Source organism: Elaeis guineensis, chromosome 1, assembly GCF_000442705.2.
Source record: "Elaeis guineensis isolate ETL-2024a chromosome 1, EG11, whole genome shotgun sequence".
NCBI classification, from domain to species: Eukaryota; Viridiplantae; Streptophyta; class Magnoliopsida; order Arecales; family Arecaceae; genus Elaeis; species Elaeis guineensis.
In genome coordinates this window covers 154782190-154926368 of record NC_025993.2, presented here as the reverse complement: position 1 = coordinate 154926368, position 144179 = coordinate 154782190, and the positions used below count along the sequence as shown (strand labels likewise).

At 36.1% G+C, this 144179-nt stretch overlaps 9 protein-coding genes and 1 non-coding gene across 25 annotated transcripts in view; 4 read left to right on the top strand and 6 right to left on the bottom strand.

Annotated features, from left to right (window-relative positions):
• LOC105039157 (uncharacterized) overlaps positions 1 to 7736 on the top strand; it is a 69417-nt gene extending 61681 nt beyond the window's left edge. For all 4 annotated transcript variants that reach the window (XM_073244711.1, XM_073244707.1, XM_010915189.4 and 1 more), the window contains 2 exons: positions 2690 to 2795; positions 7291 to 7736. In XM_073244711.1, coding sequence (XP_073100812.1) covers positions 2690 to 2795; positions 7291 to 7455 — 271 coding nt within the window. In that variant the 3' untranslated portion in view covers positions 7456 to 7736. The remainder of the gene's footprint in view (positions 1 to 2689; positions 2796 to 7290) is intronic.
• A 788-nt stretch (positions 7737 to 8524) lies between these two features.
• On the bottom strand, positions 8525 to 27334 carry LOC105039155 (alpha-mannosidase I MNS5). Of its 3 annotated transcripts, none has more exons than XM_010915187.4 (15): positions 27044 to 27334; positions 25375 to 25417; positions 25218 to 25283; positions 25053 to 25114; positions 24500 to 24599; positions 24155 to 24337; positions 22366 to 22414; positions 22106 to 22285; positions 21537 to 21657; positions 20347 to 20428; positions 20099 to 20184; positions 16885 to 16985; positions 13352 to 13493; positions 13089 to 13236; positions 8525 to 8786 (listed from the first exon to the last, which is right to left on the bottom strand). In XM_010915187.4, the coding sequence occupies exons 1-15, from the start codon at positions 27178 to 27180 to the stop codon at positions 8754 to 8756; spliced, it is 1533 nt and encodes a 510-aa protein (XP_010913489.1). In that variant the 5' UTR covers positions 27181 to 27334; the 3' UTR covers positions 8525 to 8753. The 3 variants fall into 3 exon arrangements, with proteins under 3 accessions (XP_010913489.1, XP_010913486.1, XP_010913490.1); XM_010915184.4 differs by lacking the exon at positions 8525 to 8786 and adding an exon at positions 9134 to 9440 and having other exon boundaries at positions 27044 to 27330; XM_010915188.4 differs by lacking the exon at positions 8525 to 8786 and adding an exon at positions 9134 to 9440 and having other exon boundaries at positions 24500 to 24585; positions 27044 to 27121.
• A 14403-nt stretch (positions 27335 to 41737) lies between these two features.
• On the top strand, positions 41738 to 43200 carry LOC105039154 (peroxidase 63). The gene has a single exon (XM_010915183.4). The coding sequence runs from the start codon at positions 42003 to 42005 to the stop codon at positions 43011 to 43013; it is 1011 nt and encodes a 336-aa protein (XP_010913485.1). The 5' UTR covers positions 41738 to 42002; the 3' UTR covers positions 43014 to 43200.
• Positions 43201 to 44895: 1695 nt separating this feature from the next.
• On the bottom strand, positions 44896 to 54363 carry LOC105039153 (chaperone protein dnaJ 16). Of its 2 annotated transcripts, XM_010915181.4 has the most exons (12): positions 53955 to 54355; positions 50269 to 50392; positions 49995 to 50077; positions 49769 to 49880; positions 49587 to 49691; positions 46840 to 46890; positions 46206 to 46292; positions 45995 to 46103; positions 45765 to 45913; positions 45608 to 45661; positions 45295 to 45518; positions 44896 to 45213 (listed from the first exon to the last, which is right to left on the bottom strand). In XM_010915181.4, the coding sequence occupies exons 1-11, from the start codon at positions 54107 to 54109 to the stop codon at positions 45300 to 45302; spliced, it is 1248 nt and encodes a 415-aa protein (XP_010913483.1). In that variant the 5' UTR covers positions 54110 to 54355; the 3' UTR covers positions 44896 to 45213; positions 45295 to 45299. The 2 variants fall into 2 exon arrangements, with proteins under 2 accessions (XP_010913483.1, XP_010913482.1); XM_010915180.4 differs by having other exon boundaries at positions 44896 to 45518; positions 53955 to 54363.
• A 6386-nt stretch (positions 54364 to 60749) lies between these two features.
• Positions 60750 to 69498, bottom strand: LOC105039152 (uncharacterized). 2 transcript variants are annotated; one of them, XM_010915177.4, is made up of 5 exons: positions 69114 to 69498; positions 68733 to 68933; positions 63427 to 63483; positions 63217 to 63346; positions 60750 to 61860 (listed from the first exon to the last, which is right to left on the bottom strand). In XM_010915177.4, exons 1-5 carry the CDS (start codon positions 69486 to 69488, stop codon positions 61154 to 61156), a joined length of 1470 nt encoding a protein of 489 aa, XP_010913479.3. In that variant the 5' UTR covers positions 69489 to 69498; the 3' UTR covers positions 60750 to 61153. The 2 variants fall into 2 exon arrangements, with proteins under 2 accessions (XP_010913479.3, XP_010913478.3); XM_010915176.4 differs by having other exon boundaries at positions 60758 to 61860; positions 69024 to 69498.
• Positions 69499 to 92407: 22909 nt separating this feature from the next.
• LOC140854932 (small nucleolar RNA R71) lies at positions 92408 to 92514 on the bottom strand. Its single transcript, XR_012138026.1, has one exon. It is a non-coding gene; the product is annotated as a small nucleolar RNA R71 (small nucleolar RNA).
• A 15618-nt stretch (positions 92515 to 108132) lies between these two features.
• Positions 108133 to 110188, top strand: LOC105039149 (U-box domain-containing protein 39). Its single transcript, XM_010915174.4, has one exon. The coding sequence runs from the start codon at positions 108276 to 108278 to the stop codon at positions 109950 to 109952; it is 1677 nt and encodes a 558-aa protein (XP_010913476.1). The 5' UTR covers positions 108133 to 108275; the 3' UTR covers positions 109953 to 110188.
• Positions 110189 to 112229: 2041 nt separating this feature from the next.
• LOC105039147 (zinc finger AN1 domain-containing stress-associated protein 12) lies at positions 112230 to 114553 on the top strand. Its single transcript, XM_010915169.4, has 2 exons — positions 112230 to 112544; positions 114005 to 114553. Exons 1-2 carry the CDS (start codon positions 112437 to 112439, stop codon positions 114428 to 114430), a joined length of 534 nt encoding a protein of 177 aa, XP_010913471.1. The 5' UTR covers positions 112230 to 112436; the 3' UTR covers positions 114431 to 114553.
• Positions 114521 to 131365, bottom strand: LOC105039148 (uncharacterized). Of its 3 annotated transcripts, none has more exons than XM_010915173.4 (8): positions 130106 to 131365; positions 129895 to 129997; positions 125904 to 126019; positions 123040 to 123110; positions 122484 to 122956; positions 121473 to 121553; positions 115379 to 115441; positions 114521 to 114749 (listed from the first exon to the last, which is right to left on the bottom strand). In XM_010915173.4, the coding sequence occupies exons 2-8, from the start codon at positions 129940 to 129942 to the stop codon at positions 114693 to 114695; spliced, it is 909 nt and encodes a 302-aa protein (XP_010913475.1). In that variant the 5' UTR covers positions 129943 to 129997; positions 130106 to 131365; the 3' UTR covers positions 114521 to 114692. The 3 variants fall into 3 exon arrangements, with proteins under 3 accessions (XP_010913475.1, XP_010913474.1, XP_029118566.1); XM_010915172.4 differs by having other exon boundaries at positions 129895 to 130010; positions 130106 to 131362; XM_029262733.2 differs by lacking the exon at positions 114521 to 114749 and adding an exon at positions 114777 to 115263 and having other exon boundaries at positions 129895 to 130010; positions 130106 to 131363.
• A 1116-nt stretch (positions 131366 to 132481) lies between these two features.
• LOC105039146 (ferredoxin-thioredoxin reductase catalytic chain, chloroplastic) lies at positions 132482 to 143876 on the bottom strand. Of its 7 annotated transcripts, none has more exons than XR_012134926.1 (8): positions 143615 to 143876; positions 140949 to 141061; positions 139664 to 139713; positions 139480 to 139551; positions 136682 to 136855; positions 135207 to 135267; positions 132820 to 132867; positions 132482 to 132698 (listed from the first exon to the last, which is right to left on the bottom strand). XR_012134926.1 is itself a non-coding variant. In XM_010915167.4 (7 exons), the coding sequence occupies exons 1-6, from the start codon at positions 143718 to 143720 to the stop codon at positions 132823 to 132825; spliced, it is 447 nt and encodes a 148-aa protein (XP_010913469.1). In that variant the 5' UTR covers positions 143721 to 143876; the 3' UTR covers positions 132482 to 132698; positions 132813 to 132822. The 7 variants fall into 7 exon arrangements, 2 of the variants coding, with proteins under 2 accessions (XP_010913469.1, XP_010913468.1); XR_012134927.1 differs by having other exon boundaries at positions 132813 to 132867; positions 136704 to 136855; XR_012134928.1 differs by having other exon boundaries at positions 136704 to 136855.
• Between the last annotated feature and the right edge of the window lie 303 nt (positions 143877 to 144179).

Below are 144179 nucleotides of genomic sequence, written 5' to 3'. Positions count from 1 at the left end.
TTACCATTTGAATTAGTTTCTTTGAGTTGGAGTTCATGTGAGTTCGAATAGCAGTCAGAGCATTTCATCTTGTTTGAGTTGGTTAAGTAGTTTGATGGAAGTGGGTTCCGATAGTACCATGTAGGAAAGTGTAGCTAATTTATATATTTACATAGCAAGAGTAAGAGAGAAGTTTTATAGTTGGCAAAGAAATGGGATAGGAGTCTGTAGAAGGGGTTTGAAGGGTTGTACAAGGTATCACTTTCCATTCAGAAAAAATTCTTTTTTTTTGGTTGTCACCTTAGTGCAATGATAAGGTTGCTTCATCGTGACTTGGTTTCATAGGTTTGAAATATGGAAATAGCCATATCTGACACAGGAGTAAGGCTACATACATTTGACCCTTCCAAATCCTACAGTAGTGAGAACCTCGTGCATTGGGACACCTTTTTAAAGGGTGAGTCTCGGTATAATAGTAAGGTTGCTCCATTGTGACGGGGGTGTTATGAGTTCGAAACATAGAAATAGCCTCTCCGCATGCGAGATAAGACTACATACATCTGATCCTACCCACTTTGTGCGGTTGTAGGAGCCATATGCACTGGGTTGCTCTTCTAGAGGGTGCGTAAGGTTGTTCTACTATGACTTGGGTGTCATGTGTTTGAAATACAGAAATTGCTTTTTTACATGAGAGTTAAGGCTGTGTACATTTGACCTTCCTAAATCCTGCAATGGCCGTGCCTTATGAATTGGGATGCGCTTTTAGAGGTCTAGCCTTGGCGTAATGGTTGCTCCATTGTGAATCGAGTGTTATGAGTTAGAAATATGAAAACAACCTCTTCAAATGTAAGGGTAAGGCTGCATACATTTGACTAACCCTGGATATCATAGTGGCAAAAGCCTCGTGCATTACAATGCCCTTTTGTTTTATGCCTTGTGAGCTCAAGAGGCTTTGGCTACATCATTAAGTTGAAGAGGATGGTGATCCTCTTGTGGACTCTAATATATAATTTGAAGTATTTCATTTTATAAAATATTTTTTTTGGATGGTTTCAGTGCAAAATCATCACAATGATACGAACAAAGGCCTCACAAAATATGACTTTTTTACTTCATTTATTTTTGTTTGTTTATTGTTTTTTGATTTTCTGTAATTTCATTGATAGTTTCTAGTTTTTTCCATAATTTTAATTTGGAATTGTTGAAGCCAAATTGTTGGAAATACTCTTTTGATCTCACCAAAATCCAGTTTTAAAACCTTGACTCCAGTGTAATATCAAGTGTTGGAAGTACTCTAATATCATATATTAAAGAGACTTCGCTATTTAAAGTGGAACATCTGTTCAGAGATAACATGTACCCTATCTGTTTCAGAATTAACTTGGTGATAGACAAGGTTTTAAATCCCCTAAGAAAGGGTTGGCCCTATTTCTTCGTCAAATGGGATGCATTGTTGTCCTGCCCCATCCTAGCAGCTGTCTGTCATGCATCCTGATAGATATCTGCCATCTCTCTTTCCTTTTTCTTTCTTTCATTTTTCTTATTTCTCCCCTTTTTTTCTTTTATTTTTCTTATTTCTTTCCTTCTTTTATTTCTTTTTCTTCTACTTTTCCTGTCTTTCTTTTTCTTTTGCTTTCTCGTATCTAACCATTTCTTTTTTCCTTTTTCTTCTTCTTCTTTCCCTTCTTCCTTTCTTTCCTTTCTTTTTTCTTCTCCCATCCTTTCTTTCTTTTCTTTTTCTTCTCCTTCTTTCCCTTTTCCTTTTCTTTTCCTTCCTTTCTTTCTTTCCTCTTTCTTCTTCTCTCCTTGTGCAGATAGATTTCAGCCTCCTAACCTTGTTATGGTCCTGTTCTCACATGAATGGGATGGGATGGCTAGGATGCCCCCGGTCCTGCAGGGAATTAAAACCTTGATGATAGGGTAACTTCACATGATTTTTTTTTTTTTTTTTTGATGCTCTGTTTAATGTTTATAATGAATTTTACTTATCTAGATATTCAGAAATAAAACCATGTTTTGTTTGTAATGTTTCTTTTGAAGCAATCTTCATATGAAGTTTCATTACCTGAGCAAAAAAGGCTACCAATGGTGCCCTGCTCTACATGGTCTATTAGCTTTATTTCACAGAAAGGCACTATTGCTTGGCAAGAATCTAGACATTATTATCTTTTGCTTTTTTTGAAGGTGTCCACCTCTTATGATTCTGGCATGCAATTATACATTCAAAATATTGGGTGGAACCTATTTTATCTGAGAGCTTGCTCCTCTCTTTTGTTTTATTTGGTATAAGCTATAGGAAAATCCACGCACAATCTAATACAGTATCAGCTTCTTAGTACATTATAAATGAACAGAGGCCAGATATGTAGTTGGTATGGTCGCTGCTTTTAGTACCTGATGTACTTACATTTCCTTTTTTTTCCTTGCATGTTTGCTTTAAGTTTTCAAGTTATTATCATGAGGGAGCCTTAACATTACTTATGTGTGCTGTGGTTGCGTTATCTCTCTTCTGATGGTTATATTTGTCATAATCTCAGAGCTGGCAAATTATTTCTTTTCCCATCAAGCGATAGCCAACATCATGTCTGAAACCTATTTCTTCATAACTGTCTTTTTATGCTTTCTTATTAGTATTCTTTGAATAGCTACTTTATGTTATGAAGTTTTAGCTCTTTTCCTTTTTCCCTAACATCATTTAAACTAAATGCAGATGCGTCTTTAGTGCAATAACCAAGCTTATTCGAGTTTCACGACTAGGGTGCTATTTTCTTGTTATATTATTTTCAGATGTTATGACCATTCATTTCTTTTTCCTGGTAAGCATACTTTTCTTGTTTCACCTTTGTGCTTTCTCTTATGGCACTAGTACAGTGGTTGCTTTATGCCAGTTCTCTCTTATGACTTTTGTTTCAATACTGTAAAGATATTTTTACAGAAATGATCTGGATTGTGTAGTTGGAGTGGCAAAAGGAGCTTTATGAAACACATTGACATTATTATTGAAGATTCTTTAATAAGGGTGTTGTATATGGAATAGTTCAAAATCTTACTTAAAGTGGAGGATATGCTTACATCTGAGAAATCGTAACAATGGTATTGGAGAAAGGTTACAAAATTGATGCTATACTTGACCACATTTGATAGCAGAAGCATGCAAAGTTCTGGCACCATCATATGGTTCAATTTTCTGTCACTTTCATTTACATAAAGATTTGACACACTTTTATGGCGAGAAAGATGATGTGGAATACATACTTAAAACACATTATAAAGCAAAAGGAAATGATAATATTCAAGAAGTTAGATATGAAACAGAAGTTGGCAAGCTCTATAAATGGTTGTAAACTTGTAATATTGAAGAGATGGTCTATAGTATGGCATTCAATTTCTAAAGACAAATTTTTATCTGGTTGTTGCTTGATGTAAAATGGAAGGCACTTTGAATTTTTTTTTTGGAAGTAGTGAGGAAAAAGAAGAAGGATGACTAATATAAGAATTACTAATGAAAGAAAAAATGAATTGAAATTTGATAGTCACAATAGTATGATCTAGGTCAACTTTACATTCTTCATCCTTTGAAATTGTTAAAGATGAACTATTTATTGATGCAAAGAATTAAAGATCCTAGTGTATGTTAGTTTTTGCTAATGTCTGATGCAATGTCTGCTAAATTGTGCCGAACCAGTCGGGAGCATACTGAATCGGACCTATCAATTACCGGCACGGTTCATTCCTTTGGTTCGAAAGGAAGCCCTACTGTGCAAGAGGGAGGGAGGAGAGAGAAAGAGAGGGAGGGGGAATAGGGATCCTTGATTATCTTTGCTGATTTCAAATTGGAATTGGCAAATCATTTGCTGACTTCACTAATCCCTAATTATTTTTGCCGATTTTGAATTGAAATCAGCAAATTGTTTGCCAACTTCAATTCGGATTCAGTAAAAAAATAATTAGAAATCCATGGTTTTGAAATAAAATAGGGAATTCCTATTTTAATGAGGGCATTCAAGCCCCCCCTCTCTCTCTCAGCTTCTCTTTCTTTTCATCTCTCTCCTTCTTCCATCCCCCTCTTTCTTGGGCTCTCCCTGTGTTGGTGTGCCCTAGAGCGACACAGTGTGGACCCATACCTTGTTGAACCAATCACCGACCGGTACCCCCTTTGGTACTAGTTCAGCGAACCTTGGTTTGATGAATCAGAGCAAGAACACTATTGTTACTTATCAATAAGAAATGTTAAAGAAGACCTTAAGTTAGAAATATAATATATTGTAACATAATGGATATGGATTTTCCTGCTGTACCCTTTTTTTATTGACATTAGGGAGTGTGCATGCTCTAGCTTCCCTGCTGAATGGAGGACATTGAAAATTTATGATAGATGATTAAAGTATGGATGCATATTTTTATCCTATTTACTGGTGATCTCTTGCCTTGATGCTTGGTCATATCTTAGGCCTTAATTTTGCTCTATGTTGCCATTTAATAACCAGATTTCACTTAAAGCACTAGCTAACCTGTCACCAAAAAAAAAGCACTAGCTAAACATCTTGATTAGAAGTTTTTTTCTTTATTTAATGATTTTTATCTAGTTTTTTACTGAAAAGTATTTTATCCGGCATGATGAGGCAAAAAATATATTAAATCTTGGTGTAAACCTAAACACCATTAAGACTTGAGGAGATAAGTGGTTTCTTTCTTGTTTTTTTTTTTTTTTTTGGTTCCTCTGGGCAGATCTTGGGTAGCTGTATCAATATTTCATTGGGTGTATAACATAATCTATATACTCTTGGTTGGATTCCTTGTTCTATATGCATGAATCCAACAAAAAAAAAATTTACAACATTTTGCCAAAAATGAACTTTTTTCAGATTTCTCATGAGAAAAACTTGTGGATATTCATCTATCTGGTTTCTTTAAAGAACCTCTTTATTCACTGATGTACTAAAAGTTTATTAGTAAAACTACATGTAATTACAAATATATAAAAATAATAAAAATAGGTAGTTTTTAAAGGGCATTTGGTTATAAATATTTTAATAACTTATCTGATTATTTTTAATATTTTGTTGACCTATTAGTTAGTTGATATATGTTGATTGTTTCTTATATATATATATATAATTTGTCAGAGGAGATTTGATCTTGTAATCTAGATCTCTTTTGGCTCTTACATCCTAGATATTTTTTGTCTTGGACAGATCTAGGTTGAAAAGAATCTTAAAGACCCAATTTGAGACTGCAATGTCAGGTTATGGGCCTAAAGTTGTCATTCGGCTTTAAGAAATCATTAAAGTGATACAAGAAAGAACTAATAAGAGGTGAGAAAGGGGAAGAAACTAGAAAGGGAAAGAGAAAATGGAGAGTTGGAAAAAGGGAAGTCTACAAAGCGAATGCCAGGTCTTTGTACCTAATTAGTGCATGCTCCTAACATCTTAAATTCTTAATTATTAGGGCTGTAGTACTATAGCACACAAGTTCCGATTAGGTCTAACTGGTAAAGGTCCGATTACATGCAGGCAAGCCTAATAGATTGAGAAACACAATTTGTTAAAACTTTCTTGGATTATACTTAATAGTTGATACTCCTGAAATTGGAATTTAGATGTCACAGCATCCAAGCTTTCCATGACATTTAGTTACTTATCTTCAATTAAAAGCTTCTATAAACAATGCAGCTAAGTATATGCTATTCCAACATAAATAGCAATAATTCCTTTTAGCTCCACTTCAAGATGTGATGGCAATCAGAATTAGAAATAAGAGGGAGTGTACAATTGACTTAGAAGTAGATGGTTGAGTCGAGAGTGGAGAGGTTGCTTTTGAAGACTTTATAGTAGGGGAAGGTGTGTTTGCTCTTATTTGAATCATGTGACTGTCCTCTTTACCCTCATTCATCTCTTCAGCAAAGAAACTTAAATAAATAAGAGGACTCGATTATTTTGTTTGCATTAATCTTTGTGACATTGACAGGAATATATGCCCTACAACCTGAGGTTTGTTATATGTACTCGATGGAAGTTAAATAAGCTATAGTAAACTGCTTCTTCAGCCAAGGAACATAAATTTTGAAGTTTATCCAATAGGAGTATCAAAGAAAGAAGCACTTTATTGACTTGGCATCCATCTTATCACCTTTGAGATTGGGCCCGATGAATAAAGCAATGACATCCATATACTTTTCAAAAAAGAAAAACGAGGATGATATTGGAAATATAACTTTGCATGTTGTCCATTTGGTATAGAAGATGGCATTCTATTAATGCAAAAAAAGTACTTGAGAAAATTTCTCATAACCTCTTTGATATGATGATGTTTATGCTCTGTGATACCATTCTGTTGTGGAGTATAAAAACATGAAATCTGGTGTATCATTTCTAAAGAGCAAACCAAATTTTGGAATTTAGCAAATATGTATTAAGTCAAGATCTATTTTTCATCAAACAAATAATATAGTGAAAATGAAGTGCATGTAAAACAATAACTCTTCGATGAAATAGTTCACGAGGAGCATTACCACGAGTCTGATATTTTTCTTAAACTGTCTATACCAAAAATGGAGCATCAGACAATTTGGATTTGGAATATTTGTTAACTGAGACAGAAGGCTGTCCTAATACCAACATGCAGTTTTCATGAGTAATCACAGTATGACATGTTGGTGCGTCACCTCCATGGTTTAAACATCATAACATATTGTACCAAAAAAAACATCATAACATATGCAAATGCATGCACTTTGTGCACATACATAATATGTACAGATGCACTTGCACATGCAAAGACAGGCAATACATAATATGTGTACGGACATGTATGTATGCATATGTAAAGATATAGCTGCAAATGTATAGATATAGAGATGCGCATGCACATACATGCAAAAGACACATCCACATAGGCACATACATTTAGAAAGCAAGAATTTTTCTAGTCTAAGTTGTTTTTTCTTAACTCAATTATGGATTTATAAGGATGAAGGAATGCCATGGGAAACCATTGCCTTTCAGTTAACCGCTATCTCCATGGTCATGTAATGCTTTTCCTATGTAGTGTACCATTTGAGGAATGGGTTGGAGGATATTCATGACATTTTTATTTGGTGGTAATAATTAAGTTAGTTCTTTTGGATTCCATGCTGATAAATACAAGTTTAGAAGCTGTTGCATATCACATATCTTGTCTATCTAAAAGATTCATAAGAAGATTGTTAACCCAATGTTCCTATACGTACCATGATATAAATAAAAGAACTAGACAATTAGCAGCAGCAGATAATGTCTTTGAAAGTCATGATGATTTTCTGTTTATGAACAGGTTCGCAATACTGGAAGTTGGATGGAAATTGGTAATAGCATCAGCCATTTTGGGATTATGAGTGCCCAAGTAGTTTTTATATTGATTCTTTTTGCCCTCACGAATATATACACAAAAGATATTGAAATTCCATCTCTACGGTTGTCCTCACGAAAAGCAATGTAATATGATGTATTTCTTATTTCTTATATTGGAGATAGTGGCAAAAGGGTTATGATTTCTTTTTGTTCAGGGTATTTAAACAGATCAGTGGTGAAAGTTTTACGATTTTGATAATTCTTACAATTTTGATTTAAGATGTTTATAATTGAGCTGATATTTCTCACAGACCAAGTTGTTGTCTTGATGGTGTGCAAATGTTAGTAATTGTATCACTTGATGAAAGTATGATGAGTCATTCAAGCAATTGAGCAAGTCTACATTGAACTTGTTCAGTTGTTTTGCCACTGTTATATATAAATATGACGATGACCATGAACTCTGAATAGGCTGAAACACATGAACCACCATGTTCTATTCGTCAAGCTATAGTTTATACATTTGACGCAAACTCATACATTTGAGCTGAACTCCCAAGGAATGAGTTTAAGCAGATTGGTAGGTCTCAACAATACATGCACCGCTCTTTATTGTACGCTTGTACTCAATGTTCGCAATCCCTGTATTGGACTGTATAATGGTACCATATTTATAGAGTGTCAGTACACCTAATATGCCTTGGATCGAGCATTGGTTCCATACTGGTATTGCACATAGACATTATGCCTACGCATGAGTAAAATATTAAAGTAGTTTTCCCTTTTTTATTTAGAAGTTGGAGGATGCTTCTACTCCGCAACAAATGGTTCGCTCCCTTCGATTCCACCGCAATGTGATGCGTATGATCTGGAGAATGATTAGCCGGACAGCGTGCTACAAGCTTGCTTTATGGCTTTTTTCCTTGACCTCTTATGGCCAAATAAAGTACCTGTGAAGTTTGGAGTCTTGGCCAAATGTGGATTTCTTATATGTCACACCTCTTAGTGGTTGAAGGACCGTGCTGTAGATTAGTTTATTTGGCAGGCAATCTGTCTGATATTTTTGCTATATTGTATTATCGGTGTTTCTTTCTAGCTGTTCTCAAGCTCCCTTCCACAGTAACTCTGCTACGGCGATTTTGCTAGGATATAGTTCCATATGGTGGCACCCGCTCTGCTAAGAACTAGGTACAGGGCGAGATATAGGGTTCCACCAGAGATCAACCTCTCGATCAAGGTTTTTATTCTTTGACTTCGAAAAGGAAATAAAGAAGAGTTCCAGAGTCTCTAGAGTAGAAAAATGACAGTAATTTGAATGGGGCGGTTAATTCTCACACGGGGAAAAGTTCAAATAAAAAACGTGAAGTATGGTAGACGCCACTGTACATCAGTTTGCTTCCACAGATGCATCAAGCAGATGGATCGACTTCGCCAAAACAACTGACGCTAGGAGTGCAATACGTCTATTGTACCAATACCCTGCCAGCAAGTCAATTTTCACGGTAATCGCGTATCCAGATATCCCGAAAGGGAAAAAAAGGGATAAAAAAAAAAAGCTTACAAAAGTCAATTTAGCTTCAAGACAATCATGTTAAGAATCTGATCCACATAAAATAGTAAAAACTTTGTAGAGGAACGAATCAACCTTATGATGCCTTATTAACTATGACCAACTTGCACACAAGAACGATCTTACATCGAGTTGATATGCAACAGATCCATCTAAAAGTTAATCAGAAACATGAGTATGAAAATACCCTATCATAAACCTCTATCAGCATTTCGGGTGAAACTATCAACAACTCAGAATATTACTCCTGCACAAGTTGTATAATATTTTTTTACTTTATTATTTTTGTTAATAAATGAATGCTCACTATTACATCTAGGATTGCTGCTGAGGAATCATAATATGAACAACCATAATCCACAATATCCAGCCATACTGCAAGTTCTTCGCCTACAGGTGGTTGAATCAATACCACAATCATCATCAGTAATACACCTGTGATCCACACGTGAATCAGGGACATGGCAGGCACTCTCAACCCAAGGAGTGATATTTCCACCAATGAACATTGCCGGACAAACTTGTAAAGACATTGCACTTGCATGTGTTCCTTGATTTCCATTCTACAATAACATAAAACATCATTGGTTAACAACCTAGTCTCAGCAAACTAGACTGGATATTCAACAGCATTAACAGCAAGCTTTTTCCAGCTATTTGATGGATTTATAGATCCTACGTTTCTGAGGCTAAGTTCGAATTAGAAAATGCCTTCAGGTTTCTTCTATCTCACTCAGAGTCAAAAGCAATACTTGCCAAAAGATCAATATGTAAATACAACACAGAAAAACCGGGAAAAATCTCAGCTTTCAAATACTTGGATCCTGACTGAAAAAGAAAAATTATGAGACACTACGGACACCATAACAAGCTTCAAGAATTGCTGATTCTTCACAGGATTACGAAGAACTTTAAATTTAAGAACCATATGTTTCAAGTAATAATACACATTGGCATGCACAGATTTGTCAAAATCAGAGTAGCCTTTTTGAAATTAAAGATAAATTCTCATATGCATGCTGCATAATTCTATAGTACTCCTAAAAGCAAATAGTTTTGGTTTTGGTCGTATCTGAATTTCTTCAAACAGAGAAATATTTAACGCCTTCTAATGGGTTATATTTCTTTCATTATATCTTTTATTATACAAATGAATTATCTTATTAACTCATTTGTTTCATATCGATTAGTATGAATAGTGAGTTATTTTGTACCATTATCTTATATTATATTGAAACTGATCATAATTTTCCTTAATTCCTATTCATCAAATCAATTGCATATTCCTTTAATACCTCGCTATAATTTAAATCTTTTATTTCATTAGCACACTAATTTAATGTTAATATATTTATAAATACAATAGTTACTCCATTAATCTCTTATTACATTCATCTATTTAAAAGATTATAGACATCCATTTAAATGAAAATAAAGAGGTTTTTTCACAGTTACAAAGATAGCTACCTTTTCTCTCCTTAATTTATATCAATTCCTTCCTCTCTCTACCATTTCCTTTGACCAAGTCATAAAACATATCGGAGATTTCTCCTCTTTTAAGTAATAAGAGATGACTTGATAATTTAGCTAGGTTTAATGGATCAGGTAAGAGAAATGCAGGACGAGAGACAAGAGGAACAGTTACTACAAATTTATGATCATTATTTTGCATTAATTAATATAGAATATTCTTTTGAGTGAAATTTGAATTATTGCATGATCTTTGACATGCAACGCATATGTTAAACACTAGTAGCTCCTAAATAGTTAAGGACAATGAACATAAATTGTCTCGGTAACATATAATCCAACAAGTATAATTAACAGTTACAACGAACTAAGCAACTAAGGATTTTTATATTTGTAATAATAACAATATCAACCATCAATTTAGTGCCATCATAAATCAATATTCACCAGCTTGCTTGCAATGCTCCAAGGAGAAGATAACAAAGATTAGAGAAACATAAAATCTCCCAATGCTTCATAAACTACAACAACAAGCTCATCAATGTCATCATAGATGGTGGTAGAACAGAAAATGTGGCCTCAAAATAGTTGATCGACAAGCTCTGTCTGAAAACCAACAAGCCAAAGCACTATCAAATGGCTCAGATCAGTGACTAAAGTAAACCATTCCCATCGCCCATAAGTGCTTCATTTCCTATTGAGGGAAGGTCCAGGAAGATGAAGCATAGTGTGACATGTTGCTAATGGTAGTATGTCATCTGCTGTTTGGATATCCATTGCTGTTTGACCGTGATTTCACTCATCAAAGATGTGACAACACCTACATCTTTGTCCTCCAACAAAGATTTATGCCAAAGCCCCAAAATGAAGTTTTCATGAAGTCAACATTAAAATCTTCAATTGAGATCCAGTCAGCCCAACAAAAATAAGAAGAATAATATGTCACCTCCCCCTAGGAGCCATATCAGTCAAGCCAGGAGGTGCTGACATGGAATGAGATGGCTCACATCTTGAGATTCGTGTTATGAATCATTGCGGTCCTAACTGTCATGGTCGACCAATTCTTAGGATCAACTTGGTCTTTTATGTCATCACTAGACCCAATACATACCCACATACACAGCTCAAACCGCCTTTTCTTGCCATTTCAGTAACTACTAACCCTCTTATGATCCCAAAAGATGCATGTCACACATTTTTATTGCTTATTCATACCATTTAAGTATATAATAAGGGCTTTGATATGTCCCCCTTGTGATAGTGAAGCTGTACATTGGAAAATAATTGCCTTTAGATAAAATGAATCACTGACTGTGAAACTTCCCTCAGCACTTTTCAACAACTCCAAACTACAATTTGAACAAAATGTTTACCATGGTGGTATCACAGTTTTCCTCCTAAAAGTGTATACATTATTGAGCTCCCTGTCTCACACTTTTTCTAATTTTACTTTACATCCATAATTATTCCGAAAATTTCAAGTAATAATGCCAGTCGGCATGCAGGAACATGTGCCACATGATGAAACAATAATAATAATAATAAAAGATACTCTTGTTAAGTTAAAAATATTTGAAAATTAAATTAGCAGGTGCCATGCTGATCAGTGCCAGATGCCAATACACAGCGCATGCCAACTGGCAAGGGATAGAATGGGCACAGTTGGATTTTGGAACCTTGATTGCTATGTTTTTGCCATCAAACTAATCTATTTAAACAATCCAAAATGCTTGTAAGTTATTCTCATTTACTACAACAGGGGGAAGGAAAAAAAAATCTATTTGTAGAGAAGCTTGACCCAGCTTGAATGCATCAGATCTAGACCTTCACTCTATCATCATATCCCTTTTTATCCTCTCACATGTGCAGCCTCATATTCTCAGATATCCTTTCTAGCAAACTATATTCTTCCTCTAAATTGCTGGATCTGTTTTTATCAGCCAACCTATATGTGCACCATTTACCTCTTTGCCATTGCAATAAAGTAAGAATCTGAAATGCTTAAAAAATTTAGTTAATTATAACATGTAGAACTTGCTACATTTATAGGAAAAGCAGCATGTTTCAACCTCTACAATCTATACAGAATCAGTTCTAAGAATCAGGGTATGAAATAACAAAGTTTGAGAAAATTATATCATCAGCTTTTACTCTAGTGTCAACCCTCTAAGGCAAGGTTTGCCATAACATATCAAATTAGATGCTACGAGGCATACCATATCATACCGGTTCGGTACCAATATATGGTACAGGGTGTGTACCGGCACTTGGTATGCCAAACCGGTTCTGTACCGACACACTAACAAATTGACACCGGTACGGGGCTGATACCGAGATGATGAATCTTGCTTTGAGATAACACAGGCTTTCTAAACCGGACATGTTTTGACAAGTCGGAGTCAACAAGGAAACATCAAAAACCAACCAAAAGGTAGATAGACTAAGCTAATTTTTCTATTTAAGCTAATGGAACTGTGTAGCAAGGAGCAACCTTTTAAATTTCCCAGGAATTAAAACAGTATGGATAGAGAGAATACAACACTCATTATAAGAATCAGCACTCATCTTCAAAGCACGAACCTCAAACCAAAGAGACTGATAAAAAGATTATTACATAATGGGGAAAAATAATGAATAAATAGACGTGGATATTTCTATGACTAATTCACGTTGAAATGCAAACCTATGCCAAAGTAACTTAAATATTGTTGTGAATTAATGCCAAGGGATAGAGATAGCACCTTTATTGATGTCCAATTACTTATGTAGGACTCTGGCAGTTTCTCATGCCAAGAACTTCTTATAGGAAGAAGGTGACCCTCAGTGGTAAATACATAATTTTTATCGGCCAAAAATGAATCATCAAATAGAAGATAAAGATATTTACACCTGAGAGGAAAAGAGGAAAAGAGTTATTTCATGAAGTCTTAACATATCAACAATAAAAGTGCTCATTTTCATAAACGTTTGGCTTTTCCATATCAGCAAACATAGGATAACTCACGTTTCAGAAAGGAAGAAGCTATGCTGATGATCTTCTTGTTGCATGGTCATAACATCTCTGATACTTGCAAAACCACCATCCACTTTGGCATAAGAATTAAGAGAGTTGATGATTGATTCGCCCACTTCCATGTACCAAGGATCTGATATGTATGAGTAAATGTTAATCCCGGTGGAAGGAAAAATGATAAAAAATTCATCTAGTTCTGCATTGCGATCATTCCACTTTTTCATGTAATGGGTAGTCTAAGAGTAGCATAATTATAAAATTAAAAGAACTAAAGTAGCAAGATGTGTCTCCAGGAATCAAAGTTTTCTGCTTAAATTTTTGCTGCATAGAGATTTAAGGGGTTTAGGTGCACAACAAGCCCAGGCATTTTGCAAATGCTCATGAACAAAAATCTACTTTGGAATCTCACCCCTTAAAAAGAGTCAGAAACCGCATACATAAATACATACCACACATACATACATATAAATACACACATTTGAGGTGGGATGGTGGATAGTCTTCTTTTCTATTTTGGTAAGAGCCTTAGCAGCTGGACACACTAATACCCAATGGCCAACCTGGCAGTAGGCCCCAAAATCTGGGTATTAGGCCTGTCCCAAATCAACTCCACAAGCCCCAACATCATGTGCTTCTAAACACCAACAGCAGCATAGAATTATTTGATAAAGTTGGTCACCCTCGATGATGAGGATATCGACAACCTTCTGTCCAAGACTCCACTGTCTGGGATCAAGCACTTTAACCATTTACTACATATCTCATATCCTTTTTCTTCATGCCATTCGTAACAACTAGGGACTTAAATAATCAAATCTTCCTGATAGAAGTCAAAAGCCCAAAATTGGATATCAGCATTTAACAACTGATCAAACTAGTCAATTCTTTGTTCAAAGAAGAACAAAAATCTTCTAAAAAGAGTAGGTGACTAGCATCTGATCGTTCATTCGATGAATGAATTTCCTTGTACATTTGATTTGTACAAATGTCTACCCCTTATGTCACTAAGAAAGTGAACAACAATGAGAAAGATGATTGCAACAGCCGTAAGACTCTCTTTCTTGCAATAACTGAAGACAAGGGCATGCCTCTAGTCACTACAGCCACTGCAACAGGTAGGCACTCTACCTGGTGTTTTCTTTTTGTTTGGTGTCTTTTTTTAAGATTAGATTAGAAAGGGCTAACCCCACCTTCCTAACATATACCCAAGCCACCTGTTGAGGGCTGACTCCAACCAGATTCAAAAGCCCACCCTTTTGCCCAACTGGCACATGGCGCTACCATACAAGCAAGCACTTGGTGGTGATCTAGTGCTTTCAAAATCTCACCAAATAAGCTGTCAAACACATTAACCCCATTCCAAGAACTTCCAAACTTTTTGATCGGTACTTTTATCCAGCCAAATGTGTTTCCCTTGAGCATCTTTCTCAAAGCAATCTCTAATTAGATTTTCTTTTTTCGCTTGAATTGAAAGAAGCATATGGAAACTTCTTAACTATGCCTCATTTGAGGAATTCTTTTTGATAGTCTTCTTTCCACAATATCTAAAACTAACAAATTCATCTTCTTCATACTTCACATATTTCTCCATATTCTACTACCTCATGCTTAATACGTCAAACTTGGTTTACATCTCTGATTTTCTTAACCCTGTCCTGGCTAAATTTATAAATTCCCTTTTCTTTTCTTGTTCCAACCTAAAAATTACCAAAAGTTGCATATTTAGCCTTGTTTGCTTCATCTATCCTTATTTTTGAACCTTGCTCGAGATTTCACAAGCCAACATCAGTGGGATTGCTAGTCACCCACTAGCATGGAAATGTCATGCCATGCTAAAGCAGCATACGTGCAAAGCAACCGTGGAAAAAAAAACAAAGGATTTAAAAATAAATTTAATTAAAAGTTATAAGAAAAAGGTTAAATGGTGATGTACCAAGAAAAGATTAAATAAGTGTCATACCGGCGGGTGCTAAACACTGGCTTGGCATGGCATGTGCCTGTTGGTATGGACAGGCACAGCCGGCACCTACATGCTTGACTTTACATCTGCTAAAGTCCCTGGTGACTTTTGTTCTGTCTCTAATAAGAGCATGGTCCTTTTCTCTTATAGCTCATCTGCAACTTGCCATTTCATGACAAAGTTTCTTTATAAATATTTCTTTTACCTTTAGGCTCTCAAGAAACTTCTTTAGCAACTCTGCTTATATATCTCCATCATTTGGTTTGAAATCTTGAATTGGTTCACTAGTACCAAATTCCTAAATTTTATCCTAAAAGATGTTTTCTTGCTCTAAGTCCCACTATGTTATCCTGGGGAAATGTGGAGTTCTATTTCCATTCTTTGCTCCATGAGCAAGCATCTAGGACATGAGCTTATGAGCACCACCTTACAATGTTGATCTCTCTTCTACTTAGGAAATAATAATCTACGGTCACACATTTCACCTACTCTTAAATGTGACTAGATGTTCATCTCTTGCTATAATAACTTTTTGTTATTGCCGCATCATACACTGCTTAGCTGTATCAATCATCCACAATTAAGATTATAAAAATACTTGAAATATCTGTCATCAGCTGCCAAAATCATGCTCTCTCTTTTTCTAAAGGAAAAAAAAAGATCATAGGTGGAATCCACATAAGAATCATAAGAGGTCCTTATTACACAGACATCATGGAAATCAAGAATAGATTTGGTTTAAGACAATAACAGAACTATTAGATCATAAAAATTTAGACAATGATACACTCAAAACATCCTGACCACCAATGAAAGTAGGACTTTTAATTTCTCAGAGAAAATGCAATAGCAACATGCGGTAACTTTATGTGAAAAAGAACCAAACTGTGAAAGATGTTGCAAAGATGTGCTTTCATAAAATTGATTCCAGAAAATGTAAATCAAGTTTAAATTTGAGAAACTAAAATTTAATGGCAAGACCTTAAAGCAATTTCCTTTTTAAACTAAAGTATGTTTAGAATTTTACATGGTTTCTACTTCAGGTTCTAAATTTTCCTAAATGCACTAACTAGTTAAGAAAATACAAAACCAACTTACACGTACATATCAGATTCTGAAAAACAATTACAGTTCTATGACAAATTAAGCATATACATTTTTCCACCCAAAACATTAACAACCTCAACATATGCGAAGACTAAATCATAAGATGTTTAATCTTCAGCTATCTACTTGCTATCCATTTTTTCAAACCACAGGTACAAGCACATACCAACTTCTTAACTTTCAATGTGACATTTATTGCCTTGTTCAAATGCTTATTTCCCATTTGTCAACATACTAGCACATGCACCTGCATATGGACATGGACGCTGCATGTTTGCACCCATACACCAATGCATGCACATGCACAGACAATTATGTAAATTTTGAAAGAGTTCATGACCTCTAGGTGCATGATAAAGAACTAGGGACCTCCTCATTTTATCCCTACATTTCTCAATGTACTTTTTGCAGTTCAACTGATAAAATTTCAATTACATCTATAAAACAGTTCCAAGACCTTTAGTTGCTTGATAAAGGTAAAATGTAGATTCGGCAAGTTCAGGGCGCAATGGATAATATCTCTCCGTAGGATGCAACATGTCATGGTCCAAAAGATACCTGTAAAAACAAAGAGATATCCCATCTGACATAGGCATTGGCTACTACGTCGCCTCAGAGAGATGATATAGTATGTCAAAGAAAGGAAGTAAGGTATAAAAAGAAGTTTCTTAATTACCAATCTTTTATGTGCTATTGCCATTGCAAGTAACAAAAAATTACAATATACACTGAAACAAACCAACAGAAGCAAAAGTTTTACATTTGGAATATCAAGCTGTAATGGTTACTAAAGGAAGCTGTAATGATACTAAAGTTAGCTGTCCACAATGTAAAACGGTGCAAAAAAAGAAGTACCTATTTTACAGATTTATGCTGAGAAAGACAATCCAAAATAATAATAATAAAATGACTTACAGGACATAAGATTATTTAACAAGATAATCTTTTATTATTAATCAGCCAAAAATTTCTCATCTCAAACTGTTAAACATCAAAGAAAGAGAAAAGGGATGTTAACAAGTTCCACAACCATCAAGCAAGCTGTCCTTTAGGGTGGTCAACCTATAGAACCATCTCTGATGCGAGTCTATGTAATAGGCTGATTCGTGGAAAGGCATAATGATTCATTCCACTGCATTATTCCCAAGTTTCACTAGCCATGCCTCTTTAAATTCACAGAAGCTCATATTTTAGGCTTCAGAAAATCAAGCCTTTTTTTTTTTCTGGTCCCAGTCCACAAGCTACTATTATTCCACCTCACCTACACTCTCTTTTTTCGGGTAGAAATGAAGTATAGGCAATAGGCTACACAATGAGGGTCAGCCCTCCTGCAAATACCCCTATTCCCCCAAACCCCGGTGAAGATGGGATTTGATCCCAAGTAATTTGATACAACTGCCAAAAACTTTAACCTAGCACCCTCAGCATGAACTCCCTTCAATATTAGCAAATATACCACATGCTGCATGGTCAGCTTGTTTTTTCCCTCTCAACACACTTGTATTCTCTATGATAAAACAAAAGTTTAAGAGAGATGTTGAGAGACTAGAAATCAATTGTGTTGTGCACAAGGTTTTAAGCATCATTTGTCATATGCTCGGTACCAGTGCGAGCTGACTATACCATATATTAATACTGAACCGGCACGTGGTATGGGGGGACGTACTAAGTGTCGGTATGCCAAACTGACTCCTATACTGAGCGTACCAACATAATAACATGATGGTATTGGTATGGAATCCGGTACCAAAACAACAAATCTTGTTTAAGTTTTAGCCTTGACCAACCTATTTGGGCCTATTATGATTCACAGTAGGTTAGAAGTTTCAGCCAAAATGCATCTATTTCAGCCAATTTGGAACATTTTTGGATGGAGGTGATCCAAATCATCCCTCCATTTTAAGTTTTGGGTGATTCTGGCCAGGTTTAACCAAAAATGACTAAAACTTAAAATGTGTAACTTATTATTAATAAATCTATTTTTCAAATTTGAGTTAGTGATCAACACCTAAATCAAGGTTTGCCATTTTGATACCGAACCCCAAAGCAATACCATCCTATGATAGCATCAGTTCGCGGTTCGATATGGTATGAGACAGTATACCAATTGTTGGTATGGTATGAAACACCATACCGATATGGTACGGTATGTCTCATACTGGATGGTATGGGGTAGTACAGCAAGCCATGACCTAAATCCCTATAAGAACTTCTAGACTAAGACATGCAGGTCACCTTAACCCCACTACATGCCAAAGCCTTTGGCGAGCAATGTTGCATCGATACAAACATGAGAATTGGATCCAGACACATGTCCAAATATCTGACTTTGCAAGAAGCGAAAAAAAAATGATAGGGGAAAATGTAGAAAAATAATTTTAACTAAAATATATACATTTAAGTATTTTATAAAAGAATATTAAAGGATGTGTTTGTTAAGGTTTTCCAATATGCAGCTTTCTCATCCAAACTTTCAATTAGCTTAAGAATTTAAGGAAATGGGCAATCCATACAATTATTTGATATGCATATTCTTAACCAAACTTTAAAAAGAACAAAATCTCATTGTTAACATTATCATAATGGGTCAAACTAACTGTTTGAGAGCTCAATCCTTGAGCAATTTCTAAAAACTAAAATTAACAAATTTTGATAAGTATCCAAGGGTTTGACAGGTATCTGACTTGAGTTCTATGAGGTGGGCAAGAGTGTAAAGGTAACTCAGCCGCGAAGGTCCCTATGCTAATACTTTGTAGAAAGTAGTGTGAATGACTAAATAGAAGGAACCATCATGTGCAATAATAACAGCTTGTTTTTTATCTAAACAAGTATAACCATTGTATCTATAAGTGTCTAGAATAAACTGCTTAACCTCAAAACTATAAAATAAAATCCCCAAATTTAAGATATTTGGAGGCCCTACTGATAAAAGACAAAAAAAAAACGGCTTCAACGTGCAAGGGATAAAAAAGCTTCATGGTTGCAATATGGAGGGTAGTTTTGAACAATGGAAGTTCAATAAGAAACTAATACATATTTTCACAGTGCAATATATCAGCAATGCTTTCTGAATTTCATCTATAAACAAAATAACTTTAGCTTAGAACTATTGAAACTATATAAAAAAAAAAAAATCCTATATTTATAACAGAAGCACTCTCCATTGTGCAACAATTATTCTGGGGTCCTTTGTTTCCTTCCATTTTCCTTCTTTGAATATTTTCTATCTTTTTTAAACTGCAACCCTGCAAACCCAAGCAAAACCAAGTTTTACAACATTGGTTGTGCATGTGTTATACTTATGCATTATTTTTTTAATAGTGTGACATCCAGTTACGCATTATTGTTCTCTATATGAGTATACATTTTCTTTTTTGTCATAGAGTTTATTGGTCTTATAAATGCAGGACACTGCATGGCTCTCAGGTAGCCTAGTATTTTAACAAGATATTGCATTCACCCTGTCACTTGCTTCTCGAGTTTTGACAGTAACTACAAAATTCTCATGCAGCTGTTGCACAATAATAGTTTAAACAACAGTCATAATTTGACAGACAAGATCAGATGAATCTGTTTTTTGTTTTCAAAATTCTTGGTGGTTGAAACTAGAAGCCAGAAAAATGGTCTCTTTTGACGGATAGATTGTAGAATAGATTAGGCACCAGATATACCTTTCAGGTAGCACACCAAACCTCTGCCATACATGGAAAAATTCACGATGTGATGAGTTGGCGGCAGCAATATCTCCCACAAGAATCTGTTGGCAATTAATCATGGATGAACATTAGTGTATCTATATTTTGCAATCATATGGGATTTTTTTTTGTTTTCTTTAGCACATATGGGAATAAATCATATGTGAATGTTGCAATCATATGGCAAAAAATCGTATGAGAATTTTAGGGGCCTAAATGGTAACCTGAAGACCAGGCCAGAAAGCTTGAAGGCTTGTGAGCTGCCAGTAGGTTGCTCTTCCGGTTCTCATATCAGCTTCATGATACCTGATAGTACAACAAAACTGGAGTTCGTATGAAATCTAGAGGATGAATTATAAAATTGAATGTCAAGATTTTAGGAAGCAGAGAAACAAAAAATCAAGACTGCATGCAGAACATGATAGTATATTATAGGGTGGTATTTGCAGATTCAGAATATAAAATATAGATGAATCTTAGCATAATATTTTTGCAAAATGCAGTCATATCTTGTGTAAGTCAATAGGTTTATTAGAAAAGCATGATAAGGCCAAAAAAGTATCAGCAAAAGAAACATGTACAAAAAAATGAAAAGAACCATGCTTAGCGTCATTAAAGCAATGTTTTAGGTACCATGTTGTACCAGTTATACTGGCCATATCATACCATATCACTGACATGGACCAGTATCAGTACGCCAGTCTGTACTGTACTGCACTGGCACATGATAGTTGGTGTCACCTTTTCTGTGTCACCATCAACTACTGTACCACGTGTTGACATGGTATAATGCTATAGTACCTGTAGGCACTTGACCAAGTACCAGAACCACAACTCTGACCTCGCTTTAAGCCATGAAAATTTCATTAGTTGCACGTGCTAGGAAAGTACAGAAGAGCAGTTATAGTGCATTAACCAGTACTTTTCTTTTTTCCTTTTTTTCTGAATGGTCTAGCACTTTGACCCTGATATTTAGTAAGAGGCATCTAACGTCAAAGGCTTGGCACAAGAGGATTGATGTCAACATTCTGTAGATATCTTCTCAATCTTATCCCTGGAGTGTTTGGTCACTAACAAGAGTTAAAAAGACTACATACATCTCACATGCTAGGCAGCCCAAAATTTTAGGTGCCAACATTGACTTCTATGATTAATAAATGATCTATAATTCATTAACTGACCTTATAAGCTGAAGGCATTTAATTCCAACTTTTTTCTAGCACATGACAGTACTTTAGTAAGGGCTTTTAATCTACAGATACCGTTCATACCTTTCAAATCAAATCACCATTTAAAAGTTAAAGGAACTTTTTCCTAACAAGTAGTTTCTGAAACAGAATGGCAGGAAAAACATTGATCGATATCAGAATTGAGATTTCCACACAAACAGGAAGAGAAATGCTCAGTGCTGTACCATGGGCCATGCCGGAAGTATTTCTGCACAGCTAGATAAGCTGAATGAAAGATGTCCCAGTACTCATCACTTCCAAAAAGAATGTAGGCTTTGATTAAATATTCGTAGAATGAATCAACTCCTACAAGAGGTGAGAAAAATTAGAATAAAAAAATGTATCAGAAACATGTTAAGAAAACCCAACCATACATACAAATGAATGTTGAAATTTTAGGTCATATATTGCCAGTTGATAAGCAAAAAGGCATCATTACATAACATCCTAACAAACATATTCTTAGCTAATAAGATATTAATGAACCTGATATTCTAATCTGATGAACTATCCTAGAAAGAGGGGCCATTGCTTGGTGCAATGGTAAAGGCTTGGGCTAACAAGTGCAATGGCACAGGTTCAAGTCCTAGGACAACCATTTTGTCCAAAAAATGCCAAAGTTTAGGCCTGTCCTAAGTTCTCCCTTCCTAGGACCTTGGATCATTGGAACTTGGGAACATAACAAGGTAATAATGTATGAACCATGCTGGAAAGGAAATTTATGCAGATAATTATCTGAAGCAGGAGAAAGTACCAGCGCCAATGCCGGATGAACATTCTATCCACTCCCCAGTGACAACATCAAGAGTTGTACCTAAAAGATTCAGAGAACTTCTCATGCTCCATAATTTGCGGAGAGCACGAAGAGCCACAGCTTCATATTTAGAGTCACCAGTTAATCGTGACAATGCTCCCATTTCAAGAATAAGAGAACCTGAAGATAGAAGTAGTTATTTAGTCCCTGGAAACTGAAAGAGCATTGCACCCAGAAGAGTTAATGATTAGCCCTCTCACCACAACCCGATGTGCTAGTTTCAGTTGTCTCATTTTCCATTACTCCATTCTGTCAAAACATAAATTTTACAGTTTTGATCAACAAAATCTAGTATTTGTAAGAAGATTACCGTTATACCAGTTGTCTATATATTAATAATAAACCCAGCAGATAACAATCTCTTTTGACATGGAACTTTCAAGCAGTAATATGCTTCAGCAAGAAATGAGGGGAAGACATAATTCTAAAGCATTTCCTTCAATCCATAATATTCCAGTTTCAATAATCCCACATGAAACAAATGTAACGTTCCAAATATAGAGCATCAAGCAAAAGTGTCCTTCTACTGGAACACTAATGCAGATAAACCAGAACTGAAAAGGAGAAGTTTTAATTACCATGTTATAAACCTAAATCCTCTTGTGCAAGTTTGACTCTATGTAGTAACAACTCAATACTGGCGTTTCTTATTACATTGTCTAAGTAATATCATCCAAGTTATTCATGCAGTAATGACCGGCAGCTCACATCTGTCCAAAAATTTTATTACTTTTACAGTTTTAAGACAGAAGAAAAGAAATATCCAAGTCAAGCTGCATAGAATGATATGCAAGACTAAAGGCACCTAGTTACAGAATAAAATCATAAAAAATCACATACCTGCCAGAATAAATTTCTCAAAGAGTCTCCCAAGATAAGAAAGAAAATTTGAATGAATGAAATCATAAGCTACACCTCCTTGCATTATTTGATCCTTTTTTGCAGCCTATTGTAAAATAAGCATCAACCATCAACCCCTTTCTAAGCAGGCATGGGGCTGGGCATGAACAGTATTATGCTGTATTTTTGGTATAACAAGAACAGGATAAGAAAAGATCACTCTGATACAGGAGTTAGTTAACCAAGGCTTGAGAGGTGGAAAAGTGACTCAAGACAGGATAGACGTGTGCAACAAAAATCTGAGACCTTACTAAGAATGCAGCCTGAAGTCACAGTGGATGAAAAAAAGGGGGGATGACCTAATGGAATAAAAGTGAAGGTATAACTTCTACTTATCAATCAGATATGCTAGCAATGATGGTAGATGCAAAGTTGAGAGAAAAAATTGCAAAGGACTCATGAAGGCAAAGTCAAATAGTCAAAAAGCTTTTAGAATGAAACTGGAGCTTTCTAATAATTGCATCCTTGATTTTTGGATAGTCATCAGAAATATATCTTATCTATGCTCGATGGTTAATGCAACTTGAATAACAAGTCTCATCAAATACAAAGTGATAAGTACCATTTTATAATAACCTTAAACAAAATTTTCATATATTTTAAGCTAGTTTGGCTTAAGTTCTCTCACAGATTACATCTAAGACCATCTTCTTTGACAAGGCAAGGAATCCTTTCTCACAAATTCCATTTATGTCCTCCAATCTGTATGACCTACTTTAAGAACTCACAGCACAACTTAGTGCATGCGAAGCTCCAGATGATGTAATTTTGCAGTTCAACAATGTGAAACACAATTAAATCTAAAGCAATGAGTACACTTATTCTATGTATGTCAGTTAACTCCGTAAGATTATCACTAAGCAATCAGCAAAATAGTGCATTATAATGTAATCTATTTATTAGGGAATAATTGTGCATGCAACCCTCCTACCACCACCACCGCAACCTCCACAACAACCCTCCCCCTAAAAGATCTCTTTGTATCACCAGTCACTCTATGAGGAACTAGTAAAGAGCTCAAAGAAACTTGGAAAAGATGCTACACAAATGAAAACTTTAGAATAACAGAAGCAAATTTACATGCAGTACCTTCAGATTAATCCATGCATATGGCAAGCCAGTGGGACTATCAAATGCAGGTAGGAAGCGTTGTCCCAAGTCTTCAGCAAGATTGAGCAATTGATTCTTGTATAATCCATGATCTAACCTGCTTTTAGTATCAGTTGCAAGTATATGTGCAGAAATAAGCCCCCCAAGAACTCTTATGTTGCACTACAAAAGTAACAAGAAATAGGAAAAACAAAACTGTTAGAACACCATAATGACATAAGTATCAGTTCACTGAATCCAACTTCCAACCATACACACATATACATATACATATATTCTTCTTAGATTAGTAATAAGAAAAGATGGAAGAACTAAAGCATATACCTCAAACAGATTTACCCGAGCATCTACGTCAAACGTCAGGTTATCAGAAAGCCAAAGAACTCCTCTTTGAAATTCTGTGAAGTTACCTAAGACAACAAGACTGCAATAAGCCAAACAGAGAGGGCATCACCTATCAACCTCGTGAAAAGACTATCACCACCAAAAGATGTTTATATGCACTGTCAACATATTCCTGACGCTTAAGTGCATGCATGGTGTAAAAATAAAACACAAGGAACCAGGCGCATTACCTATCAACCTTGTTAAAACTAAACCAGGAAATCCTACTTATGCAAATTAGTTAACACATTGCAATAATTCACATGAAATCATGTTTTCAACACTCAAAGTTCTAATAATTAGAAGCATAACATGCCAAGGACTGATCCCAGAAGAATACAGAAGCACCAACGTTAGATCTACATTCAATATCTAAATCTCACTCATCTGAAACCCAAAAATTATTGAGATAATGATTGATAGTCATTAGTTGCAGCACCTATGAATAGTTCATATTTTGATAAGTCAAACTTAGTCAATATGTTAGGCATACCTTGACAGTGATTCAATAAGTGATAAGGCTGATCCATTATAATTTTGGGGTAAGTATTCAAGCTGAAAATAGGATAAACAAACAGTTACTTGACCCAAAAAAAAAAAATAATCGTTTTATCATAATAATCAAAAGAAACAACTCAGCTTATTAACAATTCCACACCTTCAAATTCCCAAGCTCACTGAGGGAGTCTGTGAAAGTTTTGGTCAGAGGCTTTAGTTCATCATGCTGCAAAAGAAAGCAAAATTAATAATGACTGCTAGTGCTAGACAAGATAAACAGATCACAGAAAGAAACTTCACAGGGCAGAAGAACTGACCGGAAAAGCATGAGCCATGTAGTTTTCATATGCATGATAAAACCTGAAAAAATTAAGTAAAATATAACATTTAATTACTGAGAATTTTTAGCCGAGGAGTAAGGCCTCATTTTGCTGAGTAGTTGAGAAGTTCCAAGAATATAAATGCTGGTACAAGGCAGTCATAATCTAAGGGACATTAGTTTTAGGATTATATGATCACTGGTATATAGCTCAAATAGATGGAAAATTGTTCTAAAATCATTGGTTGGTATCCATGTCCACAACAAACCATACTACCCTTTGGAGGCAGACTGCAACTTTACATCATTATTTAGCTAGTTGAATTAAGAACTTGACAAAACTTTCAATGTATATTTCTAATTTTTAACTGCCTTTGCTTAATGGTCTTGTAAATGCTCCATAGAGGCCAGAATTCCAGATCCTCTCCCAGCATCAGAGACACAATGCTACGTTCTAAATAGGCAGTTACTGATTATGGGTATGGGGAAAAAGAATGATATTTGTGTTTCTAAGTATGAAGATTGAAGTAATCAAAACCACAAAAAAAAAAAAAAAGAGTTTGCTATTAGCATGATCATAGCTAAAGCATATTTTAACTAGAAGCATGTTGTTATCTAAGTTCATTGATAAATTAGTCATAAAAACAAGTTGGAAGATAATGAATCCAAGAAAGGGACCAGAAACAACAGAGATTTTGACATAGCACAAGTAAGTTTACTTTCAGCTAGAGGCACATCAAGATCTTGAGGAATATCAAATTCCAAAAGTCTGCAGAGGTTTCAGACTGTGTTTTTATTTACCAATAATTTGAACAATTGTAAAGGGGGTGAAACCCCAAATACCAGATATTATCTTCAGAGGTTCCAAACAATACAATCTATTGTCGAATAAGACATCTTTGGTCGATTTTTCTTTGAACTGAATTGTTTTCCCCTTTTATGCCTTTTATTGTTATTTCATCCGAAACCATAAAACTTGATGAAACAATCTGTCCCGCTAAAAATACCCAGAAACTGAATCACAAATTGATCCAGTTCTGAGATCTGATCTAACCAAATTTTTGGTAAAATAACTGTATCATCCGACTAACTACAATTGTTATGTGGTGCAAAAATTAAACGCACCACACACGAGACATAATCCCTCAACCCTCAAGACATGCACGTACTGCAAGGGTCGCCATGAAACTGCAGTGCACCCCATCCCGCCACTCAGCAACCCACTTCAAGTATGACTCTCCCTGACGCAACCCTCCTTTCAAAACGGCGATTGAATCTTAACAGATTACCCCAAAAAAGAAAAAAGAAAAAGCTTTGGTCCCAAACTGGTGATAATCTAAAATTTTTCAAGAACATCGAACTAGGGGCGCGGCGCAAAAGACGTCGCAAAGAAAATCAAAACAGCTAATCCGAAGATCCAATTTTTTCCCATCAAATATTTTTTAGAAATTCTACGTCCCCTATTTACCAGAAATTCTCGTGTTGCACAAGTTCTTGGACTTTCTTTCTAGTTACAAGAATCATCTATGTGACTTGTAACATAATTTGAAGACAAAAAAAAAAATCCCGATCAAAAATGCTAGTCAAACAAAAGGAATTCTTGCAGCCATAACGAAGAATATCCGGAAATTTGAAAAAAGAAGATGGGCAAAGATAATTCGACTCACATTTTCCGGACCTTCTCTCGCATGTACGCCTTCTTCGCAGCTCCGAAGCCGGCGGCGGGGTGGGAGAACGCGGAGAGGATCAGCAGAGATAAGAGGCCCCATCTCGCGGGCCCGGAAGCAGATCTTGCGGCCGGCATGACCTCGCTAGTCGCCCAAAATCTAGCGCGACACCAGACGGGCCTTTCTCTTCCCTCGTGCCCCCTCCGTGGTCAGCTACCAAGATTCGCCGCTCCCACCCAGCGCCGGCGTCTATCTTTGGACCTATAACTGGGGCGGTCAGGCCTGCGAAAATTTTAATTTATTCCCGAGCCATATCTTCAAGACCCAGCGGGACTTGTGATTGGATTGGGTGAGGTCGGTGTGGCTGGAGAGCTGCGTTCGCTTTCCCCTGGTCACAAAATGTTCCGTTGCACCCGGAATTCGCCACCCAAATACACACAACTGCGATAATTATTTCATGATTAACATTTGTTTTTGATATAAATGGTTAACATGTACCACTCAAAGTAGAGCTGCAAATGGATAAAAAATTGATCGGGTATCAATATATCTATATTCATATTTATTTTATCAGATAAATATAAATATAAATATTATTTAAATATAAAAATTTATATTCATATTTATTTTAAATAGATATAGATATAATTTAGATATTAAAAATATGTATATAATTATGAATATAATTTAAATATTAAATTTTATAATTATAAAATTAAAAATATTACTGAATAAATGATAAATCAAGCCAATAATATGTTTAGATGAATGTATATTTTTTTATAAATTAATAAATATTATTTAAAATTATATACAGTTATATATATATTCGAATATTCGGATATGGATTGGATGGTATGAGAACCCACTTTGCATGGCCGTAACTTTTCAAAAAAAATAAAAAAAGTAGAAGAGATCAGAACAGGGAAAGCTTATCTCCTGCCCAATCTCATGCGGTGAATGAGGATAAGGCCACTATCGCAGCTGGATGGATACCGTACGTCGGAGGAGAAGTGGCCGAAAGCTATTTGGATGAGATATGCCAGTGAAATCCAACTTTAACTATGGATTGGACGAGCTTATCCATCTTCGCTCCCTCTTCTTCTTAAACCCCACCTCCCCTCCTCTCAATCCTCCACCAAAATCCTTTCCTTTCCCTTCTTCCTCATCTTCGGTAACCATCGATTTGTTACGATCAAGCCACTATCACTCACAAACCCTCTCCCTCTCAAATCTTCTCTATCTCTAGCTCCAGAAAGCATATCTATTGGAATCAACCAATCGGCCGCACCTTGTCATCGCCATTGCCATGCCACCACTCCCGATCGCCTTGGTCGCCGACCATCGCCAACCCCACCCCTCCTTCCCTCTATTTTTCTTTAAGAAGCTACTTGTTCGGTTTGAGAAGGAGAAAGGAAGACAGAGAGGGAGAAAGAAAAAGAAGAGAATTTAAAAAAAAAAAAGAGAAAAAAAAAGAAAAAAAGAAAAAAAAAGAAAGAAAAAGAAGAAGAATAAAAAGATGGCAGATTTAAGATGTTTAGATTTGCCCCACGATTCGATCCAAATCATGATCTATACCGAGTGTCTCTCTCCTTTGTAGGTTGGTTGAGTCAGATAAAAAAAAATCAGATCTTGACTACTCTTTTCTTTGATTAATAAAATAAATTTGATTCATGATTTTTGATCTAGATCAGAAGAAGCATAGATTTAAGGATTAGGCCATGTGCCAAAGATCATGACTTTTTGAATTCGATTGTCTGTAAGTTTCTTTTTATCTTTGAACTTATTTTGTACAAATATATGTATTTAAAAATAAATTTTATATATAAAATATTAAGAAATTATTAAAGTTTGAAAGTATATGTTTACCCATGAAAAATAATTTAAAAAGTTGGATCAAGCATGACGCCACCTTTGTATGGTATAAATTTTGAAAAGAGATGATTTTTTTGTGTTAATATTGCATAATTTTTGAAAAGAAAATTATACTTGTTTATTTATGCATGAAGTTTTGAATAAAAGTTATTTTGTTGCTCTTTTAAAAAATATGAAAATTTGAGTTAATACTAGTATAAAAAAATACGTATCATTATTTATGAGAATTTGGTTATAGTAAAATCATGAAAAAAATTTTCTAGTTAGATTATGATTTAGGTCTAGTCAACGGGATTGATCGCTGGCCACACGACAGAAATATATTTTTTCTGAGCCTAGCCAATCAGAGCTAATCACTGACAAAATTAGTCTTTCTGAGCCTAACCAATCGGTACTGATTACTGACACATGCTGATGCATTCGCATGTTTATTTCAGGACTAATCTCTTTACCTTTTCACAGGTTTAATCATGACCATGTGAATCATAGTTAGTTCCTTTCTGAACCTAGCCAGTGGGACTGATTACTGGTACATGTTGATGGATCGAATTCTATATTCAGGAGCTAGTCTCTTCTGGATCTTGTCACGAGACTGATCATGGTCGTAGTTAATGAAGACTGAAAGAGATTTTTAAATCTTGCTGTTACATATAGTATATTTTTTGAAAATCAAAATTATATTAGTTTATGTATCTATTATTATTATATTTAAAAATAATAATAATTATATTTGATCCCTCAGAGATATTGATAACTAACTGAGTCCGTAAAGCTCATCTTTTTTTTATATTTTTTTATATCCAAAAGATATTGTGGGGCTTGGGACTAATCAATGAGGAGCATAGGATTGTGTATTGATAAAAAGTCAGGCCTTGTATATTCTTTAGGACATTGTCTTAAGGAGTGTGCAGCCATCACATGTCCGATTCAGATGTTGAATTCGAGACATGACAGTTAGCTATCTATTCACATCTATATCCATTTTTCTTTGATGGATATGAATATGGATATTAGTTAGATCTTCAAAAATCTATCCATATCTGAATTGATTCAAATATGAAAATAGATCTAGATAGATAATATCTATATTACTTTCATCCCTAAACTCAAAATATCATACATATTATTTTGGGTTGTCCTCATAATGTCAACTAATCGACAAATCCAAGAACATTGGTGTTATATTTAGATCTAGTCCGTGAATTATCTCACATTGTCAACTAATTGACAAATCCAAGAACATTTGTGTTATATCTAGAGCCAAACCATTAGTTAACTACAATATTTATTATCTCAAATATTTTTGTTGGTCACATAATATATTCTCATCATTTCGGGCAAATGAAACTCTAATTTTATCTAGTACACCAATCTCTCAATCATTTTATATAATAGTTTTACACTAGCTAATTATTTTCATGTTGTTCTATTTTTAGATAATTAATTTTATTTTGAAGCTTGATTTTCACCTTTTTCACATTTAATCATACTATCTTCGTATAACATGTACTTTGCTTTATTTTTTATTTTTTTAGAGTATTATCTTTCGATGGATCTAGTTTAGTATTTAATCATGCTCTTCCTTCTTTAGTTAGTACAACACAAGAATGAATAGCATATGCAATTGGTCATTCTCCAACAAGTACATTCATGATTATGCATAAATGTTGAGCAATATTATAGAAAATATACTAGTCTTGTTAGTTTTAATTCTTGTTTATTTTACTTATCAAATGTCCACATTGATTACAGTATTCTTTACTCAGCCATACTTAGAGATACTCCATCATTTTATTGTTGGGAGGAGGGGGAGATAACATTACAGAGACAAAGTAAATAGGGCAAAAAAAAAAATAAGGAACACTAAGATTTTACGTGGAAAATTTCAAATCGGAAAAAAATCACGGAGCCAAGCCAAACCAATCACTACTTTTAAAGATCCAATACAAGGATAGTTATAAGTAGAATCCCTCAAAAATAAGTAAAGAGTAAAGATCTATCACACAAAATAGATCTCTCTTTTTCTTTAAAAAAAAAGACTCCTTACATCGTTCAAAAATCATTACAACAAAATTCTCATGACCCACCTTTAAATAGGCTTCGAAATCCGAAGAAGATTTGGCCCAAACCACATCACAACACTGAGTCGTCCTAGTTTGGGATTGAATCGGCTCATCTGGAACTAAGTCAGCTCATTTGGAACTGAATCGACTCATAAAAGCATCGAGTCGACTCAAAAGCATACCATATCAAAAATTTTAAAAAATTGCTTTTTGTCTGCTTCTTTTTTGAGACATAGTCAACCCACACTGAAACTGGGTCAACTCACTTTGAGCTTAGTCAATTCAGTAACAGTATGAGTCAACTAAGATGCAGAATCTGCTGTCCTGAGTCGTCCTAGTCTGGGATTAAGTCAGCTCATTTGGGACTGAGCCAGCTTATCTGGAACTGAGTCGACTCATAAAAGCATTAAGTCGACTCAAAAGCGTACCATATCAAAAGTTTCAAAAAACTACTTTTTGTCTGCTTCTTCTTTGAGACTTAGTCAACCCACACTAAAATTGGGTCAACTCATCTTGAGCTTAGTCGATCTAATAACAGTATGAGTCGACTAAGATGCAGAACCTGCTATCCTGAATTATTTTTGCAGATCTCTTCTTTTCTTGAGTTTCTCCACATGGGCTTGACTTCAAACTTATCATCCATGTGTGCCATCTGTTGGGTCATCCTTGTTAAGGAGGGATAAAATCCAACAAACTCTCCCTTCCGACTTATGAGGAGGAACCCACTAACATCAATCCAGCGACCTCTCTGTACAGCTCCAACTTCTCTCTTGGAAGTGCCTTTGTCATCATATCAGCTCCATCATGTCAGTATGAATCTTTTTGAGATACAACTTTTGCTCCAGTACATCTCAAATCCAATGATGCGCATATCAATATGCTTTGACTTGAAATGAAAAATCGAGTTCTTATTCAAGTGAATTGCACTCTGGCTATCACAATGAACAATATACTTATCCTGCTTCATCTCGAGCTCTTACAAAAATCTCTTCATCCAAAGCATTTCTTTGCATGCCTCCGTCATCGCAATATATTCAACTTCTGTGGTGGATAAGATAATGTGCTTCTAGAGCTTAGATTGTCATGACACAGCTCTTTCTATAAATGTGACTAAATAATCTAAGGTCGACTTTCTCGAATCAACATCACCCGCCATATCGATATCAGTATATCCTTCAAGCGATGGCCTGTCACCTCCCAAATATAAATAAAATTTGAAAGTACCACATAGATACCTCAAGATCCACTTCACTGCCATCTAATGTTGCTTGCCTAGATTTGAAAGAAATCTGCTCACAACGCCCATTGAATGACCAATATCAGATTTTGTACACACTATTGCATACATTAAACTATTAACCGCCGAAGCATAGGATGTATGTCTCATCTCCTCCTTCTCCACATCAGTAGAAGGACATTGTTGAGAACTCATCGTGAAGTGATTGGCCAATGAAAAACTCATAGGCTTGGCTTTGTCCATGCTGAATCTCTGAAGCATCTACTCAATGTAACCTTCTCATGACAGCCACAACTTTTTGGTTTCTCTGTCACGGAAAATCTGCATGCCAATTATTTATTTTGCTGCATCCAAATCTTTTGTAGCAAAGGATTTACTAAGTTCATTATTCAACATACAAATCTTCTTCATATCATGATCCACAACAAACATATCATCAACGTACAACAAAAGAATGATAAAATCACCATCATCAAACTTTTGCACATAAATATAATGATCTAACAATATCTTCTTGTAGCCATGATCAACTATGAAGAAGTCAAACTTTTTATACCATTGGTGTGGTGTTTGCTTCAGTCCATATAAACTCTTCCTCAACCTACACACCAATCTTTCCTTGCCTTTGACTTTGAAGCCCTTCGGTTGTTTCATATAAATCTCCTCCTCCAAATCATCATGAAGGAAAGTCATTTTCATATCAAGTTACTCAATTTCAAGATTTAGACTTGCAGCTATACTTAGGACAACATGAATAGAGCTCATGTTAACTACTGAAAAAAAAAAATTTCAAAGTCAATACCTTTTATCAGGCCGAACCCCTTCACAACCAATCTTGCCTTGTATCTTAGTTGAGAAGTCTTCTCCTGAGCTTTTTTTCTGAACACCCATTTTTTCTTCAAAGCTTTTTTGTTATTCAGGAGCTTCACCAAGTCATATGTTTGGTTCTCATGCAACGAGCTCATCTCCTCTTGCATAGACTCCAGCCACTTTTGACCATCACCACATGAAATGGCCTCTTGGTAGTTTTCTGGCTCTTCTCCATCAGTAAGTAACACATATTCATTGAATTAGTATCTCCTGGATGGAATATGCCCCCATGCAGATCTCCATAATTGTGCCTCTGCTTGCTGTTTAGCTTTTACATTCTCAATATCTGGCTGTGTATCAGTACCAATAAAACTTTCTAATTCATTTAAAGAGTCCAGCTGTATGTATTTAGTACCCATTTGTATATCGCTGTCATTAGCTTCAAATTGTTGCTGTCCAATCAACTCTTCGATCTCCAAATCAGTAGAAAGTGTTCTTGAGACCTCTGCCTTATCCTTGATGTCATCAAGAAACTGATCCTCTAAGAAGATCACATCTCGGCTACGAACAATCTTCTTTCTTACTGGATCCCATAGACGATACTCGAACTCTTCATTGGGATACCTATGAAAGATGCACTCCCTTGACTTTGTGTCAAACTTTGTTCTTTCATCTTTTTGTATATGTACCAGTGCTCGACACCCAAACACTCGCAAGTGATCATAAGAGACTTTCCTTCCAGTATATACATGCTCTGAAACATCACTATCCAGTTGCAAACTTGGAGTGATATTAATGATATGAATAGCGGTCCTCAAGGCCTTGTCCCAAAATTGCTTTGACAGCTTGGCATTTGACAATATGCAGCGAACTCGCTTCACAACAGTGCGATTCATTTACTCGGCCACACCATTGAGCTGCGGTACTTTAGGAGTTATCTTCTCATATCGAATACTCTTACTCATGCAATGAACATCAAAAGGACTCAAGTACTCATCACCATTATCGGCTCGAATGTATTTGAGGGTCACATCAGTCTCTCTTTCCACCATATCATGAAATTGCTTGAAAACTTTGAGTACTTGATCCTTGCTCTTCAAGGGATAAGCCCATACCTTTCTTGAATAATCATCTATGAAGGAGACAAAGTAAAGACAGCCACCAAATATCCTAATTGACATAGGACTGCATACATCCGAATATACTAAATCAAGTACATTCCTCTTTCTTGTATGAATCTTATTTGAAAAAGAAATACGATGTTGTTTACCAGCTAAGCAATGAACACAAGATTTGAGAGTCACACCTTTAAAATCAGGTAGATGCTTCTCCTTCGTGAGGTGTAGAAGACTCTTCTTGCCAACATGACTAAAATGCTTATGCCATAGCTCCAAAAGAGAATAATTTTTCCTTATGTTCATCTCTCCATCACATACTTTGGCCTCCATCTGATATAGAGAGCAACATCTCTTTTCCTTTGCCACAATAAGGGAATCATGAGTTAGCTTGCATTGTCTCCACCGAAGAGACTGTAGTAGCCTTCTTCATCGATGTTTCCAGTAGATAGCAGATTATATCAAAAATCTGATACAAGCCTCATATCTTTGAGCATCAACTTAGTGTTAGATGTATGTCCTAGAAGTCAATCGGATCGACACATTAAATTTTTTTAAGACATAATTTTATACTTGATCTAATTAATTAGGATAATTAATTCTATTCACGTAGTGTATGTGTCCATGAATCATGCAGAAAATTAATAAGATGATGACGTATATTCTCAAGAATTGAGAATTTGAGATATGTGTCTTTGATGATTAATTCTTAAATTGCTCCTGATCAAAGAATCATCACAAAGATGGTGATTGATTCGATAAGATTGATGCACGGATCACTTTTTTTAGGATAGAAGAGTCTCGAGTCTACAGTGTGGGGATATTGGAGTGAGAGTGCAGGTGGTTGTTAGAGAACAATAGTACTGAGCGTGACCAATACGAAAAGTCACTTAAATGCTACTCACTCGTCGGTGACATTCTCGATGCTGTAGTTGTATGAATAGTTTTTAGACCTGCAGTGTCTCGACCGTTCACAATGAGGTTGCTATAGTTTGACTACATCATAACTCAATATCCTAGCCATACAGAATTTTGAAATATAGATTAGCTACGTAGGTTCATTATAGGAAAAGGATGTGCACCTAGATGAGATCTATCGATCTTAGTAGGAAAGAAGTAGTCCTATGTGATTTATCAGATTGAGTTCGGAAGATCTTGGTCAGGACAGTGTGAATGATAAAAAAAAATTTTCATCAGATTTTACAAATGAACTCAAGTTGAATAAATCTTACATATGACAGACAATAGAATTTGACGAGTTTTTCATAATCTCCATCTTGTCAGGACTTACGATAGAAAAACTGAATCACACGATAACTATACTTAGAGGTTCATCATTCTGTTCTGCTAGATTGCCACTACATGCTACTAGATATCACTGGTAGATTGTAGGACCAACAAAAATTATTTTGATGATTAATAATTCTCGATTGATGAGTTAGAATTATTCCAATCCATTGAAAGATGTTTCAATGATATTTTAATGAAGATTAAAATATTTCTTACTATCAGACAGAATAGAACCTATGGGGTCATACATAAAAGAGGTCCTGACTGATTAGACTATCGAATTATGATTTTAAATCATAAATCATAAGTGATCTTAATTATCAATTTGATTGATGATTGAACTTAAATATAAAAGTTATATTGAGGACTTACTAAGAGTTAGTAAGTTATAGGAAGACTAAATTGTAAATATTGATAGATTTTTGATTTGATCAAATATTAGGATTGAATCTTAATTGAACAAAATCAAATTTAATTTAATTAATTTTGGTTTGAGCTTGAATCTAATTAGGTTTAACAAGTCTAATGAGATTAGACCTAATGAATGCTTGATCCAAACCTATCGTGATTAGGTTTGACCTAATCCTTAACACTATTTGATTTCGATTGGATCCTAATCAAATTAAATCAGAATTAATTTGATTAGATATGGTTTGACTCAAACTAGGTTTTATAAGTCTAATGGGATTAGATTTAATAAATACTTGATCCAAATCTATTTAGATTGGGTTTGACCTAATCTATCCAAGTCAAAAGAGGAGATTAAGCTGCAGAAGGACTCTTCATTAAAAATGTCTCACGCCCCATATTTCTCTACGTGAATGTTATTTGTGTTAAGAGGAAGAGGGCATGGAAAAGTGTGGGCGACACTAAAATTTCAAGAGCTCTTGGACTCTAAAACCCTAACTACCTCTATTCAAAGAGGGGATAAAGGGGCGCCTCTCCTCATGAGATAAGAAAAAAAAATTTGGACGCCCCATATGAGAGGATTGGCGTGAAGAAGAAGAGGATTTTTAGGATGCCTAAGGGTTGTTGGGCGTTGGGAGCATCTTCAACGTGAAAGGAGAAAATCTTGGGACAGTCCTTCTACATCTCTTATTTCTTACAATCAAAAGTTGGTTATTGAAGATAACCTCTTTCTCTCTCTCTTTTGTCCAAAGGTTGGACATGTTTCCTTCTTCTTCTCTCTCAAACTTGTCCAAGAGTTGGACATTAAAATCAGATTTAATCTGATTTTTCTCTCTTCCATAGATGTCCAAATATTGGATATAAAAATCAGATTTGATCTGATTTTCTTTTTTTCATTCTTGGTTCATGAGATAGATATAAAATTTTTCTCTCTTCCAAAGATGTCCAAGAGTTGGACATGATTAAAATTAGATTTGATCTGATTTTTTTTTATTCCATGAGATAGATGGTTCTCCTCTACTTTTTTTTAGATCTAGTCCAAAAGTTGGATAAAAAAGAAAAAAAAAGAGATTTGATCTCTTATCTTCTTTTATAGATCTTGAATTTTCTCTTGAGAAGAGAAAAGTAAAAAAAATCAGATGTGATCTGATTTCATCATCCTCCTATAGATCTGCTTGATTCTCTTAAGAAGAGAATCAAAAGATCAAATCGATTCGATATTCCAGAGAGTGATCTCTGCAAGGAAGCTAGCATTCCGGTGAGATCGAGTCCTCCTAATCAGATCAGCCTTGGTGGATATCCGTAGAGGTCGAATGCATATGTGGCTCTGCAGGAACCTCACAGATTATCACAGACCATCGGATCGTGGTAAAGATATATCCGCACAAAGGTAAAAGTCTAAATCTGATTTTTATTTTTCAACATCTTAATTTCAACATATGAACTTTCCTGGCATGTGTAGATTAAATCTATATTTATGCATATTAGATTTAATATAGTTTTAAATTTGGATCAGTTTCAATTTCTGCTGCATTCATGATTTTTAAAAATCTCTATATTCTGATCTTTGCATGCATATCCCAGAAGTCGGACTTCTTTTATCTAGAATCAAGATTGGTCTCAGTACAGATATCATCGATTCCCACTATTTTGGAAGAGCCAATATTGCCTATCTTAAGCATACCATTATGACTTTGATAGGATGAAAAAAAATCTTTCCGAGAAGTAACATGATACGAGGTGCCCGAGTTAATCACCCAACTCGAGCCATCACCAACAACACATAGACTAGGATTCAGTGATGAGTAAAAGATAGCCTCTCCTTCAGCCATAACAACTAAAGACTTCTTAGATTCTGGTCTCTCTTCGCCCTTCTTCTTTTCTTTTAGCTCATTCTTCAATGTATAACAATATTTCTTAATATGATTAGGCTTCCTGCAACGATGACAGTTGCCTCTAAATCTTGATTTTGATCTCCTCCTTGAACCATCATGCTTTGTTTACTTGTGATCCATGCTCCTCCCCCGCTTTTCAGCAACCAATGCATCAGAGAATATATCAACAAGTTGATTTACAATCTTCTGTATTTCATTAAGGTGCTCGACAATAGAACTTCCCTCAACATACTTTAGATTTACAAGCTTTCGAATAAAAAAAACCTTGTTGCCTGCAGTCTTCCTTTTATACATGCTTTCAAGCTTTTTCCACAAATTCTGCGGACGTCTCCATAGAAACAAGATGAAAGACATCGCCATCAAGCCATTGCCTGATGAAACCGATAACTTTTCGATCAATTCTCTCCCGTTCACTATCTTCCATGTCTCTAGGTTTCCCATTTTTTCCAAGCAACGGCATATCAAGATCTTGGCACACCAATAGATCCTCCATTCGTATTTTTCAGATTGCTCAGTTGTTCCCATTCAAGCTGATCATCCAATAGCTTTTGCCTCCATCTCAAACCTCGCTCTGATACCATTTATTGGGAGGAGGGAGAGATAATATTATAGAGACAAAGTAAATAAGGCAAAAGAAAAAACTAAAGAATACTAAGATTTTACGTGAAAAAATCTGAATCGAAAAAAAATCACGGAACCAAGCCAAACCAATCACTACTTTCAAAAGATCTAGTACAAAGATAGTTACAAGTAGAATCCCTCAAAAATAAATAGAGGGCAAAGATCTATCACACAAAATAGATCTCTCCTTTTCTTCTCAAGAAAGGCTCCTCATGCCGCTCAAAAACCATTACAACAAAATTCTCGTGACCCACCTTTAAATAGGCTTCAAAATCTTAAAAAAATTTGGCTCAAACCACGTCATGATATTGAGTCGACTCAGTCTCAAACTAAGTCGGCTCACCTGAGACTGAGTCGACTCATAGAAGTATTGAGTCGACTCAAAAATGTACCATGCCAGAAGTCCCAAAAAACTGCTTTCTGTCGGGTGTTTTTTCTGAGACATAGTCGACCTACATTGAGACTGTGTCGACTCACTTTGAACTTAGTCGACCTGGTAACAATATGAGTCGACTAAGATGCAGAATCTACTGTCCTGAAACATTTTTGCAAATCTCTTCCTTTCTTGAGTTTCTTCAAACTTATTATTCATGTGTATCATCTGTTGGGTCATCCTCGTTAAGGAGGGACAAAACCCAACATTTATGTCAAAAAATTGATCAAAAATATTTATATGCTATTTATCTTCTCTGCAATCCACCTAAAAATTGATAAAGTAATAGATAACCTTCTTGGTTAAAGGTGGGAATAATGATTCATGCCAATTATCCTAATTCAAATCCAACATAAAATTTTATGTTTATAACACTAATATTTGATTCAATTCAAATTTGGAAGCTTACCACTCTCTCATGTATAATAAATATAAGTAGATTCAAATTTGAATAATGAATAATTTGACATCATCTTGTTCTATCACCAAGCTTTCTTGTCCCTTCCGGGAGACCTTAGCCGAATTGCCTCCATGTGTTATTATTCTCCTCCAAATCTCATCCCAAACTCCCCCTTCCACGGAGGTCCATACCCTTATCATACACTTCATTTTTGTGTATACTCTGCGTTCCTCTACCTGTTGTTCTCCCATGATCCCTACAATCATGCTCCGTCCGTTTAGGCACTCGCCGCTCCAGGCCTGTTCTTTCCCCGGTCCACCATCTTATCCCTGTTTTCACTTCTGTTATTATTACATACCTTCTCACGGAGTTGCTTCTAATGGACCTTTAACCCCCTTTCCACCCAAAAAATAAAATAAAATAAAATAAAAGGAAGTTTAACCCCTTTTCTCTCTCTCTCTCTCTCTCTCTCTTTCCACCCCACCCCGAACGCAATTATATTTGGATTTAGATTCACGAGCAATTTGATTTAGATATAATTATGCAAGTTGTGGTCATTATCATCTGCATTGCTCTTACTCTCTCTAAAGTTAGGAATGTTAAAATTTCATGACAAAAATTTTATTTTGGACTGAACTATCACAATCAACTAACTTTGTATCTGTGACAGTCACATGGACAAGACTATAGTGACGCAACAAAGAGTGATGTTAGCCTGTAATGATTCTCAAAGTTCACTATGTGCTACACTTATTAGATCTAAAGTAGAAACTAAGCTTCACATAGCAAGGTAAATTCCATCATTTTTAATTTTTTCCATGCTTGCTTAGCTACCCACTTTTTTGGTAATGCGTCTATATTAAACGGTTCTAGTATAAACACATCCACTAGAGTCAACAAGCAATAGATCACCAACCTTCCCATGGGCTTCTCAAAGCAATGCTAGTTGCCCTCAATAACACCATCATTTTGGGGTAGCAGTTGGTTGTCCAACTAATCATGGTTATTGAGCCCCCCTCCCAAACAATGCCAGTTGCTCTTTTGTACGGCCATGTTACAAACAAAACCTTCCCACACCCCTCTAAACTTCGTTAACGGGACCATAGTATCATAAAGGTGGGATCCCGCTGCAGCCATAAAAGACGAGTTAGAGCTTTGAATTACAAAGCCAACTCCGCCATTAACTTCTCCATCCGTTACATAAATCTTGAGAAAGTAAGGGGATGGAGGCATGCAGGTAATATGGATAACATTAGGAAGCACGGAGACTATAAAGAAGAAATTAATTCAAGTTTTTCCTAGCTATCAGAAATCCTATAGAGGTATTTGAGTGGATAGACTCCGATGCTTGGCGAGAGGCTCTCAGAAAACTCACTCCACAGCTTCGATCTCTTCTTGGTGGGGTTGGCGTTTGCAAAATAGCGGACCGTGCTTTTGGGGGGCAAATGATGGTCCGCGTTTTCAAATATTAGACAGCTAATGAGAATCACATCGGTAGCTAAAGTTTAATATTTGATGCAGGAGACTTCGTTAAACTTGTCATGATTACAAACATTTTCTAGCACCTAGAGATATCATGCGCCATTATGGCCAAGCATATGCTTTTAATTTATTTATGAACTTGGAGACTTTTATTATCACCACAGCTTAACTTCATTTATTTTTTTCTTATTTTTAGTATAAAATAAAATTAATATAGTAAGGAAGCTATCCTTCTTTTTATAACCCTTTAGGTGGACCACCTCTCTTTCAACCACCCACACAATGTACCGCATCTGCTTGCGAATCCCAAGCAATGGGTCCCACCAAAACCAAATTCCGTGGGGTGTCCGGCGCAACCCGCCGCACCTTCCAAGCCCACAGACAGCTGTTTCCATCAATGCGAGTCTATGTTTTACATCTGTAACAATATCATTAGCGTGGCCATAGTGGCAGCGAAAACAACACGAGTGGGGAACCAGGAAATGGGTTCTGCCGTTTCCATGGACCCACACGGCATACAAAGGGCCCCACATAAATGTGACAGCTCTGTCCAATCGCCTTCCTTACCTTCCCCGTTACAAAACATCGGATGGATGGTAATCCATATCGTATTATGTATATGCTTCACCATCCATGCAACCATTCCCCATACTCCATACTCCACCCTCTCCCAATGTCTACCTGACACGAACCCATCTCTGTTTGGGACCCACAAAACCTCTACAGGTGTCCACCATGCACACACCTAGGATAGCTCTTGACTTCCGAAGGTACTCATGTAATTCACCCCAAGATGGATATTTTACTTAGATGATACCTTACGCTTAGATTAACACAATCCGAACGGTCCGCAAATCACACTCCCCCCATTTCGAGGCAATTAAACTTTTTTTTTTTTTTTTTTTGCTGTCTCCTCTCTCCACTCCATCCCATGTGCCGTGGCGCGCCTCTGTCATTCCGTGATGCACGCCCTCTCTGTCGCACTCTGTTACTTGCTCACCATCTCGAGAGGTCCCATCATAACATATCCGAAGCAAAACCACTCCCCAGCTCCCCCCCAGACTCCTAGATCCTTCCCCTTCTCCTCTCCCCGCTAAAACCCCTCCCCACCACCACCTCCCCTCTTCCCCCATTACCTTCCCTTCTCTTCCTCCCCCATTCGATCCTTCTTTCTCCCTTCTTCTCCCCGAAACGGAACCAATCTGCTTCCTCTCTCATCGGACCCCGGCCCTCGAGTCCTCAGGGGAGGCAGATCCGTTCAATAAAATAAGGAGGAATTCTGCGGGACCCCAACAGAAGAAGGGAGGAAAAGTACCGACATTTTGAGAGGATGGCGAGGCATCTCCAGCACTCCTCGGCGCTCCTCGCGGCGGTGCTCGCGGGGGTGGTGGCCCTGTCCTTCCCGGCGCCGTCGACCGCGAAGCTGGCGCTCGACTACTACCAGAAGACGTGCCCCCGCGTGGTGGATATTGTGACGCAGGTGGTGACCAACAAGCAGATCGCCAATCCCACCACTGGCGCCGGTACCCTCCGCCTCTTCTTCCACGACTGCTTCGTCGGGGGCTGCGACGCCTCCATCCTCATCTCGAGCGGCGCCTTCAGCCGCGCCGAGCGCGATGCCGACATCAACCTCTCCCTTCCCGGCGACGGCTTCGACGTGGTGGTCCGCGCCAAGACCCAGCTGGAGATCCAGTGCCCCGGCGTCGTCTCCTGCGCCGACATCCTCGCCCTGGCCACCCGCGACCTCGTCACGATGCTCGGTGGGCCCTTCTACCACGTCCGCCTCGGGCGCAAGGACGCCCTCGCCTCCAAGGCGGACACCGTCGAGGGCCACCTCCCCCGCCCCAACATGACCGTCTCCCAGATGATCTCGATCTTCGCCGCCAAGGGCTTCACCGTCCAGGAGATGGTGGCCCTCTCTGGCGCCCACACCGTCGGCTTCTCTCACTGCAAGGAGTTCGCCAACCGGATCTACAACTACAACAACGGCGGCCCGAACGCGTTCGATCCCTCGATAAGCCCCGAATTCGCCAAGGCGCTGCAGAAGGCGTGCGCCAACTACATCAATGACGCGACCATTTCCACCTTCAACGACATCATGACGCCGGGGAAGTTCGACAACATGTACTTCAAGAACCTTGCCGGGGGATTGGGGCTTCTGGCTTCAGACCAGATCCTGATGTCGGACTGGAGGACGAGGCCCTTCGTCGAGCTCTACGCCGCCAACAACACCGCCTTCTTCAATGACTTCGTGCACGCCATGGAGAAGCTGAGCGTGTATGGGGTCAAGACCGGGAGGAACGGAGAGGTCCGGCGGAGGTGCGACAACTTCAATAACTAGTAAGTCTGAGAGGAGATGAGATGTGGTTATGGTCGTCGTCATTTCTTGACGCTGGTAATTTGGATTGGAATAGATTATTGGTTGATGAGAGGCGAGTGCGGTGGAATTATGAGTGGGAAGTTGACATTAATCTGTTTGTTATTACCAAAGGATATGAGAATGGGAGATCAAAATTCTTTTTTGTTTCTGCAGTTTGTCACCACATACAAGTCGTATTTCATATTTATTTGGATATATAAAACCTCGTGATGATCATAGTGTCAGGCAGATGCCAACCTGTTCATCTGGTCTGGTCTGGTTAATAAAAGGTTTGAATCTTAATTTCCGCCTATTTTTCCTTCTTTGATTCTTGCAATGTGAGACGATTTGGAGATAGGCACGTAAGATTTTCTTTCCTGTTATGCGGAGAGAGGGGAATTATAATGTTTCAGTATGTCACGGAGGTCTTAGATTTTGGCTTGGGAAGCTGAGAGCGGAGGTTATGTTGTCATGCGATGGTGTCGGTTGGAATCTCAGGCAAATGCAAGACATCATGTTTTCTTGTTGTGTAGTCTGTATTTCATAATTTTTGTCCTTTCATTCATCAGTTAGATGTTGAAATCCGTTACTATCGAAACTCGTGTTTTTGTTTGGCATTCTGCAGTGTAACAGCTATAATACTTTTTGGAATGTGGTGAAGCAGCTATAAATTAGGCTCCGCCATGTTGCATGATCACAGGGAACGCATGAGACCTCTTCTGTCCGACTTCCAAGTGCTTGTGAGACGCCGATAAGATCAATGCAATGTCATTTATTCTATTGCAACTTGGAATTCTATATTTCCTCACAAACAAGAACCTCGAGCAGAGCCGATGGCAGGCAGGTGGTCACGGTGAATAGGATTCTATCGCCCATGATATCGAGTGAAAACTGAAAGTTTTTGAATGCTTGTCAAGGGAGCTTAGGATAGTGGATGGCATCAACGAAGATGGCAGATAACAGGGTTTAATATTGCTGGTTTGACATACAAGTGACGAAACGAAAGGAATCCTGTGATTGCATACTCTTCAGAGTTAGGGTATTTCTGTTGGAATTGTGCAGAATATAGGCCATTCGGAATACCATCCGAGGAGACTTTGCTCGGATTTTCGGCACAGGTCCGCCCTGGAAACAGCAGAGTTGCTCCACAATTCCAAGGCACCACAAACTAATCAATCAGCGTCGATCAGAAACATTGTCATTAGCATAACTGATTTCTTAATGGTAGAACATCCGATTTCCTTAAAATCTTAACTTCCCGAAATCAATGCGGACTATCCTCGCCACCTTTGACTGCTAACGACGGCCAGATGCACAAGTACGAAAATGCTTTAGCACTGGTGAGACTCCTATTTAGTCAGAAACTGGAACATATTTCGGTGGATTAAAAGATTTATCAACACAATTTGTTGCCTCTAATTGAGCCAAACTCACTCGTTCTCTCATGGATTTAAGTCCAGCTTTATTGGGGGTCTTGATGATTCGATCATCCTGGCAAGGCCTATAGGTTTGCATCCAGCCGTTGAGGCCTCTCTGTTGGCCCGAACTCAATTTGTTTTGGGAAAACGTAGACCATGTGAGGTCCAGAAGACTCGTTGTACCTCTGCACCAGAGGTGGATCTGTTTTCTGAAGAATGGTCAAAAGTCGCAGCAAGAAATGGTTCAAACTTCAAACAGGTGACTCTCAACAGTATCCACCTGCTTGCTTTGTAGATAAAGCATAATGCCTCCCTTGTTAAAGGAAGAAACCAGAAACATAATCTAATTGATTCATACTTCTATAAGACCCACCACAAGGTATCATGATGGGAAGGACAAGTCGCATTTCGGACGGCCTATAGATAAAAAGAAAGAGAAAAACATGGACAAGTAAATTAATTTGCTCACTAGTGAGAACTGAAAATAATACAAATTTGATCATGGACACGGACTACAACTTTAAGTTCTAGCATTTACATCATCCCTCCGCTTCAACCTAAAGGCAGAGCAGATTCCAAAGGAAAAAATGCAAGCAAAGGGTTGCTAAAATATTCTCTTTGCTAACGTCTATTTAGAACCCTTGAATAGAAGCAAATAATGACAAGGAATGTAGGGAAAAGAACGAAGATAGGATCAACAGATTTCCTGCATGTTACTACTGAGCATACGTGTGAATATTCAGACACCGGAGGAACCGGCAGACCTACAACGATGAACTAGATGAAAACGTAATGCGAATAGGCAAGAAAAATAAAGCGGGCTAAATAGCTGAACAATCTCCCACCTTGTTCAACAGGGCTTCCGCTTGTCCACCTTCAAGTGAATATTGAACCATTTCCTCCTTTTGGGACGGTCCCTTGATTTCTTTTCTCTTGCTTGGCAGTCATCTCCACTTTTAGACCTCCTGAATGAAGCTCTAATCTTGCTGCTACTTGAATTCCGTTTTAGAGGTGAAATGTTGGTGTAGGAGGCATGGATGAAGTTCCGTTCCTTTAGGAGCTCATCGATCTAAAGCAGCAATCAACAAGAAATATTATATGAAAAGATCAATGGGGGTAAGAAAACAAATGACCAACGGAACCACAGGCTGAACTCACAGCTTGCATTTCCTGAGCATATCTGCTTGTCATCTCAGTGAACTGCGCCAACACCTGTCAAACATGAAAGGCAGAAATGCCACCATGAAAAGGTAGATATTGGGGGAAAAAAATGCATACATGTAAAAAAGCACTATTTAGAGTAGGAGCAACACACCTCTCTGTACTCGGTCTCAAACTTAGATATTTCTGCCCTTTTAGTTAGAAGTTTTGCCTCTACATCCCGGAGTTTTTCCTTTTCAGCTGAAAATGGTTCAGCACACATGACCTCTATCGTGTAGTTTGCACTTTTAAAGAAGTTATCACCTGAAAAAGATTTTTGAAGATAAATATAAAGCATATCATCATAGCTTGGCACGTATGTGGCACATAACACAACCAACATACCATACACAGCAAATATGTGGGTGCCAGCTTTCAGCTCATTTATTTCGCATGGTTGAAATCCATCTAATCTCTTGAAGAAGGCAGCATCTGGATCCCTTGCAATTGCCATCTAGGAGAATGAAATATTCAAATTAAGAGAAAAAGTTCCATGAAGCAGCACTCTGAAAGACTAAAATTTGCTCGCAAGATGCTTAATGCACATTCTCCTTACCGAGTTACCATGATCAAAACGGTAAACAGGAAAACCAAGAAAGAACATTCCCGCAGAAGTAACCTTCCCTGTCTTTATACTGTCTTCCTGCACCAGACTGGATGTCAGATATGTACATCCTACCAACGAAATCTAATCCACTAATATATTAAGTCCTTTCAATCAAAATATGATATATACTGGATCACATCTACTAATCTACAATTTGTCTGCAACATAATGTAAAAGATGATTCTGCTTGATAAAAAGGTTGCAGTTGTCAGAATAACAACGATGATGATATAACATTTGCAGCTGCAAATGAATATTAAATGTCTGTACATGAAAGTATCAAGAAATAGTTAAGAAACATCTTCTAAAATCTGTGTACAGGCATTTCCTATTCCAGATCCTTACACCGTATTACATGTTACAACATGACATATCAATATGGATGAATTATCATTTTATCAGTACCACTACATGACATATCTTATACCAAAATGGAATTTTAAAGACAAATGAAGAGCACCATAAATGTCATAACGCAAAGTTTATATGCTAATCAGTAATAATGAGTTGGCAAGAAATAAAGTAGGTAATAACAAAGTGAGGCGCCTAGAAACCTTAACTGTTCACTTCCAGTATTACCTACCTGTAATGCAAGACTCAATCCACCATTGTCTTCCTGCTCAAAGTACAATAACTGCAAGCAAAATAGCACATTTGAATGATAATAGTGTTAATTGCAATTGAGACACTCTAATAGCCATAAACTAATCTTTGAAAATATATATGCTTTAGATGCGATATGAAAAACATGCACAAATGGTATAATTTGTGTGCAGGAATAAATTCACTTTCAAATACATCAATAGAGGCGAAGTACAATAGACGAGACAACATGCACTCATTTTTAAATTGCTTTACTTTGAAAATTGATTCCAAGTCATTAGGTTAAAATACACTTAAGTATATTTGGCATTACAGCATGTAGTTCCAGCAAATTTGCCTACAAGATATGCCAACTCAAGATTTCAGTGTTTACCCACAACATGATCACTACTATGAGGAAAAACATAAGACCATAGCACAAGACTTGACCTAACACCAACATACAACACTTAACCACACCCAAAAAATAAAAATAAAATAAACAGATGAAGAAAGGAAGGAGGAAATTAAGATGTTAAAAGACCAACCAAACAGTGCCTATGGCCCTTAAGAATTAAGATAAGCTAAATCTGTGCTAAAGAGATCAAAGAAAATGAATGAAGTGAAGAATGATGAGAATAGATGATAGAAACAGAGGAAAAGATTGTCGGGTAATAAGAAATAGAAAGGGGCACTTGGCGAACTTAGGTTGGAAGTTGTAACAAACCCTATTTCCTCTGCATCTAACAATGAGTGGACCAGATAATCTGTTCAGATCCATATATGTGTACGTCAAATAAAAACGGATATAGACATGGAGAGACAACTATTTGATCCATATATAAATATCTAGTTTTGTTTGCAATCCTACTTAGTCTTATATAGTTCTTATGAACTTCAAAAGAAAACAAATGACAATATTAATGCCTTTTACTTACGTCACCTTCCGTGTAGTAATATCTCTAATTTGGTTGTTCATAAATTCTAACAATGTGATTTTTATCTGCATTTATATCCATGTTGCCAATATCCAATTTGCATCTACATCCATTTTTAAACAAATACGGATATGGACTTTAACATCCAATTAATATATGTATTGTATCCATTACTGATAAACTAAAAACACAAATGGATATGAATAATACTGATAATCTGATCCATTTTCAGCCTTATTGGTTGGTTACCTATAGTATAAAATTTTGCTCTTCGATGAAGACATTCTTAATGATTTTAAATCCTTAATAGCTGGAACTGCTTCACAGAGGTGCCCCATCTGCTTTCAAATCTCCTCACTCCAGCATTTACTTCCTTACATCCTGTTCCCCCACCTTTCAATCATGCATTGAGATGGTTAAGGTTTCATAACTTATAATATGTGAATTAAATTTATAGCAATGCCACCTAGGCAACTCAAATTGCTAATTGGTGGCAGCACACTTCCACACGCAAAACTGTCATAAATTATATATTAGTTTGTTTAATTTACTTCATTAAGTGTTTTTGGACTTAAAAAAGCAATAAACATCATAAAAATGTTTACAGAATCTTAGTTAAAATTCTTCAAAATAGGAAGTCTGAACCTTGGTTAATTGGGAAGTCCTTATGATGAGAAAAGTAGAAGTTTTGGTTGATTGAAGTCCTATTTTCAGAAGATTTGTGTCAAAAAGTTCTTGGTGTTTTGCAATAGTTGTATTATGGTTTTGGATTTATCATAATTGTCTTTTCATGTCAAGTAGTGCCTCTTTATATAGGGCTCGGAGGTCATCCGAAAAGTTTTTTTTATCAATATTGCATTATGCATTTCCAAATTCACTTAAGAGATGAAAGTCAGAAAAATGTTTATAGAGTTTTAGTTACCTTAAGAATCCATAAAATTGGTCGAGCAAAGTCAATATTTTGGTTCAATTTGAAGTCATACTTTTAGTAAATTTGTGTTGCAGGATTTCTAGTTAGATGGTTGGTTGCATTTGGATGGTTTTGGGCTAACTGTCCTTGGTGTCATTTAGGTATCTCTTTGTGTTAGGAATGAGGTCATATCCAAATATCTTAAACAATAATTAATTTTTGAAAAAAGAAAATTTGTTTTGGTGTCCCTTCTATTATCCATCTATAGACTATTTCTACTCATTGGCACCAAAGTAATATTGCTCCATCATGACTTGGAGGTCATAGGTTTGAAAGATGGTAATAATCTCTCCGCATGTGGGGGTAAAGCTGCATACATTTGACCCTTTCAAACCTCATAATGGTGGAAACCTTGTACACCAGGCTGCTCTTATTTCTACTTATTTCAATATTCCCTTTTCTTGTTCTTCTCCTCCTTGCATTTGCACCCTTTTTTCTTTACTCGAACAAAAATCTTGTAGCCTTGTCCTTAAGGCTAAATCACCAACTTCTTCCTGATACAGGAAACTCAGCTTTAATTAGTTCCTAGATGTAAATATTAAATTTCCTGAATTTATCTTTTGTTGTAAAAAAAAAAAAATACAATAAAATGAGAGTAGAAGGAATAGAAGAGGCCTTTATGCAGTTAAAATATTTGACAAAACAAAAGAAACTAAATTTAGAGATATCTCATCCAAACGGATCATTATACACTGAAGTAGAGCGATAGCTAATCTCATTCATATTTATTGTTATATTGTTTAAAAAGATAATTATGTCTTCAAACTTTAAACCATCACATGTAAAACCTTAATGCAGTTAAAACACAAAAGATTGCATCTTTTCTACTAGCTATATGACCTTGAATTTGCTTTTATCAGCTGATTGCACTCGGCACACAAATCCCATCCTCGCCTCCTGTTCTGTTATTTCTACAGAATAAAAATGCGCAGACTGCTTTTCTACCTGTGCAATACTGAAACATTTAGAGATGACACAAAATTAGATGTAATAACTGCAAAAACAGGAGGAGGAGAGCTCACCTTTCTGAACAAAGACTGCCCCAACTGAAGTGGATGAATGGTTACCACAGCATTCAGTGCTTCCTCCAACACAGTTGCTGATACAGTTGTCTTAATTGGCACACCAAGTTTACTGACATGCAATAGACATGAAACATATATGATAATAAAGGATCACAGCATAATGCATAGAATATCAGAAGATAGATAACATTAAGCAACTAACTTCTACCGAAGCCAGTTTTACCTAAAAAGTGCAGCAAACATTGTGTTCACGGTACCTAGACTTGACAGATCAAGCTCCAATTCTTGGCCATCTGATTCAACAGCCTGGATAAAGGAACCTTGATCAGTGACTAAACATGGTAATCAGCGTATGAGTTAAAACTACACATAATCCTGATGAACAGAATAAAGATCCGCAGCAGATATCTAGAAAAACTTAACAAGCCATATTGAAATGACCTATCTTGTGACTAAACACAAGCTAAAGAATTTCTGCATAGACCTACATAAATTACCTCAAAACCAGATGTGTCGTACTGACGTCGTCTGTCTGGATCCGACAATATATTGTATGAATATGTGACTTCCTTGAACACATCAGCTGCTGCAGGATCATTAGCATTTTTGTCAGGATGGTACCTGAAAAGCAAACAAAAAACACATGATAAGGCAATATTGTACACCATAGAATCATCAATGATCAAAAAATAATATTTTATTCAATAAAATTAGTCATCATCATAATCATCAAGTCTCTTTGCAACATTAGGGTTTGGCTATCTGAATCATTGTTTCCCAATTATTGCTACTCATGGTGATTGAAAAGAAATTATCAGAATCATTTACGCATATATTATGAACTAGCAATAACATCAGGCCTTTCAGATAATAAAGAGCTGTGTGACAGGCCAGGCTATAGACACTTAATAAATCATATCTTAACTGGTTTCCTCTTACATATTTGTTAATTGTGCCACTTCTGAACTTCAGCATGAAGTTAACACACATAAATTGAGATTAATAATTTGTTTCTCTTATATTCTATGCAAAGGCTTGGGGTGTGTCTTCACCCTTACACATCTCCACCTAAGATGCACTCCATTTCCCTCTTTCACCAATGTCACCATGCTCAGCACGCGCGCACACACACACACACACACAAAAAAAAAGAAAAGAAAAGAAAGAAAGAAAAGAAAGATTTAAGAGGAGGGGCATTGTATGGATGATTGTCATTGGATCAATTCATCAAATGTTTCTCATTAAGCATAGCAATTGTGTAATGATTGACAAGTCTTTCCCAATAAGATAAATGACAATCCGATCCTCTTCTCCAATCAGATTCAAAGCAAATAAAAAGGGTTTTTTTTAATTTTCATTAGACAAATTCTACTCTTCTACATCAAACAAAAGGATTGTCAATTTGTATGCATGAGTTTATAAATACTTGATGAAGGTTGTTAGAAAGATCATGAAAATGTCCAGTACAAATTGAATGGAAGAGTTAAGGCTGTTATGGTAATGGTTATGGTATACAATTAGGTTAATTAAGCACTTGGACTTATTCTTGAGTTCAGTCATCAGAAACCATTTGCACAATGATTATAAACAAAAATAAAGGCTGTGGTTGCTGCCGACTAAACAGTTAGGATGTCCCAGAAATCAAGTAATGAGGAAAGATAAATAAGAGGAGAGGGACAGTTGAATTTTTGGAGGTTCAAAATGCATAAAAGTTTGCCGACCTCCAAAAGTAATTCTGGTCCTCACCATAAATGCTGCTTAAACCACCGTGATATAGGAGTGGTTTTTCGCCCTATCGCAACGGTAACGTTGCTCCATTGTGACCTAAGTGTCACAAGTTTGAAACATGGAAATAACCTCCCCACATGAGGGGGTAAGGCTGCTTAAATCTGACCCTCACTGGGCAATGGTGAACAAAGAGAGAGACAGAAACATGGAACTAAGCTTGTTGAAGATTAATTTCTCATAACTATAATAAAATATCATATCACCTAAGACTAATAACCAGAGACTACAAAAGGACATGCACTGAGACCTTTGAACCTTATCACATAAAATCAAAAAATACCACTACCTTGTCCTACAGACATTTCCTAGTCTTGGAAGGTGAAATATTGCAAATACATATCTTATATGCATAAATATGTTCATTTCGAGATGATCATCAACAACTATACATCATGAAACCTTTTGGTTTCAAAATTTCGACCAACCAAAATACCTTAATGTTTCTCCACATGATAAGAAGTTTAAATAACTAAACATGGAATTACGATAAGAATTAAAGAGTACATGGTCCTAGATTTGAGGCCGGAAGACAAACAAAACAGAGAGTTTAAGATTTCACAACAAGAACAACATACCTATTTGTGATTTTTGACAATATAATAATAAGCTTGTCCTTTCTAAAAAGCTTGTAAAGAATGCAAATTCTACAGCAAACCCTAGCCAAGATCCAAATCCTACTTTGAGTATTGAACATCTACAATGACACAAATAAGATCCCCTAAAGAATGATCAATATGTTCAAAACTCACAAAATATTCAAAGCATATGAACTATATGTAAGCCCTCATTTCGCATGCTAAAAATCCAAAACCACTGTTCAATGAAGTGATACTCTGAAATGTGGATTATATTGTTAAAAAAGGGTTCGCAGATGATTTTCCAGACTAGAGTTTGGATCATGGTTAGAGCTAAAAGCAACACTTCAAAACTATGAAGCAAATACCAAGCAGCACAAAATGTGGGAAAATAATTCTACAAAATGTTGTAGATGATAGATGCACAACTTGGCCTGCATAAGATTAAGTGCACCTTTTACATGACTCATTTGACATTTGCATGGACCCACTTTACTGCTTTGACACAGCTTGCGGGTAGGGTGGGTTAGTAGAATCAATGCACAGAATTCATCCTTGAGTTCAACAAAGACTTCCTTTGTTAGAATCCAATGTGGTAAGGCCTAATAATTTCGTTGGTGCTTGAGTTAACTCCCAAAACCTTGGGTCAGTATTGCTATGTGTTTGTTATGCAAGTATTATGTTTTCATTGGTGACAGAAAGAATAAATGTTGGTGTGAGCATTGTGCTCTGCACTCATGTCAACATGCTCAATTGCAAAGATATTGAGTGGCTATCATGAAAAAAAGCACAGAGGACATCACATTGTACTTTTTAACACTTGATAGGAATATAAGGAATTGGTGCTTAATAGTTAATCATACACCTGACCATGCCATGGACTGTAGAGGTTTATATAATGAATTCCCCACATCAATTTATTTCTGACAATGTAACAATGTTCTCTGGTGCTTGCCACAAAAATGATCATTTAGTGAAGCCCCTGTCTTGAAGGTATATGCTTGCCTCATTCTGTCGGCTTTCAGCATTCCTAGCAGTACAATCATAATATTAATATTTTCTCCTCTGATATTATTACAAATCCTCAAAAATGTGATACATCCGAAAAGTGATTTTGAATTTCAACTCCAAGATTAAGCTCACAGATAACCATCCACATATATGGGAAACATGGCCTAAAGGATATAAAACCCAATACTCTTTCTCAGCCTCATTCTAAGATCAAATATATTCATGTCATTTCGAGTTCAAAAAAGATTTCCTCTCTGAATTCTCTGCACAAAAAGTGAAATCCAAACATCCAGATATCAGATGCACGATCCAGTGGGCAACTCAACAATCAAATCTTGAACGGACATCTTAGCCGAGTCACAAAGATATGTCTTTTTCAATCCATTCAAATTCTGCAAAATCTATGATAAATCAGAATATCACAGTTAATTCTCATGACAATTAACTGATTCAACTACCATGCATTACATGCATCTGAGAAAACAGGAATTTGTACTAGTATCAAGAAAAGAAAGACTCATAACACTCATGCTTAGCTGCTGCAGGATCAATTACGAGTGATCATCCTAGTAAAAACAACCCTTCTCTTAAACAAACTTGTCATAAAATATATCAAAGAAATTTCTAATGCTACAAGAGACTGATTGAAATCACAATGCAAGAAAACAAACAAAAGTAAACGTTAAGATGGAGTTTTCAAAGGCATAAACCCTGCCTGTATGATGTTTTAACGTTTCCATTTACTGGATTCGAACGAACAAAAAACGAAATAAAATGTAAGTGGGAGAGGATAAATCAGGGGAACATACCTGAGAGCCAATTTGCGGTACGCGCTCTTGATTTCCTGATCCGTGGCATTGCGACCCACACCAAGAACCTCGTACGGGTCCCTCCTTTGCTCCGGCTTCGCGGCGGCATTCCCCTTCTTCTCTGACTTGGACGACGAGAATCCCGGCGACGGCATACTCTCTCTCCCCCAAGAAACCGAGCAAAGAAACCTAACCCTAAGCGACTCAGATCCCACAGCGAACCCTCGTCACCGAAGATTCCCGCCGGACAGCACGGATCTGCGAGCACAATTCGAGGCCTCCCGATCTTTCATCTCGAAATCGATCTGGAAGCGAAGAGACGGAACGCGGCGAGCCCGAGCCAACAAGAAAAAGGACGAGAGAGGCACGGCCTTCGAGCTCGAGCCAAGGAATAGAAGGACGCGAGGAAGGAGGAGGGGTGGGGGGCCGGGGGGAAACCAAGAAGAGAGCGAGAATTTGGAAGGGAGGAACAGGAGGAGAGGTTGCGCTTGTCCTGCTCCCCAGGAACAGTGGTGCCGTTAAACGGTCCCTCTTTTTAGCCCCCCCCCCCCCCCCCCCTCTCTCTCTCTCTAGTCCCACAGCTCCCTGAAAGAATCGTAACTCGATCTTTAACTTCAAGGTCGGATATAATGCACACGCGGGTTGATCAATCGCCGTCCGATGATTTACGCCGACGCATATTTGACGGTGGATATAGCAGTTAGCGTAGAAAATTGCGTATGTTGTGGTTTGCGGAGGAATGGTTTCACCCCCCACCTGCCACCTGGATTTTGTCTGGCCTGGCTGGATTTGATACCGGGGAAGTTAATGTTTGGTTCGCCCAACCGTTCACCAACTTTGAGACATCCGGACCATCCGAGATCGGAGGCTCCTTCAAATGAAGGACCGTTGATTGATTGGTTCCTGCTGTTGTCTTTTCCATTTCTCCAGAATTTGTAAATATGTGTCGAGTATAGGTTGGACCTTTACCAATTAGCCTATTGGACTCTTCTAGCTGATGGAAGTTGGAGTAAGATCCGGAAAGGTTGAGGACCAGCATACCAACGACGTATTTACGTGATCGGTTGAAAATTCTATAAAATTTATCAATTAAAAGGATAAAACTAGCGAAATAATAATATAACTGACTGAAATAGATACTCCTCTATTCTCTCTCTCTATATATTTTTTTTATGAGATTCAGATCAATTTATCAAAAAAATCAATCATATTTAAGTAGTTATAAATATAAATCTATTTCAACTTATTATTTTATAATTTTATTAATTATATTGATCCAATTTATAAATCTTATAAAATTTTAAATCCAACCATTTAAACAAATTCTAAGTTTTGCATCCAAAAACTCTATGTTTTTAAGAATAAATCCAAGAGATCACCCTCCAATGAAACAGTTGAGTGGTTTTTCACAAAAAAAAAAAGAAAAAAAGTACTGTAATGTATGTTTATAATTATCATGTCCCGCCTTCTAAGAAGAGCAACATGGGACTTTAGCAAGCCGTGCCTAGCAAGTTCCTTTCGCCTAGTATATACATGTGCTCATAAACTTCTAGAACCTTGTTCGATCTTATATTTAAAAAGAGAAAGACAGATGGGCTTGGCCGCTTTGGCCCTCTCATTCACGCGAGAGAGAGAGAGAGAGAGAGCCTCAACCCCTTCTTAATGTTATCATAAACTTCATGTGAAACTCCGTATTTCCCGACATAATGGGATCTTTATAGTGCCAATAATAATATAAATGTTTTTTAACATGAAGGTTTTAGATATTATCTCAATTATTGTGGGATTGCAAGAGCATTATGCATGTTCTTTTACATTTTGATACCTTTCATTTTTTTCCTATTTTCTATAATTACATTGTTTAACACTACTTACTTTGTATTTGAAAAGATAAAAAAGTAATGAGGCTCAAACATGTAGTATTTACATATATAAAATGGCTAGCATCTTAATAACCACACATGAGTCATATATTTTCATTTGATTTTTTTTTTATTTTTTGGTTGTGCACATGTGTGTGAAAAAAGTACAGTTAAAAAATGAACTCTTATTCTGCTAGATAACTCTATACCTTCCTCTTCTTTATTTTTGCAAAGAAAGTCAAAAAAGAAGTGTATCGAACAAGTATTTAAAAAATAAAAAAAAAGAATATATAGCTAATGAGAAATTAAAATGTATTTATATACCTTTTAAAGATATAAAATCTAAAAGAAAAAAATATTTTTGCTCCAATATTAATTTAGCATATGTGATGTAAATGCAATTACTAGCACATGCAAAATATAGAACAGGTGTATTCTTTTATTTTGTATATAGGACTTTCTATTTTTATTTAAAATATATATGTTATGACATAGAAGTAGCTAAGTATCTAAATAATTTTATAGGGTGGATTAGATGGATTAGCAGGTTGAGTTAAGAGCGAACTTATATCCAACTTGTTAGTAGTATCCATTTGACGAAATAAATGAGTGCATGCATGAAATGCTATACTCAAATTCAACATGACTCCAATATTTTTAACCTTTATATATTTTGGATAAGATAAAATTAGATTAGGCTTCATTCAATTTGGTGGGCTTTATGCTTCAAATAACAAGATGCATTAGCTTCAAGACCGTCATTTATACAAAGGACTTGAGCATGAATCCCGCCTCAACTACAGCTCATAATCACAATGAATTAAAATGTACATTGCTCATTTTTCTTTCTATCTTTCTCAAAAAAAAAAAAAAAAAAAAAAAAAGGCAAAAATGGAAAAAAAAAAAAAAGTCAGGAAGAAATATTTTTAGGTTGGAATTGTTAAACATATTTTAGTTTTAGATTGATGTCAGGTACCACCTATACTATAGATCGATACATGGATTTAATTGGGTGTGCAAGATTGTGACCTAAACCAAACTTGTCATAAGATTATGTTATAAATTTCAACAAAGACACGCTAATGAAAATGCACATTAGCTTTAAGGCAACTCAAGTTGCCCGTTGTGTATGATTTGCCACCCACATTTTCCTCCTTGGGGAGATGAACAGATATGAGTAAGGAACGGGGAGGTGTCTGATGAATGCCAAGAAAATGTCGAGCATGAACATAGTAATTGTTATACCCTTGTTCACTCCTTGAGCTCACGTCAGCACTAGTATTGATGCATGTTTATTCGACAAAACTCCATGCAAGTGTTTGCAAACGGAAATTTCATGACGAGAAATTCTTTGACAATGAACAAGTCTCACATGCAACCCTTACGAAATTCCACCAAGATTCGTGCAGGAGCCTTTGCTCCTAGGCATGACTATTTTAGTTTCTTAATCATGTTTCTCTTGTTCGCAACAATTTTCCTTGAGCACGACTGGTTGTAAGCTTGACAATAGAGAAGTAGGTCTATCTTGCCGAACGCTGGGACCAGTTCAAATTTAGTGGAAACTGCGTGGAGTACGTACTCATCCAAATACATCAATCTTAAAAATAAAAATGGTGAACTACGTATGTGGGGCCATATCCTGGAACTAGTTAACATTTACGAGCCTGTTTGGATGTTTTCATAAGATTGAGTTATAAGAATCTAGCTTATTGACCTATCTAGCGTATATTTTCCAAGAGTCTATCCGAATCCAGCATAAATTATAGTCTCTGAGCTATAGAAAAAAAATTCTTTTAGATGATTTGGGTTGGATGACATTTGGTTGACATAAGACCATATTTAAATGGGTAACTCGGTCCATAAATTCTATAGGATTTTAGCTTAATTCTATAAAAATATCCAAAAAGACCCAAAGAACTAGTTCCATCTGGTCGGTTGTTGGAACTAGTTGAAATGTTATGGAGATCATAAAAAGTAAAAGTTGAACTAGTTCCAAATAGCCAAATGCTGGGACTCGTTAAAAATTAGCACTTAGTACGTGCCTATGGGAAGTCATATAACTAGGTACGCACATGCTATGCAAGAGATTATTCGGCTCTCCAATCAAGTCCCGTTTACTGGCTGACGTAAAGCATGAAAGAGAAATTTATTAACAACTAATCAAAGAATAATTGGATTTTTCAAAACATTTTCTGGCATCCCAGGTTGATTTTAATGAAGGCTTCAGCATAGGCATAGAAATATATTTATGTTGATGCCTTCAAAGATACGGAAAAAACTATGGTTCTTTATTGTTGGATACTACAGTATCTGTAACAGAACTTGCTTTTGCTTTCTTCCTTTTGGCACGAGAGGTCCAGATGCAATGGACTCTAAGGCCGAGAGAGCCATCCTTACAGAATGTCTGGAACCGCGCAATTTGAATTCAAGCCTTTCAGTACAAATCACCTGGTAGTTTGCCAGGTTGGTCAACTTGAACGCAGAAAGTTCACTCCTTCCGTCGAAAAAAAAAAAAGAAAAAAAAAAGAAAAGGGGAGTTCGCTCCTCTTCCTTTTTTTTTTTTTCTCTTTTTCCTCCATCACCAGTAAAAGGATGACTTTCGTTGATACTCTCCGCAGCTAGTTCTTTAAAACTGTTTCAAATTTAGCATACAACTACAAGGACAAGAAAATTTAAGAAAGCTCAAGATCTTATTTTAAAGAAACAAGAATTTTGATGTACTAAGTTAGTTGTTCAACGTAACCATGATCTAGTACATGAGATATGACACTGTTTCCTTTATTCCTTCTTATTGGGATTAATTAATTGACTTAATACGAAATGCTCGAACTGCACCTTAAGCTACTGGAGGGATCTAAACTTAGAGATGTTTAAAGTCTTGGAGTGGAAGTTGCCCTGCAACTCAAGTTGTATTATAATTTAATTTTTTTTTTTGATAAAATATTATCACTTAAAGTTATAGTAGTTAATTTGACTTACAAGAAGCTCATCAATATTTGAAGGAGAGTCCAAAGAAAGAGGGATGAAACAGAAAAGATGAAGAAGGGAGCAGGTGTGGCCAAGGAGGTAAAGATGGAGGTATTTGGGTGGAGATGCGAGAGAGGTGGAGTGGGATGTCATCTTTAGTGCTAGCACAGGGCCGGATGGCATATGATAGTATGAGAAAGTAGAGCAGGTGTATCGTTTTCATAGCAGATTTATTGCAGATATAACAGTTGTATGACTTTTCTAGCTGCTTTCTATATAATTAAGTATAGGAGAAGAATGTTTTCTAGCTATAGAACAGTTATATGGCTTTCATAGCATTTAGTAGTTGTAGAAAAGTTTTCGATTTTGAGCCAAAGATGAAAGAATCAACGAGAAGAGTCTGTCTCTTAGTCTGTCTAAAATACCTATCAGGATAGTAGGAAGAGAGGAATAAAATTCAAATTTCTCAGCCTAACGTTGCCTGTTCGGAGGAATAAGAACCGCTGTTGTTGGGCCTAACACTATTCCCAACGGTCGTGGAGTTCCCAAAAAGACATACACCCTTGAGATTTAATCACCGTGGTAGTTTAGCACAAGTTCGCCAATATGGACGTGCTGACAATGCTCTCCACCACACCCTCTATCATGAACACCTTGATCCTATCACCAGCCACCTCCACACCATTTGCTCCATTATGGTTTGTTCGCCATCCCTCCTCTGTCGAGCCTTTGGCAGTGGCCAAAACAGTGAGGTACCGCCATTTGCCACTAATGTCCATTCCTCCATCATTGATGCCTGTGCTCATTCCATAGACGTCGTTCCTTGCAGTTACACCAATTCATTATACGAGTTAGGGATGCAATTGAGCCAAGCTGAATCAAGTAATTAAAAGTTCGAGCTCGACTCAATTTAAAATACTCGGATTCGAAACTCTATTTGAGATTGATCGAGCCTTAATATTTCTAGCTTGAACTCGGCTTGATGAAAAATAAGTAAAACTCGAGATGGACTCAAATATCAACCAAGTCATATTTGAGTTTGAAATCGAGTTTTAGCCTATTAATAACGTATATATTAATATATATACAGTATATAAATAAAAATAATATATATATTATATATATATATTTATTTATATATTTGAATAGGCTCATAAGCTTTCGAATCGAATATTCTGCTACTTGAGCTTGATTCAAAAATCTATTCTAGCTATTTGAGCTCAACTCGAGCTCGATAATAATCGATATGAATTGAATTTGGATTCGAATCAAATTCGAGTAGCTTGTGAGTAGTTCGACTCATTTGTACTCTTATTTGAACCATGCTCATGGTATAAATAAATTTACTTAGGCGTAGGTCCTGCCCAATCTTTGGGCCCATTTTTTAGGCCCAAGCTTGGTACTTAATCTCGGGCTTCCTTCATTTTTCTAAGTTAAAAAAAAAAAAAAAAAGTGGAAGGAAAGAGGAGAGAAAGGGGACAGAGGAAGAGGATGGAGGACGGATGACCGCTCTCAGGCTAAGCCAACCTGAGTCCAGCCTATTAATAAGCAAGCTCATATTTCAAGACCTGCCCGTTAGGCTAAAAATTCAAGCCTACACCCGTCCGAAATGCTTTAGGAATCAGCAGGCTAGTGGGTCATCTGGCTTGTGAATAGATCTACTTGCAATGCCACCCCAATGGATGGCTATGGGCTGGAGGTTGCCGACTAGAGTTGCAAGAACCTCAATTGATATGGTGAGACGATAGTGAGAGAGGTTGGGGAGAGGTCCAGTAGGGAATGGCTTGGGAGATCCAATAGGAGAGTGATGATGATATGGGATGGGGTGCAAGGCTTTAATCCCGATGAAATAGAGAAAATTATTTTTTGAATAAGATACCTACTCGAGTAGCCAGCTAGTTGCAACCACAACCATTTTGACTAGAGTTACTGCAAGCTAGCTTTGAGCCACCCAACAAATAACTCAACTTCTATACAATATGGTGCAACTTAAGCTACCCGGGACGACTCCCTCGGAGTTCCTAAGTAGGTGTTCAGCAATTTGTAGAGCATCCACCACTACCTCTACATGAACATGGCAGTGGTAAAAGGGATTTCCTTTGTGACATATGAGATTCACCCTCCAATCATTCCCACGCCTAATTTTTACTCTACTTCTGTGTACAAAAATGAGTTTTTTTTTTTCTTTTTCCTACTGACATACAAAATATACTATATACATACACGTACATGTGCTAGGAGTCACCCTCGCTTCCCAGTAATACCATCGTAGGACACACATGCCATGCATGCTCTCGTGCATGCCCAAAGAAACGGCAGGGCGACTGGTACATCCCTACATGGATAACAGCAACATCAATTACATCACGTCTAGACATCGGACGGCACATCCAGCCCTAACTTTAGATCCAAAAATTTACAGTTTTGCTTGGGAATCGGCGAGGGTAAAGTTTTGACGATGACAGGCCGATTCTCCTTGGAATTGCTTGGCTGCATGATGCCACCGAACGTGCACGTACTCTGCTGGACGGGCAACTGCGTCGTTAGAGAAGGTGGTTTGGCAGCAAAGAATCCACCAGACGACACGCTCTGATCAACAGGCTTGAAACTCCCATGGGATTCTTCAAAGAGCATAAACTCAGGCATGCAGTTAGAAGGATCATAGATCCATGGGTTCGAATAATTATACTCAGAGCTGTGGCTCTTGATCAGGGGTTGAAGGTAGCAATTGATGCGAGCCTTTCTGGCCTGAAGCTCCAATCTCCTTCTCTTCATCCTCTCCCTTTTGTGGGCGTTTTGGTGGCCCCCCAGGGCCTGAGAGTTGGCGAATTCCTTGAAGCAGAACTGGCACCCATACCTCCTCGCCTCCAGACCACCACCGGAACTTCCCTCCGTGTCTGGTTTCTCCCCTTGGTGCAAGACAGGCATAGAGGATTTCTCCTCGACGTCCCCTCGTTTACAAGGATCAAGCACGAAGCCAAACAGCCGGAACGGCTTCTCTTCCCTGTTGTTGGAGATGAGAGGGGCATCCTTAGGATCTATACCTGGTTCTGCTGCATCCTTCTCCATTCTGCTTGCTAGGGGAAACGTGAGGTCTCAGTTCAGGTGAGCAAATTAATAGGTGGATGCAAATCGAGAAGTCTGATCCAAATGGCATCGGTAGAGTTGATGAGTCCGTTCAGCAGCTAGTAGCTTTACATATTATTTTCATAAAGAAAAAAAGCTTTACATATTTAATATAATACGTGCTGAATCTTTTAGTGGCAAAGTAGACACCAAACACTTAAAATAATCGACGACTAAAATGCAATTGCTCCAACTTGACATTGAAATTAATTTTCTGTGACTAAAGTTTAGCATGATAGAAGATTGCAACAATCTTAAATTGGTCAGAAAGAGCAATGTATCTGTTCATTCTCCCGATTGCATAAATAATTACAGCTAGGAAAGTAAATTAAGCTATCCAGCACCAGAATCTTATAGGATTGGTACAAATGGAAAGCTGGGATGTCACTGTCATTACCTTTTTATAGTGAAACAAGATATAAATATTAAAGCAAACCCATCAATCATCGTCCCTGATACATGCAATTTAGTCCAAACATAGTCGCAATATTTCATGAGACAGACAGAAACTGTGAAAAACGGAAATTAACTCCTAGAGGTACACAGCCTAATTAAGCAAACAAAAGCATAATACAATTAAGTGATGATGCAAACAAGCATATAATAATCCTCACATCAGAGCATAACTTCTTTAATACCAAAAGCTCTATCATTATCCATAAACGAGAAAAGAAATTTGCGATGGATAATTTTTTATTGGACCCCTCTTTTAATAAGGAACTTTGAAGAATTTTACAGGATGTTCTTATTCCACTGCCTCTCCCCCTCTCTCCTAAAATATTGACCTTGTGTGCGATGTGTGCACCATCCACCATCGAACTTGGCGCCATCAACTCCCACTCAAATATTTTTTCCTACTTTAACGTATTCTGCTATCTTGCATGACTCCCACCCAACCATCCTCTTAAAGAGGTCTACAAAAATTGCAACATGCAAAATTAGATGAGGCCATCTAAAGCAAGAGGCATTGTGGTGGGCACTCAGGTGGTTGGTTGATCAAGTGACTTGATAAATAAATGACTTTAGATGAGGATTGATGATCGCAAACCATCAGTCATGCAACCACTCTAAATTTCGCTACAGAGATATGGGTGATGGCCATTATATTTCACTAAAAGTTTTTCAAAATTTCTAGATATTTTCTGAAAAAAAAAATATCAGGTGCTTCAATTTACAGAGGTAACATTCTGGATGTAACTAGCGTTTCGGCCTAGCACTACAATGGTAATTTTTGAGAGGGCAAGAAGCATGAGAAACAGCAGTTTGCTGGCCGACTCCCTTCTTGTTACATCTATGACAGAGCTTACCATGAGTTACAAGAAGACAATTCAGGTCAAACTTCAACTCATTAGGGATCTTCCTATTCAGATGGAGATATGCCTTTTCCCTGTCTGCTTTCTCCGGGACCCATCCAATTGCCTTTGTAATCCGATATACCTACAACACAAGCCCAGTAATGTTGGTTGATGCTTGGGTGAGGAAAATGGGGTGTAAAAAATCAGTCAGAATCTGCTCACATGAGTGTCCACTGGGAAATCATCATGCTGAAGATGGAACATCAAAACACATGCCACCTGTAATCATACAAAACTTATCATATGGCAACTTTAGACTTTTTCATTAATATTAGAAATTATTGTACCAAACTTGCATGGATAATCATATCCAACAGTTTTGAGGTCATGTCATATTTAGGTGATATGCATCTTTTAACCCTCTAGATATATAGGTGTGGGTGTGCGACAAGGCAACTTATGGAGCACCAGCGTTCAGATATATGGTTCATGGCTAGAAGTCAAGATTCTATATTTAATTTAATCAAACATAATCATTTTCAAACTCAACCAATGGCAAGGAGTACTATTGCATCGCATTAGTTAGAAACAACCTAGCCCAAATAGTGAATAATGGAAGATGGGGCCTCGAGGAATTATGGTACTCCACTTGCATGAGTTAGGAGATATTTCAACCTCACTAAGAACAAAGTCACAGGCCTAATCATATCATAATAACACCACCCTGCCTGAATAAAAAGGAAAAAAGGAACCAAAGGAAAAGCTTCAGGTATAAAAGGGAAGGAATAAATAGGTAGGTATTATCCTGTAAATTGTCAGGGCATATGACCAACGTTCGGTTTTATCTTTTTTCTTTAATTAAGAACAGAAAATGTAGCAGAACTCAGATTAGAGACTCCTGAAAGCGAACATCCAAATTGCTGCTTCTCTGTAAATCACTGATAGGTTGCCTGCATAATGTTGGACCAAACACAATACATAAGGCAGAAAATGCAATTCTTAAGGTACCATATCAGATTAAGTCCCATTTCAAATTCCAACATTTATTCTTTTCAATAAAAGATCCAGCACATATGTGAGAGAGAATATATGAAACAAGTTGTAACATCTAAACAGGCAGCATTAGTCTGGATATGTACATAAAATATAGGTCCTGTTACGTAAGAAGAACCTAAAATTGCTACACAGAACTGTCTTTTAGCTGAAACTTCAAATGTGTTATATTTAAGCAGAGCATATAAGAAAATTCACAAGCATCCACATACATAAAATGAAACATAAAAAGGATTTACTCAGCACTAGACTGCAAATGCCCTTTCACACGAAAAGAAGGATAATCTTCTGCAATAAGGAATAGGAAAATCAATTTTTTCTACTTTGAGACTTCCAGTCTTTTTGAATAGTTTCTATGACAGGCAACCTGCAGGAAGCTATGAAACAATACGATGAGAACCATTCAGAAGCAATTTGATATACTTAGCCAATTCAAGAATCCTTTTCTATACACTCACGACCAGAACTGATGGCTGATTTTCATCCAACTTCAGCAATTATGCTGCGAGTGAGAATAACGTCCAATGTAGTAAATAGCGGAGGTCAACAACTGATATTATGGTTATTGTTTAGGTACAAACATAATTATAACAAAATGCAAAGGAAGGAAAACCTATAAGCAACTTATTATATGTATCAGTGCAAAAATAAAATAAAATACTGTAGAAAAACACCTAGAAGAAGTGTGCTGACACTCAAGGTTCAAAAACTAGGTTTATTTTCAGTTTTGACAGCCAAATTGACTTTTCTCTTCAGCAGTGTTGGTATATATTTTGAAGTTAAGAAAAACTTTAGAATAATTAAAACAAGTAAAGATGCACCATGCCCTTTTAGATTATCTTGCATTGTTTGGAACCTCTGGGCATATTATGTCTAATTTCAGTTGAAAGTAAGTTTAAACCACTAAAAACTATCATAATAAAATACATAAAGTTCTAGAAATATCCAGCAATACAATAAGCTACATGCCATTTTGAATTTATAATGTACTATTTCATAGCAGATTCAACCCAAAAAGAAAGGTAAGATAACAATGAGCCTACACAAGTTGATCTCAGTTTAAACTTGTTATATTCAGATAAACAAGTGAAATTGGAATGAAATGGTTAGTTTTGACTTTTGACAAACCATGGATATTGCAGAAACGAAACAATCTTAATAAGTTTTGGCTGAAACTATTCTACTTCAGAACTGATGACAAATATGTATTATCTTTAGGCTCATACTCCAACGCATTGCTTATTGTATGGTGTAGAAGAGATCTAACTGATCAACTCTACAGGATGCTGAGATCTGAAATTTTTTTTGGATCAACAATATCAAGAAATCTAAAAAATAAAAAAAAAAAAACATATCTAACAAAGTAAATCTATGAGAAGGTGAACACGGAGTCTCAAAATGAAGAAAAGACATAATAGAAACCAAAAGGGACAGAAAGGAGGCAAAGGAGAAGCAAAAACCCAGATAACATTCTATTATTTCATACAAAAACTGCTTTACATCTGTTCAACTTCTCCATTTCACAATATGAACGTGTTCATAACTAAAGCTGTAGAAATTAGTAACAAGTGCTCATTCGAAGGCTGTGATGGGAGGGAAGGTGACCAGATCGGTGGAAAGGCAAGAGAGATGGTATGGCCAGACAGAACAGCTGACTCCATTTTTATTATTTTTTTTCTTTTTCTTTATCTTCTTTTCCTTCTTTTTCTCCTCTACTGTCTCTTCTCTTGCTTTATTTCTTTCTTCCCTTCTTTTCTCTCTTATCTGCTTTCCTCTCTTTCATTCCTTTTCTCAATCAATGAGAAAAGATAGCAGATGGATCCTCCCAAGCAAAATGACTTACAGTGGCATTTCTGTAAAAACGACTTACATTGGCAGCACATGTTAGGGTGGTTTTAGTTCAATAAGAGATGTGGGTTTGGAATAAAATTTTCAGTCCTTACATATTCATGCAAGATTCCCACGACTTAGGAGTCATAATTCTTTTAACATACATTAAGTTATATTTTTGGGACAGATTTCCATCAAAGACTTTCTTGTTCCTTCCACCCTTCTTTTTTCTGACAGATTTCCATTAAATACTTTCTTCTCTTCATCTTGTTCTACTTTCCTGTTGTCCTTAACTTCATCTTCTTCTAGTTGTAGCATTCTACTTTGTTTAGTTTTTCATTTTCTTATACATAACTTTTCCATACTTGTTTGAACCAGTTTATGATTTTTTGAGTAAAAGGTGATGGAAGTGAGACACTTCCTCATTTTTTATTATTTTTGACTGGAAGGAAGTGCTCCCAGTTTTTCTTGAGTTTAGGTACAAGCCTCAAAGACTCCACCCACTTACTTACCTAAGAACTGACATTTCCATCCATCAGAGGAGAGCAATAGGTCAATTAACTGCCAGCCAAAGAACCCCCCAAACCCAGACTCTTCTTTTCGTACTTCCTAACAAAATATACAGTGATGCATGCGTTGCATGGCCATCTATTACATGGTGCTAGAGCTCATCTCATCTACTGAGTTCTCGTTGATAAGCTCTGTTTCTTCAGACAAAGTGTTTTCTTCAGTAGAATTGGCCACTTTAGATACCATTTGACTATATTCTTTTTCAGAAAAAGAAAAATACATAGCCATAGACCAATAACATTTGATCCTAGGTTAGGCATGAATCATATGCCATCAAAATCCTAATTGAAAAATCTTAAACTGAATCAAAGTCGTCATCTTTTTTTGTCACTCCCTTGTCATTCATGACAAAAGCAGGAAAATATTCCTGAAAAACTGCTTTAGTCCTTTACATCTATCTTTTATCCATAAAAGTATGATGCATCAACCCTATCAGTAACTGCTAATCATCCAGATTTAGGAACCCTACCTAGTCTATCTTATCCCAATTTTTTAATTTATGCTTCGAACAAAAATGACATCCTTTTATGTTTTCAATCAAACAAGTATATTTTCAAATACCCGCCTATTTCACATTACTCGGACTGGGATGTTGCTGACATATATTGGTAAAAGATGGCCAACCAATTCTCTTGACTACATGACTAGAAGAGCCAATGGGGCTTGGGTTTGTCAGTTGGCACTCCTTTCCTTGGAGCATGCATTGGGGAAAGGCCCCAACTTCAAACCAGAAAGTTGCATTTCATACAATCTTTTTTTTTTTTTTTTTTTGAAAAAAAGGAAAGATGCATAAGCTGAGGAGTTTTTATTCACTCCAAATTGCTAATCTTACATGCTCACAAGCAAGGTATGCAATCTCGGTATAGGGTACTGTACTAGTACATTATTGGTACAACATGATTGGTCATGTATGCAACGCATCCCATATCAAGATAGCTCCTCACCCCTTTTTTCTTTTCTTTTTTTTTTTTTTTTAATCATGGTATCACTCGAAACTGGACAGTACATGCCAGCACGGTATGGTATACACCTGGTTTTGGATGGTACCAAGCAGTACAAGATTGTTTCGTTCATTTCGGACTGGTACAAACCGAACCAATATACTGAACCGAACCTCAGTAGATTACTAGTATTGGATGGTATGACTAGTACAGCAGACCTTGCTCACAAGTCATGATCGGGTTCATTGGTGACTACTCCTGCTTAATGTCCATTAAGAACACTAGAAAAATGAACTTTGATATCTTCTTGCAGTGTCAAGATAAATATGGATAGAATTTGGCATCTCATGGTTCCTGATTTCTCAACAGTTGAATGGGATTATTGTTTCATGTCGACTGGCCTTTTCAATAACTTCTACATCTTTCTCCTGTGCTTTTACTTTTTAATGCTTATAATAATGTCATCTGCCTAATCTGCTCTTGCCTATTATGCATTTGCCATGGTTATTCTCCATCTTATGTTTCATTATACTTGCTTCAATATCTGCAGCAAATTTTAACCTTTCCACACTAGGGGAAAAGAAAAAAAGAACAGAACTATCAAGGCTGATTAATTTTTCACAGGAAGGCAAGCCATGAATGATGTTTCTTACTGACTTATAGTAAATATAGGATAACATAATTATCAAGATAATTCCCTTCAACAAGGATGATATTGTATTTACTGCTTCAGGAGATTAACTGAAGCCTTAATTTTTCACAGGAAGGCAAGCCATGAATGATGTTTCTTACTGACTTATAGTAAATATAGGATAACATAATTATCAAGATAATTCCCTTCAACAAGGATGATATTGTATTTACTGCTTCAGGAGATTAACTGAAGCCTTATCTTAGTATAAATAATTTGTAAACGAGGTGCATGAAAAAGAAAAATCAGTCATTCCCACTTTCCAGGCTCCGCTAGTTTACGTGGCATAATACTTGTCCAATTTGTATAATAAATTTTTGCAATCACATTCTGTTAGTTTGTTTTTTTATCATTATAATCTCTTTTTCTTCCTTGCATCATTAAATTATTTTCTCGAGCATAGCATTCAGACATTTAATCCAAGAAGAAGAAGAAAAAGTTACCGTTTTTGGTCCAATCCCCTTGAACTGAGATAGCTCAGCCTTGACCTCATTTACCGACATGCCCCTCAAGTACTCGAGGCAAATCTCACCCCTCTTCTCCAGCACTGCCTTCAGAATGCTCTTTATCCGAGCCGCCTTCGTTGCAGCCAAACCCCCACACCTTATGGCATTCTCTATGAGCTTCGATTCCGCAGCAAGAACCTTCAAATCAAGAGAAGAAAAAGATTTTTTTTTTTTTTGTCAGACAAAAACAGAGAGAAGAATTAGGGTTGGAGCTAGGCCACGACCTACTTGATCCCAGGTGGGGAAAGCGGATTTGAGGGACCCGAATGCCCTCCGGGAGTTGGAATCCGTGGTGTTCTGGGACAAGAGAGTGCTCACCAGCCCGTCAAGAATGGTCTCCCCAAAAACTCCCCGTCCGGTCTCAGAGCCATCAGAGGGCGTCTCGGGTCCTCCCGCCAGCCGGCCGTCGGAGGACCTCCGGTAGCGGGCGAACTCCTCCGGGAAGCCGTGGTGGTCGAGGAGCGCGTCTCGGACGGCCAGGCATTGCTCGGGTGTGGGGATTGCGAGGTCCGGGTAGGGATCGGGCGAGAGTTTCAGTGATTTGGGCGAAGAAGGGATCGGGGCGAGCGAGGGCTTTCGTTGGCGGTTTCGTGGCATCTTTCTCGGAGCGGAGAGAGAGAGAAGGGGAAGGCCGGAAACAAGTTCTGGCGTTGAGAACCGGCGGAGGGTCTTGTTGGACTGGAAGAACGACATGGGCCGGGTTTCGGGCCCATCCGGTTAGAGTCCAATCACACTATCACAGGCATGAGAAAGTGTCTTTGCACCGCATGCATACAATAAAATTGACATAGAGCGCACTATCTAATTATTTTAGAGCATATAACATAATAATAAAATAGATATTTAATATCATCTAATTTTTTTTCTTCAATTTTTAGTAACGAAAATGTCCTTTCCTTCGTAAAACAAAGAAATGATATTATTACTTCTTGAACTCTTGTATGATTTTTCATGAACATATATGACGTTCTGAACCATATATATAATTTTTTAAGTATTTATAATACCTTGAATAATATATATGATTTTCTGATATCTTGTATGACTTCCTATAAATATATATGACATCCTGAACTATATATGACTTTTCATGAATATACATGATATCTTAAACAATATATATGGCTTCCTATTATCTTATATGATTTTCTGTGAATATCTATGACATCCAAAATAATATATTTGATTTTTTGTGAATATATATGACATTCTGAATAATATATATAATTTTTTAATATCTTATATGACTTCCTGTCAATATATATGACATCCTAAATAATATCTATGACTTTCTATAAATATATATGACATTATGAATAATATATATGACTTTCTGACGTATTATATGACTTTCTGTTGGTCATATATGATATCAAAAAGTTATATATATTATTCAGAATATTATATATATTCACAGATAGTCATATAAAGTATTAGGAAGTCATATATATTATTCAGGATGTCATATATATTCATCTAAAGTAGTATAAGATATTAAAAAATCATATATATTATTCAGGATGTCATATATTTCAGTCATATATATCGTTCAAAATATCATATATATTCATAAAAAATCATATAAGGTGTTAAAAAGTTATATATATTATTCAGGATGTCATATATATTTACAGAAGTCATATATATTGCTCAGGATGTCATATATATTTACAAGAAATCATATAAGACGTTAGAAAGCTATATATATATATATATATATATATATATATATATATATTCTTCAGATTGCCATAAATATATAAGAAGTCATATATATTATTTAGGACGTCATATATATTCATAAGAAGCCATACAAGGTATCAGAAAGTAATAATATTATTTTTTTTATTCTATAAAGAAAAAAATATTTTTATTATTGAAAATTAAAAAAAAAAGCTGAACGGTATTAAATATCTGTTCCATCTAAACACGCTACGTACCTGAATATTATTAGACGGTTTACTCCTATTACACCACATGTGGTGCAAAATAAAATTATTTTTATCACCGTTGAGTTTTTGAGTTCAGAAATAAGTTAAAATAATTATATATATATATATATATATATATATATATATATATTTTTTTTTTGGTGTTGTTATTGTTATAATCCTAAAAGGCTAAAACAATTATAGATGTCTCCAACACTAATAACAACTTTCAGTGCTCGGAATAGTCAAGTCCATGCTTCGACTATTCATATTTAAAAGATTTTTCTGCTTAGTCTAATGGTTGATATGGATTTTATGATTATTTATAATTTCAAGCTAAAAAAGACTCGATATCCCATGTATGTTCTATGGTACACATTAATAATGGTTTTGGACTATTAAAAAATTCTTCAACTATTTCAATTTTTATCGCACAAAAAGTTTGAGAGTAACTTATTGTACAACTAATTTACAAGATATTTAAAAAAAAAAAAATCATGCAAGCAATATTTTAATGAATCCTCCACGTTATCATTCCCATCTGACTTTGTGCTCTGTTTTGTACTACCATAGTACTATTGTGTTTTAGTTCTTTTTTCTTAGATTGTGATTTGGGCGTAATATTATTTGAACTCCAGACCACAATATCCAACCCTACATCTAATTGGGTTGGATCAAATCAGACCGTGATATGGGGTCCAAAGTGGTTCGGCCTAGTATTCCAACCCAATTGTGGGATCAGATAAGGTCCATGGAAAAGATTTTAGGCGTATTACTTGGATCAACCAGGGCAAAGGCCTGTTGCATTATGAGCTATAACCAATTCAATGTGTGATAAATTTTTTGTGCACCGTGCGTGATGCATGAACGTGGATGCATAGTGATTGACTCATGCATAGGCAGTGCGCAAAATTTTTTTTTTTTTTTCGTCTGCCCCACATTGTGAGCCAATCATCCCGTGCAGTGCGTAAGAAATCTCTCCAATGTGTTTAGGCTTGAAATGGGATTTGGATGAGATTAGATTGAGACCCTAGGCCCATCAAAACCAGAGGAGTTTGATTCTGGGGCGGAGAAAGTGTCTTAGATAAAGGGGATAGAAGAGGAGAAGATGGATGCAAGAGAGGGTAAATCAGGCGGATGATTCTTTTGAATGTTAATAAAAAGAACAATGACTCTGCTGGTCCTATGAACTATTATATGTGAGGTTAGGATTGGGCCATGACATACCAAATCTTAGTTGAAAGTTCTTATCTGACATATTAGAGAATCATGTAATGCTGCAATTATGATTAGTTTAGGCTCGCAAAGTAAACAATACTACTTTCTACGAAGCATCAACCCATGAATGAGAAGTACCACATCTCTTTCATGTGATAATGCATATGATCGCCTAGTTGTTTGATTTTTTCCATATGACAATTTGTATGACTTGCAAGATGCTTGGTCATCCAAATTTGGAGCAACTGTTTTATCAAAACCACAAGGAAAAAAAAATTACTCAAGGAATTCCAAAATGCTCAGAGAAAAGAAAGGTTCAATGACTCATCTAACTTTATGGAAGTATATAAGGATAGGCATGACAGAATATGTCACCCACATGTATAACATGTCCTGCACAATACAAGGAAAAAAGAAAAATGAAAAAAACTTTGTTTTAGCAGCACTTTAAAAGTGGTGCTCCACAAGTAAAATATTATGCAAGTCGATCATAAGTTTGGAGAAATGCTTTAATAGGCTTATGTTCATGTGATGCATAATTCCCAATCTAGGAAAAATATTTTTCACAACATTGGCCTTCTTTCACCAAAACGGGATCAGACCAGCCATGGTTGCTTCATCGGTCGGAACTCTGCACTCTATTTCTGATTCCATGTCATCTCCATCCTCACATCAAGAATCAAGCCACCATCTTAATCAACAAGCATAAGAAACAGACACCTAAATGAGCTAGGCTTAGCTCAGCTCGTATTGCCTTTGAGCCAATTTTAAGTCTAATTTCGAGCTTAGTTGGGGCTGTTCATGAATGGCCTGAGATTTCTTAATGTTTTGACATGTAAAATTTAAATTAGTTTTGCAATTTATGTTAAGCATAGTGTTCAAATACTATTTAAAATTATGTTAAGTCTGCATATATGACTAAATTTTTACTTATAAATAAAAATTAAAACAAATCATGTCCAATAGACTTGGTCCATAGAATAAATAAAAAAGGAAAGCCCAAAAGCCTATTTGACATTTCTCGCCCATTCACATGGATGTTGGAAAGCAAAAGAGAGAAGAAATCCATGAGATCACAATTTAACCTTTGTTGGACATCACCACCTAGAATACTACCAAGGGGTCCATATTATTTCTCCAAGCAATTTAATAATCCCTCTCCTAGTAACAGCCACCAGCAAATCCTTCACTGTCCATGACAATTCTTTCTTTTTTTTTTTTGGTAAAGTTGTCCATGACAATTCAACCAATCCCTTTCTGCTGATCTTATCACAAGCACAAAAAGCATGTACCTCATATATTCTCCTCTTGATTTTAGCCATCCCACTGTATCTTTAAGAGAAAAGATATAACTATCCTACTATAATAAAGCCAGAGGGTTACACTTGAAGGATTTATAAGCAGGGAACTTTATCATAATAAAAGAAAAGAAAACGATGCAAGGAAAGCAAGCAATATAAAGTCCAATGCTAAAGTGTAAAGGCACTCGATCAGAGACAAAAGCAGAGGGGATTATTCTAGATAGGAATATGTGCTAACTTTTCCCCCACAAAACATGCATCTTTTCTCAGTGGCTGGGCTGGCTTCCCAACCCTTTTGGGACCCAACGGCAAAGGAGGAAGCACTTGGACTTGACTGCCCAAGACGGAGGCTTGACCCTTTCACACAGCTCAAGAAACAACACTCACTCGCCCGGGCCTTCAGAGATCATCAATTGGAAAGTCATTAACAAAGGGACCACAACATTCTGACATCTGAACATGAACCAATGCAACTCCAATAATTAGTATTTGGTAGCTAAAGGGAGAGCTTATATTATGCACTTAATAATAGAGGTGGTGAGGTCCAGAGATATAATAATGCTGTGCTTTAACTAATTATGGTCAATTAGTCTGGACGCACTCTCTCTAAAAAGATATTGCTTTTTAGCTACTTTTGTTTGGGGTGAGCTGAAGCAAAAAAAAATGAAAAGATCTTGTGTTTCGTAATCCAGCTTAGACTAACTTGAGGGTTTATTGAATAGCAGTCTCCATTCACCTGACAGGATGTTGTAATTTGCAAGAGATGGTTTTAAGTATTTTAACATATTCTGTTCTCAGACTCACAGTCATCAACCTTTAGATCCAGTGTGGGAAAAAGTAGCACACTCTACGTCTTTAGACATGTCTACAATGGAGAAAAATCTACAGGATCTTTTGGAGGAAAGGAATCTATTAACAACCATATAGCCCACAATCCAACCAAAGAAGACTGTGCCACCCACCCCATGTAATAATGAGGCAGGGCAAAACCAAGCTTAACCAGGCGTTCGTCTGCTTTAAAAGCAGCGCGTGTTTTGAACGTCGTGGTATGTGATTCCCGGCATTGCACGGTGGTGCATGATGCTGGCCACCGGTTCCAGTACGTTGTCAGGCTAACAGCGGCAAAGCCTTTAAAAAAAATCTCGTAAGACTGAGTCCTGACTTTATTAAATGGAGGAACGGAGGAAAGAGATTCGGATATCTGCTCTAATTGAATCAAATAATGGAGTAGGAGCAGGAGGAAGTGGCAAGTGGAATGTCCTTGATTTCCTTTTGTCAATTGGAAGCCTCTTCCCCTCTATTGTCCCACGGAACCGGACTTCTTCCTGTGTCTCCATTAACAACCCTTTCATGTGATTAGTCCCCGCTGACAACATCTCTTTCTCTTTCTCTCTCAGTGGAGAATGTGGTTGGGAGTTTTCAGGCTTTGATTAGAAGGGAAGGAAATAAACAAGTTCGCAAGTGGAAAAAGAGGGACCAGAGTGGAAGCATTGCAAAGAAAAGAGTACAAGGACTGGCTAGCTACAATGTTGCTTTAAGCAAGTGTACAGCCTATGTTTTCACACTGATTATTATTGCATCACATCTTTGATGTTGATCACATAAGATTATATCAATCGGTTATACCATATTTACATGTAGGCCAGCATGTTGGATGGATTGAATCCATCTTGTTCCATGTGTTGCATTAGGCCAAAAGTCAATAAATTAATGCTCTAACTTGCTTGTTAATGGCTCCATCAACCAAGGGGACTGAGGGTTTTCAACTCATGGGTATGCCAGCGTAGAATCTTTTTATATGATATGGAGTTACTTGTTTGAAAAAGTCTTTGCTCATCGCCATCCAACCACATTGAAGCACGCCATCCAACTACATTGAAGCACATAGCCACTACTTTCCAACTGGCATTCAATAACGTATTTAATACCTGTAGTTCTATTTTTTATTTAAAATTTTAAATGATAAAAATATTTATTTTTTCTAAAAAATTATAATATCTTGTGGTTAAATTATAATTTTTTATACACAGAATGTCATAATTTTTCTTACAGAAATCATAAAGAGAGAATGTCATTTTCGTCATTAAAAATTTATAAATTTTTTAAATAATAAAAAAATATATTTTTTTTTATGATATTCTATGTGTGAAAGTTATAATTTGACTGTAGGATACCATAATATAATCATAGAATATCATAATTTTTTTTAAAAAAATATTTTTTATTTATAATTTTAAATAAAAAATAGATTTATATTAAATATATATTAAAAAATGATGATTATATTGTCTAATTAAATTAGGTGATTTTTTTTTTATTTATAAGTCAGGTGCGATGAATCAAGTATTATTTTTTATTTTTTATTTTTTTTACTTGTTTACTTCTTGAACTCACTGCATGGGCTCTGGTGGGGAGATGCTAATAAAGTACCGCAATATTAAGGATTTTTCTGTGAGTCGCAGGACCTTTTAACTGCACTGGGAGGTTCTCAAATTTGTTCAGTATCTAGAGAAATTATTTCCTGGACCACGCCTAGGTAGATCAGCTCAAATCTCGGAGATCGAGCACGGTGGACAACGCGCAATCAGGAATTCTTGATATACAAAGGCTAGTGTCGCATGCCATGCACCGTGGCCCCGTGGGATTTGAGTCGTCTCCCTGGGCGTGGTCCGGGCAATAATTTCTCCAGTACTTAAGCAATGACGTGACTCTGAAGGAAAGCGTCAAAGCCGTTTCCCAGGTTCAGAGGACGCCAGGCGGGCAAGAAGGCTATTGCAACGCTGACATAATATCTGTGGATCTGGTCTGCAACGCTTAGTTATGGGAAGAGAGGAACGGCTGCTTTTGAATAATAAAGAACGTGACGCAGAAAGTTAGTAGGTAAAAAGAAAAGGTATTTTTTATTTTATTTTATTTTATTTTATTTTATTTTTTATGGAATGGATGGCTCATACCCAATATCCATTTAGTATGAAAATATCCATAAAACCAGAAAATAAAATATGAAATTGAACAGAGTCACTGGCATAATCCAACCATAACACCATGCAGAGTGAATGATAGTTTCTTTATGAGTTATTCATCTATGCCTGTATATAGGACCATAAGAGCACAGGATGTGAATTATGAAACTTTTTAAATTAAGTGATAAATAAGTTGGTATCATGTGGTGTGGGCGTTTTCGTACAAAATGCTTGCGACAACGCCGGTAGTGAGATTATTTTCATAGTTAGAGTTAGAATGCCATTATCAAAAAAAAAAAAAACACACACACGCTTGGAGAATTGATAACGTAAGGAGATGTGAAGAGCATATGCAGGCTTTTTCCGGATCAAAGAATTCGTTTATGAGAAGGAGAACAAAATGGTCGGCCATCATGTTTCTGTTGCTCAATTAATTCTTGGTGGAGCCATGGTAGGCAGACACCATGTTTGAACACATGAACTAATGGAATATCTAACTTACAATTGGAGATGAAATTTTTTGGACATACCTAGTTATTAAATTTTTTTAAAAAAGAAATCATACCATGAGTTCCTAATGGCGATTGATTGGGTTCCTTCATTAAATATGCATTTTGGCCAAGACACAAGCCTAGGTACAAAGGAAAATGGTGGGTTAATTTATATATATATATATATAATATGGTGGGGTGGTTAAGACAACAGCGAAAGGATCTCTCTATTCCAGCATAGTATAATGATGCATTAGAATTTATTTTTTGTCTTGGAACATTAAGAACTTAGAATTAATCTATAACACACACACACACACACACACACACACACACACACACACACACATATATATATATATATATATATATATATATATATATATATATATATATATATATATATATATATGGTGGGGTAGTCAAGACAACAACGAAAAGATCTCTCTATTCCAGAAAAGTATAATGATGCATCAATTTTGTTTCATATGTCGGAACATTAAGAACTTAGAATTAATCTAATATATATATATATATATATATATATATATGTGTGTGTCTCTCTCTCTCTCTCTCTCTCTCTCTCTATATATATATATATATATATATATATATAGTATTATGACAGGGCCTCCCTCCACCATGCATACATATTTTTCTTCTTTTCTGATGTATATATATATTAAAATAAAAATTTTTATATTGGCAGAGTCTCCACATGCTATGTGTATATATTATTATTATTTTTTGATATATAATATATATACACATATATATCAAAATGAAGATTTCTGTGTTGGTAGAGCCTCGGTCCGCTGTATGTATATATTTTTTTTCTTTTTTGGTAAATTCAAAACTCTCTCAGTTGTATAATTAATAAAAAATTATAGTATTTAAGAAATGGATCCTACATAGAATGCTTCTCATGTAGAATGCTATCTCATCACACATTAATTGGAAGGTATTTTAAAGTATACCATAATAGGCATATAAGCCCAAAAATAAATTTATGGTATTTTATAGTAGAGAATTTTTGTTTTTTAGGAGCAAAGAAAGGGCATTTTATTTAGATAAAATAAGATAGAATTTTTAAATATTTAAAACTCTAAAAAAAATGATAGATACCAAGTTTGATCAGCACTTTTAAAATATAATTTTTTTTGGGGTATAAATTTGCTTATTTATCATGTTGTATTAATAATGGAATTGTAAGATATGTATGGAAAAAAAAAATTCAAGTTTTTATAGAATTGTTAAAGATTTAAAAAAGTAAACGACAATACCACTCAAAATCATAGGAATGTAGAGAGCCCCTTATTTATTAGGGAACATAAAACTTTCTAGGAAGAAAATCAGGCTCATCTTAAATATTATAAAATAATTATAAATAATACTAATTTAAATACTATTATATTAATATCAAAGTCATAAATAACACAAATATTTGTGCGAAACTAAATGTTGCCATAGCAGAGGAAATTGGGGCCATCTTAAACACTATAAATAATTCTATTATCGATTCCTAAACGGGATCTCATAAGTCCGTCAACCATCACTTTCTCTTATGTTTACCCCAATTATCAATCGGGATTTAATATATTATTAATTGATTTCTAATTTAGATTTAATATATTTTTTAAAAAATGAGCATTGCACCTTTGTGTTGGTAGAGCTTCCACTCACTATGTGTATATATGGTCTATTTGTAATATATATATATATATAATTAATAAATAATATTTAAATATATATTTTGAAAAAATAAATAATATTTAATAAATATTAAATAGTATTTAGAAATATATTTATGTCATACTTATATATGATATATCTTTGAAATGTCCGCCCCACACACACATATGATATATTTGTCACATGTATATGAAAATGGTAAATAGTATTTAAGTATATATTTTGGAAAGAAAAATAGTATTTAGAAATATATTTATGTCATATTTATATCCGGTATATCTTTGGAGTTTGGAATATTTATATATGGTATATGCATGCAATAAATGTGAAGGTTAATTTATAATGTGAGATAAATATGAAAGAAATCTCTTCCTTTATTTATTCTAGGATTTTGAGAGAAAATAATTTTAAAATTAGATAAATTATTTGGAGATTTAAAACTCTAAAAAAAGATAGATGTCATTTTTTATTAGGATTCTTAAAATATGGAAAAAAATTTGGGGCATTAGCATGCATTGTAAGACACATATAGGAAGAAAAATCCAAGTTTTGGTAGAATTATTAGGGATTTAAAATTCTCAAATATATATAAGATTTGCTAAAATTTGAATGCACAGAGCCTTCATTCACCGTATGTATACTTGATATATTTGCTACATGTACATGAAAATAACAAATTGTATTTAAGTATATATTTTGGAAGGATAAATAATATTTACTAAATATTAAATAGTATTTAAAAATATATCTATGCCACATTTTTGCATGGCATATCTTTGAAATATTTATTCATGATATCCCATGCATTGCATGGGTTTTATGCCAGTATTATGATGAAGTAGGAAGCCATATGGGAAAGCCGCAAAAATCAAAATCAGACAACTATATAATTGTACAATAAAAAAAAAAGAAAAATACTATGGTCTACACTAATTGATCTTGCCTGGATAGCTTTTAATTGCTTGCAATGTTGTGCATTATTAAATTAATGGAAGACATGTTAAATGATTTATGCTATTGTCAGCAGTGGCTCATGTGGTTGCTTAGGTTTCACAGTTACTTTGAGATGGATGTTAGTAATTACAAAGCTCATGTCACTACATAAAAATGAAATCATCACATTTGATGTAACACATTGAAAATTAAGAAACATTGATTTTGATGCTAAATATTTACCAGTTCTCAAAAATAAAAAGTGGATATAAATCTTTTTCCATCTCTTTTATCTACTCATTTGTTGCTATTTAAACCCCTCATCTATACTTTCATGCTTGATTATAAATTGCCCATTCCTTCATCCTTCCACCCACCACCCAAATAAGGGAAAAAGCTAAAACATGAATACCACTATTTTATTGGTCCAACAACACATTATTGTAAAGCTAACTTGTTTTGTCTACTAGTAGGAAGACCAACAGTTTGAATGGCTGACTAATGGATTCTTTGAGTGCTCCAAATAGTTTCTCAATCCTCGTCAATTTAACCAACAATCATAATCATTATTTTTGAGGCGCTTCTAGCTGGTCAAACAATTCTTGGTAGTCACGTGATAAGCAACTTCCATGGTTGAAGGAATAAATATTCAGCGAATCCAGTAAAAATGAGAACCAACTGTTAGCATTTTTCCGATGTGGGCTTATATTAATTGAATATTTTAGATAAAAAAAATTAGTTAAGATTAAATGATTTGTAACTCTAAAAACTCCAAAAGGTGAAATATTAAGAGACACAATTCTAATAGTCAGTAATTAAAGTATGACTTTTGGTATGGGCCATAAAATTTATGAAGCTATTAATGGGGAAGCTCATGAATTACTATATAAAGGGATGCTAGATCCCTGCCTTAGTCTGTAACAAAGAATGTAAGTCTCTTCCCATCAGAGAATTCTAGATTAGATCATAAGGAGAAGCATCTAATGCAAATTTTTACTTCCTTCATACTGCGATGGAGTCAAAAATAGATCTGAATTTTTTTTTATCGTAGTTAATTATTTTAGCATTCTATACTCTCATGCATGTATCTTGTAAATAAAAATTAACATATGGTATCAGAGCCTAATGCGTGATCATAAACTTTAGTATATGATTTTCATGGACTAGCTCTTTGTTAGAATTTATTTTGCTCATTTGTTGAGCATTTGTGTTGAATTCATATCTAGCAATTCGTGACTCTAAAGGCATGATTTTTAATATACGTACAGTTTAAATCATGATATTTAATCTGCATCGAATAATTTTTATATTTGTATTGGATTATTTATTTAGGTTTTATTTTCTGTCGAACCCCTGTGAATCCTGTGGCTCATCTGTTGGTCTCGAGACCAACGGCACCATCTTATAGTTTGGGTGATAGCTTTGTGAATCCATGCCGTTCATCGTTCTTTTACCCAATTGATCCATGGCATTTGGCAACGTCTCTAAGGCTTCCCACGGCGTGGATCGCGGCAAACCCCAATTTCGATCACTTAATGAAGTTTTTCGATCGGGTTTAAGACCATAAGGGTCCCATGAGCATAAGGAACAAAAAGCCTAGTCGGGAGGCCTCCGATCGGAGTCGGATGGGCTGATCTGGTGCAAGAGGCATCGAAAATGATTGCTGGTTTGTGTTCTTTAGGAGGATGAAGGTACGTGCAATTGATGCGCTCGATTGATGCGTTTGGAAGAGAGGGAACGGAAAGAATCTGAAAATATTATGTTTCTGCTCCTTAAAGTTTCAAAGCATGTGCAATCTGGTCCCTTATATTTTTGGGCGCATACAGTTTGGTCCATAAAATTTAAAAGTGACCAAAAAGGATCTAAAACATGACTAAATGGGTCTTAAAAAATTTCAGATTTTTCAATTTACTCCCTGACCTTCATAAAGTTATTTAAGCATGCATTTAAATGTGTTTTAACTATAATTAGCAAGATATATATAGTTAAAATATCTCATAAAGATAATTATAGTGTTCATGCATGCTTTTATTCATTTTTGATGGATAATTAATTTTAAAAATATTTTAGAATAACTCATCAAGCTCCTAATATTTAGAGTTTTTCCAAATAAATAAAGTCATATTAAACTTTGCATATAATAAAGTTTAGATCTAGTCATGTTAGAAGACATATTTTGTGATACATGTTTATAAGGAATAAAGATTTGAGTTAAGTAAGCATGCTTAAAGTAATTAATTTGGTTAATCAAAATTGTAATTGATACGTCATCATATAATATTTAGTGAGAATTATTTGGTTCTTGAATTCTCATGCGGATGAAGTCATATGATTGATTGTTAAGCTCCAAATAAAGTATCATATTGTGAAGGTGATATAATGGTGTCTTGTTGGGGGAGAGTTTCATGAATTTAGTCAAACTATAGCCACCAAAGTGACCTATTGGCCAAATTTTGTGCAATTTTGTTCTTGCATGTTTAGAGACGTCTCTAGTTGAATGCATAGCTATTCTGCCCAAAGGTGTTAGCTATGTACGAGATTTTGAGATGAGGTACATAAGACATATGGTTATGAATTGAATGATTTAAGCGATCTATACACACAAAGGTGGTAGATTTAGCGAGAATTGGAATATGTTCACTGGACCGTATTATGTATTAGAATTTAAGATTGCATGTTATGTATTTGGCCCTAAGATATTTCATAATGATGTGCTTACATTCTTGTTGAAGATAACGTTTATGGCTTTTGGTATCACTATCGCCTTACATTCAGTTAATAATTGCATATTTTGATTATTTCAATTATCTTTTTCGTCAGTAATAATATGGTCATTATTAAGTTGTTGACAGGCTCTAACTTCAAGAAGTGGAAGCAAGATGTAGAGTTTACTCTATAAATGATTGATGTAAACTTGGCCATGACTACTACTAAGCTTGCTGATCTGGTTGCTACCAGTACTGATGATGAGAAGAAGGCTTATGCAGCTTGAGAGAGGTCAAATTGTATATGCTGTCTGACAATGAAGAGGTCTATTCTGGAACATCTGCTAAGTGGACTTTTTGATATTGTTGTAGCTAAGGATTTCCTAGCTGCTGTGTCCCAGAGGTATAAAATATCCTCAAATGCTGAAATTGGTACCCTTCTAAAAGAGCTTTTCTCCATATAGTATAACAGATAAGACGGAGTTAGGGAGTACATTATTAAGATGATCCATGTCCAAACTAAACTCAAGGCATTGAATATTGTTCCACCTGATGCTTGCATCATACATCAAGCATTGAACACTCTTTCTGTTGAGTTTGGGGTCCTTATGGCAACGTATAACTCTCAAGATGAGGCCTGGACTGTCAATGATCTCATTTTCAAGTGCGTCGTTGAAGAAGAAAAGCTCAAAAGTGAAAGGTCCCAAACTGTCTTGTTTGTATCCGATAAATACAACAAGAAGAAAGATAAGATTTTCAATCCTAATACTCCTCAGACTGCTCAATCTCGTAAACTTGATTAGAATAAAAGAGTAAATGGTCCTACTGGTATTACTAAAAAGATCATCAAGTGCTTCTTCTGCAAGAAGAAGCGTCATAAGAAATTTGACCATCCAAAGTATAAAACTTGGTTGCCGAAAAATGAGCATAAAGGTAACTCTTTGGCTCTTGTCTTGCGTGAATCTAATTTGGCTATGGCCTCATCTAGATCCTAATGGCTAGATAGTGGAGTAACTAACCATGTTACTTATACATTGTAGGATTCATGACCAAGAGGAAACTAACTAAGAAAGAGTCTAAACTCGTAGCTGGCAATAATGAAGAGGTGGTTGTTGAGTTCATAGGAGTCATTTGTTTAAATTGAGCTTCTAGATTTAAATTATTTTGAATAACACATTCTATGTACCGTCTTTTAGATAAAATTTGGTTTCTGTTTTTATTCTAGACAAAGAAGGTTATGCTTTTGAGTTTAAAAATAGTTTTGTAAACTTATCTTTTAACTCAAAGCTTATTGAAAATTGTTCTGTCATATGGTTTACATGGAATGCGTTTAGCTCCTATTGATATTTATGCCACCTCATATAATGTTGAAAAGGTTGTTGCCAAAAGACCCCTTATTAAGGAACAGTCTTCCATGTTATGGCATAAGAAACTTGGCCACATCTATAGGAAAAGAGTGAAAAGATTGATAAAGAACAACATCCCTTTTGCTCTTGACTTCAGTGACCTAGAGACATGCGTTGACTGTTGTAGGGGCAAGTTACCCAAGATTAAGAAAAGGAGAGCTATACGTAGCTCAAATCTATTGAAGATCAGTGGACTATATTCGTCTACAATTTATAACTCATGATATTTTATTACTTTTATTGATGACTATTCTTGATATGGTTATCTGTTCTTGATTAAGAAAAAATCTGAGGCTCTTGATAAGTTCAAGATCTTTAAGACTGAAGTCAAGAAACAGCTGAAAAAGGTTATCAAAATTGTGAGATCTGATCGAGGTAGAGAGTACTATGTCAAATACTTAGAAAATTATAGAATAGTGGCTTAATTCACTATGCCAGGTAGTCCTGAATAGAATGGTGTGGCCAAAAGATGGAATCGCACCTTAAAGGACATGATGAAGAGTATGCAAAGTAGAATAAATCTGTCTTTTTTTGAGATGAGGCTATTAAGACAGCATTGTATATTCTCAATAGAGTATCCAGTAAGTTAGTGCTCAAATCATCTTTTGAGTTATGGACCAGTAGGAAACCTAGCTTATCCCATTTTCGTATTTGGGGATGCACTTCAGAAGTAAGATTGTATAATCTCATTAAGAATAAACTACAGCCTCATTCTACTCGTTGCTACTTTATTGGATACCTAGAAGAGTCAAAGGGTTATAGGTCCTATTACTAAGAAGATTGATCTAGAATTATGGAATCACAGACAGCTAAGTTTCTGAAATTTGATATGACTGATGAAAGTAGTCATTCTCAGACCATAGAAAGGAATGAGCAGATTAGTACTATCTATATTCTTTTTTCCATACAAAAAGAGACAGTGGAACCTTCACCTGTGATTGAAGAGCCTTTACAGCCATAAATTATGGAGGCTTCACACGCACAGGATGCAGGAGCAGAAGTTCCACTAAGGAGGTCTAATAGAGAAAAGAGGTCTACCATCTCTTCTGATTATGTGGTCTATTTGGGAAAGAATGACTATGGCATTGGTCATGTAGTAGATCCAGTGACTCTTCAAGAAGCTATTTCTAGTCCTCAAAAGGACCTATGGATGGATGCAATGAGGGACAAAATGTAGTCTATACAACATAATAAAGTTTGGGAGCTTGTTGAGCTATCTAAAGGTTGCAAGTTCGTTGGTAACAAATGGATTTATAAGACTAAAAAAGATCTCACTGGAAAGATTGAAATGTTTAAAGCCAGATTGGTTGCCAAGGGATATACTCAGAGAGAAAAAATTGACTATGTTAATTTATTCTCTCTCGTGTCCTCTAAGGACATATTTAGAGTTATCATGGTACTTGTAGCTTATTATGATTTGGAGTTACACTATATCGATGTTAAAATCATATTTCTAAATGGGAATTTGAATGAAGAAATTTATATGGAGCAGCCTGAAGGTTTTAAGATAGCTGATAAAGAACATATGGTACGTAGACTTTTAAAGTCTATTTATGATTTAAAACAAGCTTCTAGATAGTGGTACCTAAAATTTGATGAGGTTATTATGTTTTTTGGTTTCGTGAAAAATTGAGTAAACAGATGCATATATCACAAGATCAGTGAGAGTAAATTTATTTTCCTCATTCTTTATGTAGATAATATTTTGCTTACAACTAACGATCTGGGCATGCTGCATGAGGTTAAGCAGATTTTGTCCAGGTAATTTGATATGAAAGACTTTGGTGAAGGATTATTTGTTCTTGATATTGCGATAAATAGAAATAGATCTCGAAACTTATTGGGTCTCTCTCAGAAAGCATACATTAAGCATGTATTAAGAAGATTTAACATACAAGATTGCAAGTCTTGGCATGCGCCTATCACTAAAGGTGAAACGTTGAAGAAGGCACAATGTCCAATGAATGACATTGAGAGAGAATCCATAAGAGATGTTCCATATGCTACTGTAATAGGAAGCCTGATGTATGCTTAGGTTTGCACCAGACCAGACATCACATTTGTAGTTGGTCTGCTGGGAAGATTTTTATTTAACCTTGAGCATGACTGATAAGTGATATATTTTTACAATTATTGAAGATATTTTTGGTAATTTATGGTGCTAACATCTTCTTAAAAATCTTAATTTCATGAATTTATTGAATTTTCTTAAAAAATAAGTGATTTTGAAAAAAAAATATGAAATTAGATATATTTATAAAAAAATAGATGTTAATTTAATTGAGCAATTTAAGCACCAAAATGAAGATAAATTTTTGAAGAATTTAATGCATATTTTTTTTAATTTTTCAGATAAAAATCGAAACAAAAACGGAGCTAAAATACCTTAAAAAATAAAAAATATTACCTCCGGTGCACGGTGGATCGGTCGGTCGGTCGACAGAGCCAGGGCCCGGTCCACAGGAATAGTTATGCGGTCCACAGGCACGGCTCACAGCGAGAGAAAGATCTGGACGCGATCCAACGGCTGAAATTCAATCCGACCCAGATCCAATGGTTCAGACTCGTTGCGGACTTTGAATAGGATTCTTTTGCGTGATCCGACGGTCCAAAAAAAATCCATCACGCGATCCAACAGCTGTTATCATTTTTGACTTTGAATAGGACTCTTTTGTGCGATCCGACGGTCAGAACTTCATCAGAATCCAGATCCAATGGCTGACATTTGATCCGACCCTGATAAGGATTATAACTCTGATTTTTGAGCAGATCTGGACGATCCGAAGCTGATCCGATGGTCAGGAATATTCCTAAGAAGATTAATACGATTTCTAAGGATTTTAGGATTCTTTTTTTACCAAAAAATTATGAAAAATTTATCTATAAATAGGAGGTCCGGAAATAAGCTTTGGGACTAGAAAAATTGAGTAGAAAGTATAGAAAAAAAATAAAATAAAAATAAAATATCTTTAGGGACCCAAGAAAAAGAAGGAGAAAAGCCAGTTCGTTCTACGGAGTACGACGAAAGACGGAGAGGTCATCAACCATCTTCCCGATGAGGCTTGGCTGATCTACTTCAGATCTCTATAACAGTTTTATTTTTATTTTTTTTATTCTTTCTTTTAAATTTCTTGTACTTGAATTTCAATTTTAATTAATGCAAAATTTATTTTCCTGCACTTTAAATTTTTATCTTTTATTTTTTGCACGTAGATGCTAGGATCTAATTAGTAGATCTTAGTACCAATTTATTTTTATACTTTTTAAATTTTTATTATTTATTTTTATTGCAAGTAAATGCTAGGATCTAGTTAGTAAATCTTAGTACCCGATTTATTTTTCGTACTTTTAATTTTTATTTTTTGACTTAAATTACTTTCTCCAAAATTTTATTTTTTTTTATAAAATCAAAGATTTCAAATCAAAATCCTACTTTCTCTGTGGATTCGATCCGACTTACTACTTTCTATATATTTTTAATTTTTATTGACGTCAAAATTTGATTGATAATCACAGTGTCCTAACGACAGCATCTTAATCCTATCAATTTTTGATGCCGTTGTCGAGAAAGGCAGTAATTTTAATATTTGATTTCTTCGATTTTTTTGTGACTATTGCTTACTAATTTTTTTTATATTTTTGTAGAAAAAAAAAATCAAAAATTCAAAAAAAAAGAGATAGAAAGCTTTCAATTTTGCTTGGTGAGATCAGTCCTAACCCTAGCTTTAACTAATTTTTTTTAGTATTAATTACTATTTTTTTTAATTAACCTAAAATTCATCCACATAAACCTAATAAAAATTGCATGACAAGAGTAGAAACTTAATTTTTAAGAGCATTCATCATTATAGATTTATTTTTGGTAATCGCTGGAGACAAGGTAAGCTTTTAAGTTTTATTAGTTTCATGCATCTAATTTAGTTGCATAGAACTTCTTGTTTGAAATTGGTTGTGCATATTCATCTCAAATTAATTTAAGAGCAATACCCATAATAAGATAAGGTGGAGATTTCATCACCCTCCCTTTGCCCAAAAACAACCAACCAGCATCCCACATTAACCCTAGCCTAACTAAAATCAAGTAGACGTCGACCTCTAGGATCAATTGAGTTCAGTTTGAGAAGAGTGGTGAAGTCAAGTGCAAAGTAAGTTCGAACTCACCCCTGAAACTAGTGTCTAAGGCTAGAGGTTACAAAGGCTCTGCCTAAGTGGACTCGTGGTTATTTAATTGGTTTCGTTAGCTTACCTGGCCAATTCAATTGGTGTCTAAGGCAAGCAACGGAGGAACCCCCATGATCCCACCTCTTATCTGGCTAGTTGAAGGAAGTGAGAACAAACCCAATTTGTATCTAGAACTAAGCCACTCTACATCGAACTGTTAGGTCTAAGAAATCCGTAGGTGTCTAGGTTTAACTGTTTGCTAACTTGATTGCAATTAACACTTAACCACAACTAATTCTTCTCATCTTACGTCTTTAGGTCTAAGACTTTTCTTAAGGATCTCACCTTTAGAACTTTTCTTTTTCTTTCTTTTCTCTTCTTTTTCTCCTCCTCCTTCTTTAAACAAAAAAAATCTTAACAACACACATATTAGGGTTTGCACTAATACATGCATGGTATAATTTTTTCTGACCTAGTTGAACCTAATCCTGAAATTGAACGACTGATCCATGTTAAACCTGAAAATCAAATGGCTGAAAATTCTAAGAACCACCTAGGCAGATGAAGGAATATTTTATTCCTTCCACCTATAATCCATCGATGTTCCCATCATTCTATAGGATCAAATATTTAGACTCTAGTCCTGAGGTCGATCTGAACCTAATAGCCCAAAGATTAGATAAAATCGACCTTCTTGCCCAGAAATTGGATCAGTTCCTAGCATTAGGTCAACAATCTCCTGCACAAAATACACTACCACCTAATTATTAGGAGATTTATTCTATCTGTACTAGCCCGGCCCATCATGTTAGTAAATGTCCTACGGCCGCACAGTTTTCACCTTTCATTCAAGAACAAGTTCAAACTGCTCAAGGTTACTCCAATCCTGTCAATGACCCATTCTTAAATACATATAACCAAGATTGGAGGAACCACCCAAATTTTTTTTGGAGACCCCAACAGACTCAGACTCAGATCCAAATTTTTTCTGTGCAGAACTTTCAAAATGGGCTCCAATACCAAAATTATGCCTATAATAGTGGTCAGCCTAGTCAGTCTATCCAACTATCCTATTACAATCAGTTGTCATACCCACCTCCTCAACAGACTAATCTAGCCGATGATAGATTTAGCCAACTTCAACAAATAATCATGATCCAACAGCATTCTCTCGCTAGGCTAGAAGCACAAATAGATCAATTAACTGAATCTACCATGAGGAGAGAACTAGATCAATTACCAAATGAACCAATACCGAATTTTGAAAATGACCCACCCATCCACCAACTACCTGGACCAAGTCATCAATCCAATGTCCCACCTAAGAATCCCCAATTTGAAAGTGACAATGCAATTTCTGAGCTTAAAAGTGATAGGATTCTTAATGACCTATACCAAGACCAGGTGAGTGAGGCTAGTATTGATGCTAGCCAAAATGTGAATTTAGAAGAAGAGGTTAGTACTGAAGCTAACCCAATAGAAGAACTTAAGCTTAGTACTAATGCTAATCTAAGTGAAGAAAAGAAGAGAGTGGATGAGTTACCCAAGATATATCCATCAAGAGTCCCATTTTCTACAGCCTTAGAAGCCAGTTCTTCTTTAGAATCATCATCTCCGCCAGAATTGAAATCATCCTCAGTCACACTTGAGAATACATGTTTAGAATCAAATGACACTGATTTATGTCACAAATTGACATAAAAAGTATCAATTAATATCTAAATTATCTAACTTTATTAGAAAATTAATACTTGTTATTATATTTTGCAGAAGAAGAGATCATCAATAGAAAGAACAAGGAAAGAAGATTCCAACGGCGTAAATTTTACGCAAAACGGAGTTAAATTGATCCAGGAATTGAAGAATGAAGAAAGAAGACTCAATTGGATCAAACCCGAGTCAAATCAGGTCAAAATTGGTCAAAAATCAACTGATTTGGTGATCTGGTTAGCCGCCTGGTCCACAGCAACAGGCGCCTGGACCATGGACCCATCGACGCACCATAAACCAGCCAATCAGCGAGTCTCGGCTCACCGCAATGCATCGCGAGCCCGATCCACGCGCGCGGTCCAGGGCTCATGAGGAGAGAGAAGAAGGTCCGAAGGGCAACTTGGTAACTTCACATCACTCAATGGTCCGATCTTCTCTGATCAAGATCCAACGCTCCATATTTTTGCGCTATCAGATGGCCACCATCGCAGCCGGTCAAGATCCAACCGTAATCAAGGCAATTGCAAGAATCAATAAACACTAGGACAACACGGGATCCTTCTGCAGCGCGATCCAACGGCAGTGCTTCACCTAGATCGTGATCCGACGGTCCAGAATCGCTTCCGGCTTGATTTATTAGATGAATTGGATCCTTTAGATGAAGATCGGATGGCTGAAACAATTTCTAAGGTTTCTTGATGGATTTAAGTGCTTTTTGAGCGAGATTTGAGCCCCTAAACCTTCCTAACAGCCCTCTAAAACCTCTTAGTCCCACATCTAAAGTTTTGAAAACCTTATAACCCCCAAATGCCTATAAAAAGCCCCCAAAGGCCCTTATTTTAGTGAGTCTGGCCTTCCGATCAGGCTTGTAACCCTAGATAGTGGGGTTTTTAGCTTTCTTCTCAAGCCTCGAGCTTTGAGGTTTTTGTAATATTTTTTTTTTATATAAAATCTTATTTTTATGCAATTTTATCTCTTTACATTATGCAATTTATTTTTCTTGCAATTAGGATAGTTTAATTTATGCAATTTAATTTTATGCAATTAGGTTAGTTTAAATTATACAGTTTAAATTTATGCAATTAGGATAGTTTAATTTATGAAATTAGAGTAGTTTATTTTTTTGCATTTAAATTTTGCAAGTAGATTTAGATCATGTCTAGCTAAGCATCCCTTCTAGGGTTTGCGATGAAGCTAGATCATGAGTAGGGGTTTTACATAGGGTTCTTTCTTTTTCTTAGGGTTTCTTTTTCTTCCTCTTTTGCCAAGAATTTTTGATGAACTACAGTTGGGTCAGAGTCCCTTCATAGTTCATGCTTGATTCAGTGCATAGGAGGAGAAAACCCTAAGGGATCCTAGTTACTACTCCCCTGTAAAGAATCTTGATGGGTTATCGTTGGGCCTTAGTCCCTTCATAATCTATGCTTGGGAAAGACAAGAGGAGTAGTCGTTATGATCAATAAGAAAAATTCTAGGTAGAATTTCCTAATCTAGATCTAGTGAATTCAAAAACCCTAGATCCTTAGTCTTATTGTCTTTAGCAAACAACTTTCGATTTTCGATTTTCGTTAAAGCTCTCTTGAGCATAGATTTGAAAATCATTTTTAAACCAAGTCTCTGTGGGATCGATCCGTACTCGCTGGTCGTGCTACTCTGCACACTGTGCGCTTGCGGTTTTATTTACAAATTTTAAGATTTACACATCAAGTTTTTGGTGCCGTTGCTGGAGATTTGGCATTTTAAATTATTTTCAAATATTTGTTCTTCATGCTTTATAACTCTCTTTCTTTTTCCTTTAGGTTTCTAGATTTAGTTGGTGATTACTGAAAAACTCAGGTACGCTTCTAATTTTTCTTTTATTATTTTTAGTTAATTACTTTTTCTTTTAGACCTAATCATTTGAATTTACTTAATCACAAAAAAAAATAAAAAAAATAAGAAAAATAAAACAAAACAAAAGACATTTCATAATCGTGAAGTAAAATATCAAAATAAAAAAAAATTCTAAATTAAAATCTTTTACATTCTTGGTCATCTTGTTTATTTGTATTTTATTTTCATAATTAATCTAAGGACATCAACCCATTAACAAGATAAGGTGGGGATTTCATTACCCTTTCTTAGCCCAAAAACCATCTCCATCATATTGCATTACCTAGACCTTTAATCTTAAAATCAATTAGACGTCAACCTTAAGGAATTCAAGCTCAATAGAACAAGGAATCCTAAGAGTTCTACCAAGTTTGAGTTGTTTGATTAGTTGGTGTCTAGGCAAGTCTCTGAGGGTGGTTTGTTAAATTGGTTCAGTTGCTGGCCTGGCCAACTCATTTGGTGTCTAGAAAGGCAACGATGAGTGAACCTCCCACCTCCTATACTTACCTGGCTAACTAGTTGATCAATCTCCACTTGGAAGGCTTGAAGGGTTATCTTGGAACAGTTAGGAGCTGTCTAGATTTAGGTTAACCCTAGGATAGATTGAGTTTAATTTATTGTTTCACTTGTTTGAAAAATAAAAAAAAAATTATTAAAATTTAAATTAATTGGGTTACTTTTCTTTAGATTTAGGACTCCTTAGGATCTTTTCTTTAGAACTTTTTCTCTTTTCTTTCTTTTTCTTATACATAAAAATTTTTATAAAAAAAAATTGTATAAACATCGAGAACCGTACACCTCGTGTGTGGAGAAGAGTGTCGGGTCGTCTAGTTAGAATTGAGTCAATTCCTGTTGTTCCAATGGCTGAACCAATCCAACCCATGACCCTTAAGGATTTGTGTTATCCAGTTGGCTCCATCTAACCATCTTGTATCAGGTTGCCACAACCCACAGCTAACAATTTTAAAATCAAACCTCAAATCATAAATATGCTTCCAAAATTCACAGGATTAGAGGATGCTTATATATTTATTAGAGAATTTGAGGAGGTATGTGCAACCATGAAACTGCAATTAACAGAGGATGAGGTCAAACTTAGATTAATCAACTTTGCCCTTAAGGATAATGCTAAGAAGTGGCTTTATAGTCTGCCAAACCATTCTGTCACTACCTGGGAGGGCTTTGTGAAAATATTTTTGAAAAAGTATTTCCCCCATCATAAAACAGCTAGGATTAGGAATGAAATAAATCAATTTTACCAACTAGCTGGTGAATCATTTTGGAAGTACTTTGATCGTTTCAAGAATCTTTTGACCCAATGCCCACACCATGGAATAGAAACTTGGAGACTATGCCAGATCATCTATGAGGGGTTAGATTCAAACTCAAGAACCATGCTAGAGTCCATGTGCCAAGGCCAATTTATGGACAAAGAAACTACTGAAGCTTGACAATTCTTAGAAGATCTAGCCGAGAAAAATTTACAGTGGGAAACAACTAGGGAACCTGATAAAGCTACACCTTCAAGAGGAGGAATGCATCAAATTCAACCAACCCTAGCATCAGAGGCCAAGATTGCAACCTTAACACGTAGATTGGAAGCCTTAGAATTACAGAGACCAGCCAATGTAAATCAAATATCTGCACCCATGTGTAAAGGGTGCAATGCACCAAACCATGTCTTAGAAGAATGTTCCTACTCGAATGAGTGTGCACAGGTGAATGCCACCTATCAAGGACCATTGAACAATCCTTATGCACCCACATATAACCCAGGTTGGAGGAATCATCCGAATTTCTCATGGTCCCAGAATCCTAATGTAGGCAATCCAAATTTCAATCAGCAAAATCTAAGGTCCAACTCAGTGATGAACAACCCGCCAGGCTTCCATGATAATGACAAGAAATTACCTCTTTAGAGAAAAGCCTAGAAGCCATGATGAAGACACATACCAGCTTTATGCAAACCACGGGTCAATTCATAAATAATAACACCCAAGCTATAGCCCGTCTGGAAATACAAGTAAGTCAGCTGGCTTCGACCATTAGTGAACGAGAACATGGTAGGTTACCTAGCCAACCTGAGCCAAATCCTAGGAACCAAAATGGTCCACGACCCCAACAAGGAAACCAAGTTAATGGTGTAAATGCCATTCATACCTTAAGATCGGGAAAACAAATAGGCAATAAGGTAGTTGCACTTGATGATATAGAGGACTCATCTGCCGAGTCACCTTCTAAAACTACTACCTTTCAACCTCAAGCACCAGAAACTGAAAATTCACCTAGTCCAGTACTTAAAAGTCCTAGAGCTCCTTTTCCAAACAGACTGAAATCCAGTAAATCTGAATATTTAGACAAAATTTTAGAGGTATTTAAACAAGTCCAAGTTAATATTCCTCTTTTAGATATAATCCATCAGGTTCCAACTTATGCCAAATTTTTAAAAGATCTTTGTACTAGGAAAAGGACCACTAATGTACCAAAGAAAGTATTTTTGGCTGCAAGTGTCAGTTCATACCTATCTAGCCATGTGCCAATTAAATATAAGGACCCTGGAGCTCCAACAATTTCTTGTGTTATTGGAGAAACCAATATAAAAAAGGCCTTGTTAGATCTAGGAGCTAGTGTGAATATCCTTCCATATTCGATGTATGAGCAACTAGGATTAGAAAAACTTCAACCTACTGGGACCACATTACAGTTAGCCGATAGATCTCTCAGGATTCCTAAGAGAATGGTCGAGGATGTTCTGATAAAGGTTGAAAATTTTATTTTTCCTGTAGATTTTATTGTTTTAGAGACTGAGCCAGTTGCGAATCCTAAAGGACATATACCTGTCATTTTAGGAAGACCATTCTTAGCTACGGCCAATGCTAAAATCAATTGTCGAAATGGTCTAATGAAGTTATCCTTTGGGAATATGACCATTGAGCTTAATGTTTTTAACTTAGAACAGAAATCCTCTTCTCATGCTGATGTCAATGTAGTCCAAGATGGTATTTATGAATCCATTGACATTAGTGATGATGAAGTCGACCTAGAGTCTAACCCCTGGTTAATCCATGAGTCTGAGGATGTCAATGAAATACTTAAAGAAAATCAGATTAATCAGGAATCGACACTTCCTACTGAACCAATCATTGAGATGGTGAAATCATCACCTAAACCATCGATAGAGGAAGCACCCATTTTAGAACTGAAACCCCTCCCAGAACATCTCAAGTATGCATATCTAGGACCCAAAGAAACTTTGCCTGTAATTATTGCATCAGACCTAGATCCCAAGCAAGAGGAAGAGTTAGTGTCAGTTCTAAAAGCAAATCAAGAAGCAATAGGTTGGACCATAGCAGATATCAAAGGAATAAGCCCTTTCTATAGTTCAACATAGAATATACTTAGAGGAAGAGGCTAAACCAACAAGAGAAGCCCAAAGAAGGCTTAATCCAGCTATGAAGGATGTAGTTAAAAAGGAGATTCTGAAACTCCTAGATAGTGGAATAATTTATCCTATTTCTGATAGCTCTTGGGTAAGCCCAGTTCAAGTAGTACCCAAGAAATCTGGGGTAACAGTGGTCCAAAATGATGCAAACGAACTTATCCCAACTAGGACCCAAACGGGATGGAGGGTCTGTATAGACTATAGAAAGTTGAATGCTGCGACAAGGAAAGATCACTTTCCTTTGCCATTTATTGATCAAATGTTGGAAAGACTAGCCGGACAAGAGTTTTACTGTTTTCTTGATGGATACTCCGGTTACAACCAGATCTCCATAGCCGCTGAAGATCAAGAAAAGACTACATTCACCTGTCCATTTGGTACTTTTGCCTATAGACGAATGCCCTTTGGACTATGTAATGCACCGGCAACCTTCCAGAGATGCATGATCAGCATGTTTTCAGATATGATAGAACGATTTCTAAAAATTTTTATGGATGACTTTTCTATTTTTGACCTAATCTTCTCCGAGTGTCTGAATCACCTGCAATTAGTTCTAGAACGATGTAAGGAGAACACTTAGTTCTCAACTGGGAAAAATGTCAGTTTATGGTCAAATAGGGAATAGTTCTTGGCCATGTCATTTCTAAAAAGGGGATTGAAGTAGACAAGGACAAAATAGATCTAATTGCAAGTCTTCCACCATCTAAATCTGTGAAAGAAATACGTTCATTTTTAGGTCATGCTGGATTCTATAGACGGTAAACTTAGCGCTTCCTGGGAGATAACCCAATTTTCAATTTCTGCTTTTGCCTTTGCTTTCTTTTGCATTTTATTTAGAATAATCGAGTCTTGCTTTGTATCTTTTGTAGGGATCTAAAAATAATCTTGGCTAAGTTGGTGGGAGAATTAGTTTTGAAAAGATTTATGGATCAGGTGATATCTCTCTTTTTCTTTCTCTTTACATGCACCGTTCATTTTTTTTACTCTATTGAAGACAATGTTGATTAAGTTGGGGGGGACAATAAAAAAAAAAATTAAGTCCTCAAGTAAGTTAGTATTTAGTATTTAAGCATCTAATTATACTTAAGAATCGAGTTAAACCAAGCATTTTTAAAAGAAAATTGATGTACAGATCAGAGAGTTTGTGAGATATTGAGGGATCAAGTATTAAAAAAATTCAATAAAGAGTTAAGTTTAGAACTTAAACAGTTTTTTTTGAGCATTTCTAAATTTTTCTACCAGCATCAAAGAAGAGTTTACTTTCTATGGGTTTGTGTAGGATAACTATACGTTTCTTCATATTAAAAAAAAAAAGTTTTCAAGTACTTCATGCTGAGTAACCGGGCCTCTTTGCCTAAGCAAGCATTGAGTTTCTCATCAAAAAGTATGAAGGGCAAAGAAGCTTTGCTGTAAAGCTAGTTTTAACTCGTAGCCTGTTTGATTCGAGCAAGTAGGTTCGAGGGGTATTTTATATCTAGTGCCCTAAAGCCATCTGGTTTGGGAGTCATTGACTGAAAACTCGCTACATGGGTCAAACAGAAAGCTTAAGGGGTTAAGACACTCAATAGCAGTACAATATTTTTTTAAAAAAATCAATTAATAAATGAAGGACGGAAGTAACAATATACTTGTCCATGTGAAGGTGAATGATTTGGAGATAAAGGTAGTGATAATTTAGAAAAGTTCAGAAAAAATTTAGTGTTCTTAGTTTAACTCTCATATTGACTACTATTAATATCCCAATGACATACCTCATTTACACTCTACTGAACATCAGTGGTCCTTTTGAAAATTATTTGGTGAAATTTGAGATTTTAAAGTTAAACGGTACTTGATTCTAAATTCTTTCTTTACTCGAGGACGAGCAAAGTTCAAGTTGGAGAGTGTGATAAGTGGTATATTTTTACATTTATTGAAGGTATTTTTGATAATTTATGGTGCTAACATCTTCTTAAAAATCCTAATTTCATGAATTTATTAAATTTTTTTAAAAAATAAGTGATTTTAAAAAAAAATATGAAATTAGATATATTTATAAAAAAATAGATGTTAATTTAATTGACCAATTTAAGTACCAAAATGAAGAGAAATTTTTAAAAAATTTAATGCATATTTTTTCCAATTTTTCAGATGAAAATCAGAGCGAAAATGGAGCTAAAATACCTTAAAAAATAAAAAATATTACCTCCGATGCATGGTGGACCGGTCGGTCGGTCCACAGAGCCAGGACGCGGTTCACAGGAATAGTTACGCGGTCCACAGGTGTGGCTCACAGCGAGAGAAAGATTTGGGCGCGATCCAACGGCTAAGATTCAATCCGACCCAGATTCGACGGTTCAGACTCGTTGCTGACTTTGAATAGGATTCTTTTGCACGATCCGATTGCCCAGAAGCAATCCATCACGCGATCCAACGGCTATTATCATTTCCGACTTTGAATAGGACTCTTTTGAGCGATCCGACGGCCAGAACTTCATTAGAACCCAGATCCAATAGCTGACATTTGATCCGACCCTGATAAGGATTGTAACTCTGATTTTTTAGCAGATCTGGACGGTCCGAAGCTGATCCGACAGTCAGGAATATTCCTAAGGAGATTAATACGATTTCTAAGGGTTTTAGGACTCCTTTTCCTATCAAAAAAATTATGAAAAATTTATCTATAAATAGGAGGTCCGGAAATAAACTTTGGGAGCAGAAAAATTGAGTAGAAAGTATAGAAAAAAATAAAAAAAAAAATAAAATAGCTTTAGGGATCCAAGAAAAAGAAGGAGAAAAGCCGGTTCGCTCTACGGAATACGATGGAAGATGGAGAGATCATCAACCATCTTTCCGACGAGGCTTGGCTGGTCAACTTTAAATCCTTGTTACAGTTTTATTTTTATTTTATTATATTATTTTTTTTAAATTCTTTGTACTTGAATTTTAATTTCAATTAATGTAAAATTTATTTTTCTATACTTTAAATTTCTATCTTTTATTTTTTGCACATAGATGCTAGGATCTAATTAGTAGATCTTAGTATCAATTTATTTTTATATTTTTTAAATTTTTATTATTTATTTTTATTGCAAGTAGATGCTAGGATCTAGTTAGTAGATCTTAGTATCCGATTTTTTTTTCGCACTTTTAATTTTTATTTTTCGACTTAAATTGCTTTCTCCAATTTTTTTTTTTGTAAAATCAAAGATTTCAAATCAAAATTCTGCTTTCTCTGTGGATTCGATCCGACTCACTACTTTCTATATATTTTTAATTTCTATTGAAGTCAAAATTTGATTGATAATCACGGTATCCTAATGACAGAGAAAGCAATAAAATTAAAAATTCCTAATTAAAAATTTTGACTTCAATAAAAATTAAAAATATATAGAAAGTAGTGAGTCGGATCGAATCCACAGAGAAAGCAGAATTTTGATTTGAAATCTTTGATTTTACAAAAAAAAAAATTTGGAGAAAGCAATTTAAGTCGAAAAATAAAAATTAAAAGTGCGAAAAAAAAATCGGATACTAAGATCTACTAACTAGATCCTAGCATCTACTTGCAATAAAAATAAATAATAAAAATTTAAAAAATATAAAAATAAATTGATACTAAGATCTACTAATTAGATCCTAGCATCTATGTGCAAAAAATAAAAGATAGAAATTTAAAGTATAGAAAAATAAATTTTACATTAATTGAAATTAAAATTCAAGTACAAAGAATTTAAAAAAAATAATAAAATAAAATTAAAATAAAACTGTAACAAGGATTTAAAGTTGACCAGCCAAGCCTCGTCGGAAAGATGGTTGATGATCTCTCCATCTTCCATCGTATTCCGTAGAGCGAACCGACTTTTCTTCTTCTTTTTCTTGGATCCCTAAAGCTATTTTTTTTTTTTTATTTTCTTCTATACTTTCTACTCAATTTTTTTGCTCCCAAAGTTTATTTCCGGACCTCCTATTTATAGATAAATTTTTCATAATTTTTTTGGTAGGAAAAGGAGTCCTAAAACCCTTAGAAATCGTATTAATCTCCTTAGGAATATTCCTGACTGTCGGATCAGCTTCGGACCGTCCAGATCTGCTAAAAAATCAGAGTTACAATCCTTATCAGGGTCGGACAAATGTCAGCTATTGGATCTGGGTTCTGATGAAGTTCTGGCCGTCGGATCGCTCAAAAGAGTCCTATTCAAAGTCGGAAATGATAATAGCCGTTGGATCGCGTGATGGATTGCTTCTGGGCAATCGGATCGTGCAAAAGAATCTTATTCAAAGTCAGCAATGAGTCTGAACCGTCGAATCTGGGTCGGATTGAATCTTAGCCGTTGGATCGCGTCCAAATCTTTCTCTCGCTGTGAGCCACACCTGTGGACCGCGTAACTATTCCTGTGAACCGCGTCCTGGCTCTGTGGACCGACCGACCGGTTCACCATGCACCGGAGGTAATATTTTTTATTTTTTAAGATATTTTAGCTCCATTTTCACTCTGATTTTCATCTGAAAAATTGGAAAAAATATGCATTAAATTTTTTAAAAATTTCTCTTCATTTTGGTGCTTAAATTGGTCAATTAAATTAACATCTATTTTTTTATAAATATATCTAATTTCATATTTTTTTTAAAAATCACTTATTTTTTAAAAAAATTAATAAATTCATGAAATTAGGATTTTTAAGAAGATGTTAGCACCATAAATTATCAAAAATACCTTCAATAAATGTAAAAATATACCACTTATCACACTCTCCAACTTGAACTTTGCTCGTCCTCGAGTAAAGAAAAAATTTAGAATCAAGTACCGTTTAACTTTAAAATCTCAAATTTTACCAAATAATTTTCAAAAGGACCACTGATGTTCAGTAGAGTGTAAATGAGGTATATCATTGGGATATTAATAGTAGTCAATATGAGAGTTAAACTAAGAACACTAAATTTTTTCTGAACTTTTCTAAATTATCACTACCTTTATCTCCAAATCATTCACCTTCACATGGACAAGTATATTGTTACTTCCGTCCTTCATTTATTAATTAATTTTTTTTTTAAAATATTGTACTGCTATTGAGTGTCTTAACCCCTTAAGCTTTCTGTTTGACCCATGTAGCGAGTTTTCAGTCAATGACTCCCAAACCAGATGGCTTTAGGGCACTAGATATAAAATACCCCTCGAACCTACTTGCTCGAATCAAACAGGCTACGAGTTAAAACTAGCTTTACAGCAAAGCTTCTTTGCCCTTCATACTTTTTGATGAGAAACTCAATGCTTGCTTAGGCAAAGAGGCCCGGTTACTCAGCATGAAGTACTTGAAAATTTTTTTTTTTTTAATATGAAGAAACGTATAGTTATCCTACACAAACCCATAGAAAGTAAACTCTTCTTTGATGCTGGTAGAAAAATTTAGAAATGCTCAAAGAAATCTGTTTAAGTTCTAAACTTAATTCTTTATTGAGTTTTCTTAATACTTGATCCCTCAATATCTCACAAACTCTCTGATCTGTACATCAATTTTCTTTTAAAAATGCTTGGTTTAACTCGATTCTTAAGTGTAATCAGATGCTTAAATACTAAATACTAACTTACTTGAGGACTTAAAATTTTTTTTTTTATTGTCCTCCCAACTTAACCAACATTGTCCTCAATTGAGTAGAAAAAATGAACGGTGCATGTAAAGAGAAAGAAAAGGAGAGATATCACCTGATCCATAAATCTTTTCAAAACTGATTCTCCCCCCAACTTAGCCAAGATTATTTTCAGATCCCTACAAAAGATACAAAGCAAGACTCGATGATCCTAAACAAAATGTAAAAGAAAGCAAAGGCAAAAGCAGAAATTGAAAACTGGGTTGCCTCTCAGGAAGTACTAAGTTTACCGTCTTTAGCCAGACCATGCTGATTCTCTCACCTATCTCGTGTCGAATATTGGATTGATAAATTTCAATGATTTTGGATTGTCAATCTCAGAAAGATGGTCTATAATAAATTTCAATAGTTTTTTGCCAATCTTTAGAAATTATTTCACATCTTCATTTTTAATTTTAGAAAGATAATTCACAAACCCATTCACAGACCCTTGTTTGTTGAGAATTTCTCCTATTTGTTCTTCTAAAATGCTCATGAATTGAATTTTTAGGTTAGAAGTTGAGTTGGATGCACGGGATGCTGGAAGGGTGTCATTTGATTCTACACATGTATTCTCAAGTGTGACTGAGGATGATTTCAATTCTGGAGGAGATGGTGATTCTAAAGAAGAATTGGCTTCTAAGGTCGTAGAAAATGAGACTCTTGATGGATATATCTTGGATAACTCATCCACTCTCTTCTTTTTTTCACTTAAATCAGCATTAGTACTAAGCTCAAGTTCTTTTATTGGGTTAGCTTCAGTACTAACCTCTTCTTCTAAATTCACATTTTGGCTAGCATCAATACTAGTCTCACTCACCTGGTCTTGGTATAGGTCATTAAGAATCCTATCACTTTTAAGCTCAGAAATTGCATTGTCACTTTCAAATTGGAGATTCTTAGGTGGGACATTAGATTGATGACTTGGTTCAGATAGTTGGTGGATGGGTGGGTCATTTTCAAAATTCGGTATTAGTTCATTTGGTAATTGACCTAGTTCTCTCCTCATGGTAGATTCAGTTAATTGATCTATTTATGCTTCTAGCCTAGCGAGAGATTGCTGTTGGATCATGATCATTTGTTGAAGTTGGCTAAATCTATCATTGGCTAGATTAGTCTGTTGAGGAGGTGGGTATGATAGCTGATTGTAATAGAATAGTTGGATAGACTGACTAGGCTGACCACTATTATAGGCATAATTTTGGTATTGGAGCCCATTTTGCAAGTTCTGCACAGAAAAAATTTAGATCTGAGCCTGAGTCTGTTGGGGTCTCCAAAAAAAATTAGGATGGTTCCTTCAATCTTGATTATATGTATTTAAGAATGGGTCATTGACAGGATTGGAGTAACCTTAAGCAGTTTGAACTTGTTCTTGAATGAAAGGTAGAAACTGTGCAGCCGTAGGATATTTACTAACTTGATGGGCCGGGCTAGCACAGATAGAACATATCTCCTGATAATTAGGTGGTGGTGTGTATTGTGTAGGAGATTGTTGATCTAATGTTAGGAACTGATCAAATTTCTGGGCAAGAAGGTCGACTTTATCTAATCTTTGGGCTATTAGGTTCAGATCGACCTCAAGACTAGAGTCTGAATATTTGATCCCATAGAATGATGGGAACATCGATGGATTATAGGTGAAAGGAATAAAATATTTCTTCATCTGCCTAGGTGGTTCTTAGAATTTTCAGTCATTTGATTTTCAGGTTTAACATGGATCAGTCGTTCAATTTCAGGATTAGGTTTAACTAGGTCAGAAAAAATTATACCATGCATGTATTAGTGCAAACCCTAATATGTGTGTTGTTAAGATTTTTTTTGTTTAAAGAAGAAGGAGGAGAAAAAGAAGAGAAAAGAAAGAAAAAGAAAAGTTCTAAAGGTGAGATTTTTAAGAAAAGTCTAAGACCTAAAGACGTAAGATGAGAAGAATTAGTTGTGGTTAAGTGTTAATTGCAATCAAGTTAGCAAACAGTTAAACCTAGACACCTACGGATTTCTTAGACCTAACAGTTCGATGTAGAGTGGCTCAGTTCTAGATACAAATTAGATTTGTTCTCACTTCCTTCAACTAGCCAGATAAGAGGTGGGATCGTGGGGGTCCCTCTGTTGCTTGCCTTAGACATCAATTGAATTGGATAGGTAAGCTAACGGAACCAATTAAATAACCACGAGTCCACTTAGGCAGAGCCTTTGTAACCTCTAGCCTTAGACACTAGTTTCAGGGGTGAGTTCGAACTTACTTTGCACTTGACTTCACCACTCTTCTCAAACTGAACTCAATTGATCCTAGGGGTCGACGTCTACTTGATTTTAGTTAGGCTAGGGTTAATGTGGGATGCTGGTTGGTTATTTTTGGGCAAAGAGAGGGTGATGAAATCTCCACCTTATCTTATTATGGGTGTTGTCCTTAAATTAATTTGAGATGAATATGCACAACCAATTTCAAACAAGGGTTTCTATGCAACTAAATTAGATGCATGAAACTAATAAAATTTAAAAGTTTACCTTGTCTCCAGCGATTACCAAAAATAAATCTACAATGACGAATGCTCCTAAAAATTAAGTTTCTACTCTTGTCATGCAATTTTTATTAGGTTTATATGGATGAATTTTAGGTTAATTAAAAAAAATAGTAATTAATACTAAAAAAAATTATTTAAAGCTAGGATTAGGATTGATCTCACCAAGCAAAATTGAAAGCTTTCTATCTCTTTTTTTTTTGAATTTTTGAATTTTTTTTTATAAAAAGATAAAAAAAAATTAGTAAGTAATAGTCACAAGAAAATCAAAGAAATCAAACATTAAAATTGTTGCCTTTTTCGGCAACGACGTCAAAAATTGATAGGATCAAGATGCTGTCGTTAGGACACCATGATTATCAATCAAATTCTGACTTCAATAAAAATTAAAAATATATAGAAAGTAGTGAGTCAGATCGAATCCACAGAGAAAGCAGGACTTTGATTTGAAATCTTTGATTTTATAAAAAAAATAAAATTTGTCGAAAAATAAAAATTAAAAATGCGAAAAATAAATCGGATACTAAGATCTACTAACTAGATCCTAGCATCTACTTGTAATAAAAATAAATAATAAAAATTTAAAAAGTATAAAAATAAATTGGTACTAAGATCTACTAATTAGATCCTAGCATCTACATGCAAAAAATAAAAGACAGAAAATTAAAGTACAGGAAAATAAATTTTGCATTAATTAAAATTGAAATTCAAGTACAAAGAATTTAAAAGAAACTATAAAATAAAATAAAAATAAAACTATAAAAAAGATCTGAAGTTGATCAGCCAAACCTCGTAGGGAAGATGGTTGATGACCTCTCCGTCTTTCGTCATACTCCGTAGAGCGAACCGATTTTTCTCCTTCTTTTCCTTGGATCCCTATAGCTATTTTTTTTTTTTTTATTTTTTTTATACTTTTTACTCAATTTTTCTGCTCCCAAAGCTTATTCCCGGACCCTCTATTTATAGATAAATTTTTCATAATTTTTTTGGTAGGAAAAGGAGTCCTAAAATCCTTAGAAATCGTATTAATCTTCTTAGGAATATTTTTGACCGTCGGATCAGCTTCGGACCGTCCAGATCTGATAAAAAATCAGAGTTATAATCTTTATTAGGGTCGGATCAAATGTCAGCCGTTGGATCTGGGTTCTGATGAAGTTCTGACCGTCGGATCGCACAAAAGAGTCCTATTCAAAGTCGGAAACGATAATAGCCATTGGATCGCGTGATGGATTGCTTCTGGACCGTCGGATCGCGCAAAAGAATCCTATTCAAAGTCGGCAACGAGTCTGAACCGTCGGATCTGAGTCGGATTGAATCTCTGCCGTTGGATCGCGCCCAGATCTTTCTCTCGCTGTGAGCCGCGCCTGTGGATCGCGTAACTATTCCTGTGGACCGCGCCCTGGCTCTGTGGACCGACCGACCGGTCCACCGTACATCGGAGGTAATATTTTTTATTTTTTAAAGTATTTTAGCTCCGTTTTTGCTCCGATTTTCATCTGAAAAATTAAAAAAATATACATTAAATTTTTCAAAATTTTTTCTTCATTTTGGTGCTTAAATTGCTCAATTAAATTAACATCTATTTTTTTATAAATATATCTAATTTTATATTTTTTTTTCAAAATTACTTATTTTTTTAAAAATTTTAATAAATTCATGAAATTAAGATTTTTAAGAAGATGTTAGCACCATAAATTATCAAAAATACTTTCAATAAACGTAAAAATATATCACTTATCAATGACCATTAATTGGGTAGCTGCAAAGATCTCAAGGGGTCTAAAGATTACATGTTGACCTATAAAAGGGTTGAGAACCTCGAAGTAGTTGGTTATACGTATTTTGACTATGCTGGTTCGGAGGATAATAGGAAGTCTACATCTGAATACATTTTTATGTTAGCAGGTGGTGCAGTCTCATGGAAAGATATTAAGCAGACACTTATGACCTTTTCTACTATGTATGTTGAATATATAGCATGTTTTGGTACTTCCACATAGGTAGCTTGGCTACGTAATCGTATTATTGAGATGTCAGTAGTTGATTCTATGGTGAGACCCATAAAGTTGTATTGTGACAATCTTGTAGCAGTGTTGTTTTGCAAGAATAATAAGAGTATCTCTAGGGCTAAACACTTGGAAGTCAAATACCTGACTGTTAAAGAGCAAATGAAGAAAGGTGAAGTGACCGTGGAGCATATTGGGACTAAGTTTATGCTAACAGATCCTCTAACCAAGAGACTTCATCCTAACGTGTTTAAGGGCCATGTTACTAATATCGGATTAGTAAAATCTTTTGATGTACTTGGTTAGTGGAAGCTCTACATAAAGTGTGAACACATCCTTATTGATGTATTTATATTTGGTTATTTTATAATAAAGATTATATTTTCAGTCATAAAGATATCTTTATTAGTATTTAAAATGTCTTAAGATAGGTGTCAATCTTAAGCAAAGGCTTTAGGCATAATAATTACAGCCTTAATTTCTATATGTCTTGTGACATATAAAGGTTATCTTGAGATATATAAAGTTTGCTTTACAGACATATAGATATAAAGAATTTCTCAGGCATGCTTGTGCTGTTCAAAGAGAGAAATAGACTGACAAGCAGAGACAACAAATTTGAATTTAGTGTTGTTGCTTGCCATACGTCATACCGTCACACTTGATTCATGTTGATAAGATTTATTGATATGTGTGACCATAGAAGGTCCTATGTTGCATGAATGATGCGGTTACCACGATGATCCTACATTAAGGGCCTTATTGGATGGAATGTTGACTTGGAGATGTTACATGACCATATTTGTTTTCAAAATCGCGCGAGCATAAGTTTTAAAGTTGTCTTAACTAGATATTTTGATTTCAAAACTTTAACCAAATAATGTCGTCCAAGTGGGAGAATGTTAACATTTTTTCGATATGGGCTTACATTAATTGGGCATTTTAAATAAAAAACTGGTTAAAATTAAATGGTTTGTAACTCTGGAAATTCCAAAAGGTGAAATTCTAAGAGACAGAATTTTAATAGTCAGTAATTAAAATATGACTCTTGGTATGGGCCATAGAATTCATGAAGCTATTAATGAAGAGGCTCATGAATTACTATATAAAGAGGTGCTAGGTCTCTCCCTTAGTTTGCAACAAAGAACGCAAGTCTCTTCCCATTAGAGAGTTTTAGATTAGATCACAAGGGACAGGCACCTTGTACAAAATCTTGCTTCCGTCGATACTGCGATAGAGTCAAAAATATATCTAAATTCTATTTTTTTTATCATAATTAATTATTTTAGTATTCTATGCTCTCATGCATGTCTCTTGTGAATGAAAATTAACACCGACTCCAACGACTAAAGATTGAGTTGTTTCGTAATTAAGTGTTTTTTATTAATGACATATATGAAACAACTAAGGAAAATCCGAAAATGGGTGCGACAATGATGATAAGAGTGAAAAGTTTCAAAAATTCCGGTGCCCACTCTTAACCATTAGCTTAACTGATTAAAATGAAATAGGATTATCATGAGCACCATTTAAAAATAATAATATTATCGATATAATGGCTGTGCAAAGAGAAAGAACAATAATGCTTGTTTTTGTACCCAAAAGAAAAAAAAAAAAAAAAGACGATACCCGTTTCAGTCTATGAAGCTCGATGCGCAGTGTAGTTTTAAACGAAAAAAAGAGCAGCCAAATGGCTGTGGTTATGCAATTGTCAGCAATGACATGGCTGCTTTAACTTCACCCAAAAAAACAAAAAAGAGACATGGCTGCTTTAGGTGTTGCCATGATTTAAAATCAATCACTCTTACCAGTTACATGTAAAAGATGTTTGAAATCCTATCATGCCATTTTGTAAAAGCAAAATTATCACACTAGGATTAAAATTACTTAAAAATAGCAAGTCTTGCATAACTATTAGCTATAGATTAAAAAAAGAAAAAAAAAAGAAAAGATTTGTTGCCCTTGGAATCTAAAGTCGAAGTCGTTGGATTTAGGCCGATAGGTGTGCGAGGTGATAAGATGGTCGATTCTCCCTGAAGCACAATGAGGAATGTGGATGAGATTGATAGATATGGCTATCTAAGCTTCTCGGCTGTAAAATTGATATGAAAAAGTTCTCTTAGTAGAATTTTTCTGATGGAGTGCCTTTTTCTGATGGAGTGCCTCTGACACAAGTCAGATGGAATCCAGGAAATACTAGAAAAGAAAGAAAATAAAGAGTGACTGATAAAAATATTTGAATACTAGAAAAGAAAGAAAATAAAGAGTGACTGATAAAAATATTTGAATAAAAAATTTACAGAGTCTCCGTTTTTCACTATGTAAATTAATAACTATTACCAAGATATCCGGAGCATAAATCAACCATCTAGCAATGGTCTTCACCGTGCGATAATCACTTGGTGTCCGATTCCCATATTGCATTATGGTTATAACTGCTTAGATCATGCAATCATAGATTAGTGGTCACAACTGCTGCCAAGATCATGGTGTTGATATCTGAGATGAATGAGATTGGGCATCATCAGGGTTGCATCACTTCGGTTAATTTCAAAGTCAAGCAAATCAACATTCATCACATTAAGATGTAAAACAGTTTTGGTGATATATATATATATATATATATATATATATATATATATATATATATATATATATATATATATATATATATATATATTACTTTTTCAACATTCTCTTTAACTCTTTGGCATTTATTTGAGAAATTGACTTCCCAAATAAGAACTTAAACTAATAAAAAGAAATACCATGCATAAATAAGAGCTGCTGGATGCCTTAAGAAAAGGTCAATGTTTTGAATAACCTCAGCAAGGAATCTATAATAGTTTACCACACGATACGGTTTAGTTTGTGGCAAAGTGGAAACTGACCTTCCGGTGTGAGAAAACTTTCAAAGTAAAAGTGATGCGAGCACTAATGTCAACATCCATGGAGAATCGCAAGCAAAGTCCAATATCGTAGCCTCCTCCGATTTGAGTGATCACAAGTCAACCACTTTGTCCCTATTGCTTCCATATCTACACAAAACATGAGCCTGTCTGCTAGCCGGGCCACAAACAAACCAAGCAACATTAGTCCGGTTGCCACGCTGAACGTTCAAAATAAATATTTCAATCTTTGCACTTCTATTCTAAATCAACCAAGATCATGACTATATCACCCAAAAAAATTGGCAATCATGACTGTATTAAATATGAACCAAAATATTCTCAAAAAAATAATAAATAAATTGAAGAAATCAGAAAAGAAATTCAAAAAAAAAATGAGTCAATTAGAAGCATGATGTAGCACTCATGGTTTGTTTCGATCGTGACCTCGTTTGTTTGTACTGTCCAAACTACAAGCAGTGGCAGAAACCAACCAACCAATACGAAAACGCTCCTTCCAGGAGAAGGAAAACTCTAATCTCCTCTTCGTTTCCATCACTCTTTCTCCTCTTATCTCATCCCCCAAGCTAAAACGAGCTCTTTTCGAGGTAAGAATAAAGAAAGGGGGCAGAGAATAAATGCGCGTCGTTGGAAGTGAGCGGGGAAGCATGGGAAGTGGGAAGACTCGGTGGAAGCTCTCGTTCCACCGGTCGCCGTCGTCGTCGACAACGACGGAGGCGCCCATGGAATTCGTCTGCCCCATCTCGCGCTCGATCATGGCGGACCCCGTCATCGTGCCCTCCGGCCAGACCTTCGAGCGGAGCTGCATCCAGGCCTGCCGTGACCTCCTCTTCACCCCTCCCTCCCTCGCCGTCGGCCTCTCCCCCGACGCTCCGTTCCTCCTCATCCCCAACGTCGCCCTCCGCTCCGCCATCCTCAACTGGTGCGACCGCACCGGCCTCCCATCGCCCCTCCCTGTCTCCCCCGACGACGCTCGCGCCCTCGTCCAAAGGCTCATGTCGTCGGGGGCGGTCTCGGATGGTGGGAAAGCTCCGATCTTGGAGACTATGACTCCCGATACGCCCCCTCAGTCCGCGTGCTCCTCCAAGAAGAATTCTCCTTCTTTCTCCCCGCTTTCTTCCTCGTCTTCGTCTTGCTCGTATCATTCCTCTTCGTCGTTTTCCTCTTCCGAGATCGTGGTGCTGGGTACGGAGGAAACCCCAACACCAGAGGCCCCTCAAGCCGCCTCCACCGTGTTGGCGTCCAATGTTGCCAATCCTGCTGCTTGTGCTGAGGTTGATTGCCTCGAAGAGGAGATTTCGATCAAGCTGATGAACTCCGAGGTTTCCGAGCAGGAGGCTGCGCTGGCCGCGCTGCGGCAGGCCACCAGGGAGAGCCGGGACCGGCGGATCGCGCTGTGTACTCCGAGGCTCCTGGCAACGCTCCGGCCGATGCTGCTGTCCCGCTGGCCCGGCGTTCAGGTCAACGCCGCCGCGGTGCTTGTCAATTTGTCCTTGGAGGCGCCCAACAAGGTTCGGATCGTCCGGTCCGGGGCGGTGCCGCCGCTGGTGGAAGCCCTAAAGAACGGCCACCCGGAGGCGCGGGACCACGCGGCGGGGGCCATCTTTAGCCTGGCCTTGGAGGACGAGAACCGGGCTGCGATTGGGGTGTTGGGAGCTATCGCCCCGCTGCTCCATCTCTTCTCTCGCCCCTCAGAAAGCCACCGCGCCCGCCGGGACGCCGGGATGGCGCTCTACCATCTCTCGCTAGCTGGGACGAACCGGTCCAAGATCGCCCGGACCACGGGGGCCGTCCGGGCACTGCTGGCTGTGGCGGCGGAGGAGGAAGGGGCTCCGGCTGGGGCGCAGGGGCCGCCGCTGGGGAGGTTGGCGATGATGGTGCTGTGTAACCTGGCGGGAAGCGCGGAGGGGCGGGCGGCGCTGATGGACGCGGGGGCGGTGGCGGGGGTGGTGGGGCTGATGAGCGGGGCGGCGGCGCCGGCGGAGGAGTACTGCGTGGCGGCGCTGTACGGGATGAGCCGGGGGAGCCTGAGGTTCCGGGGGCTGGCGCGGGCGGCGGGGGCGGAGAAGGTGCTGATGAGGGTGGTGGAGGCCGGGAGCCCCGGGGAGGTCAGGCGGGAGATGGCGAGGCGGACTCTGAGGGCGATGAGGGGGGAGGACGACGAGGAGGCCTTGTCGTCAGCGGCCACGGCGGGGGACGTGAACGGCACCGTTGTGTCGGACGGGCTGATGTCGTTTCGGAGGCGGTTCAAGGATTTCGGAAACGGATCGGGTCCCAACTCGGCCGAGTTCTGATGATTTTTTGTTTTATAAATTTTTGTTACATTTTTATGTTTTAATGGTAGTGGTGTTTCGTTTTTTCTCTTTTTCTGTTTAATATGTCCTTGTCGGCAGGAAGAAAAAGAAGGCGCCGTGTGTATTGAAATGGTTTGGTGTTGCTATCAAGGCTTGGAAGTTAGAAGTGTATATTTTAATTTTGCTACCATCAAGTTCTTTTCTTAACGTGGTGATTGTATATTTTTTGGACTTTCTATTGGTGCTTCCTAATGTTAGATGTTAGTTTTGTGTCTTTCAAATATGATTCTCTATTTATGTTTTAAAGTAGTTTATGATCTTATCGAAGGTCAGAGTTTGGTTTGGCAAATTTGTTTTCTTAGTTGGATTAAGATCACAATAAATGACTCAGATGGTCAGGTTGGCGCTTTAGTTGTGCAAAACCAAACTCCAAAAAAAGTGCATAACTTATTAGAAAAAAAAAAGTGCGTCTAAGTTTTGCTTAACTTGGTTTTGCCTATTAGCGGTTTGGCTCGGGTTGCAGCAATATATATAGCTATTTTTGGTTGGCTGGTCTTCTCCTGAAGAAAAAAAACAATTGACCACGGTTCAAGTGGAGTTCAAGCTCTGGAGCTCTCACATAGTTGAGCAAGACTCTCATATGGGTTACCGGTAGAAATTTGAAGTAGAATTATAATCAGACTCGGTCCTTATCTCTAGGGCTGGTTTGGTATTCTTTTTTTTTTTTTTCCTGTTTTTATTTTAGAAATCTAAGAAGAAAAATAAACTAGGTTTAGCAATATATGCGGCAAAACTATTTTATTTTCTAATTTTTTTTTGAAATTTTGATACGAAGATTTATTTATTTATTTTCAAAAAAAATGAATAAATAAATCAAAAATTATCAGCAATATTATGGCATTGCAAACAGCTACTATTATTTTTCTAGACATGACAAATTATCTTTACTATGATGAATCCTACACATTTAGTTTACTACTAACAAAATCAAAAATCAAGTCGGTAGATAAAATTGGCATTTGCATATTAGATAAAGTAGCCGTTTGTGCCACATCATCTTATCTTTTTTTTTTTTTTTTTTTTTTGCTTTAATAAGACAATGGGCATAGCCCAAAGCTTTATCATCTTATCTAAATTACATTACCTATAGAACTTATCCTGACCAGCGCTATTATACTGCCTAATTAAAAAATAATGGGGCTTATTTGCAGGTCCAGATAAACTATCCGTGGAATATATCCCTTTATATAGTACAACGTCGGATAAACTATAGCGATGGAAATAAAAATCCGATGAAAAATTAGGATATACTTCTGTTAAAACATGATCTCTTATCCAGGCTGCTAAGAACGAAAACCTCCCAATGTTTATCCCAAAAAAGGGGAAAAACTCCCAACCCTTTGTACTACTTCTTCTCAAGCTCTTTTTTTCCTTTTTCCAGCCTATACACGGCTTATTTCATGGATGAACCATCAGAGAAATCCAACGATGCCCTAAAAGTCGTCATGTTCAATATGATTGCCATTGGAGATGTTATTATGCCTATACTCCCAATTTTTTTTACATTGGTGGGTCATTGGGACCCAAGAAAGAAAAGAAAAGAAAAGAAAAGAAAAGAGGCTCACTTTGATCGGAGATCTCTAGATACTGAAATATCATGCTTCGAAATAAACCATATAACTAGTAGTGCACGCAACTGCAAATGATAAACACATTTGCTGATTCATACGTAGTACCATAATCACTAAGTGATATCCAAACAACAATAGAGGTTGGGTGAAACACAATGGGCGAAAAAAAGAAGATCGCATACAAACACACCATCCAGATTCTCCAATGCTAGATTCTCCTGGTAGTCTAGCTAATCTACCAACTGGTCTAAGCCATTTTAATACTCTCACCGGACCATGGAAGCTCAAGCGCCGCTAACACCACACGATTTCATACTATATTTTCAGGAGAAGGGTGAAACACGTTGGAAGTAATTGTCCCCATCTAATACTCGGACAAGGGTACAATAATTGTCAAATTCGTCTGACCTTGCTCCCTCTATCGTTTATTAGTTTACGAGGATACTCGCGTTTGGTGCGGCAGTCGCGTTGAACAATTGACTCAACGCCGCCTTATGTACAAGGATTTGACCAGGCCCACGCGCAACACGGCCCGGCCCATAGAAATAAGAGAAGAAAGAGAAATTTTTTGGACGCCGGCCGGGGCATGGGGGGGACTAGAACAACCTAGAAATATCTTTACGGATAAGACCAAAACACCCGTGGGAGGAGTTTTTGGCTCCGTTACGATACCGGTGAACAGCGCAGCACCGTCTTTCTTGGAAGCCAAGCCATATTCTTCGTGGAAAAGGGAGAGGGAACCTATAAATATCACAACCAAGTAACGAATCCCGTACCATCCATCCGAATACCAACCAGGAACATACGAAGAGCTGACAGATAGAAAAGGAGGAAAAAGAGAGGAAGAGGAGAGATGGGACGAGGAGGAACAGAAGCGTTTCCTGATCTGGGAGCACACTGCGACCACGAGGATTGCAAGCAGCTCGATTTTCTACCATTCACCTGCGATGGCTGTCAAAGGGTAATTCCTATATTTTTCTACCATCCTGATAGATTATAGGAACCTATCATAAACCTCGTCAATTCCTCTTTTTCTTGTCCGAATTTTTACTTTTTGAGAGGGGGAAAAAAAAATTTCTAGTGGCCCTGCCTTACCAGTTTCTGCAAAACTAAGACAATCAGAGAGCAAAAATATGAAAGGATAATTGATATTTACCTTTCAAATTATCAACACTAATCTTCTCTAATAATGAATTAGAGGAAGGATGGATAGGGAAGTTAAAGAAGGATTGATGAGGGAGAGGATGGATAGATTCATCCATTCGTTCTCTTGGTGAAATATGAAATAATGGATGGAATGATTTTTTTTTTTTTTTTTTTGTGATATAGGATGAATGAAAAAGAAAGGATGATATTTTTATGATATTTTTATTAAATTATTATTTAATAAAAATATTATTATTATTAATTTATAATATTTATTTATATTTAAAAAAGTAGAATATTATATAAATTTAAAATATCTAAAAATTATAATTACATAAAAAGTAATATAAATATTTAATTTTAATTTAATTAAATAAATAATTTTATAAACTCATTATATATGAATAAATTTATTTATAATATATTATTAATTTTATATAAAAAGTTAAGTAAAATGGTAAATAGAAATGAAATAGAAGATATTTATTTATAATTATAAAAATTATGTTCTAAAATAAAATAATTAATATAGTATCGATGAAATAAAATATATATTAATAAAATTAATCAAAAAATAAAAAAAATATTATAATTTTATTTAAAAAATAAATTAAAGAGCTAATATAAAAATTCATCTATTACATATAAATCAGAATAGATGAGCAATAACTTCGATACAATGGATAAAAATCACGCATCCTTCCAACTCAACCCATCCTTCGTTTCATGACTCCAAGCAAATACGAGTAATCTTTTTTCTTCTCATCTATATACATTGACTATCGTAATTGGTTAAAGCATTAGACCGATAAAAAGTTGGTGAAAAAGTTGGTTAATTATTTATATGAGATACTTGGAAACCTGATATCGGTCACATGGATGGTTTGACAATGGTTGGTCAGGAAAATTAACTTTTCAAAGAAAGTTATCAAGACATAAGATAGTTATTTGCAACCACCATTTATTTATGTGACAAATATCTGGTAATCACCAAAGAGGAATATCTCGATCATCCTTAATCAAATCCACCTGCGATTCCCCTATTTATCTCTTTAATATTCCCCTATTTGTCTCTTTTATTTCCTTTCAGTGTTTTTTAGTTCCTCCAAAATCTGATTGATATTAATCAATTACAAAGAAATATGCAGATATATAAAAACAATTTCTGAATTTCTTCCTCTCTAGTTCTCAAACATCCTATTTGGGAGAAACTCAATTACTCTAACCTGGATGAGTTGCTCATGAAATATACCTCCTATACTTGTTTCCCTACAGGTGTTCTGCTTGGAACATCGAACTTACAAGGCACACAGCTGCCCAAAAGCAGAGCATAACAGCAGAATAGTTGTGGTGTGCCAAGTCTGCTCAATGTCCATCGAGAAGAAGGCAGGTGAGGAGGACTCAACCATATTGGAGCGGCATGAGAGGTCTGGAGACTGTGATGCCCGCAAGAAGCACAAGCCAAGGTGCCCTGTGAGACGCTGCAAAGAGCTACTGACATTCTCCAACAACAGCACATGCAAGACATGCAACCAGAAAGTCTGTCTGAAGCACAGATTCCCTTCAGACCATGCCTGCAAACCGGCCTACATGAAGGACGCCAAAGTTCCGGTTCGATTGCCGGCGAGGAATGGTACAGATTGTGGCGACAGAAAGAGCAGCAGTGTGCCTTCCCATCAAAACCTGTTGACATCGCACTAGCTTCTTTCCTCAATTGCAAAATTTGATCTATAAGGATAATGTCATGATGCATCCAGTAACATAGCTCTTGATTTCGTTCAAAGACAAATGTTGAATAAACAGATGTCAACCTTGGATTCAAAAGGGTTAAACTTGAGAACAATGCTTGCTTTTGATGATTTACAGGATCCAGTTTAATATGCATACAAGTTGTTAAAACATGCAGCATATAAAAGGAAAAAAAAAAAATCCAAAATCCAAAATCCAAAATCCATCCCTTTTGTTAATGCCACTGTTTTGAATGAGCTAAAACAGCAAGAAGGATCTTCTTCCTAGGTCCCTGTATGTGGAATTGTACCTTGTAAGAATCAAGTTGCAAAAGATAAAGATAATAAGATATATCTCTAAATGGCTTAGAAAAACCATGTAAGGCCTCATTGCAGGATAAATATCCAAAACTGGGTGTTCAATTAGTCAGTTTTAAGGTTATCATCAAAATAAAGTATTCTCTTTAATACAACAAATGAGCAAAACAAATTTACAGACTACCAGTTTTGACAGGAACTGCAGTCTAGATGATGGAAGTAGAGAAATTTGATAATGCAAGTAGATGATTGTTACTGACAGGTTACGGTCTAAACACTTAGGCAGCAGCAAAATGATCTGGACCCATACAATTCAGATATGAAACTGAGCAGCCTTTTGTTGTTATTTTGATTATGGAACCTTAAAGACATTCACAACTACTCATAAACTTTTTAGGAGGTTTTTGCTTTAATTTGCTCAGAACGAGCACCATGTTACCAGCTTCTGTGACCACTGGAATATTTCACTCTAAACAGCCAGCCTTATCACTGCAGGTTTGGATTTCCATGCATTTATTTTCAAGATTAAAATCTAAAAGATGAAACTGTAATTGAATGCAAAATGAAGACAAAATTATCGCAAGAATATAGGAGCCAGAATTACCATTGGTATTCCCAGTTCTTTGAGGTCACTGTCTCTCATCTGCCTCAATGCAGTCATGTCCACCTGTGAATAGACAACCACATCTTAGGCAATTATTACAACAAACTTCTTTAAATGTAATTTCGCAGCTCTACTTGTAATCTATCCATATGAAGAAATTTCTTATAGGACCTGAGAAATGGGTTGAACCAAATTCCCATAACCCAAATTTAGTGTGTACTATTGAAGAAGAGGTTACAACCAAGACTGATGGTTGTAGTCCTGGTTGTAACGCTATTATCTCCACTTCGTAGTTTTTGAATAAAAATAAAGCAGTTAGAAAGAATACAGTGTGTTAATGCTGGGTGGATTATGTGCTAAGGTGCACCACAATTGTTACAACAGCATGCATGTGAGACAACAGAAAATTTAAGCTGGTGATATCAAGAGTGTACCTCAGGAATGCTGATCTTTAATATGAAAATGCCAAGTTAAACATAATTTAATCTAAGGATCTAAGAGCAGCCTAATTCATTATATTTTTTGGGTCTAATAAGGAGCAACCTGAATCAAGAGATATAGAAGATGAAGAAACGACTGACAAGTTTCATGCACCATGATCGCCATAGAATATTGGAAAATAATAAATGGCATCACCTGGATTTAAGTGTCGACATATATAACAAGAATTAATTACAAATAGTGCAGAAGGGAGGCCTTGACTGGAATATGAGCTTGGCTGAGAAATAAGGATAACTCGTAGAACTGAGTGGATGTATAAAAGAAATAATATAGCAAGCCATGATTCAGTCACCAGTTGAACGAAATAAGTTTCATGTTTATCTTCCAAGTAACAGGTTGCTTTTTTCTCTTTACAGATGCTTCAAATTAGTTGCAGCCTGGTCCTATCTTGGCATCATATATCTAATTATAGAACACAGATGCTTCACACGTACCATAAATGAACTTAATAAAGATACAAAAAACCATAAAATATTATAGCAACCCATGCTTTTACCATTTGAACAAATTAAGCTTAATGTTTCTCTTCGAATTAAAAGGTTGCCTTTTCTCATTACAAAAGCTTCTGATTAGTTGCAGCCTGGTCCTACCTTGGCACAGGAGATCTAATTCAGCTACTGATTTTAGGATTTTGGCACATGGAGTATCTGTTTATGTATCAGGTTCTGCTAGATCAAGAACAGATTATACAGAAATAATAAGTTGCAGAACCTCGATGATTCCCTTTTTGATGAAACAAATTAAATTCGAAAAAGAAGGTAGCCTGAATCAAGATCAGATACAGTGAAGATAATGTTTGGCTCTGTTCTCGTTTTACTAACTAGTGCATTGTTAAAAATTTAAGTCAACAAAGATTTGAACCTCAGCAGCAGCTTTGAGCCCAGAATTGCTTAGAGCCCAGAAAAGATCAGTTCGCATTTAGGTCCACTTAAGGTTTGCAACAACCCAAGAAATGAAAGATACTTAGGGCCTGTTCTTTTGTGGATAAATATCATGAAAAAGTTAGTCAACTTTTTCATTGACCCTTACCCATGTTCTCGTACTTTTCAAGATGAATAAATTATTTTCCCATGGATAGCATGTACCCATCAAATGGAGGAAAATATTACTCACCTAGGGGGTCGCTAAATTATTTTCTCATCAACCAAAAAAAATAATCTTTTTAATTTATTCCTAATATACCATTAACGTTATAATTATAATAACATAATATAATAATATACTATATTATAATATAGTATATCATAATAATATAATATATTATAATATTATATATAATAATATTATATAATATATAATATATTAATATAATATAATATATCATATTATATTAGATATAATAATATTTATATAATAAAAGATATTATGAAAAATATGGATAGATCTTAGCAACTTATCTAGGAAACTGGTAATGTAAAAGAACATGGGTAAGTATAACAGATTTTCAAGCCATTTTTTCAATACATAAAAGAACATAGGTAAATTATTTTTCTATTTAAATATTGCTTACTTATCTAGAAAAATACAGATTCCTGGATAAATTTTTTACCTTCAAAAGAATAAGCCCTTAGATGTAAATGAAAGGACTCTATCGTAATACTATCCAGTGAAGAAGGTTTACCTCATATCTGTTTCATGTAGATAATCAGGGACTGGCTTATGATACCGTTGGATAGTAACATTACAATATCTAATTAGAATAAATCCCTTTTGAGCTTATGGCTAATAATAGATGTGGCATTTATGAGAAAAGAGCATTACCCGATGACAAAAGGAAACAAGAAGAAAACATTCAAATTTACTGAATTTTGCTTGAACATATATCACCTACTGGTTCTTCATGTGCGCCATTCAAAACCATGCAACCTTTGCCAACATGCCGTCTACAATCTACATGAAGTCAGCTTTATTTATTAAAAACAAAAAGGATCCACCGAATTTCCAAAACATTCCATGACCAGCTTTCAACTTCTTGTCAACACTTAGGGGACTGCCAAATTCCTAGCCAAGTTGATGGGAAGGTTAACCGTCATTGGTTCAGTGTCATTGGCATGTTTAAGCTGATGCCACTGGGTAGCAACCTTCCAAAATCTCATAGAGTTTAGACAGAGAGAAGCCATGATCGAAAACCGGCCTAATAGCGACATCAAATCAATCAATTTCAAATCAACATTTGATTCATTACTCCATATTAAGGCTCTATCCATCCATTCAAGATACAGCTTTGGCAGATTGCATATCCAAGCTCAGTAAACTAAGGTAATAATTATAGGAGACCAAGGAACAACAATCAAAATCTACCAGTAAGTGTTAGTTCTGTTGCTTAGCTGAATCCACTGAGAAAAGATTACATGAATCTCTGTCCTGCTTAGTTTCTTTCTTTCCCTTCCTCAGAACGTCTATTTAAATTGGTGATTTCACATATACTTCCTCTTTGCTATGTGGCCTGCCTAATGTTTTAGGTGGCATGAGTTCTATCTGCCTATGAGTCAGAGATTGGGTATGGTCCCAACCATGGTTCGCTGTACCGGGCCGAACCGTCCGGTACGGGGCGTACCGAGCCGGACCGGTCCCTTACCGGTCCAGTTCGGGCCTTTTTTTCGGAACACAACCTCGAACCGCACCGAACCGCTCGGTTCGGTGCGGTTTGGGCCCATACCGCTCGAAATCAGACGGTACGGCTCGGTTCTGGACCGGTTCGGGGTGAACCGAACTGTACCGCCCAGGAGAAGGGGGGAGGGAGGAAGGTGGGAGCCTTTTCACGTGGTTGGGGGGAGAGAGGGGGGAGAGAAATGGACGTGGCCCACTTCACATGGGGGGAGGGCCTGATACTTATTAGGCCTACTTCACATGGGGGGAGGGCCTGATGCTTTAATAAGCACCAGGCCTTTGGTGTTCTTTGAGAGTTCTCAGAGAACATCCATGGCCGTGGGCAACTTAATCGTCGAGACCTCCAAAAAATTAGAAAAGAAGGCAAAATTTCGTGAAATTGGAGGAGTGATTTGAGAAGAGGCTGATCTTTGGCCGGAGGTAAGATAATCTGTTATTTTGTTAGTAAATAATTTTTTTTTATTTTTGTTATTAGAAATAGGATAAAAATGAGATAAAATACAAATAGGAGAAAATCATGCCAAAATCTTATGATTTTGGTATGATTTAATTATATGTGATAGATCTTTGGAAGATCTACACGATGACACTAAAATTGATAATTTTCGTTAATTATATATTTTTAAATATTTTTAAATATTTATTTATTTAAAAATTAAAAAAAATAAATTTTAGAGAAAAAAATTAGAGTTTGGGAATCATGTTTAGAATGATTCAAGCTACTTAAATTTAATTTCAAATTTTTTTTTCAAATATTTGAAATTAAAAATTTTTTTTTAATTATTTAAATTAAAAAATTTAATTATAAAATAAAAAATATATAAAAATAGTGTTATACTTTAGTTAATTTAAAAATATTATTTGAAGCATATAACATATTTATTTTGAATTTATAAATTTTAAAATAATTATTAAAATTATTTTAAAATTATATATAATTATTTTAATTATCATTAAACTATCGTATTTTGTTATACTTGTATATATTTTAATTATATATATACTGCGGATGATCTTGCACGTGGAGTAGGGTCCATGGATGTATCTGGATCATCCCGCATTATGGATCCTATTATCCACAGCCACCTTATGATCCATATGCATATGGTGCATCCGAGGCATCATCTTCTAGTGATTACTGTCCTATACAGTCTGGAGCATCTTACGGATCAGATTTTGCTACTAGCATATTTGGATGGGCTCATCCACAACCGTACCATCATCTCGAAGATACTTCTCAGAGTCAGAATTTTAGCGAGAGGTCCGAGATGTTTTACAATCCAGAGAGGATGCCTAATGGGATGATGAATATTCGAGAGTATGGTGCAGCTTGGCTAGAGGGTTGGACTGATATCCCTTCAGACTATGTTGATGATCCAGACATCTACGAGCGTCACAGACACTCGACAAGAAATTAAATGCAGAGTACATCTTAAGGTTCGTATATCAGTTATCGCGCTTTGTACTTAAATATTTAGATACATTTTAATGCGTATTTTATATATTTTTTCTTTAGTTTTAAGATGACATAGTTGAAATATAATGTAAATAGATATATGTTTGAAATTTTGGATCAAGAGTCTTTGTACCGCAACCTAACTCCAAATTGAACCCAAATATGTCAATAATATGCAATATAATACCATATTGAAGTTGTATTTATCAATTATTAACTTCAAAAATCCAAAAAAAAAATTGAAAATCGAAAAAAAATATTGTGTACCGGTATCGGACCGGTACACCTAGACGTACCATGTCGGTACGGTACAGTACCGGTACCGTACTGTACTGGTCCGGCACCGGCACGTCGTCCGGTACCGATACAGCGAACCTTGGTCCCTGCACTAAAATATGGCTTTGTGCCTGCTGGCACTGGTTTGCTTTGGGACCTCTCTTCCCTTCTGGCTTTCAACATTGGTGGTTAAGCCTGCCTCTTCACTTCTTGTCCATAGTCAAATCAACTATCAATTTTGCATGATGGACCCCATGTTTGATGACCCAAAGCAAAGACCATGAATAGCCATGTTATGTTTTATTTGAGTTTGTGCCAAAAATTGGGAGATAGTAAGACATGAGCAGCAAGATTGTTTCATCAGATTATGTCAAACATAATATTTTTAGTTTATAAAAAGACCTATAGAAAATAATGAAAAAAAATTATATAAGTAAATTATCTATAAAACATTAATCCACAGGTTCTCTGTTATTCCTAAGAACCACAATATTTTGCTACCACAAGTTTCGAATAGGAAAAATTATCTATAGGTCCCTAGATGGATCTGAGATTATTTTTAAGTCCCTGGACTTTTTAAGTTGAATAAAAAATCTTTGAAATGCTAAGGAGTTATTTCTGTGTAACCAAGGTACATACCTGCACAATCTGAACATGAACGTGCATAACCAGATATTGAAACTAGATAATCTGCGTAACCTGAATATAAACCTATGTAACTTGAACACAAATTCGTGTAACCTGAACATGAACCTGTGTAACCAATCTGTGTGGACGGTAAGGACCTAGAAATAACTTTTTAGCATTTCAAGGACTTTTTATTCAACTTGAAAAATCCAGAGACTTAAAAATAATTTTGGATCCATCTAAGGACCTATAGATAATTTTCTCTTTCAAATATTATAAATGAAGTTACATGCGCTGTGTACCAAACAAAGTAGAAAAATGCCTCAGACTTTGTCCAAAATATATGATTTCAAGAATAGCCAATCAAGTAGAGACATTAGCACCAGGCAAGAACAAATGTAATAGTGGTACGAGCCAATGATGAAATTCTGATCATAAGATGTGCTAACAGTCAGCAGGGCAAGTCAAATTTAAATCAAACCACCAGTTAAATAACTTGGAGCAATACTACAATTCAGGGTTGTTGATCAACAAAAAGACTGCAGTTAACCATGCATTTTTTTGCAGAGAGTTTGTAGGGGAATGAACATAGACAAAAAGGTTCAAAAGAAGAAAAAGAATTACCTCCTCTGCCTGAAAGGTAATAACATATTTCTCCAACCCCAATGAATGCAGCAAGCTTGAAACAGTAAGTCGTTTGTCAGACTGCAAAAAACAGAAAAACCAGTAGCTTATAAAGAACTATATACATTGCACATAATTTTTGTAGGAGAAAAGTAAACATCTCAACTACTTAAACTCATCCATTTCATTACTATTAGAAGTACATGAACAAGTTCATTAGCCCATTCTATGGACATGTTTGAACACATGGAAAGAAAGTAATAAACTCTAAGTAAGAAGACACAAAAAAACTGTACCTAGAAATTTTAAATTATCCAATTGAAAGTTCAGAATTTCATAGGACTGAGGCTAGAAGAGAAGCAGACTATCTTCTTCAACTTTTGCAAGTCAAGGTTCTGGAAAATCAGAGACTGTTAAAATTCAAAAATATTGGAAACTGGAAAGTACACTTAAATCTTTTGTTTTTAGAAATACTATGCGGGTGTCAGCTTCCAGGTTCAAACCAGGGACCTCTTCCCAACATATGCACTGAGAGCAGTGCCAACTGGTGGGCCCAAGTACCATTGGTGGGAAACATTTAAATCGTTACAGAAATAATAACATACAAAGAAAGAGAACCTATGTTTTACATTCATGCAGATGCTCTTCTTTTTTATATATAATTTATGTGCATAGATCATAAATTATGAATAAAATCCCAGTTTTAATAGATAAACTTGTCTCATGTCTATTGTTTTCTTATTTATTCCCTTGACAGAAGTAGAATTAATTGGGGCACTCCTGAGAAAGTTTCATCTCAGCCAAATACCAGACTCCCATAAACACTAAATATGATACAAAATCTTGGACACCATTATCTTAGCTGAGTATCCCAAGAGATATCAGCCAATATGATATCAAAATATTGGCTGAGATTATCTAATGTGATTTTACAATCTAAAACAATAGCCTGATTATTAGCAATTTTAGTGCAGAACAAAGAAAGCAATTATAAGGGACTAAAATACATACTGCAAAAGGGCTTTTCTGTATGATGGCTGCTGGTGGAGGAGCCCGAACAATAGGTTTTGCAGCATCTCCAGGAACTGTAGAAAAAGCTTTGTTCATATAAGACACAGGTCTCGGAGCATCGACAGACCTTACTGGTGGCACATGCTGCCGATCATCATAATTCCTTTGAGGGGACACACCCCAAGCAGCACTGATAAGTCTATCTGGAGATCTATGCCTTAACCCATCCAAAGTCCAAGAAGAATAAGTTTTTCTCAATGAATCCAGATGTTGCAAATCATCTGCACTTCTTGCTGGAGGAATTTGCCTTGTAGCGCCAGAGGCCCTTGAATCTGGTGCATATTGCCGTGAATCATATCTCCATAAATCCTGGGTTTTCCGAGAAAGCTTTTCACGAAGGTCAACATCTCTTCTATGAGATAAACTTTTATTCAAAAGTTTCAATCTCAGATCATGTTGGCCAACCCAATGATCTTTATATGATTAAGGTATCAACAGAAGCAAAGGAAAACAGGTCAAACGAAAATCTGCCAGGCAAAAAGACTGAGATGGATACTGGATCTAATCTGCTTGCCATCATTCAGAATTCCATTACCCAAGCTCAGACCATGATTTTCATTTCGTTGGCTGCAGAAAAGAAGAAGTCTCATTGTTAGGCAAATAAAATTTGAAATATAATTATACTTCACATGCACGTGCGCATGCATGTGCACACTGACATAAATATATACATATATAAACTCATGCATACATAAGCACAAACACATACAGACATACCTACAGAGACATGCACACACATATACATACATGCATACATTTATGATTATTTCCTATTAACATTGTATAGCCCTATAGGCACTCCCTTAGCAACCACCTGGTTGTAGACAGACCTAAAATGCCTAGGAAATCCTCGTGGGCCACCATCCATATATAGATATTTAGAAATGCATGCAGATGTAGATGTATATAATTATGAAGATGATCAAATCCATAGCATAGAGATATATTGTCAGGAATAAAAGTAACCTGTCCATTTCTCCCCACTTGGTTAACAAAGCTTGGACTTGGAATGCACACACACGCCACACCCCAACACCCCCCAAACACACACACACGTGTGTGTGTGGGTGGGTGTGTGTGTGTGTGTGCACGTGCATGCACGTGGGTGCATCTGTGTATGTTTGTATGTGTACATATGTATATGAGTTGGACTGCACATTGAACATTCAAGTTAAGGCTTTAAATATGGTATTGAGACCCATGCTAGTGTTGTCCTGGAACAGTATAGTTCCAATGCAGTCAAGATGGACTGCTTCAAGAGAGAACCGGTGTCTTGCACCTGTATCAGTATCATTTTTCTGTTGAAGCACTATGCTTCCAGTGATACTATACCAAACCGGCAGTGTTTATATCCTTGGTTCAAATTTTGAAAAAACATATCATAATTCAAAAATCAATAATGGACCATCCAAATTGAAGATCCACAATGTTGATCACAACATATACTCAAGATATTTAAAAACAAACATTCATATGCTTTTAAGGCATATAAACTATGTATCAAGCACACATACATACATATAAAATATTATGACATGTATATAACATATAAAATATTTTCTTGTAATTTCCTTTTACAATGACACATCAATTCCAGAATGGGAGAGAGAAATATCTGACAAACCCAAAGGAAAATCAAAATGTACTTCATATAATTTAAAACTCAATTATTAAACAGACTACAATAAAGTGTACCTATTTTTGACCTACTAAGTGACCTACAAAAAAACAATGTGTATGAGATATTTCCAATACTGGCTAGAGATTGTCCAAAAATGTCGTGACAACCCCACTTATTGAACAACAGCAAAGTCATTGAACTAACATACTTTACGAGCCTATTCTTCAAAAACATGAAGAAGATCAATACATGTAAACTAATAAATGATCCTTTCCCATACATAATGATAAGCAACACATCTAGAAGTCAAACAAAGGTAGCTTTGCATATTTCTTCAGGATCACCACATCGACATCATATAGAAGAACAAATCAAGAATCCTTGAATATTTTAATGAGCACCCATGCCATCACAAAAGTCCCCCTCACCCACATCATATACAATCTCAACTACAGGAGGCAATTTTTGACTCAGAATTGCTAGCCTGCCCAAACATACTTGGAATAAATGGATTTCGGTGAGATTTTGTCATAATTGGGTCAACTTTGGGTATCCAAGATCAATCCAAATATAAATGGATCAGATTTGAGTTTGAACCTTGGACCTGACAGGTCACCGCAGGATGTTCCAACCCTTAACCCAGTCCTAGGTCTCTAGGATAGCAGTATTAATGCAGTTGGCCATGGGTTAGTCAAGACTGATCTGGATGGTTGACAACAGCTTATGGTTAATGGCTAAGAAGCAAAATAAAGCATATTGAAAAGAAAAGTGGAGCAAACAGCATGTTGAGGACATGTTTTATTCTTCTTCTTCTTCTTCTTCTTCTTCTTCTCTCTCTCTCCCTCTCTCTCTCTTGCGCGCGCGCGCGCAACACCCTATTCTACAAATTCTCTTCTTGGTCCTATCTCCTTCATTTTGTAACATATATATAACTCATGAGTGAAGCCATAATTGGGTGGGCAGGTTGAGCAAGGTTTGCTATAATCATAAATGGATGATGTATGTGTCAAGGGTTTTTTAACTTGATCCCAATTTGACCTGATCTGAACCAAAGACAAAATAGGTTATTATATCTGTCTTCATCACCACCAACGAATCCAGAAACATGCATAACGACGCTTGATTCTATTTAACATCTTTTTACACAATCAGCCTTGTCAACCACCAATCTGCAATGGAAGGTCAATTTTCATTTGTCAATTGTAATCCATACAACCTCAACCATGATTAAAAGGGAGTTTAAAGGGAAAAGATCGATGTCCCTTCAATATTAAAAATGCATCACCAAGGATTCCTCTTTGGGTGGATTCCTTTTTACATGTTTACTATATCTTTGGATGCATATCAGATCTGATGTCACAGCTCTTGCTCATATTAGAAAACTGAAATCTAAATGTTTCCTGGTAATAAATCATATTTCATATTTTTACACCTTATACTCTACTAGGCACGATTGAAACTTAACAACGAGGAACTTGAAAACGTAAGAATTCTATACATAAGAATTAGCAGCTAAACATTTGACAGCTATGAATTACTATACATAAGAATTCTATTGCTATTTTAACAAAAATGTGATGATACAAGTTAAATGTTCAAGTATTTTCTCAAAAAAAAAAATGTTGGTTTCTAAATGATCGAAGCTGTATGTTTTGACAAAATATGATCCAGTTGAATAGATAATTGATGCCAGAGAATCTGGAAGCAGCTTGAATAACTAAAAGGGAAAAAGGGCATACCGCTTGTTCTTGTCCATGTTGCTTCCCAACCTCTCCCTTGCTGGCCGCTTACCGCCTGAGGATGGCATGTCATCAGAATGATTAACATCAGATGTAGGCCCTGCTTTCTTGACAACCTGCAACAAGAAAAACTAGAGGCCAGTTTAAAAAACAGTGTTGCACAGAACAACCTCGGTTAGTTTAAACAATCTTTATTTCCATTTTATCCAACATGATAGTAACAAACTGATATTAAATACTGCACAAGAACAAGAAGCAACATAAGATATGGCATAGCCAACCATATACATGTCTATGCACTATGTATTTCATTGAAGGCACTCAATTTTTATTAAGCTATAACAACTACATAAATTTAAAATTATTATATCCATAAAGCCAACAAAATTCATGGTATCTATATGGCGTGTGAGTTTTGCAAGTTGCCAATCACATTGTGAAGTATCTAATCAGAGAAGAATTCAATATGTCAAAGAAGAAACAATTATCACAAAGCACTGCCAACATTTAAAGCACTTTTTGGACATAGTGTTGGTTAAGGAGTCCACTATCTCATTACAAACCTATAAGCATGTATAGGAAATGTCAACAGCCTCAGGCATCCCAGAGAGCCTTCCACTATCAATGAAAGTTTTTGAAAAAATGTTAAAATTACCTTCCATTATGGATTGTCAATTAGTATTGCTTAATTTGGTCTTTATGTTCAAAAAAGATCCCTGTCTATGCTCCTCTGAGTCTTCAATCTAATAGCCATGAATATAGACATTGAGGCAAGCTTATTATGGTCTATCATCATCCATGAAATTCAACTTGGATTAGGTTAGCCAAAGTGATACCATCAAAGGTGATCCTTCCTAATGGAAACAAATAACTGGAGTTACCGTCCGCATTTCCATTTTGAAGGTCCACCCTAATACTTGATTTTCAGTCAGTCCCTTACCATCACCTCTCATTTCTCACCACTAGTTTACTTAGATAAGGAGCAGGCATATGCCTGAAGAATGAGGTGCAGCAACCTCAAAAATCACGTACTATGGAAACGTAACAATTGGACTAGTTACAAACATATACACATGCAAACATGTACATAAATACAAATGCCATGTCCATTGAGAGACCTCAATGTCATTCCAGGATTATCTTCACCATTGACTTAGTAGATACTTGTGAAAACTCTCTCTTTGATCATGAAAGGGTCTTGACCGCATATTGGACGCATCCAGTCCAAAACATTTTAAATGCCTTTATATGGCTTTTCCCATCTGATCAAGACGACCCCTAAACCTCTCTCCCATCCCTAATCCCTACAAGAATTAACCTCATTCATGATAGACATGCCTGTCAAAACCCTAGGTCACCATCATGACCATTATCCTGAAACAGAGAAGTCATCTGATAATGTCCAACCCCTTGCCCCAAATAAGAACAGACTTGGAGTTGGGGGAACAGCTGATCAACTACCACAACTCAAGGAGGAAGACTTGGGGGCAGAGAATAGACCATGCCTCTCTCTCTCTCTCTCTTCCCCCGCCCCACCCCCTGCCTCCATCCCTCTCTATGCATTCTTTCTTTCTTGAGTTCCCTTTATATGTTTTTATCCCTTTCCTTTGTCCGCTAAAGTGCATGAATTCAGGGACCACAACAAAACCATGTCTATAGAATGTCCTATGTGTGCCATGTGAGTTGTGTCCTGTCATCTGCACAAGGACTTTAGAAAACCTAAATTTTGTCATGTACAGACCATAATCTCTTTCTCTCCCTCAAATGTTTCCTATATAAACTGAACCACTAGTCCTGTCTAGAGGATTTGAACACAACTTTTTCAGTTTGCATTTTATATGATAAACCATTAAAATTCTGAAAATATGCCATCGATCATTTACTCCATAAAACTTAAAATGTCCAAAAAAGCCAAATACCAAATTATAAATATTTTTTCCATGACAAACTGAATGGAATAGAAAAAAAATGAATGGTAAGAAGCAGTTATTTATTTGACAGATGGTTTGTCCCCCGAAGGAAAACAAAGAGATAAAAAGGCACCAACACAGACACAAAAGGAGAAGGAAATTGGAACCAATTGAATCTCACCATCCCCATGCAGAAGATATCTACTGGACTCCTGGTCACTTTCTCAAATACAAGAACCCTTTGAAAAATTTACCATTACTTCTCACCTACTTATCTATATCCTCTCCTCAAGATTGGTGATGACTAGAATTTCTAGAGAACCTAATGTGTAACATCCTCCAAGGACAAGAACATCTGTTCAATGAGCCACCTGCTTAACAGTTTTCGTTCTGACACTTGACAATAGGACTAACAAGTAGTTTTTCAAACTAGCCAATTCATGCACCAGTTCAGACCTTTGATTAAGAACGAATTATTTGGTGGAATTGACTCTGGATGTTGCATATTTGACCTAAGAAAACCAAAACAGAAGCCCCATGGAAGGGTCGATGATTCACGAGAACCATAATAGTCATCAAGGCATAAAGTTCCACTAAAAAAGCACCTGCTTGACAGCACTCATCATGACACTTGACAATCTGATTTTGTAGATTCCAACTTAAGTTCAACTTCACCACATTTAGATAGGGCTGGGAAGCATGAACTAGTTCAAACCAGCAGATACTTTCCAATTTTTTCAAACAAAAAGAAAGAAACCTACAATAAGTTGATAACTAAAGAGATGTTGGAGTCGGTTGTGAGGATTGTCTATGCAGATGCAAACCAACAACCAACATTACACTCTCTTTAATGCACTCTTTTTCAGCATACACCTTCAGCTGAGCTTGGGAAGACAAATATTTCATATAAGCAATGCAGAGAAGTATGTCCTTGGACAGCTCATGTTGAGACATATGTTTGGACTCCAAGTGGAATTTTTTGTACCACTAAACAATCCATGGAATCCATCGTACATCTTTTTCATGTTGTAAGCTATGGTAAATCCACTAGAGTTTCCCAATTTGAAGTACTTACTAGGACTTCCTGACATAGAGATTCTTGCCATGGTAAGTGGTGAAACCAATTAATTGAGCAATTACAAGGATAAATTTGCACCTTGACATGCTTAATTTGGCAGTTTTAACTTTAGAATATACAAAGTTTTCATCAGGCTGACATTTCATAGTTGTAGGAAATGTCTGACTCATGAACACTTTGTCTCACATTAAGAACTGTTTCTTGTCAGCAGATGTAGGAAATCCATCAAGAAAGTCCATTTAGATGTCTCACTAAATTCCTTCAGATGCTGATAGGGCCCGGAGTAAAAATATCGTCAAATGAACTCATACTTACTCCCGGCATATGCAAAAATGGAAGATGATACTGTCTGGTATCAGCCATGAAATTCTTTTCTTTCTTTCTTTTTTCTTTTTTTTTTTTTTTGAGTTTTTTTTTTTTTTTTTGTTGGGGTAGGGGGGTGTTGGAGGCACATTTCAAAAGCCATTATATATCTCACTTTAGCTGAAGCTAACAAGCAATAAAGGCAACGTCTTCAAAGCCCATATAATGAAAGATAGAACCAGTATCATGGACCAGTCTACAAAAACCGTAACTTTTATAAGAATCCGCCCTGCCCTTCCTGGAGTGGCTAATAATTCAGTCCCCAGCCTTCTAGTTGTAATGAGAGGATTTCTCCATCATCTCCGAAACAATGCGTTCCACACGCTAATCATTCCTTATCAATACTCGATATTAGAAACAACTGGATTAAAACAGCCAAATATACCTTCCAGAATCTCACATTACAAGGCGTCAACTGCAGATTAAATACTTCATGGTGTTTAAATACATACTAATACTAGTCAAAGACATGATTTAGAGACATAAAATCAAATTATGTCGAACGATCTCGCTAAAGAGATGAACAGTTAGCAACGCGGCATCCAATGAAATATAAGCCTATGAGGTAATGTTGGATGTCAAACCAACTCAAACTACATCGAGAGCAAGAGAGAGAGAGAGTGAAAGAGAAAGAGATTACCTGACCACTTCGGCCCAGAGTGATGGTGACCTGGGAGGGAGCAGACATTTTCTTTCTCTGTTTGTCTCTCTCCCTTCTTCCTCCTCTCAGTCGAATCGAACGGCTTCAAAAAAACCCTCGAAAAGGACAAGAAGAAAGAGGCTGTAAGTTCTCGCGTAAAACCCTAGAAATCCGGAAGAGGATGCGAAGGAATTGGGGAGACGGGGTTCACCTCCTTGCGCGGAAGGGCGGAGGAAGGAGGTCGAGCGTGCAAAGGATCGGCGTCCCAAGAAGAAGAGATGAGGGAGAGAGACGTTGAGGTAAAGAAAAAAGGTCCGCACGAGGAAGGATCGGGACTCGTTCATAAAGACTTCTTTTCCCATTTCTAGTCCGCTTTGCTTCTCTTTTCTTCCCTTCTTTTTCTTCGCTCCTCGGGGCGGAGCAGTTCCAGTGGGGAATGCAACTCTAGTGTGATACAAATTTTGGGTTGGTCATTCTGGACCGTGAGAGTGGTGGACCTATTGATGTTACGAGCTGATAAAAGTCGCCGACCAAATGGAAATGGCTCGCTTGTTACCCCAATCATCATGAGAATTATTCCATGTCCGGGCCGATGAAAGAGACTGTACCTTCGCAAGTTTAAGATGGCGCTGCCGCCTTTGATTGTCCCAGATAAGTATACTAGTAGGACCAAATGGTTTTGGTCAAACATAGGTTGCAGGCAGCATATGCAAGGGATTCTTCAGGGTCATGTTGGCAATTATGAAACAACTAGACCATTTTTAAGTTGAGCTAAATTGAGTTGCTGGAGTTATGGCACATTCAATTCTCAGTCCGCTTTATACCAGAGGCCAAAACGATTGTGTCACTATGCTTGTGCTTTCAAGGTTGTCTCCTCTGCAATTTGAACCTATTTACAGCTGCAAAATCTCCAATTCAAGATGACCCTCCTTCCTACAAGAAAAAAACAAAAAAATACAGAAGATTGCTCTCAAAGTAATAATGGAAGTAGGAAACATCATCTAGGCACCTATTTCATTTTTGGACAAATTGGCAATTGCACTCATTATAATAAACGATTCTCTTTTAGATGAAGACACATGCAACTCCAGTTAAGAGAATTGAGTTTCTAAATCATTTTAACACTTAAGCGAAGCCTGCCAATATAGATGTCTGTAGAAGTTAAGGTAAATCCCCTACTTTCAGTTTTGTAAAGAAAATTTGTTTTAGTTGCTTTTAGACCACATTGAATGGAGAAATTCCTTCTCCCTATTTGTACCACAAATTTCATTACATATAAACTCAATTATTTTTCTATCCGGAAGGAAAGTGCTTGATATCATAACATCAGACCTTGTTCAAGCAACGATGCCAAAAACCTAATAAATTATAAAAGAGTAATTCTTTGTGCACCACATGCAGTGGAGTAAAAATGCACAGCTCCATCTTGTTGGGCCACATAGTTATCACTTTTTAATCCGCATTTAATGTTTGAAGTTCTTTTTTTTTGTTTGAAATTTTGAATGATTAAAGTATCCATCTCTTTCTGAAAAATTATGACATTCTATAATCATATTATGATATCCTATGATCAAATTATGACTTGATATACAACAGAAAATCATAATTTTTATTTCTAAAATCATAAAGAAAAAAAAATATTTTCATCATTGAAAATTTATGAAATTTTTAAATGATAAAAATATTTCTCTTTTTTTTATGATATCTTATAGCTAAATTATAACTTGCTGTTATGCAGAAAATCATAATTTAATTGCAAAATATCATAATACGATCATAAAATACCATAATTTTTTATAAAAAAAATATTTTCATCATTCATAATTAAAAAAAATAAAACTACAAACATTAAATGCGCATTGCAAAATAATTGCTACATGACCCAATCAGATAGAACGGCATATTTTTACTGCACCGTATGCAGTGCATAAAAACTCTCATTATAAAATATACTACCTCACACAATTTAATTAACCCAATGATGGTGACCTAGCAAGAAACATATTATAGCTCATAGTCAAAGCAAAGCAAGATTTCCAGGAGATCAAGTGCACAATTTAGCTCTCTCCTCACTCTCTTCTACAAGGACGATTGACTGAGAGGCTCGAATTCCTACCACATTCTAGGATTATGTCATCAACTGCATAAATTAAAGATTTTCATAATATATCTTTCAACGGAGTACTCAAGCAAGTGAAGTTGTTGCTACCATAGAAAATTATTCTAGCAATGTCACCTGTCAGATTTGGTTAATTTCCAAATGGTGAAAGAAGTTATGCAAATAGAATCTTGCTTCCTAGCCCTGAACAGATCATTTTTTTTTTACCACAAATAGTTTATGAAAGTAATATTGTCAGAAATGTTTCCCGCATCGAACAAAAATTTTGGCAGACAATGAGTGTTCATGTCTGGCCACTCCTGTAAGTTTTACCACAGCCAAAATGGTAATCGGACTGAAATAATATTGTATCTTGGTAGTTGCAGATCATGGATGCAGCATTGTTCACCCTGCATACCCTCCCGTCGGCATGAATTCAACTTATGAAAAAGGGAAATTCTGTGCTCCAAGTTTGCCTGGTTGCACATGTGCAAACAAATCAGTACTGCACCTAACATAACCTGGGGATAATTTACATGCTGCTATGCTCTTGGAAAGGATAAATGAAAAGGTCTCTCCAGGACTATTATATGCTTACAACATACACATACATTAGTTGGCCACTTGACAGATAAAATACGGGAAACTAACACAGTACTGGTTAAACTTTTGATGTTGCTTCTTTGATCTCGTCCAAGGTGATGGTCTGTGAGACAAAAGAATATGGCAGGATCAGTAAAGAAAAAAAAAAAAAGGGATTTTTTTAACACACACACATACATTAGTTGGCCACTTGACAGATAAAATACGGGAAACTAACACAGTACTGGTTAAACTTTTGATGTTGCTTCTTTGATCTCGTCCAAGGTGATGGTCTGTGAGACAAAAGAATATGGCAGGATCAGTAAAGAAAAAAAAAAAAAGGGATTTTTTTAACACACACACACACACACACACATACATACATACATATATATATTGGTGCTATGCTTGTAATGTTCATGAATCGACTGACTTTAAAAAAGACATCATTGCAAAAATATACATCTGATTAGCTTCCTATATATCTCATTTTTGAGATCTATCCCCACATAGCTAAGAATTATAATAGTTTGTCCCAACATCATACTGCAATATCAAACTTAATCCCTGCTACACTTAGAGGTACCAACCCAAATTGGCTTATCGAGAACTTGCAACAGATGATTATGTTTCACTGACAACAACTTTAGCACTATGCATCCACAGATTGTAATAAAGGATCCATCTAGTTGACATATGCAAGGGAAGTTTCTGAGAGCAGTAAATGACCCCTGACAGAGCTATCTACTTACATTTACCTCTATTTTATTTACATGCAAGAAAGGAGGATATGATGACCTTGCCAGTACACTAGAAGAGGAAGGGTGGGGGGGTGGTGTCCAAAAACATACAATAAGACTTGATAGAGTCCTGACTCCTTTTCCTGTTTTCTTTTTAAAGAACTTTCAATATCAATTAACAAAACTTGCCATGGGAAGCTAATCAACTTTCCCAAATAGAGACTCTCCAAGGGGTGGATGAACATTGTGTTCTGCACAATGTTGACCAAACAACTTCAATAATTAATTGAATTGGTAGCTGTCACCTTCATTTGTACAATATTGAAAACAATGAATAACTATTTTAGGTGAAGTCAACGTATGCTAGTTTTCGAAGAGGAGGAGCCTACATGGAAATAGGAATATATCCTGATTTCTTACAAATTCTTGCATTCCATGAGAAATTGAAGTATCATCATAAACTAGTATCTAAGGCTGACACGAAGAAGGTTTGCAGTAGAGTTAAAGCCTTAAACAAACAAATAGTTCCTTCAACCCTACTAGAGGATCTTGGACAGAGCATTTTTGACCTCATTTAAAAAAATAATAATAATAATTTAGGGCAGCAACACCACTTCCATTGAACCTGAAAGAGAACCAAGAAAGAGAACTGCCTGTCCTCTTACCAAAATAAGCCAAGAAGTACCTTCTGTTTAAAGTTCTAAGGATATCAAGAATGGCAACTAGCATGGGCATAAGGACCTGAGGAGGATCCCACTTAAAAAGTTTGCACTTTCAGATGACTAATCAAAATCAAAAGAAGCCCCTTTTTACGAACTGTTCCAAGCATAATTATTTGCATAATGTCTATAACTCCATTTTTGGAGAAGAAGACTTGCAATAAACCATATATCTCTGCATATCATTGCATGCACCCTCTTTTTACCCAACGCTCTGAATCATGTAACCAGGTGCCCATGTTGCTGTTCTAGGTATATTTAGCTATTTTTTTCCTTCTATCTTTTAAGTGACGGCCTACATCATTTAAAATAGATATAAGATAGAAATCCCCAAGGACCAGAATTATTCTGGCGGTCATATAACTATTCTTAAGTCCTAAAAGCTATGATGAATAAGTGAAGTTTTATTTAGTTTCTTATAGTCTCTTTACCTAACTTCTTGTCTCCTCTATTCCGTTGCAGATTTTGTGCAATAACTAAAACTGATCCATGTATGGACACTTCCCCTCATATCTAACTATACTCAGATCTCCACCAACATGTGGGTTTGATAATCCAAGACTGGAGCTGCACCATCAAGGAATCTGCAAGGTCAAACAATAAAGATTCTTTTATCCACTTCATCCATATGAGATGGGTGGGCAAAGTGAAAAGGTGCTTCTGTTACAATAAGTGACTGACACATGACTTGGCAGCTTTCTATTTTTTCCTTAAACTACAGGTGGAAGCCTGACCGAACAGATATGAGGACAGGATCAAGCCCAGTTCTCTTGTATCAACGCAAGACTTTACAACCCAGCCAGTTGGCACCATCCAATGCTAAATGCTATAGAATGTTGGCAAGTAGAAAAAGGACAAAGAAAATAAAAAAGTTAAATAGGTATAAAGTAAATTGATGAGCTAGAAATAACTGGATATTAGTTCAAACAAAAGAAAATCCAAAAGAAATAAAAGAAAAAGCAGAAGCAACTTTATTAAGTAGGTGCATGACCTTATACATAATTCTTATCAAAAGTGTCACATTTGGCATATGTAATATGTTAAGCATGCGATCCATGCTATGGCCTTTTGGTGATTAATACCCTTCATATCACCTCAGAATTAGCAATAAAATGAATCTCTGACGGGACTCAAGATTATTTAGAAAACAAAAGAACATGATAAATCACATACCTGTTCTGTCCCAGCAAAATCATTATCAGGGGTGAGAAAAAGCATACAATGGCATTCCTTCCTGCCAAAAAAAGTATAGACGTTAATTGAAAACCTAGAAGATCACATCATATCATCAAAGTTTATGTTCAATTTTTCCTCCTAAAACATTACAAAAAGAATCAAATTGGTAATAAGATCATATGTAAATGGAAAGCAAAAATATAACACATTATTTCAGTATACAAGCTACTTGAGATTAATATCCTCCAAAAAACATTAGCTTACATAAGTAATTCTTTGCATTAGATATGGTAAATAATGATACAAAATTCAGCACGTATTCATTTTCTGACAGTATTTAGCCTAATTTGTCCTTAAAACAACCAGCAGTCCAGCATAACGTAATCATATTAGAAATAAAAGCTATTCGTATCTTGAGAGTAGCCATGATACATACTAGAAATAAAGCTGTTCGTAGCAACGATACATATATATGTACAATATTCACCAGAAATTGTCACTCACCCTGTCTTGTCTATACAAAATATGTATACTAAATCAAAGTCATACTTTTTATTAATTTGATAAGCAAGTTTTGTTCAGGCAGCGCAAAAAGACAAAAAACAATTGCATACAAATAGGAGACAACATTGTCCAAGTAAGCGATTTGTCGTTGCCTTTTTCATGCTAATTAGTTTGGCAAGTTGTCGTCAGAACGAAGAGCACATGCAGGTGCAACCTCTCTACTACTTAAAATCTCTAATTTGGTCATGTGGACAATCCTATAAGGTCTTGCTCATCTCCTGCACAAAAATAATGAGTAACAATATCCGCAAAATCATGTTCGCTGATGACATCAATAGAGGGATTTCCTAGGCTTCCTCAAAGTTCTATTTGGAACTAAGACCTCATAAATTCAAAAATAAGTCAAAAACTAATTTCAGTTAAATCAGACATATAATCAGTCTTCATCAATGAATAAAATATTCCTTGAAGGATACAATAAACAGAATGAAGAGTAAAGTGGGACAAAAATGTTGAAGACTAAGTGGAAGACGAGAAGATAGAAGGAAGAGAGAGGACAAGAAAAGAGCTGAAGTAGGTTATAAAGAAATGAATTAAAGAAGGAAATGATCAAACCATCTCTGGTATGTCAGGAAAATACCTCAGGTGGTTGGATTATGCACCCATAGATTGTAGATTTTCACAAAATTCAATGCAGACAGGCACAATAAATACAACCTTTGTATAGCTGATATAATCACTTAATATGATAAGTCACCCAAACTCAAAACTGCTATGGAAAAAACTCAGCATGCAACCCTTAAACTCCCAGAAACTGGTGCACTGATTTCTTCTGCAGTTGACCTTAAGTTGGAACATAATATTTGTAACTTGCATTGTTTAGAACCTTCCCTTAAAAGGTCAATGATTGAATCTTAGATGCAATGATAGTGAGCTCATACATTCATGGAAAATTATAAATTGCTTACATGAAAATCACAACTCGATTACCGCTAGACATTCTCATTGGACTACTGATAATGTAACTGTTTGATACTTCCATCCAGATCAATTTGCAAGTAGCATCAGTCATTGCTCAATACCACAACACTTGATCTTGTTACATCATCACCTCCTTCATCAGCCCACCATTATCATTATCCCTACAAGTGTAGCTCTTATTGTTAGTATTTTTCATATCTATATAACAAGACACCATGTTACAAAGGTGCAAAAACATGTGGTAGACCTAATATTTGCTGAAGGTCCAGCTTAGCTAGAATTATGCTTATGTTCAATATTTTAGTGACAATTAACCTTGCATATAAATTATTTACCACCTCTGTTGACCACTTTAAAGACTGAATCAAAATGACTTTTTAAAGTGTGCATACATTGGATAATGGAATATTGCAGTTGTATGAAGTATGAACTGACTGAGCTACGGTGGAATGGGCCTACTACATCACCCCTAGATCTTTACATGCCATAATTGTTCACATCAAGTTCCATAGGCAACTAGCGGTTTGCCTATCAACTTCCATTTCATCAATTTTGTCATATACAACTCGAGATAGAATCGAGCACAGCAATTTTACTTTTTCTAGCAAATATGATGGCTGATGTATCTTCTTTGTCTTCAAAACTCTTTCATAACAATCATCTATAATTTTTGGCCCAGATATTGCAGTCACAGTAATAATCCATCATATACAACTTGGATGGTAGTACTCAGTTTTTATCATTTAACATATGATCTGCGCAGCTTCTACAAAAACCATACAGCATCACAGCCAAATTACCCCTTTAACAATTATCAGTTCAGCAAATACTAGATTTTTGCAAACTTATTTGAGACATGCAACCTACACATTTTAGAAACACCTCAACTTGATAATAGGATTGTTCAAAGAAAATAAAATCCATTACTACATTCTTTTGTTGTTATTTGTTCTATAAATATATGTGTAATCAAAAAGCAAAATTACATAGTTATAGCGTTATTTCTAGGGATATCAAAACACTGAATCTAGGTCAAGCTTATACAATATCTTTTATGGGCCTGATCCCATAACCCAGCCTGAAACAAATATAGAATTAGGTTCATCGCTTAGCCCTCAACATCTCTAAACTACAACGCATGGTAGCAATGTGAATCTAAATTTTGAAAAATAAAATTGCAGTAAAGGGATATCTAAAAACTTCCATACAAATTAAACTATGTTAATCTCTAATTTCAAAATCTGTTAATCCCAGATCTTTTCAAATCCATTGAAGGAAAAGTGTTTCTCTATCTTCATCATCGCTTCTGCAATAAGTCAATGTTGCATGGACATGCATAGGAGAATCATATTCAGATGGGTATGCAGATGTCTGACTTGGCTAGATGGTAAAGGGGAATATGGGGATACACAAGATAAATTATAATTTTAACTAAATCATATATTTGTACCTTTAAACATTGTCTGATTAAACATTTAAAAGAAAGTGTTGAAAAAATATTGTTTTTCTTTCAATATACATGTTTCTCATTCAAACATCCCAATTACCTGAAGGTTAAAGATACATAATATTATGCAAAGTTGTTGCAGTATCTACATCCTTGACCAATCTCTGAAAAGAACAAACAATCACTCCCAACACTGCAATAGAGGATCAAAGTCATTGGGAAGAGCTAAACTCTCTTCCAGTATTTAAAAGTGGCTACCAAAGAACCTCATAAGTATCAAAGTGTTTGATACTTATCCAACTTGGATATGTATCTGAAACGGATTTTTTTTGGAACTAGACACAAGTGCCCATGTAATGTAGAAAGCTTGATCTACTTCTTCGTGAGACCTCTTTATATTCACCTACCAGCACCTTCCCTGCCTGCCCTTCCTTCTGTGTTCCTTTTTCCTGCAGTTTACCTTTTGGTGCTTGTCAGCATAGCACTATAGTAAACATTGCACATTAACCGATTCAACTGAAAGGTTAGTCTTGTGCTAATGCATCAAAAAAAATGGAGTCTTATTCAGTAAAGTTAAAAAAACTGGCTTCATCTTCTTTCCACCCATACGGTCCCATCTTCTAGAAAATACATGACTATCTCAATTATTTTCTTTATCTATATATCACTTCAATTTAATTTCATACTTAAGATAATATTAATGTATCCTTTCCAAATCCTATATACTGCTTTCTTTCTTATCTTTCATTCTCTTCAATTCTTCTTCAGACTCAAATCAAATCCTTCCTCCTTTATTAGCATTAAAATTCACAATCTCTAAAATTTCATAATCTCTAAATATTCCATCCATGATCCCATAATTTTGTATCTTTTTCAACCACATAGATTAATACCAAAAGGGTTTCCTATCATCATAATCCATCTCCTCAATTCAAGGCAACTGGCCCCTTGATCATTTTAGAACAAAACAAAAGGCAAAAAACAGCAACAAGACACATGGTTTCCTTTCGGCCCTCCATCTTCTAGTCATTATTTTCCATTCTTTCTTGACAACGTCTCCAGCACACATAAGCACCAGTGCGCGCGCACAAGACACAGACATGCGCGCGCGCGTGTACACAGAGGGAGAGAGAGAGAAAGAGGTGGGGTGGGGGGAGAGGAAGGGGGATGATACATACATAGATAGATAGATGGATGGATGGATGGATAGAGAGAGAGAGAGAGAGAGAGAGAGAGAGAGAGAGAGAGGGAGAGAGATTTCAGGGTATATAAAATTCTAGGCAATAGGCATATTTGTATATGGGGAATCTTAGAGTCCATGTAAAGATGATACTGCACCTTTCTCGCATAGGTACGCATGGGCAATTCCAAAATCCCTGTCCCACCTCAGCAGCTTTGTCATCATAATGCCTGAAGTATAAGTCACAGGAAAGAATTTCAGGGATATAAGACCAATTAATTCAAAGGATAAAAAGTAAATAAAAACAGAAGTAAAACAGGAGTTTCTGAGGTCAATAATAACCTGCAAGGACAGAGTGGTGCTCCAAGTGAATCTTTGTGATCAGCCAGCCCCTGTTCGAAACACTAATTTCTTAGACCAACAGAATTCGAGACAATATTTCTTAGAGCAATGGAATTCCTTTCACATGCTGTAACAATTATGGATGAGATCACTATGTAGCAAACCTTTCAGATGTTGTAACAAGGATTCTAGTCTCCCACAGAGATTAAACAGGCAAAGCCTATGATAGTCTATATGAAATTAGAAGGCTTATGTGAGGCATAACTCCCACTGAAATCAGATTTCAGTGAACCTGGACCCCATTAGAAAGGCCTCTTTTAGATCTGAATTGATAGTTCATGGCTCTCGACCAAAATCAAATGCTTTATGGGTCAAAAAGTAGCTGAAAGATATGGCCTTAACTTAATGACCATTTTCTTCAGATTGTAGTTATAAAAAGATTCCTTTAGTCAGAAGTAGGGTCTGACTAAAGGCTGTAGGGTCTGACTAAAGGCTGTCTAAGGGCAGTTTTACTAAGAGTAAATTTATGTAGCTTGCAGAGGGGGTGTAAGCATAACTTTGTAATAAAGCATGACTTTTGTTTCATTTGATTATTATGAATTATTGATTTATCGCAGTGGATTCCACACTTTCATCTAAAATCTCTTCTAATTCTTCCTCTCTCTTCTTCCATCTCCATGTTTTCTTACTCCTCAAGATCTTAAAGGCAATGCACATTTCTCCGTGCTGTGTTATGTTTCTCTTTCATCATTGCAATGGTCACATGTAAGACCCACCTTAAAAGCCATGCTTATTATATTGTGACTTTCAGAAAAATATGGCAAGAGGGCAAATAACACAAACTTCCCATTCTTTGGAAGGTTCCCACAAATAGCAAGTGTATCTTCATTATAAGCAGAATCAAAATTATCCAAAATGAATAGAAGTTCCATTGGACGAAGGCCATCATGAGACAAGACTCATTATAGATAGGCTTTCTTCGTGGAAACTAGATGTATGATAAATCCTTGTATTGGCTACATTGTACATCACGTGCTAACCACAACACTTGCTTATACAGAAAACACAAATCACACAAGTCTAAGAATGCTCCCAATTTAACTAATTTCTCCACATCAACCTGATTTCAGTTACCGTGTTATGGTAAACATACCATTCAAAAGCTCTATTATTTCCATCAGACAACTAATACAAGCATTAAGGATAAGACTTGCTCATATATATTGACCAACAACAATATGATTTAACAACACGCTCATGTGAGGCAAGTTACTCTAAATCTTACCTTGATGACAACAGAGGTAACTCCTTTATCAGCACAGAAATATGTTCCAGATTGTTGTGCATACTTCTCTGAGAACCTCCTCATTATGTCAACAGACTTTTCAGAAGGCTCTACTGCATATATCACAATATCAGAACTCTGCAGCATCTTTTTATACACCAAAACATTTCATTTGAAGAGACTCTTCGCAAAAATATATACAAATTTCATTTTGATTTTCAGAAGCCATGTTGTTCATTTTCCCGGTTGTCTTATCATCTTTATATCAAATCTACATACAAGTTATAAACATTGATAAATAAGTAAACATGAACTTTTCTGCTATCAAACTGCACTATAAATAAGTTAAACCTCAATTCTTAATTGGGAAAAAAATGAATCTTTTCCTCTACTATTACAAACCATCTATCATATATTAAAGAATATTATAATTTAATCAGCTCACTAGAAGACATGATGAATTGTTGACGAAGACCCTTAGGGTATATCTGGAATCATCGATCAATAAATTTAGTTTAAGAACTATCAAAATAGGAAATAACTGCAGGCCAAACTACCCTTTTCTACCTAAAAATATTCAAATGATAACTTTGAGCATTCAATCATACATTTTACTCAGCATAAGGATCTAGGAATTAGAACTATAAGTAACTTGCATTGCAAAATTGGATTTTTTTCTTTTTTTTTTCTTCAGGGATTTGGAATTGCATTAACCAATTGCTTATTTACAGAGATAAAGATAACAGATGGACCATAAGGGCCTGTTTAGATGGCCAAGTGACTTGTCCTTTGAATAAGATGTGTTTTAAGATCGGGTTTCTATTTAAGTGAGAATTTAGATGAGTTTTCATTGCATGGGGACTCTTTCGAGTGCTCTCCTGAGCATATAATCCCATAAAAATCAGGATAACCAATTCCTATTTTGAGGTGGATTCCCAAGCTCCAATCATTTTGGGACTCTTTGAATTAAAATTTCTGATATCAGTAATGATTTCTTAATTCAATGGTTAACTTCTCCACAAAACCCACTATATATGGTCATAGTCGGTGAATAAACTCTCTGAACATCAAAAAAAAAAACTGGAGCTCTACTTCGTGCTCGGTAATATCCAGCGAATAAACTCTCTGAACATCCAAAAAAGCCCTAGGGCTCTACTTCATGCTATAGAGGGGCTGAGTGAAGGTGCCTTGGGAGGAGGGACACGCACCCCAGCCTGCCCACCAGATACACATTTCCACCTTCCCTACCAAGTCCGACTCATGTCACCCCTGTCCTTCGACTCATGCAATCACCAAATAAGCTCTGCACAGGCCCACCTAGAAATGCCTTGGAGCAAACACCTCACTTACAGTTGGTTGAATGACATCAATGCAAAACTATAATTTCCAAGCTTCTATAGACTTGGGTGCCTTTATTTTTTGGTAGAACTTGGGTGTCTTTATTGGACCTCCCTTTTGTTACCCTGCTCCATACCAGAGGCAGCTTTAATTATTTTATTCTAAAAGAAAAGAAAAGAAGAATTATATGTTCTGGATCATTGCATCCCACTTCCTCCTATGGGCTGCAGCAACTAATTTCCTCTCCAATTCTTCAATTTTATGCAACCCTTGACACCCCCCCCCCCCCAACACAAAACACAAAAAAAAAAAAAAAAAAAAATAATAATAATAATAATAATAACCTTCTCCCACATTTATTCGTTATACATAATCATATGCATGTGTAAATGTGTGCATTTATATCAACTATGCAGTTTCAGAGCTTAAATTTTCTATAGTGAATATAATGAACACATTTGCTATTACTTCCAATGACATTCATTCCATCATGTTCTCTCACAACCAACCACTCCATGATGTCCATCGTCTTATTACAAGATTTGTATTTAATTGATCATAAGCAACCATTTTGCTTAGGTACTAATTAGGTGAAAACATGTAAATACACAAGTGAAAGAAATATTCTTGATTCCTACTTCTCTCCTATCGAGCTTTAAATTTATGATTTGCAATAAAACCTGGTAATATAATCACAATCCACAAATCAGATTCTAATAGAAGAATGCTCAGGAAAATTTCATATCCTCTTCTAGCACCACCAGAACCACAAATTCAGTAAAAGCCCCAAAATCGCTGCCACAAGAATGCATCACTATCTTTATCCAAGTAGACTACAATTAGCATCGCAACGCACCAACGGAAAGCTAATTCTGAAGAAGATATTCTCTTCTTCGTACATCTCACAATCGCATCGACCGCACAACGCAAAACAGAAAAACAAACACAAATTTGTCATCACAATCCTCTTAGCGATGAGTATCTATATCTATTCAACGACACCAAAATATGCATCGGGTGGAACCCAAACCCTTCAAGAACGCACGTAAATCCTAGAAGGTGTTACTTGACATATTCCAACCAGACCCTTCTCCTTACATGTTGCAATCCCGTTCCACTTCATAGCAGCCGCTGAATTCCCGTCGATTTCAACAGTTTTTTTTTTCTTTTTTTCCGTTGAATTCTTGCCGATTCCAGGATTTTGGGCAGAAAAATTGGGCCATGATTCTTTCAAACCGATTGATTACAGTTTCAAAAGTTCGTTCCCCGCAGAATCAAGATCATCAGGCGGTGAAATGAAGCAAGAAAATGAGAAAAAGAATCCTGACCTTTAGATCGGACTAATAGACGGTAAGGACGTGAGGGCGGCGAGGCTGGCTGAAATATTGGAAGTGGGACGCCGTGGAAGGCGGTTCGGGTACTCATCGCGGCCATTCCAACGATAGATCTTGGTATCACTTTTAAAGAAGACGATCTTCCCCTCTATCTTTCTTGAAGGAAAAAGAAAAGGGCGGAAGAAAAATTCTTTTGCTATAAATAAATAAATATCTTCGTTTCTCCGGTCACATCTGTTTGAGCTTTTGTGCGCGCCACTCGTTCGAGGCAAAGGATAACTCAGCAGCAAGCGGCTGGTGTCTTCTTGATGAACCATACATAGCAATATTATCATCCTATTTGTCCCATGACATGGTCTGATCACATATATATTATATTAACTATAAAACCAACATTATTTACCCAAAAAAACTATAAAACAACCTTTTAGATGACATGGGGTTCACCATTGGCGGGATGCTAAATCCATTGCACATAAATTGCTTTGGAAAATAACCTATGAGATTTAATATGTGGAATCAAAGTTCACCGATATTGGATCCCATATCATTATCATTG

Coding starts and splice junctions, on each gene's coding strand:
- LOC105039154 (XM_010915183.4), top strand. CDS start 42,003: ATGGCGAGGCATCTCCAGCACTCCTCGGCGCTCCTCGCGGCGGTGCTC.
- LOC105039146 (XM_010915167.4), bottom strand. CDS start 143,720: ATGGCCGCGATGAGTACCCGAACCGCCTTCCACGGCGTCCCACTTCCA. Junction 139,552..139,663: donor GCACCACTCTGTCCTTGCAG/GTTATTATTGAC, acceptor CTTATACTTCAG/GCATTATGATGACAAAGCTG. Junction 135,268..139,479: donor TGCGTACCTATGCGAGAAAG/GTGCAGTATCAT, acceptor TTTTTTTGGCAG/GAAGGAATGCCATTGTATGC.
- LOC105039149 (XM_010915174.4), top strand. CDS start 108,276: ATGCGCGTCGTTGGAAGTGAGCGGGGAAGCATGGGAAGTGGGAAGACT.
- LOC105039152 (XM_010915176.4), bottom strand. CDS start 69,488: ATGTCGTTCTTCCAGTCCAACAAGACCCTCCGCCGGTTCTCAACGCCA. Junction 68,934..69,023: donor CTTTCCCCACCTGGGATCAA/GTAGGTCGTGGC, acceptor CTTGATTTGAAG/GTTCTTGCTGCGGAATCGAA. Junction 63,484..68,732: donor AGGGGATTGGACCAAAAACG/GTAACTTTTTCT, acceptor GTATGATTACAG/GTGGCATGTGTTTTGATGTT.
- LOC105039153 (XM_010915180.4), bottom strand. CDS start 54,109: ATGCCGTCGCCGGGATTCTCGTCGTCCAAGTCAGAGAAGAAGGGGAAT. Junction 46,104..46,205: donor GTTTTGATCATGGTAACTCG/GTAAGGAGAATG, acceptor TCATTCTCCTAG/ATGGCAATTGCAAGGGATCC. Junction 45,519..45,607: donor ATGCTCAGGAAATGCAAGCT/GTGAGTTCAGCC, acceptor TTGCTGCTTTAG/ATCGATGAGCTCCTAAAGGA.
- LOC105039148 (XM_010915173.4), bottom strand. CDS start 129,942: ATGTCTGCTCCCTCCCAGGTCACCATCACTCTGGGCCGAAGTGGTCAG. Junction 122,957..123,039: donor TGGCAAGCAGATTAGATCCA/GTATCCATCTCA, acceptor AATCATATAAAG/ATCATTGGGTTGGCCAACAT. Junction 121,554..122,483: donor TACAGAAAAGCCCTTTTGCA/GTATGTATTTTA, acceptor TGTTTTTTGCAG/TCTGACAAACGACTTACTGT.
- LOC105039155 (XM_010915184.4), bottom strand. CDS start 27,180: ATGCCGGCCGCAAGATCTGCTTCCGGGCCCGCGAGATGGGGCCTCTTA. Junction 25,115..25,217: donor GTGAGCTTGGGAATTTGAAG/GTGTGGAATTGT, acceptor TCCTATTTTCAG/CTTGAATACTTACCCCAAAA. Junction 13,494..16,884: donor CCTTTATCAAGCAACTAAAG/GTCTTGGAACTG, acceptor CATACATATCAG/ATCCTTGGTACATGGAAGTG.
- LOC105039147 (XM_010915169.4), top strand. CDS start 112,437: ATGGGACGAGGAGGAACAGAAGCGTTTCCTGATCTGGGAGCACACTGC. Junction 112,545..114,004: donor CCTGCGATGGCTGTCAAAGG/GTAATTCCTATA, acceptor GTTTCCCTACAG/GTGTTCTGCTTGGAACATCG.